General features: G+C 49.7%; 1 protein-coding gene across 1 annotated transcript; it reads right to left on the bottom strand.

Annotated features, from left to right (window-relative positions):
- Window positions 1-34,838: 34,838 nt before the first annotated feature.
- On the bottom strand, window positions 34,839-124,456 carry PTH1R (parathyroid hormone 1 receptor). Its single transcript, XM_077781366.1, has 13 exons — window positions 124,012-124,456; window positions 81,533-81,638; window positions 69,782-69,892; window positions 68,444-68,562; window positions 58,896-58,990; window positions 56,281-56,467; window positions 52,915-53,068; window positions 45,647-45,707; window positions 43,662-43,728; window positions 39,391-39,485; window positions 36,889-37,030; window positions 36,395-36,436; window positions 34,839-35,303 (listed from the first exon to the last, which is right to left on the bottom strand). Exons 1-13 carry the CDS (start codon window positions 124,084-124,086, stop codon window positions 34,941-34,943), a joined length of 1,617 nt encoding a protein of 538 aa, XP_077637492.1. The 5' UTR covers window positions 124,087-124,456; the 3' UTR covers window positions 34,839-34,940.
- Window positions 124,457-142,928: the final 18,472 nt, after the last annotated feature.

The raw sequence follows: 142,928 nt of genomic DNA, 5'->3' as shown, positions 1-142,928 counted from the left end.
GAGAATCACGAGGAGCAAAGGCTGGAAAAACACAGGGAGAACGGGAGAAACTCAGGGAGCAAAGGATGGAAAATCAGCCCCCAAAAAAATGAGATTTTGAGAGCTGAGATTTCAAGGGATCCCCCAACGCGAAATCCCAGCAGAGAAGGAGCTGCTTTGGGAATTCAGGAGGTCCGAGAAATTCTCATTTTCTCGGTGATGTCCATGTCCACCTTCCTAAGCCCAGCCTTTTCCCAAGTCCGGGAAAATGCTTTTCCCCGCTCCAGCATTCCCAGGGTTAATCCAGCGGAACGGAGATCGATTTTCCTGCCGGGAGTTCGTAACGTGAGCCGGGCTGGGGATGGACGGAGGAGCCCCGGCATCCATTCCCAGCCTGGAATATGATCCCGGGCTCAGCCTGGAATATGATCCTGGAATCGCACCAGTCCTTGGTGCTCCTTCTGCAGCAACACCTCCGGGATTTTCCCAGCCCTCTCCAGGATGCTCTGCAAATCCAGAATCCTCAGTGCGAGGATGCTCCCAGAAATCCTAAAAAGGCAGAGGTGGCTTCCCAAACACCTGGGTGCTGTTAGGGAAGCAGGGATTGGGAACAGCGGTGCTGGGAGAGGCTTTTTTTGCTGGAGCTCTGTCTCTGGGATGGATGAGATCTCACCAAAAATACCCCAAAAAACCAAAACCAAAAAACCAAAAAACAAAAACCCCTCTCAAAAACCAAAACAAAAAACCCCAACAAACAAATAAAAACAAACAAACAAAAACACAAAATCCCCCCAAAAACCCACCAAAACAAAATCCCAACCCAACAAAACCCACCAAAAAAGGAGTTTTCGGCTCCCGCTCTCCCAAGGGATTTGGGTTATTTTTTTGGGACAGGCTGCTCTTGAGATGGGACATTCCAAGGTGGCTTTGTCCTACAGGAGATTCCAGCTTTTTATATTTTTTTTACAGCATTTGGACTTTCCCCAAGGGAGCTGCAGCAGTCACAGCACCCTGGGAGGGTTTGGCTTCTCCAAGAACTTGTCCCAAGTCCTTCTCCAGCTGCCAGTTTTTAATGGAGATTTTTATGGAGAAACTCCAAATCCTCTCCTTCCAAACTTGGGCGGAGTCCCAGTTTTTCCCTCCGTTAATTAGGATATAAAGACTCCGTGAGTCCCATGAGCAGGAACGTCCCACAGCCTCCCTGATCCAAGCATCCCTGTGCATTTTCCTGGTTCAACACCTTCTTTTTCCATGTAAAATTCCTCCTTGGCCTGTCCCAAGGACATTTTCAGCCACTTCAGAGGCTGAGCAAGCTCTGATACTTCCATTCATTCCTTGGAAAGTTTCAGGAATTGTTAACAAAGTATTGACCTAAAATCGAAGGAACATCTTGTTCTGTTGCTGCTGGATTGAATTAATTTAATTAGATTAATTTAATTAAATTTTAATTAATTAAATTTAACTTTAATTCCGAGTGAGGAATTAAACCTGAATCCTGCAGAAGCAAAACTGGCAGGAAGATCATCTCTCCTCCCAAAACTTTCCCATCTTGATACAAATCCTGAGATTTTTCCACCTGTTTCTTTCCTCCCAGCCCATTTTCCACACATTTGGCTCTGACCCTTCCCTTCCCTTCCCTTCCCTTCCCTTCCCTTCCCTTCCCTTCCCTTCCCTTCCCTTCCCTTCCCTTCCCTTCCCTTCCCTTCCCTTCCCTTCCCTTCCCTTCCCTTCCCTTCCCTTCCCTTCCCTTCCCTTCCCTTCCCTTCCCTTCCCTTCCCTTCCCTTCCCTTCCCTTCCCTTCCCTTCCCTTCCCTTCCCTTCCCTTCCCTTCCCTTCCCTTCCCTTCCCTTCCCTTCCCTTCCCTTCCCTTCCCGTTTATAAAATATTCCATGGGAATAAGCACCGAGGGATATCAGCTCCAGAGAGGCAGCACAGCCTTTATTTATAATTTTAATTTTTTTTTTTTTGCACAGACAGAATCAAACTCACCATGCCTGAGGGAGAAAGAATTCCCAGCAAAGAGAAAAGAGCAGATAATCCAGATTGTTTGATCTTAGATTTATGATCCAGGCTGGGGAATATAAACTCCAGGTTATCCAGTGAGTCTGACTGTAAAATCATTGGCTTTAAGAACCTCATTTCTCTCCCAGCAGCTGCATTTTCTAAAGGACTTGGAGGAAATGAAAACGACGCCCACAGGCCCCATTTTTCAGGAAAACCTGCCCTGTTTCCAGAGGATTATTTCCCATTGCTGTGAAAAAGGTGCAGGAAGAGCTACTTGGAACGTGCTGGAAGTTCCTCTTCCGCTTCCACAGCCGCTGCAGCCGCCTCTGGTTTTTTTAATAAATTATTTTCCTGCTGCAAATTTCTTCAAACTCCACCTTCTCCCATGGTCAGGAGAAGACAAGACCCCAGAGGCCTCTTTTATTTCCAGCCCCGTGTGATGCCCTAAAACGTTTTTCATCATCCGTTGTCTCTTCTTCTGTCATTCCACGCGGGAATTCCGGCTTTCCGCAAGGCTTTGCTCCATTATTGGGTATCTCAGTTTGCCGTGGAGTATTCCCAAAATCCAGTGGGAGCTGGCAGAGGGGTATTTTGGGATCAGGCACAGTTGTGCTTCCTTGGCTGGTGGCCAGGGCTCCGTAAATATGAAATGGGACAATGGAATCGTCCCTTTTGTGTCCAGAGCAGCACAGGAATGGAAAAGGTCTAGACCTGGTGCTAGAAAATGCTGCAGGAATGATCCCAGTTGGTCTCCAGCAGTTGAGTTTGTTGGATTTCCCTGGAATTTTGCACAATTGAACCCTTGGCTGGATGGTACCAAAGGGAGAAGGAAGTGGATCCTATTCCCGGTGAGAGTGGGACATTCCTGACTCCCCATCCTCCTTCCAAAGGTCCAGCTCCTTCCAGAATCATGGAACAGTTTGGTTTGGAAGGGACCTTTAAAGTTGATTCAGGTTCATGATCCAACTTGGATCCAACCCTTCCCTTGGGCCAGCACCAGGAGCTTCCCTTTCCCTCCCATCCCCTCATTTTGTGGGATTCTGGATGCTCCCACAACATAAACTGAAATTCCAATAGGGCTGTTCCTGAAGGAGAAGACATTCCTGAAACCCCCAGAACTTCCAACTTCTGCCAAACCCTCTGGCTCCTGGGAACTTGGAACAGTTTGGCTTGGAAGGGACCTTAAGGATCATCCAGTGCCACCCCATTCCATGGCAGGGACACCTCCCACTATCCCAGGTTGCTCCAAGCCCTGTCCAACCTGGCCTTGGAAAATTTATTCCAGTCCCTCACCAGCCTCACAGGGAAGAATTCCTTCTCGATATCCCATCTAGATCAGCCCTGCTCATCCAGGCAATTCCCAGGCACGTTTTGGAGCTTTGTGCAGGTGAAGAACGACTTCCAGTGGGTGCTGAGCGTGCGACCACCACACCGAGAGCATCAGAATGGATCCATGGAATCCCGGAATCTGCCGAGCTGGAAGGGACCCGCCGGGATCACGGGCAGGGATTCCGGATGTGTCGCTCCAGCCGAAGACACCCAGGACCACAACCCCCCTAAGGAGACATCCCAACCTTCTGTCCAGGCTGAGTAGAGCCAGAGCTTCCCAAACTGTGTGTGAGGCACTTCCAAGGGCACGGAGGGAAATCCAGGGATGAGTGGAATTTGTGCTTCCCAAGGACACAGGTTCATTCCCACTGCAGTGCCTGGTGATCCTTCACTCCAGCACACTTAAATGACTTTTTTTGGCTCATTGGGTGCGTCCAACACTTCCGGAGCACCCAACAGTGAAATTGAGCCTGGAAATACTTTTCCACAGCTGTTTTTCCAGCCTCTTTCCATGGATTAGCCCTCACACTTTAATAAACTAAATCTTCACAGCTCGTTGGTGGCCACCTGGAGGTTTATAGGGAAAAGCTCCCAGAATGGAGGGGAGAAAAAGAAATCCAAGCAATAACAGGTGATTCCTCACCCAGATTCCACATGCAGGCCTGGATTTGGAGCCTCTGTCTCATCCAGGAAATGGGATGTTGGGAGTGACATCATGGGATATCCTGCTCATTTTGGGATTAGGTTTGGGATCCAGCTCAGGTTTCACTTGGCAAATCCCTCAGCTGGTTTTTTTAACCCTGACAAGGACCATGGGGTGACAGCAGCTTGTTTATCCCACTGCACCTGCATCCCAGGGAAATTCCCTGGAATTCCTGGTGTCACTGCCTCCCTCCTTATCAGCATCCATCAACTTCCATCAACTTCTGGAAGTTCAGAAGGTTTGTGGATGTGGCACCTGGACATGGTTTAGTGGGGAAATAAAATTGTCTCTGAATCCGAGCAGGCTCATCCTCCAGCCAAAGCTGGAAGAGAGCGGCACCTCCCTATTCCAGGGATTCCTTGGCTGGCATCCTCCATGGCCTGGCAAGACCAGAGGTCAGGGAGATGCTCTGGACCATCTCCAAGCCTCTCCCCCTCCCTGAGCTGCCTGGTGGCATTCCAGGATTATCCCTGCTTGGATCAGGTGCCAAACCCCACGGAGGGGACTCATCCCATGGGAACGCCTCCCCCGACCATGGAAGGGACTCACATTCCTGGGATTCCCGTGAGGAGCCCCTTCTCACCCATCCATACTCTCTGTGTTTAGACCTTAACTGTGCAAAGGGTTTTCTTTATCCACTCACCCACAAGAGAAATCAAACAAGTCCAGCCAGAAACCTCTAAATTATGAAAATTCACTTTTTTAGGTGCCTGTAATTAAAAAAAAATGGGCTCTAATTCTTGTCTGAAGTCCTGTGGACAAACTCAGGCAGAAAATGGGATGAACCCAAAAATCCAGGTGGGATCTTCGAACTGAATGCAAAGGAAACACATAAAAAAGACCCCAAGTGGAAAAGAAACTTGAAATATTCCCACTGGAGCTTTTCCAAGAGTTGTCAGCAGTGTTTGTAACTCACGGCTCCTTTGGTTGGTTTTTCCTGCTTGGATTTGGGTGAAGGCAAAGGAACAGGTGGAAAAGTAAATGGGACAAGACTGGAAGATCCATCCCAATCCCTGCATCCCTGGGATGTGGCTGTGGCTCCCACTCATCCCTATCCTTCTTTTCAAGGCCCAGAATTTGGGATGGGATTGCTCCTACACCATCTGTGGCAATAAGCTCGCCAACAGCCTCTGCCAAGCACGAGGAATTGTTGGAATGGGGAAAAACAGCTCTGGACCCTTCTGGATGCATTTGATCTTGGATCTGCTTCCATCCGAATCCGAAAATAAGGCGAGGAATTTGGATCTGCTCACGGACCCGGCTGTGAGGAAGGAGCAGAACCCTCCAACCACGGCGGATTCCGATTTCTGGAGGCACATCTGGGCTGGATGTGCTGTTCCCTGATTCCAGCAAAAAAATGTGGAGGCAAGATGTGCTCCCAGCTTGGAGCTGTCCGCCTGGCAGGGGTGGGAAGTGATGAGTGAGTGGGAGTGATAGCCCGGGCTGCTGACGGGTTCCTGCGTGAAATCCCGGGATGCTGGAGCGGGATTTGGGATTGCTTTCCCTGTCTCGACACCCCCTCCTGCTCCCAAATGCCAGAGGGGAGGAATGTCTACACCACAGAGCAGGCTGAGCACGGGATGGTTTTCCTGAGTCCTCCTGGCTTCTTCCTGCAATGCCGGGCCTGTGGATCACAGAAAACGGGAGGATCCATCCTTGTTAAAGGTGGATATGGACAAGACGGATGTTCCGGATGTTTCCAGCCTCCCTGAAAAGCTTTTATAGAAACTTAATCAATGATGATCTCATCCAAAACTGAAAAACACATGATAAATTGATAAATCCAAACGGATTCCATGATTTCCTGCTTGTTGCTGTGGGAATCATGCAATCACCATCTGACCTGGAGCTGGATCCACCCTGGGATCATCCTGATGTGCTCCAGTTCTGGGCTGGGATTTGTCCACCTCCACTAACCCAGGTTGCTCCAAGTCCTCTCCAACCTGGCCTTGGACACTCACAGGGATCCAGGGGCAGCCACAGCTGCTCTGGGAATTCCATCCCAGCCTCTCCCCACCCTCCCAGCCAGGAATTCCTTCCCAATATCCCACCAAAACCTCACCTCTTCCAGTTTAAATGACCTTGAGTGATTTGAAAGTGAAGGAAACACAAAATTCACATTCCAGTCGTTGCGTCTTCCAAAAATATGGCATTATCTAAAAAAGGAAAATCTGGGAAGACTAGAACACCACCCCTGGACAAATTATTCCCTAGGACGGCCCCAGTGAGCCAAGAACATCTCACGTGTTCTCCTCTCTGGATCTCCACAAATTCCAAGGAACTCTCCCAGATCCTCAGGGAATGGCCGTGTGGGACATCAGAGCTTCTCCTCCTTGTCCCGTGCCTCTGCCACTGGCGCTGCTCCACAGCTGGCACCACTTGGGGCCAGGAAAAGGCAGGATTGGTTTCCGGAAAGATGAGTCTGAGCAGCTCCTTGACGCAGCTGGGAGCAGATGTTGGGAGCTCTGGCACGGCTCTAATTCCATAGGGAGCACACGGAGGAGGGAGGAGCAGACCTGATTGGAACTCTTTCAGACAGGGATGAAACGTTCCTCTTTGGAAAGATGCTGGAATATTTCAGCTTGTCACTCAGACCCTCTCTTTTTTCCCTGCTTTTCCCCGATTTTTTTCTGGTTTCCAGCTGCGCCGATGAGATTTCACTCGTGAAGATTTTTGGAGAATCAAAGGCCAATTTTGATTGAAAAGATAAGGTTCAGTGGGATTCTTTTATTTCATGGGGTTTTTTTATTCCATGGATCTTCATGGAGCTGGAAACATTCTTATTCAGGAAGGTTTACCTGATTTTTGTGTAATAAAAGAAATTCTCTCGCTGATTAAAGCTTGCCCTGCACTGTATTTCTGGATCACGGAATGTGTTGCTGGATCATCATGGAATGACACAACCAATAAAAAAATCAACAGAAATTCGTGCCTGCTTTGAGTTTAAAATGTTGTTTATTTTTTTCATAGCAATCACGGTTGGTGGAGTTCTTCTCGGGCAAAGTCAACCATTCCCTGGAAGGCAAAGGAATGACAATTCCCAGTCCGTGTGGGCTTTTCCCAGCCCATGCCTCAGCTGAGGGGTCTCTCCCATGCCCCACATTTTCCTTTGGGCCGCTCCATGGATCCAACAAAACCTGGAATTCCTGGCTATGCTGGATGGGCGCCGTCCAACGTGACAACCACTCTCCCTAAAATCAATTTTAAATGCTGTAATATTTTTACTCAACACTTTCCTGAGTCATCCGGGTCAGGGAGCTGATTCCCTTTGTTCCCGGCTTTTTCTTGGCCACAGACTGGGTTTGCAAATAAGGGATCAGCCAGAAGGAATTTGGGGGACGTGACTCCATTCCTCGGCTCTCCTGCGGGGCTGGAGCATCTTGTGAGTTGGAGTGACACAAATTCTTCTCCTTCCTCACCTGGATCCTCCTGGAGCTGCTGCAGGATTTGTGGTGAGGGGCTGGAGCGAGTCCAGCGAAGGGAATGGAGCTGGAAGGGGCTGGAGAATTCCTGAGGGAGCTGGAAGGGCTCAGCCTGGAGAAAAGGGGGATTGGGGGGGACCTTGTGGCTCTGCACAGCTCCTGACAGGAGGGGACAGTGGGGGGATTTGGGATCTTATCCCAGGGAACAGGGACAGGAGGAGAGGGAACGGCCTCAGGCTGGGCCAGGGGAGCTCAGGGTGGATTTTGGGAAATGGTCCAAAGGGAACATCCAGGAGAGCTGGAGAGGGACTGGGGACCAGGGATGGAGGGACAGGACACAGGGAATGGCTCCCACTGCCACAGGGCAGGGATCAGTGGGATACTGGGAAGGAATTCCTGGCTGGGAGGGTGGGGAGGGCTGGGATGGAATTCCCAGAGCAGCTGTGGCTGTCCCTGAATCCCTGGAAGTGTCCGGGGCCAGGTTGGACACTTGGAGCACCCTGGGACAGTGAGAAGTGTCCCTGTCATGGCAGGGGGTGGCACTGGATGATCCTTAAGGTCCCTTCCAATTGAAATCATTCCATGAAAACATTCCTGGAAGGGGAATGTCCAGGTGCTGCTTGGATCCCCCCCGGGTTGAACATCTAAGGAGCTTCAGTCCCTGGAATGATGAATGTTTGGTTCCAATCCAAGCTAAAACTCACAACAGTAAAATTAAATCCCCGTGGGTGCCTGTGGGGCGTTACCTTCAGTCAGGTCCGGAGGTTTGCGTTCCACAAAAAGTGTTTTCCATACAATATTTCCCTCCTTTCCCTGAGCAGGATTCCCAGGGCAGAGGTGGGGCCCCATCCCTGGAGGGATTTAAAAGCTGTGTGGATTGGGGACACGGTCAGTGCTGGCCCCAGGGCTGGGGAATGGTTGGAGCCCATGAACTTGGAGGCCATTCCCAACCCCGCGATTCCCTGGTTTAGCGCATCCGGAGCAGCCGGTTGCCCTCGGAATGTTCTCCTGGCCGTGGTGTGAACCTCCTGCTCTCCTCAGGGCTCCCTGACCTCGCTCCGGCGGGTGTGGAAGGGTTGGGATGAATCCAGAGGCGGGAGGGGTGAGGATGTCACCGACACCCTGCACCCTTTGTGTCTCCCTGCCCGGAATTCTCCGCAAACACTGAGGGAAAGGAAGAGCGGCCAACAATTCCCAGCCTTTGTTCCTCTCCTCGCCTCCGCTCCTCTCCCTCATCCCACCCTCGGCAAATCCCAGGCTATGGGGCTTGACATGGATTTTCTCATGAGCTCATCTCTCATCCTTTTCCTGAATCCAGGGAGGTTCCAGTCTGGAATCCCAGCTGTGGGAAGGAGGGAGGCAGCTCCTGGAATCTGCTTCGTCCCACATCATTCCAACTGGAATGGGGGGACATCCAGGATCTCCCTGGCAAGGGAACACTGGACGTGGCACCAGCCGGGTGTGCCCGAGGTGTCCGAGGTGATTCTTTCCCTGCTGAGGGTCTGGAAAACGGGAACAGGCACCTGGTGGAGGGATTTGACTGCCTTGGGAAGCGTGGGGAATGTGGGAGGTGAGCAGGGCTGGTAAACACGGCATTCCTATCCCCACCCTTCCAGGGAAAACACAAAATCAAGGATTAATAGCAAACAGACAGTCCAGCTGTCCTCAGCTCTCCGGTTATGAGGTGATTCCCGCTCCAGACAATCCCCAGGAATTGTTCTTAAGCTGGCTAAAAATGAGGGAATAGCTGCAAGGATGGAACACCATCATTTTCCTGGAGTTTAGGTTTGACTTCCAAGATTCCTGGGGAAGGGAAAAGTCTTGTGCAGCAGGTGGGGAACCTGGAATTCCCAACGAGAGAGGCAGGAGGGCCAAGAATTCCTGGACCAAGGGCCGGATGCCGGTTGGTGCTGGAGCATCCCTTGCAGGTGGGCATGTTCCAAGGTGCCCTCACCAGGAAAAACAAGATAAAAACAAAGACTCTCCAAGGATTAATGGCTTGAACCCATGGAGATTGGGAAAAATCCAGTTCCCAGGAAGTGATGGGATGGTTTCACGCCCATCACTTCCATGGGATAGGGAACAACCTGTGTTGGAAATTCTCCTTCCCTCCCTGTGATGTCTCGGTGTGCTCTGCCCTGACTCTTCCACAGTTTTCTGGGATCTGTTTTTCCAGGCTCAGTTCTCCCATCCTTCTTTTGACCTTTTTTTCCCTAAGAAGTTGATTATCCATTTGTTTGGGTCTGCTCAGGAGGTCCCTGTGGGCTCTTCCCATTGGAGTTGCTCAATGTTTGGAGCTGTAAAAATATTTATGGCTCCTGCATTCCATACCTGGAAGGAACTCCCTCTGTCAGGAGGCCGGATTGCTTCCAGGTGGTGATCCAAGCGTTCTGGTGGCCTCCATCAAGTTCTGGAGTAGGGAAAGCCTCTCCTTAAGGGTCACCAGATCCAAAAAGGAGCAGAACTCCCTCCATTTTCCCACATTGGCTGATGGAGAAATGGTGCTGGGAAATCCATGGGAGAAAACCGCTGATCCCATGGACAAGGCCGTGATCCAAAGGGAAGCAGAACTGGAATTTGGAGGCAGAACCCCTCGGGAGAACATTTAGGCTGGAAATGAGCCAACTCCATGGGGAGGGAACAGAAAAAATCCACAACTTTTAAGGAACGTTTCTCATGGAAGCGAACTGGGACTCTGACCCCAAAAATAATCTTTTCAGGAAGCATCTGGAGACAAAGATCTGGGATTTGGGATTTCACTTCCTCCCTTTCCATCCCTCCCTGGGATGAGGGTGGGCAGGCCCTGGCACTGCCCAGAGCAGCTGTGGCTGCCCCTGGATCCCTGGCAGTGCCCAAGGCCAGGCTGGACAGGGCTTGGAGCTGCCTGGAATGTGTGGAAGGTGAGAAGGAGGCAGAATGGAATGATCCTTAAATCCCTTCCCATCCAAACCATTCCATGATTCCGGGATTAAAAGGTCCGGCTTGGACTTGGTGGCACCTGGTGTGAACAGGTGAGATACAAACCAGGACGTCACATTCCAGGTGTGGAGAATTCCCAGCATCACCCAGCAGTGGAAATCCTGGGAAATCCTGAATTCCAGGCTAAATTCATCACAATTTCCCACCAGGAATGCCTGTGCAGAGCAGGGAGCATCATGACAAAGAGGGAATTCCAGGCTCTGCAGAAGTTGGAATTTGCCATCCTTGCCTTAAACCGAGAGTTTATCCCATGGGATGGAGCTGCCCAGGGAAACCCCCATGTCATTCCAGGCCTTGGAGAGCTGTGGAGTCATGGAATATCCTGAGCTGACCCACAGGGATCACCCATCCCACCAATCCCAGCCTGAGGAGCTCCTGGAGCTTCGGAATTTGGGATATTCCTGAGATTTGTCTCTCCAAGCCCAGCTGTGAGGGAGAGGCTGCAGAGCTGCAATCCAGGCAGTGCCCAGCACCTGCACTTCAGCTTCCTTATCCCTGGGAGAGAGGTGCCTGGAATCCTGGAATTTTCCCTGGAATTCCACGTGGGGCGTGCTGGTCCTTCACTCCTCTTTGAAGCGTGAGCTGTGTGTTTTCCTGATCCCGATCATTCCCACTGCTGGAATAAATCCCATCCAGCTGCCGTGTGTGTGCTCGCCGCAGAGGCCTCGGCAGCTCCCTGCGGGCGCCAATTCCCCAAAGCTCGGCAGCTTTTCCACCCCTCGGATCCCGCGTCCCGCTGGAGGGACCACCCAGCAGTGGCAGCCTGGGAGAGGTGAATCCCACCCAGGAGAATTCCAGCCTGGAGGAGGGAGACCTCGGAGCCCCTGGCAGGGCCTGGAGGGGCTCCAGGAGAGCTGGAGAGGGACTGGGGACAAGGATGGAGGGACAGGACACAGGGAATGGCTCCCACTGCCAGAGGGCAGGGATGGGTGGGAGATTGGGAACTGGGAATTCCTGGCTGGGATGGAATTCCCAGAGCAGCTGTGGCTGCCCCTGGATCCCTGGGAATGTCCAAGGCCAGGCCGGAGCAGCCTGGGTCAGTGGGAGGTGTCCCTGCCATGGCAGGGGTGGCACTTGATGATCCTTAAGGTTTCTTCCAATCCAAACCCTTCTGGAATTCCGGGACCTGACAATTCAATATTTCCCAATTCAATATTTCCCAATTCAATATTTCCCAATTCAATATTTCCCAGTGGCTGCTGAGCAATCCCATGTATGGATTTCTTACGGATGCTGCACTAAGCGGAGGCTTTGGGAAAATATTCTGGCTTTGAATTGACATTGGCTTTGACATTTAAACATCCCTGTGTGCCTCAAACGAAGGGGCTCCAGGGCAGCAGCCACAAAACAAGGGCAGAAGGATCATGGAATCATGGAAGCTGGAAAGAGCTCCAGGAAGGAGCTCTGGAATCCAACCTCCTGCTCCGTGTGGGGCCACCTCAGGGATTTCCAGTGGGAAAACCTCCAGGAGTGGAGATTTCCCAACCCCTCTGGACACCCTTTTCCAGTGTCTCAGTGTCCTGATGATCCAAACAACATCACAGGAAGGAAAAACATCCCTGACAGAGAAAGGCAGCTGAGTTGGAATTCCCAATCCCTAATATTTTAACAGACAGGGGGAAAATACAAATCCTAAGGATGAGGAGATTCCCACAGGGAAAAGTGGACTCGTTCTTCTGGAGATGTGAGCCTGGCTGCAGCAAACACCCTGATCCTATAAATAAATTTTAATTACCCCTCAGAGAAGGAAACTCCCAAAATTACTGCATCGTGCCCTGTCTTCAGTAATAAAGGAGCAGCAGGGAATAATCCCGGGACACTCCGGAGTGGCAAACGCAGTTTGTCACAACCCCTGCCTCTCCCAGACTCCCAGCTCCAGCTGGAAGGGCTCTGATTTCCCATCTGCAGCAGCCACTTGAGTTTTCCAGCAGTTTTCCAAGCCAGGGTCTCCCAGGAGCATCAAAGAGGATCCAGGAGGGAGGAAAAACCATTCCCAGTTCCCTCTGCTGCTGCTGCTGCTGCCAGTGCTGGGAAGTTTGGGAGCAGAACATGAGGATCCCGTTTTAAATTCCCACCCCTGGATTTTGACAGTTTCATTGGAGCTGCCTGGAATTGTTTTCCTTTCCCAGGAAATCCCACTGGGCCCTCCCTGGTCCTGTGTCAAGGACCGGTTTGAGGAGGGATGGAAAATTTTGGGGCAGAACTGGAAGGATTAAACCAGATTTTGTGCTCAATCCCAGGGGTGTGGAATTAGAGAAACTTTAACTGAGCCAATGCCACCTGTTTTAAAGGAATTAATGCAGGGATTGGGAAGACTCTGGAGCAAAGGAGGCGGGAGGGACCAGGATTTATCCCATTTTATATCAAAACCAGACCCCTGCAATTCAATGTAACAGACAATAAGGGATCTCTTGAATTCCAGCAGAATTCCAGGGATCGTTCTGTTGTCCATACAAAGGTAGCAGGAGTTAAAACAAGATGTCCTGGGGACATTTAAACATCCATATGGGCCTGGAAGAGATGGAATTTCTGTGGCCTGTCAGGGGCTGAAGGACAAAGGGGACAAGGAAAGGAGCGGGGTTGGAGGGGGGTTAAATTAAAGCAGGGGGATTTAATTGGAGCTAAGGAAGGAGGGTTTCCAATGAGGGTGGTAAAACCCTGGGATAGATTTCCCAGAGGAATTGGGGCTGTCCCATCCCTGGAATGTCCAAGGCCAGGCTGGACAGGGCTGGGAGCAGCCTGGGACAGCGGGAGGTGTCCCTGCCATGGCAGGGGTGGCACTGGGTGGGCTTTGAGGTCTTTTCCAGCCCAAACCATTCCAGGATCTTTTTTTGCAGCCTTCCAGAACACTGAAGGGAGCTATGAGAAAGATGGAGAGAGACTTTTTCCAAGAACCTGGAATGCCAGGATAAGGGGGAATGGATTCAAACTGAAACCCAGCAGGGTTGGATGGGATATTGGGAAGGAATTCCTGGCCGGGAGGGTGAGGAGGCTCTGGCACAGGTTCCCAGAGAAGCTGTGGCTGCTCCTGGATCCTCGGAAGCGCCCAAGGCCAGGCTGGATGGAATTCTGACCAACCTGGGATAGTGGGAGCTGTCCCTGCCCGTGGATTTTCCCTCCCTCCCAAAACCTGGCAATGCCAACCCAACACACGCTTTTGGGGTGGAAACTGTGGGAAGTGTGAATTAAATTCCAGTCCCACTGGGATTCCCCATAGAAATTCCACCCTGTCCCAGCTTGGGGTCCCTCTGTCCTGCCCTGAGCTGGATGTGCCCCTCCAGCACTCCAGAAAAAGTCCAGGAAGGGTTTTTCCAGGCACTGCGCTGTCCCAGTTGTGTTTGTACCCACACCTCCATTCCAGGCTCTTCCCACTGTCGGAGAATAAACCAGGAGTGACAATTTCCAGCCTGGAGATCCTCTGGAATGGGTGAGACCTGCTCCAGAGGCTTTGTGCAGCTCGAGGAGCAGAGCCCTGGGAATTTCCAAGGCTGGGATGAAGCAATGGGACTTGAAAGGGATTGTAGGAGCTCCAGGGAACGTCCTCATGCTGCAGCTCCTAAATCTCATTAATTGTGGCACTAATTAAGGGCTGGGTAATTAAACTATCTCTCCACTCTGGGAAGAAAACAAACAAAGGCATTCCATGGAGCTTTTAAGTCTGGATTCCCAAAATGTGTGTCCCATCTGGCCGGGGCACTGGGAACAATTCCCTGCCTGTGTTCTGTGCGGGGATGAATCCCAGGACACCTCGAGGGTATTCCCGAAGGAATCCCACAAAACCAGCCCCTTTTGGAGGCACTTTTATGGCCCTGCCACCACCAGCTGGAGATCTGACAGGCAGCTGGATTTGGATCCATGAATGGATGATCCTGGGAAGGCCGAAGCGGCCTTTTTGTGCCGTGCATCCCAAAAATCTCCTCTGGGAGCAGGGAGCATTAAAACCAGGCTAAAGGAGGGAAATCCCAGTCTGGAGCAGGGAAGGAGCTGTTTCAACACTCCAATGCTCGAGAGGATTTCCAGCTGGCTGCCCTCGCCCCATCCTTAAATATTTTAGGAGCCAGGCAGTGGAATTGCAGATTTCCAAGGGCTGTTGCACATGGAAGACAGATGAGGGACCCGGGGAGAGGGAAAAGTGCAAGGCAGGGCTCGGAAAAGGGAAAGACAAAGGAAGGAGTTACTGGGGAGTAAATCATGGGAAACTGCTGAGGAAAAGGTTTGGAAGGAGTCATTCCGTTATTTGGGATCCCCAACCCCACAGCTCTGTTGCTAAGGGGAGATGGAAAAGGGATTTATGGAAAAGGATGAGGGGTCCTGGTGGAAATGGAGGAGATGATGGATCGGCACTGTCCAGTTTGGGGTTTCCCAGGAGAGGAAAACCATGGAAACGCTGGAGGGAGCCCAGTGGAGGACACCAGGGGGGCTGCAGGCAGGAGCAGTGGATGTAGGAGGGATCGGGAATTCTTCCGCCCGGAGGAGATCTGGGACAGAGGTTCCTCACATTTACCTGGTGATCCAGAGGTTTCCCATTCCTGGGATTGGGAATTTCTTCCAATACCAGGGCTGGGATTTCTTCTGCAGAGACCAGGGAAGGAGGCAATAATTGGATTTGGGTTTCATATTAAAAAAAACAAAAAAAAAAAACCCTAAAATGGCTAGAACAGCAGCAGAGCCAAGGAATTCTGTTCCACTTCCCACCAAATTTAGGATGAGGGAAGAGAAAAAGCCCTCAGTTCCCAAACCTCTGGCAATTCCTTCCTTTTCCACTCTTTCCTTACTTTGTGCTACCGGGAGGAGGCACAGGAAGCCTCCAGCTTCCCTGGATTCCTGATTTTTTTGTTGTGCAGTTGTAGGGTTTTTGGGAATTGCAATTCTGGATTTTTAGTTGTTTGTAGGGTTTTGGGGAATTGTAATTCTGGATTTTTAGTTGTGCGGTTGTAGGGTTTTTGGGAATTGCAATTCTGGATTTTTAGCTGTGTGTTGTAGGGTTATTTGGAATTGCAATTCTGGATTTTTAGGGCTTTGAGAATTGCAATTCTGAATTTTTAGTTCTTTATTTGTAGGGGTTTTAGGAATTGCAATTCTGCAATTTTTGTTGTGTAGTTGTATAGGTTTTGGGAATTGCAATTCTGGATTTTTAGTTCTTTATTTGTAGGGGTTTTAGGAATTGCAATTCTGGATTTTTTTTTTTTTTTGTGTAGTTGTAGGGTTTTTGGGCATTGCAATTATGTATTTTTAATTGTGTAGTTGTCAAGTTTTTGGGAATTGCAATTCGGGATTTGTAGGACTTCTGGGAATTGCAATTCTGGATTTTTTGTTGTACATTTGTAGGGTTTTTGGGAATTGAAATTCTTGATTTTTAGTTGTGTATTTGTAAGATTTTAGGGCATTGCAATTCCGTATTTTTAGTTGTGCAGTTGTAGGGTTTTTGGGAATTGCAATTCTGGATTTTTAGGGCTTTGGAAATCGCAATTCTGAATTTTTTGTTCTTTATTTGTAGGGGTTTCCGGGAATTGCAATTCTGGATTTCTTGTCATGCAGTTGTAGAGTTTTTGGGAATTGTGGGCCTTTATGCTTTGGAATTTTTAGGTTGGATATCAGGAAAAGGTTCTTCCCCCAGAGGCACTGAACAGGGTCTCCAAGGAATTCCCAAGGGGGAATTCCCAGGCTCCAGGAGGGTTTGGACAATGCTCCCAGGCACAGCCGGGGGCTGCTGGGGACGGGGCTGGGATGATCCTTGTGGGTCCTTCCAACTCAGGATATTCCTTGATTTTTCTGGTTGCAATCCTCTTTTCCCAAATCCCAGATGAAATTCCTCCAGCTCTTCCTTGTCCATTTCCCCCAGCCAAAATGCTCCCTAAAAAACGGAGCTGCTCCTTTCCCAATCTGGATATTCCATTCTCCTAACAAATCCCACAAAACCAACCTGGGAGCGGGGTTGTGACCTCATTCCTTTCATTCCAGAGCCATTTACTCCCAAAAGACAACCCCTGTTGGTTTGCTTGTTTGTTTGTTGGAATATTTGGAGGGAATTTTCAGTCTGTTTTCTTTTCCAGAGGAGTGGGAATTCCAAAAGCCACCACAGAGCCTCCTTTAAAGCCAGCCCAGGAATTCCCTCCCACCTTCCCACTCCCAGACAGGACAGAAATAGGGAAATAAATAAATCCCTGGATCCAAACAAACCCCGTTGTTTTTCTGGTGAAAAATCCCGGGATCTGTTTAATTTCGAGGCTCTGACATCTTCAGGGATTTTCCTCTGGATGAATGAAAAGGGGGAAAAGGGAGTGGGGCTTTGTTTTCCATCCCAAATGATTCAACGAGTCTGCCCCGGCCTTTGCCCATTCCCAGTCCTTTTATCTGGGAATGATCCAGGAGTGGACGCAGTACCTCGGAGTGTGCGGGAGGAGAAACCACAAAAAAACCTGGATGAGAAGAATCCAGCTTAACCCACATCTGTGACTCGTGGCCTCAAGCTCTGGCACCGCTTTTCCCAGGAGAACGGTTTCTTTGGGATCTGCTCCAAAGCACAGGAGGTGGGAATCTTTGATTCCTGAGCTTCAGCTTCTCCCTATCCAAGTCCATTCCTCTGCAAGGAGCCAGTGGCCCCTGGAATGTCACTGGGAGCCACCAGCACGGAGCAGGACTCGCTGGGAGTGATCCCAACTGGAGAGCAGTGGGAACTGGGAATAGTCTGGCCTCAGGGAGGGAATTCCTGCCTGGAAAAAGGGAATAACAGCAAGGTGAGGGAGGTCAGGGGGAGGACTTGGCAGGAGCATCCTGGGATCACCTGGATCCCTCCAGCTGCCTGGAGAGACTTGGGAAGGACCAGGAAAATCCCCTCGGAGTAATTCCCAACACTGGGATTATTCCCTCTGCTGGGACTCCTGGGAGCAGGAGCAGGTTCCAACACTGAGCTATTCCATGATTGTACGGTTAAATAAATCCAGGGATAATTCCCGGTGGATTCGAGGACAATGCTGCTCTCAAGGAGCAGGAGGGGGAATTCCAGGATCAGCACTGACCTCCTCTCCCGTGTTTCCAAGGACAGGGTTTGGACTTTTTGTCCTTTTTAGAAGAACCCGCTGGACTGGGGGTTTGTTTATTTTAATTTTTTTTCATGGAATGGTGTCAGTTTTGCCAGGGAAAAGCATGGAGTGGAGTCACATGGGTTGTAAACAGGGGAGCAGCTGATGTTCCAGCCTTTCTGTGGAGAGTGCAGGGAAAAGGAGGCAGAGGGAGCAAGGAGAGAGCCGGGAGGGATGACTGGGGTGTGCTGGGATCCAGGCTGGAAAGATCTTCCCTGCTTAAATTAGAGCCGGGCTTAAGTGGGCCTGGCTTTGGTGAGGGGTCCTGGAAAGGGATCTGACAATCCAGTCAGGCAGAAAAGGGAAAAAAAGGCAGGAAAAACACTTCTCCCATTTTCCCAGGAATGAAGATCCCTGGGCACTGGCGGACCTGACCTTCACAACACAAACTGGATCCTCGGCTGGCTCCCTAAAAATGGACATGGGATGAAATTCCATGAATGGCAGGGCTGAGGGAGCAGCTGGGGCCCTCCTGGGATGCCCTGCTTGGATCATGGAATCATCCCAGAAGGGTTTGTGGCCCTGGGGTGGAATTCCCAGAGCAGCTGGGGCTGCCCCTGGATCCCTGGCAGTGCCCAAGGCCAGGCTGGAGCAGCCTGGGACAGTGGGAAGTGTCCCTGCCCATGGAATGGGATGGGCTTTGGGGTCATTCCCAACAGAAAATTTCCAGGATTCTCTGATTCCCAGCCTGAATTACTCTCTGGGGAGTTGTGACAACTATTTCACAAGATCTCTTTACCTTTACATGTTATTTTAGCATTCCATGGGAAATGGCAATCCCCAGGGAAGGTTAGTCCAGAGGGGATTTAAGGGAGAGGAATTATTTTCCCTGGATTAGCAACACTCTACTTCCCAAATTGAAACCATCAGTCTAGGGGAATGCTTAGAGCATCATCCAAGGGGATGAAATTCATCCGTGAGGGTGAGATTCGCAAAGGAAAACAACGGAAAACTGAGGGAGGTGACGACTCTGGAGGTGAAATTCCAAAGGGATCCTCACAATTCCTTCTGTCTTTGTGCCCTTTTCCCCTGTCCTGGAGGTTGGAATTTTTTGGGATCTGCCTGAAGAAGTGGGAGAGATTTTCTTGGATGTGGTTTCTTTCCTGTGGGGAGCTCTGGGCTGGTCCCAAAGCCCACGTGGAGAGGGAGCAGTGAAGATCCACAAAAAGGCCCCAAATCCTCTCTCCTCGTTATTCCATGGAAGAGAATTCCCAACTCGGGGCAGGGTTTTGTCACTGTAATTACTCAGTGAGTGCATTAGAGCCCTGCTCTTCCCTGGGAGCCGTTCCCCTTTGTCTGGATGCTGCTTTTCCATGGAGAGGGAGGATCCAGAGCTGGCTGACGGTCTTACATCCCAAATTCCCGCTGGGCGCTCCGTGCCGGGGGTGGAACAAATGTTTTTAGGAAGTGCTGCTGCTTTTCCAGCCTCTGGCAGCTTCTCCAGAAGGAACTGTCAGGAGAGCAGCACACCAAGAGCTGAGGGGGATTAAATTTAAACTCAGGCCAAGGGCTGAGCCTAGTTAATCTCCTGATTAAATCAGGGAACGTGCCTGAGGGGGCTTCATGGAATTTGTCACTATGGAAGGGGCCCGGGAAAGCCAAATTGAGGAGGAGTGGAAATTCATGGATTTGCAGAGCCAGGAATTGTTGGAGTAAAAGCTTGTCACCAGTGGAAAAACTGGTGTTTATTAATGATCCTATTCCTAATTAAAATCCTTGGATTGCCACTGGTGCTGCAGGAGCTCAGCATTCCTGGGAGAAGAAGCGCCTTTTTTCCCTGGTTTCACAGCTCATGGGAAGAACTTGGAGGTTCCTGATTCTGCCTCGGGACAGGAAAAAAAGGACAATTATTCCAGTGAAAAATAATCTTTTCCTGCTGGGAAGAACAAACTGTGCGGGAAACAGATGGTCCGAGGAAGAAGGACTGTCCTGGAGCTGGGATATCAATCCATGGATGTTGGAACCCTGGCTGCTGAGAATTCCGGGATTTCTGTGCTGCCAGGCCCTGACCCCCAGGAGAACACTGCACTGACCTGAGGCCCCGGAGAATCTTCCAAAATGGAATGACAGAACTGGGATTGTGGGTGTGGAGTTTGGATAGAAGTGTGTGATATCACAGGCTGGGAAAATCAGAGTTTGAGGGTTTAGAATACAGGAATAGATATAAAGCAAGATGGAGGTTTTGGGGTGGAGGCTGCTCCTCCTTCTCCTTCTCCTTCTCCTTCTCCTTCTCCTTCTCCTTCTCCTTCTCCTTCTCCTTCTCCTTCTCCTTCTCCTTCTCCTTCTCCTTCTCCTTCTCCTTCTCCTTCTCCTTCTCCTTCTCCTTCTCCTTCTCCTTCTCCTTCTCCTTCTCCTTCTCCTTCTCCTTCTCCTTCTCCTTCTCCTTCTCCTTCTCCTTCTCCTTCTCCTTCTCCTTCTCCTTCTCCTTCTCCTTCTCCTTCTCCTTCTCCTTCTCCTTCTCCTTCTCCTTCTCCTTCTCCTTCTCCTTCTCCTTCTCCTTCTCCTTCTCCTTCTCCTTCTCCTTCTCCTTCTCTTCTCCTTCTCCTTCTCCTTCTCCTTCTCCTTCTCCTTCTCCTTCTCCTTCTCCTTCTCCTTCTCCTTCTCCTTCTCCTTCTCCTTCTCCATGGCTTTGGGAGGTTTTGTGTAATTGGATAAAAAAGTCCCCATTGCAGGCACGGGTGGTTGTTTATTGGGTTAAAATTAAAAATAATTCAGGTGTCATTTCCTAGTTGGACAGTTGATCCTCAAAAGGCCTTGCAGAGAGAGATGGGCTCCATGTTTAGTTTGTCAGAGTGAGGGGCTGAAGAACTCAGGGATGAGAACTGAGAAACATCTGAGTCCCAACATGAAATTCCATCTCGTGCATTTAATCCTGACCTTGGCAGAGAAAAGAAGCAAAAGTGCTGACACATGGATATCAATCCATAGATATGAATCCAGGGGCATCAATCCACAGATCAATCCATAGATATCAATCCTGGGATATCAATCCATACATATCAATCCAGAGATATAAATCCATGGATATAAATCCAGAGATATCAACCCATGGATATCAATCTAGGCATATCAATCCATAGATATCAATCCATGGATATAAACCCAGAGATATCAATCCAGGGATGTCAATCCAGGGATATCAATCCAGGGATATCAATCCATGGATATCAATCCATGGATATCAATATGTAGATATCTATCCCTAGACATCAATTCAGGAATATCAATCCATATATATTAATCCAGGGATATCAATCCATGGATATCAATCTATAGATATTAATCCAGGGATATTAATACATAATATCAATCCAGGGGTATCAATCCATGGATATCAATCCAGGGGTATCAATCCATGGATATCAATCCATGGATATCAATCCAGGGACACCCTCAGAGAGAGGATGGAGAGGGATGGAGATCCCAGATATACTTGGGACCCTCTGGCTCCAAGGAAGGCAGAACTTCCTCGTTTCTGTATCTCTCTGAGGGTAAAACTCAAGCCAGGATGAATCCCAGGATTCATCCCAGTGGGATACAGACCACCTTGGAGAAACATCTCCTTTTCCTTTGCTTCCCAATGAAGGAATTCTGTCAGGCAAGGCGAAGTCAGGGACACGTCCCTGGGATCTCTCCTCCTGCAGAGTAATGAAAAATTCAGGAGCTTCAGACAAAGGAAAGGGAATCTCTTCACATCCCCATTCCCTGGCTTCCCTTGGAATATTATCCCCAGAGCTCAGCAGGGTTTGCTTAATGATACAAGCAAATTACCATTAATTGGCTTTTAATTGTCTTGGAATATTTTTCTTTTTCATTTTCTGACAGCTCCCCAGCTGTGCAGAGTCCTGGAATTCCTTCTCTTTTTTTTGGCCAGGATATATTTTAGAATGGAATGGGAACTAGAATTTTCCCTGGTTTGGGACAAACCAGAGTGTTATTCCTGGCTGGGCTCAGCTGGGATATTGATGAGCTTCCTGCAGGAGCGCTGAACCTGCTCTGCTCTTCCAGAGCTTTTCCATGAGCTGGCTGTGGAGAGTTTTGCCATGAAAATCAGAAATTTTAGATTGAAAGAGTGGTCATGCTCTGAATATTGCAACATCCAGAATATGAAGGGAATATCTCAACATCCCAGAATAGTTTGTCTTGGAAGGGTTCATAAGGATCATTCCATGGGCAGGGACACCTCCCACTGCCCCAGGCTGCTCCAGCCTGGCCTTGGACACTCCCAGGGATCCAGGGGCAGCCACAGCTGCTCTGGGAATTCCATCCCAGCCAGGAATTCCCAATTCCCAATCTCCCATCCATCCATTCCCTGTGTCCTGTCCCTCCATCCTTGTCCCCAGTCCTTCTCCAGCTCTCCTGGAGCCCCTTCAGGCCCTGGAAGGGCTCTGAGCTCTGCCTGGAACCTTCCCTTTTCCAGGAGAACATTCCCAGCTCTCCCAGCCTGGCTCCAGAGCATCTCCTACCCTTGGAGCAACTCCGTGGCCTCCTCTGGACCTGCTCCAGCAGATCCATGTCTTTCCCATTCTGGAGATGTGGTGATTCCCACCCTTCTGCTGTGGCCAGGCTGGCTCCTGTTTTCCTTTGGTGGTGGCACCAGGAATCTCCCAGATTTTCAGGGAACAAAGGATCTTTAACCTCTGCCCCTTTGAGGGAATTTTCCAGGGTTCAATTCCTGCCTGGGAAGAGAGAACAAAATAAATGTGGTTTGGGTTTAATTCGCCTGTTGAAGGTATCCAGGTGGGAATAAGAGCAGTTGGTGCTCCCATAAATACCTTGGGAAGTCGGTGTGATGAGGAGAAACGGAATTTGGAAAATGCCATCGGTAACATTTTCCAGGGAAAATTCAGGAGTGCAAAGCATCAATTTGTATAGGATTTTATAAGGATTTAGGCCTTTAATGTCTTCCAGGTTCTTGGAAATCTCCCCTGTGGATTGGGCTGGATATAAGCATGGCAAAGACAGGGAAAAGCACAAAGGGAAATGATTGGAGATGGCTGGAATTTTTTGGGTGTCCAAAGCCCTGAGAATGAGGATAAAACCTCCTCACTCTGCTCCAGAGGGAGATTTCATGGAATCTCGTGATGCTGGGGGATGGAAAAGCTTCTTCTGCCCTGTACAGGGCCAACGAAGCTGGAGATGTATCAAATATACAGAATTTACCAGGGAAAAGCATTTTATTGAGGAAATGAATAATTTCAGACAGCATAAACTAATCAGAGATGTTTGGAGATGAGAGCTGCCCATGAATTGGATTTGATCCAGAAGTTAATCCAATCAAAGGATAAAAATAAGGTTGTTTATTACCTGTTGTAAAAGAGTTGTCTGGGCAGCGAATAAAAGCCAGTTTTGTCTCTGTAATAAAATTCCCCAAACATCCTCATGTGGGTTTGTGGGATTTAAAAGAGATGGGATAATTTAATCCCCAAATTTGACCTCAGTGATGTCACTGTCCCTCAGTATCCCCCCCCATGTCTCCATTGCGCTGTGTTTGGGGACAATTAGAGAATCCAGTCTGATTAAAATTTGAGAGTCAATTACACAGCTGACATTCCCAGAATTTCAGTGATTTGGAGGCATGGAGACCTTGATGTCAAACTTGAAGGACTAATAATAATAATAATAATAATAATAATAATAATAACAACAACATCCTGATTTTTATAGTGCTCCATGAAATGATTGGAAACAAACCTTTATTAGGAATCATCCTGAATTTTCAGCATGTTCTGGTTTGGACTAGAAAAATCCCAAGTCCTTTTTTCTGAACCAATCCATTTTTACAATTTTTCCATCTCGTAAAACCCCTCGTGTTTCGGGACCCTCCCCAGGACTCCCACCTCTCAAGATCTTGGATGCACACGGAGATTTATGGAAGTTCCTTTACCCCAGTCCCACACCAAGATCAGGGCAGGTGTTGGAGGGAGGATGAACGGACGAGGCAGGACAGAGCCAAATCCAAGAGAAGTCAAAACCTGCTGGGAATAACAGTGGGACTGGGGGAAGGAGGGATTTTCACCATTCCCGTGGCAGCATTCCAGCTGTTTAACGTTGGATTCTTTTTTTCTGCCTGAAACTCAAGACTCTGTTCCCCACATCCCTTAGCTGTTTTCGTCAAGGAAAGTGATTCGGAATGCACCAAAGTTGTTTTTCCTCCGGATCCGGCGGCGTCCTGCCGGCAGATAGGAGCTGACAAAGGGAATGTGCATGATAACAAACAAGGATTGGTTTGGATCCGATGGATCCCTCGGGATTGGTCTCGTGTCTTCTTTCCCTTCGGCTTTTCCCCGCCAGACACTCCCTCAAATAATTCTCGCTGCCCTTCAGGCCTTGCTGGTTCCTCTGAATTTACTGCAGCTTTTCCAAGAGAATTTTGGAAAATTCAGGATTCTTCTCCTGGAGCCCTGTGGTTGTTCTCAGAGAGGGCAGATTTCCCTCAAAATCCAAATGAAATTTCCAGTCCTCAAGGGGCAGCTGCAGCTTCTCTGGGAACCTGTGCCAGGGCCTCCCCACATTCCCAGGGAATGATTCCATCCCAAAATCCCATCTAAAGCTACTCCCTTTCAGTTTGAAGCCATTCCCTGTGCCCTGTCCCTCCATCCCTTGGGAATGTTCTCTCTCCATCTTTCTGGTTGCTCCTTCAGGATCTGGAAGGCCACAATGTGGTCAACCCAGAGCTTCTCCTCTCCAGGCTGAACATTCCCAACTCTCCCAGCCTTTCCTCATAGGAAAGGTTCTCCATCCCTCTCATATCCTTCCCAAACTCATAGGAACTGCATCCACCGGGAGCGAGCAGCCTTTCAAAAGAGAGTTCCAGGTTGAACAGAGCCTTTCGAAATAAAAATTCCAGGCTCCTCCTTTACCACGGTGATTTCACTGCTTTGCCATCTCCCAGACAGGATCAAATACATCCAAGGAATATTGCACGAGCTGTTTGGGTGCTGGAACTCAGGGATAGGCTCCGGATGGACTCGTGGAACGGCCGGGTTGGCTCCCACCCTGCTGCATCCACAGCCTCAATTTACCCCCTCCATTTGCCCCCTCACCGAAGCCCCTCATCCCTCCCAGGTGAACCGGCTCGGAACGTGCTTTGTGATCCACCTGCTGCTCCAGGGAAACCATTGCCCATCCCTGCATCCAGCAGGATTCCTGCAGAAAGCCTGCTCCGTATGGAATCCAGCTGTTCCTCAGCACTTTGGCACACCTCGACCCTTCCCCTCTCCAAGGGCTGTTGGTTCCAAACAGACAGCGCTTGGATGAAATTTCATTTTCTTGCTCCAAGTTTGGCTGCTTGGATGTTCCCTCTTTTCCAGGGGCTGCCTGGATGTTCCCTCCTTTCCAGGAGCAGATGAAGGCCCTTCAGCGGAGCTGATATTACTTGTTAATTCTTGTGGCATTCCCCGGAGCAAAGAGAAATGGAAAATGTTTTCCAAAGGTTTTGTTCTTTGAGAGAGAGCTGTTGAAAATCTGAAACCCCTGTTTCAGACTGAAATCCATGTTTCCCAGTGGGAAAATTATCCATGGTTCATGTCCAGCCTGGCCTGGATACTACCTGGGGTCCAGGGGCAGTCACAAATTCTCTGGGAAATCCACCCCAGCCCCTCCCCACTTTCACCTCAAAATTATCTTCATTTTATCCAGTCTGAATCTTCCCTTATTTAGTTTAAAACCCTTATCCCAGTCCTGGCCATCACAGATCACAGAGGGATCACTCCAGGCCCACTTCCATGAAGCAATCCTGTGGAAAACAATTTATTGGAAGACTCAGTTCAGTAAATCTGAGCCTTCCCTTCCCCTCACGTTAAGACTGAGCCTTTCCCACATTGTTTTCCTGAAGTTTCCCTGGATAAAAGGCTGCACAGCATCTCCCTGAGCGTGGCCCTAAATCCCAGCTGGAGAATTCAGGAGAAATTGAGGAATAAACAGAAAACAGTAGGAAAAGCTGAACTGGCCAAACGTCCTTTTTGTCCTTCCCACAGCACGGAGCCGTCTGTTTTGAAGGAAGCTCCTCTGGGATTTGGGGCACCTCATGGATCCCCTGGAGCTCTGACCCATACACGGAGGAGGCTGGAACAGGGCACGAGCAGATGCTGCTCCTCCTGTAAATGTGAAACACAATCCCAGGGAAACTGAGGCAGTCCTTAGCAGAATGTCATTCCCACTGCTTTGGCTGCTCAATACCATCAAACCCTCCCTGGAATTCACTCCTCCTGCAGCCCTTCCCTTCTGGATTAGTCATCCCAAAACAAAATGGCTCCAGAATCCGCAACTTCACGAGGCCTGGTTCAGTGATGGATTTTATTTCAGTGAGACTGGGGCCCTTCTTATATCCAGGTTGGACAGGGCTGGGAGCGGCCTGGGATAGTGGGAAGTGTCCCTGTCCATGGCAGGGGGTGGCACTGGATCATCCCTTCCAACCCAAACCATTCTGGGATTCTCTGAGTGAAGGAGCCAAACCAGGCGTAAGGATGTCAGCAGTGGGATAACATCTCCAGAACTCCTGGAAACACGGATGGGAGCTGACCTGGGTTGTTCCCAGTGCTCCTGAAAATCACAAGCCTAAGGAGGATTTGAAGCCGCCCACTGTGAGATTTTCCTGAAGGAATCCCAGAGAAACTCGCTCCCATCTTTCGGTGTCCTTAATGAACTGCAGGATCCCATGGAGCTCCTTCCTCAAGAACCCAGAGGAATAATTAACCCACATCCATCCAAGCGCTCCCAACAGGACTTTTGAGGGTCTGAGTCCAAGAGACAGGAGAAGACACGGGAGAAAGATTCCATGAGAATCAATAAAGGCTTCTTTTTTATTGGAATTCCCTTTTACATACACCTGTGGTTTGCCTTTTCCCGCTCGTTACTTTGGTCCATGCAGAAAGCAGAAGTGGAGGAATGTAAACCAGATTCCTGCCTGGAGACACACACAGGGCAATGCCCCTGGAATCACACCTTTATCCTGTAGTTTTTTGGGTTTGTCCCTCCTCTGGAGGGGAACAAGGTCTTGAAACTTCAGTGTTGCAGAGGGACAAACACACCCCTGCTCCTCTCCCTCCTGCCCCGAGTGGAAGAAGGAGCCAATATCCTGGAAAAACGCCTTTTCCCAAAGCCCAGACCCCGTGACTTGTGGTGACCACCAGGGCTGGATCACCATGAAGCTGCTGGGATGAAGCAAAGGTGTTCAGCAGCAGGTTTGTCTCCTCATGGATCCCGACGGGAAGAGCTCGGCAAAGGATTGGGAATGCGGGATGGGTTTGGTGCTCGGCTGTGCCTGTCCCTCCTCTTCCTCCCAACACCCCTGTCCCACCAGCTCCACCTCATCCAGCCTGGCCTTCCAAAGATCCCACCTTTAACAACAGAAGGCTTCTTGTCCAAGGCCACGCTGGACAGGGCTTGGAGAACCTGGGATAGTCCCACGGGACTGGAACTGGGTGGTTTCTAAGCTCCTTTCCGACCTAAACCCATCCTGGGCTTCTCTGGTTCCTCCTTTCCTGCAGCTCTCAAGGGAGAAGGATTTCTTTGGACAGAGGATGAGGAAAAAGACTGGCCTGGCAAGAAGAGCTCAGGTCTATATTTAGGCTGGCTCATGTCTCATAAAGCTCTGCTTTAAATCAGTGCTGCTTCTCATGGTTTTGTCTCCTCCTCAGGCACCTGAGCCTGCCTGCTTGGACCACCCTTCAGTCCAGCTGGGCTTAAGGTGCCTTTCCGGTGGATTATGTATCCCTGTTTCAGAGGATGCAACCCTGGGCATTTTGGAAACCAGGCACACACTGATCCCTCCATCCCAAAGATTTTAATTCCACCCAAGTATCTCCCACATCCTAAATCTCTCCATGGGGAAGCTGATACCAAGAGAAAGTGAAGAATTTTAGGAGATGAAGCTGCCCCTTCTTCTGTGTCTGGATGTCAGGGATCCTGCTGGATTCTGGACCTAAAGGATAAACACACCCTGAAATCCCAGTGCCAATTAAGGTTATGGGAACAGGGAATTTATTTGAATAATTCCCCTTTTCCTCTTCAGAATTTATGGGGGAAGGCCACTCCATGGAAATCAATAGACACCTCGGTTTTGATTTTCCCGGGATCAGGATTTCATCCAAAATTGTGCCAGCACCTCTGGTTTTGCACACCCCATCATTAACCCCCAGTCCAGGGAAATAATTAAATTCAATTGAATTCTCTAGTTAATGTGCCAGGAAGATCATTACTCCAGTCAAATGGAGAAGTTACTCTGTGGGACCCAGGAAAAATGGGTTGGAATTCTGTGTTCTCAAGTACAGTTTTCTCTAATTTACGTATTTTTTTCCAGTGAAAAAATAGAAGAAGTGGCAGTGAGGATGAAGAGAAAGAGGAATTTGTACTGACTTTGTCACACCCCACCTTCCCCCTTTTGCTGTCTTAATATTCCTCCAATTAGGAGAAATCCTAATTAAGCACTAATTTACCCCTGTCAGATCTGTCTGCATGGAAAGAAGTCAGATTTATTGGAGCTACTTCTGATTAACTGGGTGAGTTTTCCAGAATTTTTCCATTCATTCCTGGCCCCTGCCAATCCCTCAGCTGATTTCCAGCCCTGGAAATCCTGGAAATGCCTCTCTGGGGGCAGATTTTGGGATGTGCCACAAGTGCAAAGGCAGCCCGAGGGACAAGTGTTCCCCAAGGAGGTTTATCGGAGAATCAGGGAATTGCTGAGATTGGAAAAGCCCCTTTGGATCATCGACTCCAACCAGAATCGCCGACCCACGGCTGGGTGCAGAAACTGCAGGAGCAGATGAGAAGGTGAAGCTCAAATTAAACAAGAATATTTAACATTGCATCAGCTCTAATCCCAAACCCCTGGATGTGCTGGAAAGATTCCTGGGAACTCTGGAACACAGAGTCTGGATCCTTGAGGAAAACAGGAGTTCACTTGGAGGGTGAAATGCTGGGCTGGAGACTCTTCCCTGCTCCGTGGGAAAGATTTCAGAGGAACCTGAGTTAATGTTTCTTTTAATGCTCCCTTGGGATCATCTTTCCTCCGCTTGACTCCCAAATCCTGGCAAAATGTTGATATTATTGGGAACTTTGTGTGCTCTGGGGCTACTGGAAACTTGGAAAACAGTGGGAAAAGCTGGAGGATCCGACTTTACATGCAAGGGAGGGAAGGGAAGGGAAGGGAAGGGAAGGGAAGGGAAGGGAAGGGAAGGGAAGGGAAGGGAAGGGAAGGGAAGGGAAGGGAAGGGAAGGGAAGGGAAGGGAAGGGAAGGGAAGGGAAGGGAAGGGAAGGGAAGGGAAGGGAAGGGAAGGGAAGGGAAGGGAAGGGAAGGGAAGGGAAGGGAAGGGAAGGGAAGGGAAGGGAAGGGAAGGGAAGGGAAGGGAAGGGAAGGGAAGGGAAGGGAAGGGAAGGGAAGGGAAGGGAAGGGAAGGAAAGGAAAGGAAAGGAAAGGAAAGGAAAGGAAAGGAAAGGAAAGGAAAGGAAAGGAAAGGAAAGGAAAGGAAAGGAAAGGAAAGGAAAGGAAAGGAAAGGAAAGGAAAGGAAAGGAAAGGAAAGGAAAGGAACAGATAAATGGTATTGTTTTATGTCCAGCTGATCATTGGGTGTCCTTGGATTTAATCCCAACACTGAGCCTGGTCTGTAATTCTCAGCACAGCATTTCTGGAGCTGCAGTTGGAAGCTGGATTTGAAATCCATTCTGCACATTGCACATGAGTTCTGAGCTGTGCTTTATCTCCAGAGCTGTTCTGCCTTTTCACTGCTCTGAGTTACCCCAGTTCCCCTCAGCCGTGCAGCTCCTGCCTCATCCCAAGGAATATCAAATCCACATCGGAGCTTCTTCCAGCTGTCCTGCCCCAGAACCCAGCTCAGAACATCTCTGCCCACTCCCTGGAGAGGTTTTATCCAGGACAGAGAATTGGGAAAAATCAGAATTCCAGACACTGTCCAGAGCCCAGCAGAGCACTCAGCAGGGCCCCAGAAAATAAACAAAAATAGGCTAAGATTTCTATTTTGTTGTTTGAAATCCTCCTGGAGTGGGGCACAAACACGAGCGTTTTCCCTGCTCTCTGTGCCCTTTTCCCATAAATCCACCAAGATTTAGGACTACTGGGGAGTCATCTCCCACCTTGGGATACCTGAACTCTGCCCCAGGTGTGACAAGTACAGCGAGACCCAGATGATCCAAGGAAATCACATTCCCATCCCAAAGCTCTGGATTGCTTTGGGAACTGCCAGTTGAGATTGGCTTTGAACCACGAACACTTTCCTCCAGCCAAATTTGCACCCACTTAAAAGGGGAAATTAAATCCTGAATTAAGTTATTTAAATAAGTTTTTGAGGTTGTTTTGGAGGGACAGTTGGGAAAAAAGAATTGAAGTGTGGGAAGAGAGTCCCAGAAGAAAAGCCTGTCTCCAAACAGTCCCAAACCTCTTAGAGAGCAAAGAGCAGCCAGTGAGGATTCCTGTCAGCACCGAGGGAAGGAAAACCAGGATTAGGAGATTTACCAAGGGCCATTAGAAGCCTTGACAGCAAATTAGTTTGGAGTTAATTGCTAACTGAAGCACATCTGGAGCTTTAAATGCCTCTGAGCTTTAAATGGCGAAGGAGGATCTGGGGGCACCAAGGAGGACCTGGGAAACACTGAGGAGAACCTGGGAAACACTGAGGAGAACCTGGGAACACCGAGGAGGACCTGGGAAACACTGAGGAGAACCTGGGAAACACTGAGGAGGACCTGGGAAACACTGAGGAGAACCTGGGAACACCGAGGAGGATTTGGGAACACCGAGGAGGATTTGGGAACATCGAGGAGGATTTGGGAACACTGAGGAGGACTTGGGAACACTGAGGAGGACTTGGGAACACCAAGATGGACCTGGAAACACCGAGAAGGATTTCAAAACACGGAGGAGGACCTGGGAGCACTGAGGAGGACCTGGGAATACCAAGGAGGATTTGGGAACACCAAGGAGGACTTGGAAACACAGAGGAGGACCTGGGAACAGTGAGGAGGACCTAGAAATACCGAGGAGGACCTGGGAACATGGAGGGGGACCTGGGAAACACTGAGGAGGACTTGGGAACACTGACGAGGACCTGGAAAACACTGAGGAGGACCTGGGAAACACTGAGGAGAACCTGGGAACACCGAGGAGGACCTGGGAACACTGAGGAGGATTTGGGAACACCGAGGAGGATTTGGGAACATCGAGGAGGATTTGGGAACACTGAGGAGGACCTGGGAACACCAAGATGGACCTGGAAACATCAAGGAGGACTTAGAAACATGAAGGAGGACTTGGGAACACCAAGGAGGATTTGGAAACATCAAGGAGGACTTGGAAACACAGAGAAGGACCTGGGAACAGTGAGGAGGACCTAGAAATACCGAGGAGGACCTGGGAACACTGAGGAGGACATGGGAACACAGAAGAGGACTTGGGAACACCAAGAAGGACCTGGGAACACCAAGGAGGACCTGGAATCATCAAGGAGGACCTGGAAACACTGAGGAGGACCTGGAAACACCGAGGAGGACCTGAGAACATCAAGGAGGACTTGGGAAAAGCGAGGAGGACATGTAAACCCAACCTATAAATGAGGTTTCTTAACTTTTTGAAACATCAGAATCTTAAATTAAAAGCCCTTTCAGTCACCAAGTTTATCAAGACAACCAAGAGGAATAAAAACTTTGGAGATCTTCCCTCTCTGTGGATTTTCCTGGTTTAAAAAGTGGGAAATTCTTCCCAGCACTGTGGATGTTCCCTGACCTCCAGCTGATTGCCCATAAACAGAAAAACAAAGCCAATCCCTGGCTAAAAAATTTGACTTTTGGAGATCTTTGTGAACATTTTTGGCTCCAGAACAAGACAAGCAGCAGAGTTGAGGAATGATGAGGGGTAGGACAAGACATGATCTCATCCGAACTCGGACCAAGGGGAATGGAGAATGCAGGAAAACTTATCCAGGAGGAGCAGGACTGGTGAAACTGCTGCCAAAACTCATCCCAAAGAAATAAAAGGAAGATTAAACAGCTGTCAAATCCCAGAAAAGAGCGGGATCATGGAGCAAGGAATCCCAAGGAGAACTCTGCTGCTGTGGATGGGAATAGAAGAGGAACAATAGAGGAACCTGCCAGGGGTGAGATTCCCTGTCCGAGCCCAACACGTGGCTCTGGAGAAGAGGATGATGATCCAAGAGATTCCAGGGAGATTCCGTGTGAGCCAGTCAGCCGGAAGACTGCAATGCACAGCTCGGCTTGGGGAAGTGAGAGGTTCCATGGAAATACTCCATGGAGTATTTCCAGGTGTTTTCTAGGATGAGAATTAGACAGGCACAGGTCTGGCACAAAGGAGGAGGGAAAACTAGGGAAAAACAGGGAACAGCTCTTTGGGATCTTTTCCTCCTCCTGGAAGTGAACTTGGGAAAGTTTCTTCCCCTACTTTCCAAGGTGGACAGGGCTTGGGGCAACCTGGGATAGTGGAAGGTGTCCCTGCCCATGGAATGAGATGGGCTTTAAGGTCCTTCCCAACCCAACTCGTTCTGGGATGATTCCGTGACAACGATTCCGTGACAACGATTCCATGGCAACGATTCCGTGGCAACGATTCCATGGCAACGATTCCGTGACAACGATTCCATGGCAATGATTCCATGACAACAATTCCATGGCAATGACTCCATGCTGTTTGCTACACCCCAGCTCCAATCTGCTCTCTCCACTCCACGATCCCATGTTGGATCTGAACCAGGGTGGGCACAGCCCCTGTGATTCCTGCAGGATTTGTGGAGGGTAGCGGGTGAATCCTGAACAAATGAATCCTCCCCTCCACGGTTTCTGTTTCCCGTGGCCTTTGGGGCTGTGTTTCCACAGGAAAATCCCACAGGGGAGGGAATGTTATCCCAGGGGGACTCAGACCTTCGGATGGGGACAAACTCCCTGGGAAATGTCCTCAGCCCCTGGTGATGGAGGAAGGGAAGAGGAGCCTGCTCTGGATCCAGAGGCTCTGGCTAAGCCCCAACAGGATCATTCCATTTGTCCTTCCAGGGCAAATCCCACCCTCAAACTGGGGCTTCTTCTTTCTTTCCAGACATCCCAGCTCTGATTCTTCCTCACTAAAATCCAGGAGGGGTGACCCTGGATCTCGAGATAATCCTGATCCATACACTCAATCAAGAGTTTGGGACCAGGAATGATGGGAGCACACTGTGACAAGCAGATCCTGCTGGGCCTTGGTGGCAGTTTTCCCCCTGTTTTGGGGTCAGCATTATCCCAATTTTTACACGGATGTTGCCCATGCACAAAAACATCCAGGAAATAAAAATCTATTTATGATTCGCAATTCAAAGTATTTAAAAAAATATTTCTTCCCCCTGCACAACCCTAGTGCCTGTAATTTTTATTTTAATCCTAAATAATCCAGTATTGATTTCATTTCAGTGAGAGCTGTGTTTTAGGAGGGGGGATATGTTTGCTTATAAATAAATTTATGGCTTTTGCTGATTCCTTAAATTTCTGAGGGTTTGTCAAATGTTCTCAATCTTGAGTAATAAACACAAGCAAAGAGTGAGTCACTGGTTGGGGTTTTTTGGTATTTTTGCTTTGTTCCAGCAGTGAAATGATAACTTAGAAATGTCTTTGAGCCAGAAAATCAGGAGGGGTATAAGAAGAGAGCGGCAAAAAGGATTAAGTTTTGAAAAGTTGATATTTTGATAACTCTTATTTGGTGGGAAATTGTTATGATGAGGTTTGACTTCTTTTGATGAGGCTAAACAAGAAAAGAACATCACAAATAAATATTGGCTGCCAAAGATTTCTGTTCAGGACAAGAGGGACCGGCCTCAGGCTGTGCCAGGGAGGTTCAGGTTGGACACCAGGAGGAATTTCTCCAAGGAAAGGGTGGTCAGGCCTTGGAAGGAGCTGCCAGGGAGGTTTGGAGTGCCCATCCCTGGAGGTGTCCAAGGAATTCCTGGATCTGGCACTCAGAGCTCTGGTGGGCATCGGGCACAGATCAGACTTGATGACCTTGGAGGGCTTTTCCAACCTCAGGGATTCTGGGATTCTGTAACCTCCAATAGATGGGGAGGAGCTCCAGCTCCTGTCAGAACCTCACAGTCACCACATCCCCCACCAGGTGTGAATCCAAACCTTGGACTCGTCAAAGGGAGGAGATTTTTCCCTGGATTCCGCCGGGCTTTGGTCAGGCCCTAATCTGAGAGGTTGATAAAGATGTGGGACACAAAGTCAGGATCCCACCTGCTCTTCCTGACTTCCTTCAGAGTTTGGGGAAATTAATCCTTAATTAGCCCTCAGAAGAGCAGCTGGCTGCTGCTGGTGGAATCTTTCTCCTCATTAGGGTTTGGATTAATTGTCCAGAGAAACTGTGGATACTCCATCCCTGGCAGTGCCCAAGGCCAGGCTGGACAGGGCTTGGAGCAGCCTGGGACAGTGGGAGGTGTCCCTGCCATGGCAGGGGGTGGAATGAGGTGACCTTTAAGGTCTCTTCCAACCCAAACCATCCCAGAATTCCATGACCCCGTGGACCAGGACATTCAGAGGGCAGAGCAAGGAACAATCCCGAGATTTAAGACAGGATGGAAGCCGCTTTCCAGGGGCACCCACAAAAAGGGAGGGCTGAGTTCTCCGCCCTGGGAGCTGATTTTAGCCACAACCACCGCTCTGGGATGTGCAAATTCCGTGCCCTTGGTGGTTCCCTCTTCACCTGCCCCTCTGGAAGAGCAGGAATGCCGCACATTCCGATAACCACATCCAACCCTAAAATTGTCCCGACTCCTGCCTTGCTCCCAGGACTCAGGGAAAGGAGAGGACAAACCCTTCCTGCATCCACGAGCTGTTAACCCTCCCCACCCCAGAGGAGTGAGAATTCCCAAGGGAAGAGGACCACGGGGCTGGTCGTACCCAACGCGTGACCGACGGATCACGGGGCCTTCCCCAACTCTGTGTGTGTCACCAGGCAGATCCACAGGCAGAGAACAAACCAAACCCAAGCCACGGACCCCCAGGGTGGCTTGTCCCCTCCCAGGGTGGCTTGTCCCCTCCCAGGACGATGGCACTGCACCCTCCCTGCACGCCTCCTGCCTTCCCGGGGGACGCTCCTGTCTTCCTTGGCCACCCCAACTCTCCGAGGGATCCAAGGACCGCGCAGGGCTTTGCAGCCCTCCCCGGCGAGCTCCCGGCATCTCCGGTGTCCAGCAGGTCTGGAGAGCTCTGTTGTCACCAGGAGAACCTGGATCACGGAATTCATGGATGGCATCACCCGCTGGCCACGTCGGTGGCTCACTTATTTGTTTCCCCCCCCCAAATAACTTAATCTGTCATTCCACGGAACAGAGGAGCTGCATGGAAACCCTTGGAATCCGCTGCATGGCCTGATGGTCTTTTCCCACTAAATGCTCTCCAGGAACCTTCTGTGCATCCTTTGGCTGATTTTTTTGTTCCCCTCCTCCTGTCTTTACATCACTGTCTCTCTCTCCTCTTCCACAAGGACCGTGGGTCTGTCTCCATCGTAAAGCCCGGAGCCGTTCAGGTACTCCTCATCTTTGTTGTACTGCTCCGGGCCGGAGGAAGGCATGGAATTCTCTGAAATGGAGCCATTTTTCACATAACCTGGCAAATTCCGGTGGCCGTTGAGGGTCCCTGGAATAAGTCTCGTGTTGAGGTGCAGGGCAAGCGCCCCTCTGGTGGCTACATTTGTGATGCTGGTGTGGGAAACCATTGGTCCATAACTGTAGGTTGTGCTCCCACTCCGGGCTTTCCTTTTAAAGTCAAGTGCTAAAGTCCACCTGCTCCATGACTTCTTTATTTCTGCTTGGACCTGAGGGGATTAAAAAAAAAAAAAAAAAAAAAGGAGGGGGAAAAAACCCTGTGAGTGGGAGAAGGAAAATGCTGGGAAAATGTGGATGGAATGGGTGGGAAACTCTGTGGGGGACTTGGAATTTCATGGTCTTTATGGGTCCCTTCCAAATCAGGAGATTCTGTGATTCCGTGGAATTGGAAAGAACGATGAATTCACATTAAATCTGCAATATCGATTAAATATTGGACACTGGGAAGTTTGAACGGCTGAAAATCTCTGGTCGGAAAGGTGAGGGATGCCCAGGGGTTAAGGGATGGAGAGCAGCACATCCGGGAGGGAATTGTCTCAATGTCCCATAAAAATCAAGTGTCAGTGGGAAAACTACCTTGAGAGGCACCTGAATCCTGAGAAATTTCCCTAGGATGGGAATTTTAGACTGGGTCTAACATAGATTGCTAAATTTAGGATGAGATCAATCCCCCTTAGTTTTTATCCTTGTTTCATCTGCAGAACACAAACAGTGATTTTGTAGTTTAATTTCCCCTTAAAATCCATAAGTTTAGGTCATAAATTCCCCTTAAAATACATAAATTTAGGTCATAAATTCCCTTTAAAATCCATAAATTTCATTTGATGCCAGTCTCTGGAAGTTCTTCCGTGGGGTGCAGCCACTGACTATCCACTTTCTTAATTAGCAGCAATAGAGGGAATGAATGGAAATGAGAAAATTAAAGTATATTATTCTGGAAATAGATTAAAAAAAAGTCAAAAGAGCCTGAAAAAAATCCAGATTTTTTGTCAATCAGTGACTCTATCTATCTTTCTTCCTAATTTGAACTGAAGCAGCACTAAGCTTGAGGTAGGAAATTAAAAATGTTACTTTTTTTCCTCCATTAGCTGCTTCCAGTAGCTCATTTTTCGGTGCCACATTGACCTGGGGGTTTTCTGCCGGAAAAAAATGAGGATTTGAATTTTTTTATTGGGACTGAGAGACCTTGGACTGCAAAATAAAGTTGTTTGTTGCAGAAAAATGAGGATGTGCTGATGTGCATCCACCTGGGAGTGGAATTAACCCAGGAAAGGAGGGAATGAAGATATTCACGACTCACCTCTCCATTGCAAAAACAGTATATGATGGCAACAAAAAATCCCTGGGAGGAGGAAGAAACAGCAAATTAATGGGAATTTAGGGAAATTTGGGTCTCTTTCCTGCCCAGCACGCCCAGGTTTCTCTGAAACTGGGGACATTCAGAACCTGCTGTGGAAGTGTGGGATTGTTCAGTGGGGCGGGAGAGGGAACAGGGAAAATTCCCTGTGGATGGAGCTCCTGGTGGACAAGGAGCCAGCAGAGGCCAAGAGGGGACAAGAGGCCAGTGGGATCCTGGGGTGCTTTGGGAAGAACATTTTTTTGCTGGACAGATTTCCCATTTTCTTGTTGCATTTTGCAAGTAGAAAACAGATTTGAGGGTAAAATGTTTTCAAATCCCCTCAAGAATTAATTCTAGTGGACTGTAAACCCAGCCCCGCTCCCAAAGGCAGCCGTGCACCCACATTTCCCTCCTCTCCCCATTGGAATTCCCAGGTTTTCCCGGCGTTCCAGTACCTGGAAAGAGTTGAACAGCATTTCATAGTGCATTTGAACTTGCCAAAGAATCCCTGACACGTCTGTGTATGGCATAGCCATGAAAACAATATAGTGAACGCCAAACAGAGGCATAAGGACGAGGGTAGATTTCAGCAGCTTCCTGCAGGGAAAAAAGCGGGGGAAAAAGGGGAGAAAAAGGAAAAAAGAGGGGGAAAAGGAGGAAAAAGAGGATAAAAAAAAAGAGGGGGAAAAATAAAGAGGGGGAAAATAAAAGAGGGGGGAAATAAAGAGGGGAAAATAAAGAGGGGGAAATAAAAGGGGGGGAAAATAAAAAAGGGGGGAAATAAAGAGGGGAAAATAAAGAGGGGGAAAAATAAAGAGGGGGGAAAAAAGAGGGGGGAAATAAAAGAGGGGAGAAAATAAAGAGGGGGGAAATAAAAGAGGGGGAAATAAAAGAGGGGAAAAATAAAGAGAAGGGGAAAATGAAAGAGGGGGAAATAAAAGGGGGGGGAAATAAAAGAGGGGGAAAATAAAAGAGGGGGAAAATAAAAGAGGGAAAAAAGAGGGGGGAAAAAAGAGGGGGGGAAAGAGGGGGAAAAATTAAAGAGAAGGGGAAAATGAAAGAGGGGGAAATAAAAGGGGGGGGAAATAAAAGAGGGGAAAATAAAAGAGGGGGAAAATAAAAGAGGGAAAAAAGAGGGGGAAAAAAGAGGGGGGGAAAGAGGGGAAAAAAGGAGGGGAAAAAAAGAGGGGGAAAAAATTTGAAAAAAAAGAGGGTGAAAAAAAAGAGGGAAAAAAAAAAGAGGGGGAAAAAGAGGAGGGAAAAGAGGGGGAAAAAGGAATTAGTGCATGGATAAACCTCTCCAGCATCCCCAGCCCAGCCAGGTTTGTCACTGGGCACAAGTTGCTTGTGATTTTCTCCCTGACCCCTTGGATATGGGATGTTTACACAGGTGCTGTGGAATTCCACCTGGAATTCCAATGGTTGGTTCATGCTCCAGCATGTGCCAGTCCAACCCTCAGCTTGTCCCTGTGTGACGCTGGGGGTGACATCACTGAGGTGGCTTTTCCACCCTCTGACCAGCCCCAGGTTTGGGTCAGGATCATGAGGGGAAGGTGGAAAGAAGGAAAGGAATTCGTGCTGCGATTCCAGCCCTCAGGCTCCGACTGAAATCCATCAAATCCCCTTATCCCTAAAGGATGGCTCTCCATCTTCCCGTGGTCCTACACGACCTGCAGTGGCTGCCACTGCTTGGGCAGGAGGGTGGAGAACTGACTTCCAGAGGTCTTCTCCAACCTCAGCCACTCCCTTGAGGCAAGACTGGAAAATCCACCCTGGGTCAGTGTCTCCTGTGCAACGAGCAGATCTGGAGGAGAGGGAGGTGAGTTGGGAGTGGAATTGCTCCAGATATCCAGGGGAAGAGGACAGAGCAGAGGTGGACGCTCCTAGGAGGTGCTTTGAGCATCCCTTGGAAAAGCTCCTTTTGTCGGGAAGCAGCTCCACCTCAGCACGGATCAGCGCTGGGGATCCACGGAGGCACTAAAACCCGGAGTATTTGGCTGGGCTGGCCCTGGAGGGAGTCAGCTTTGCCTGGAAGTGACATTAATTGAGGGATTCGACCTCATGCCAAGGGTTCCAGCAAGTCCCTGGGTGCAGCAGGGATCGGGAAGGGCAGGAATGGCTCCCAGAAATCCCCGGCACCGCCTCCGTCCAGCGCCTCCAAACCACCCAGGGAATTTAACACTTTAAAAGGAGCAGGCCGCATCCAAACCGTAATTAATGGCAAAGCTTCAGCCAGGGAGAAGTAAATAAATGGATAAATCAGAGCCGTGACAGGGCAGCGAGGAGAACCGGGAGGTGTTTTCCTGCCAAGTCTCCCTCCTGCCTCAAATGTGTGTTCGGAGAGGGGGGTGGGAGCAATGAGCTCGTGGCTTACATCCCAAACCATTCCGCTCTCCCCCCTTCCCAAGTGTCCTGTTGGGCAGTCCAGGAGATCCCGAAAAGCCTTGGGAGCTCTGAAGCAGCTGTGGTGTCCCAGCAATCTGATTTTTCCATCCAATTTTTGACCATGCTACAAATAACCTGAATTATCAAGGGAGACGAGCTGGCAGAACAAAGGAAAACCGAATGAAAAATGAAACGAAATCGGAATCTTTTTTTCATTTCAGCCAAGGCACTGAAACACCCGCTCAAGGGCAGGTTTAACCAATAGGCCAAGCTTAACAAAGCACAGGAGGAAAATAAAAATAAGCAAATAAACTGATACAAGTTTTACAGCCTTCAACAGCACAATGTTTTATTTCTGCACTTTGGGTTCAAAAACTGGCTGAAGAGCTGGAATTCCTCCCTAACTTCCAGCAGGCTGTATTTGAAAGGTTTAGGAAAATTTTAAATTGTTCTGGCTCATTCTGCATTACCACACTTGGGAGACAACAAACTTTTCAAGTTATTTTAGGCAGCACCAGTGTCACCCTGGGCTTTGCCCACAGCCAGGGGGGGACAGGACAGGTGACACTCACCTGTACTGTTGTCTCGAGTCGCACCTCCCTGCATTCGTCTCTCGGAGCTTGGTTGCGAGGACTCTGATAATATTGATAAAGAGAATAAAATTTACCTGCAGGGAAAAGAAAACAAACAACAAAGAAGTGAGAACCGTTAAAAAAAAAATAAAAACGGATGAAAATGGTGGAGTTGTTCAGTTGGTGTTTCCCCCAGATGAGGCAGGGGCTGGGGCTGGGGAGGAAGCTCCTCCTGTGGAAGGGATGAGCATTCCAGGGATGATCCAGGGGTTTTTAACCTTCACGGAGAATATGGAATTGCTCACAAGGTGCGGACATCTCACATGAAAACATCTGAGCCAGCCAGCCCAGCAGGCACCTGGAGAAGGCCAAAATGGGGTTTTATTTGTCTTTACAGCCCAGCTGGGATGAAGATCCACTCGGGATACCAGGAGCACTCGTAGGATGTCTTCCCACATTTCCATGTGCAAAAGGAAAGAGGAACAAGCCCAAGGCACCATGGTGAAGATACAGAGTGGACCTAACTGGAGATGACAGCTCAAGAATGCAGAAGGGTAATGGAAGCTGTTGGATTTCTCCCATATTCCCACTTCCTCTGGGAAGTGTTTAGGATGGAGCAGACAAGGACAGTCAGGGAATATCGTCTACTGCCTTTCAAGGAGACACATTTGTGAACCCAACTCGTGGCCAGCTGCTCAAGATAATTCCAGTGGTGCTTGAGCACCTTGGAACAGGCTGCCCCAGGAAGAGTGGAATCCCCATCCGAGAAAGTGGTGGAATCCCCATCCTGGGAAGTGGTGGAATCCCCATCCTGGGAAGTGGTGGAATCCCCATCCCGGGAAGTGGTGGAATCTCCATCCCGGGAAGTGGTGGAATCCCTATCCCGGGAAGTGGTGGAATCCCCATCCCGGGAAGTGGTGGAATCCCTATCCCGGGAAGTGGTGGAATCCCCATCCCGGGAAGTGGTGGAATCCCTATCCCGGGAAGTGGTGGAATCTCCATCCTGGGAAGTGGTGGAATCTCCATCCCAGGAAGTGGTGGAATCCCCATCCAAGAAAGTGGTGGAATCCCCATCCCGGGAAGTGGTGGAATCCCCATCCGAGAAAGTGGTGGAATCCCTATCCCGGGAAGTGGTGGAATCTCCATCCCGGGAAGTGGTGGAATCCCCATCCCGGGAAGTGGTGGAATCCCCATCCGGGGAAGTGGTGGAATCCCCATCCCGGGAAGTGGTGGAATCTCCATCCCGGGAAGTGGTGGAATCTCCATCCCGGGAAGTGGTGGAATCCCCATCCCGGGAAGTGGTGGAATCCCCATCCCGGGAAGTGGTGGAATCCCCATCCCGGGAAGTGGTGGAATCCCCATCCCGGGAAGTGGTGGAATCCCTATCCCGGGAAGTGGTGGAATCTCCATCCCAGGAAGTGGTGGAATCCCTATCCCGGGAAGTGGTGGAATCTCCATCCCAGGAAGTGGTGGAATCCCTATCCCGGGAAGTGGTGGAATCCCCATCCCGGGAAGTGGTGGAATCTCCATCCCAGGAAGTGGTGGAATCTCCATCCCAGGAAGTGGTGGAATCCCTATCCCGGGAAGTGGTGGAATCCCCATCCCGGGAAGTGGTGGAATCCCTATCCCGGGAAGTGGTGGAATCCCTATCCCGGGAAGTGGTGGAATCCCCATCCCGGGAAGTGGTGGAATCCCCATCCGAGAAAGTGGTGGAATCTCCATCCCGGGAAGTGGTGGAATCCCATGTGGATGTGGCATTTGGGGACCAGGGTTAGTGGTGGCCATGGTGGAGCTGAGGGAATGGTTGGACTTGATCTGGGAGAACATTCCCAACCTTCATGGCTCCTACAGGAACACACTGAGGAAAATTTAACGGCAACGCCTCATGGAGAGGAAAGGTGGGTTGGCACCGGGGAGATTCCCGTCTTTGGAGAGCTCTTCAGAGCTTGGCTTCCCTGGATTCCACCAGCTTCTGGCCCAGCCAAAGCCGTCCGTGGGATTGTGGAGAGGGTACAGGCAGGACCGTCCTGTAACTGCACGGAGCAGATCCGCGTTGTTGGATAACGCCTACGGATTCCTCTGGAGCCCTCAGCATTTCAAGACGTGGAATTACCACACCACACAGCGGCTCGGAGTTTTAGGGAGGGAGCACTGTGAACCTCAAGCTGGATGGTGCAGGAGACCTCCTTGGATTCATTTTGGTTGGAGCCAGAGCAGATCCATGTTCTAGCATTTCCATGGGACAGATTTCTCCACTGCAACCATTGAAGAGACGTTCCCATGGACATTTATCCTCCCTGGGAAAACCAGGAATTCCCTGAGCTGCTGAGCCAGCAGGGGCTGGTTTGCCATGTCTTTGTCTGCTGTGGTTGGATTCCTCCTCCTTTGAGGATGTGCAAGCTTGTTTGGAACTCTTTTCCATAAAAAAAAAAAAAAGCAGGGAAGGTTGTGCCACATCCTTTCTGTCACTGGGATATGCATGAAAATTCCCTCCCATATCCATTTCCTTGTTCTCACAAGGTTGGTGAGAATTTTGCACCCCTGCAATCCCATTCCCTCAGTTCCATTTGACTGAAATTTTCTGACTGATACAGGAATTATGAGAGAGGAATGGATAGAGCGACAGGCTGGGAAGGACAGAGCTTGGGGGCATTTAATTCCTTGGAAACCATCTGAAAGGGAAAAACCAAGCAGGATTTATGTCTCTATAAGAGCTTTTCCAGCTTTAAAGGCTCCGAAGCGGGATCTTGTTTTGCATTTGTCGGCAAAATTAAAGACGCCCTGCCTTATCACATCCAGGAGGGAAACTCCTCTGAGCTCCCTAAATGTGCTAAATTTGAAAAGAAAACCAGACAAACGAATCACATCCAAATTAGCAGAAAGTGGAGAGATTTTAAACCCCTCAGCCTCCAAAATCCCATCCAGAAAATGCAGGACTTAGTCCAGCATCGTGGGAATGGCAGAAGCAGCCAAATGAACAATACGAAACCACAGAAATTAAACAGATACAACCAACGGAATATTTTTGCATAATAAACAGCTGCATTTGCAAATTGCCAGGGCACAGCTTCCTGGAGAAACCTTGTTTTTCCAAGGATGAGCCTCAATTGGGCTCTTTGTCTTCTGCTAATTGGCCTGTAAATTAAATGCGCTGGGTCGCTGGAATTAATTTAATTGAACCATCTGAACTTTCTTCTCCAGCCTCTGCTGTTCCATTTCCAAAGATGTGGTCTCGGTGATGCTTTTCTTCCAAGGAATTGCTGGAGCCAGGTGGAGAAATTTCCACCAAAAGCATGAAACCCAGCCCCGTCCCCAAACCCCAAAAATCTCACCTAATGGCACAGATGAGCACATCCACCTCAGAAAATTTCCTGCTCTCTGCGTGTCTGGTGCTCTTCTCACCCACACTGAGCATCTTCCAAGGCCTCCTGATTTGGGAGGCAGGAGGAAGAGCCTGATTCCAAAGCTTCTTGACTGCGGAGATTCCTACCGGTTCCACTCGTGGATGAGTGGAAAGGGAGATGGGATTGAGGGGAGTGCATGAGCTCTTTTACATGGATTCCATCAGGAGACTGAGCAATGGAGAACCCCAAATGAAGAGAGGCGGGGGGAAGAGGGTAATTAATTAATTCATTAATAAGGACGTAGTTGAATTCACCATGTGCAGATAATGAACTCTTATAACGCCCTCTCCAGCTTTGGAGAGCTCCTCCTGTGTCGGGATAATATCACTTGGATCCTCTGTTTCCCCTCTGGCTCTTGGGTGGGGGGTTGGAATAATCCACCCTCAGTGATTAAAGACCCAATCAAAGCTGGGATGGTTTAATTTCCCTTCCCACCTCAGGCTTCCCAAGCTTTTACCAGTTCAGGAATAACGGGATGACCCTGAAACACACCTGGGAAAAGCCTTGGTCCAGCTACAGACACCAAATTCCATCTCTTCCATCTGGAGATGCCTGGTAAAAGTGTGTCATGGCCCCAAGAGTTTCCAAGATCATCTGGATTGGAAATATTGCCTTGGATGTTGTTTTCATTGGTGATTTTAGGGTCTCGACCCTGAAAATGTGGGATTTTTCTCTCCTTGAGGTCACTCACAAACCCTTCTGCCATATTCAGCTGCCAAAATTCCAGGCAGAACCCCTCAAAGTGGAGATGTAGGGACTATGACAAGGCAGGAGTTTTGATAGCAGGGTGATTAGAGCAGGAAATCCTGGATCAGCTCTTCCCAAGGACCCAAAGTTCTCCCAGCCCCTCACTCATCCCATACTCACCACGATAGCTGCCAGGATGGGCACCTGAATAATCCACTTTAAATTGCCAGCACTCAAGTCCCAACACCTGAGGAGAGATGGACATCCTGTCAGGAAATCTTTGGAAAAGCAATCAAGTTCCATTGGAAAAATCCCCCTGGAAGGATGAATTCCTCCAAAGCCTGGTGGAAGGACCTTGCTCTAACCCTGCCTGCACCCAGTGAGACTTTGGAATATCCCTTTTCCTGGTGTAAAGCTACTAAGAAATGAGAATATTCCTGTGGATGGGATGGTTTTTCTCTCCAGAGGGTGAAGCTCTTTCCAGCTCTTTCCACACCCATCCAGACTTGTCCCTTCTGGCCAGGAACGGATCCTTTTCCACTTCCTCGCTTCCTCACCAAATAAATCCCTACATGAAAAAGAATCCAGGTTTTATGAACACAGGAGAGGCTGAACGGATGTGGGATCACAGAACCCTGGAATGGGTTGGGTTGGAAGGGACCTTAAAGATGATTTAATTCCAAATCCCTGTCATGGGAGAGAGGTTGCTCCAAGCCTCCTCCAACCTGGCCTTGGACATTTCCAAGGATGAGGCAGCCACAGCGTCTCTGGGTGACCTGTGCCAGGGCTTCCCCACTCTCACAGGGAAGAATTTTTCCCATTATCCCATCCATCCCTGCCCTCTGGCAGTGGGAAGCCATTCCCTGTGTCCTGTCCCTCCAGTTCCTGATGGATAATCCCTTCAGTTTCCCTGTAGGACTTTTCAATCCTGGATATGTCCCAGCTCATCGCAGGGGGTTGGATTAGATGACGTTTAAAGGTCTTTTCCAACCCAACCATTCCATGATTCCCCCTCGGAATAAACCTGCACAGCTTCCCATGGGGACAGGTGGTGATGGGGACAATGCTGGGGTTCCACACTTGCTTCCCGGGTTTCCTTCAGCCCTGCCCTTGTGGCCAAAATCCTCCCAAATCCTTTATCTCCATCCACCCCCAGTCCTCATCCCAGTGAGGATGAGGAGCTGGGAGGGCCAGCTGGTGAGGTGGATGTTGGAATGTTGGGATGTTGGGATCCAATCCTCCACCTGCCAAGAAGGGACAGGCTCTATTTGCTCCCAGGAGTCTCCAGCAGCCATTGGAAAAGCTGACTCAATGTTAATTATCCTGCTGGAATTCCCTCCAGCTCTGGAGAAAGGAAGGCCACAGGTTTTTCCTTATCTGATCCTGGTCACCCCCACGTGGCAGCTGCAGTTCTCCCAGGCCATCTCCTCAGGCAAAGAGAGGCTGGAAAGCCACCGGTGCTCCCTGGAACCTCTGCGAGGATGGGCCGGTGTCAGGGATGTGTCACCCTTCAGCAGCTCTGCTGACCCACCCGCCCAAGCCTGGAGCTGGAATCCCCTTTGGAAAGCAGCGGCTTCCCATGCGAAGCCGTTTGGGAATGCCTGGGAACCCTCAGATGGAGCACCCTGGGAACATGGAAGCGCTTGTGTGGTCAAGCCTACGAGTTTTGGGGGAACAGCCAGGTTGGACAGGGCTTGGAGCAACCTGGGACAGTGGAAGGAGTCCCTGGCCATGGCAGAGGGTGGAATGGGATGAGCTTTAAAGTCTCTTTCAACCCAAACCATCCTGGGATCGTGAAATCCATGGAGGAGTTGCAGTTCTACCTCTCCACCATGACCAAACCCTCTCTGACTGTGCTGCAGCTGCTGTGTCCCAAATTCATTCCTGCTCATTCAGGATTTTAAGGATCCCTGTCTCGTCCCTGCCCAGCTGTGACACAGTCCCTTTATCCCCAGGGATAACAATGCCAGGTATTCCCATTCATTGGATCCTGCAAAATGAAAGGAAAAACTATCCTTCCCTTCCATCCACCACCCTCCTCCAAAAGTTAATGATGCCAGAGTAGAATTCCAGCCTTGCCTGGTTCTTTTTCCTTTTAGATTCGCCCCTAAATCCCACAAGACTTTGCATGTAAGAGGGAGAGAAGGAAACCCGGTGGGACTTACTCTGTGTCTGCCAGAGTGGCTCTGACGCTGGCCCACACTGTGACAAACACAGCAGGGAGTCCTGGAAAAGAACACAGGTGACACAAGGTCAGTGGGGACCGAAGGCTCCGGCACCGAAATTCCAGGTGGACTGGGATAGGGGAAGGTGGAAGGAGTGGCTTTCCATTTTTCAGGCATAATTGAGAATTGGAAAAGCTGAGCTTTCACATCCGAGAGCTGAACTGGTTCAGTTTGGGGCGCCCACAATGAAGACATTGAGGGGATGGAATGTGTCCAGGGAAGGAAAAGGAGTTGGGAAGGGGCTGGAAAATTCCAGGGAGTTGGGAAAGGGCTCAGCCTGGAGAAAAGGGGGATCAGGGGGGACCCTGTGGCTCTGCACAGCTCCTGACAGGAGGTGACAGCCAGGGGAACAGGGACAGGAGGAGAGGGAACGGCCTCAGGCTGGGCCAGGGGAGGTCAGGGTGGATTTTGGGAAAATGCTTTCCCAAAAGGAGCTGTTACACACTCGGACTGCCCAGGGCAGCAGGGGGTCCCCATCCCTTGAGGGATTTAAATCCCTGTGGATGTGGCACTTGGGGACATGGTCAGGGGTGGCCTTGGCAGTGCTGGGAATGGTTGGACTCGATGATCTCCGAGGCCTGAGAGTGCTGGAACCTGAGAGACTGAAACCAGCTTTGGCCAGCTCATCCCATGGGAAACAGAGAACTCTGCTCTGGAGCCGGGCTGGGAGAGCTGGGAATGTTCTCCTGGAGAAGCTCCAGGGAGAGCTCAGAGCCCTTCCAGGGCCTGGAGGGGCTCCAGGAGAGCTGGAGAGGGACTGGGGACAAGGGATGGAGGGACAGGACACAGGGAATGGCTCCCACTGCCAGAGGGCAGGGATGGGTGGGAGATTGGGAAGGAATTCCTGGCTGGGATGGAATTGCCAGAGCAGCTGTGGCTGCCCCTGGATCCCTGGCAGTGCCCAAGGCCAGGTTGGACATTGGGGCTTGGAGCCCCTTGGGACAGCGGGGGTGTCCCTGCCTATGGTAGAAGGTGGAATGGGATGATCCTCAAGACCCCTTTCAACTGAAATATTCCATGATTCCGATGTTTTTTTTGCAGCAATCCTTCTCTAAGATATTTCCTTCCTTCCTTCCCATCAAGGAAAGGCAGAGCAGGAGTCAGGCTCCGGCAGTTTCTCCCAGAAAATCCCTGGATGGATTGGAAGCTCTGTTAAATTTGAGAGAGCTGCTGCACAAAGCAGAGAAATGCTAAAATTCAGGATTATGTTCCAAAATATCCAGCCAAATGTTCATTCCCAAAGGAACCATCCTGATTTCAGCACAGTTACCCCAGGCCATCATCTTTTCCCTATGAAACGTGGAAAAAAAATTCCCCAATATCCAAAAGCAACCTTGTATTTATTTTTTTTCGGGTCCAGTTATTTGTAAAACCGAGTCCCCTACTGGCTTCCCTGAAAAAGCAGGATCCAATCCACAGTAGCTTCCACAAATTTGGGAAGAATGACCCCTTTCAGGTGGAAAAAAAATTATTAAAAAATAAATAAAGGCAACATTTATCAGCGGGGACTGTGAAGAGGCTGTTCCCAGTCTAAGCTCACTGGGGCTCGGGGATAAGCCCAGGCTTAACTTTCAGCATGCACTTAAGTCTCATTAGGGTGCTTAAAGGTTTTCCTGACCACGGGGTGTGGAGCAGGGACGGCTGTGTCCCAAACCCGGGGACAACGGGGCCCTTATCCAGGCTGGGAGCTGGGAATGCCGAGGTAATATAAGAAAGCATAAATAATTAAACACAGAGCCTCACTCAGGCCCAGCGCTCCTACAAAGCCACATTTGTAAGGAATTCATCCCGCTCCACAATTCCCTGTGCTGCCAGCACTGGGAAGAAAATCCTTGACCTGTCACACCGGGAACTTGGAGCGAGGGAAGTGAGGGCTCGGGGAAGGTGACAGGCACCAGCTCTTTGCTCCTCCCTGCCATCCACCTATCCATGGAAAGTAGGGCAGGCTCTGGAAAATCATCCAAGGTTTAAATGGATTGGATTTTTTGGCGCTCTTTCGGTTTATGTCGACTGAGGAACTGCCATGTCCATGAGATACGGGATATTCCCACTGCAGCAAAGCTCTGCGTCTGAAGGATGGATTTTTTTGGAGATTTGGATATATTTGACAGGAATTTGTTCCTCTCTTGCCTGTCCTGAGCTTCAGAAGATACAATTCCCATTCTTAGAAATCCTGTAACATGGGACTTTGAGCTCCCAAACAATAAAAAAATACCCAGGGGAAAACAGTTATCCCTAAAAATCCCAGCATGTGCATGGATGGATGGATGGATGGATGGATGATGGATGGATGGATGGATGGATGGATGGATGGATGGATGGATAGATGGATGGATGGATAATGGATGGATGGATGGATGGATGGATGGATGGATGATGGATGGATGGATGATGGATGGATGGATGGATGGATGGATGGATGGATGATGGATGGATGAATGGATGGATGGATGGATGGATGGATAATGGATGGATGGATGATGGATGGATGGATGGATGGATGGATGATGGATGGATGGATGGATGATGGATGGATGGATGATGGATGGATGATGGATGATGGATGGATGGATGGATGGATGGATGGATGGATGGATGGATGGATACATGCATGCACGGATACATGGATGCATGGATGGATGATGGATGGATGAATGGATGGATGAATGGATGGATGGATGGATGATGGATGGATGAATGGATGGATGGATGGATGGATGGATGGATGGATGATGGATGGATGAATGGATGGATGGATGGATGGATGGATGGATAATGGATGGATGGATGATGGATGGATGATGGATGATAGATGGATGATGGATGGATGGATGGATGGATGGATGGATGGATGGATGGATACATGCATGCACGGATACATGGATGCATGGATGGATGGATGGATGGATACATGGATGGATGGATACATGGATACATGGATGCACGGATACATGGATGCATGGATGGATGGATGGATGCACGGATTCATGGATTCATGGATGCATGGATGGATGGATACATGGATACATGGATACATGGATGCATGGATGGATGTCCTTCCCCTCCAGCCCAGCCCCGCCGTGCCGTGAGCGACTTGTACAGAATCCACATTGTATGCGCTGTGCATTTCCAGCCACACACACAGTGTGTACAATGCAGGTGCTATAAAGTCAGGAATCTCCCCAGCAGCCGGAAAATGGGAAAGATCTGCTGGCCACCCCACCCCTTCGAGAGCTTTTCCTGTGTCCATGTCTCCCAGCAGCTGGAAAATGGGTTTCATGCGTGTGGAATTTGGGAGTGACTGCTGGTAGGTCTGAGAATTCTGGTCTCAATTCCCTGGGATTTAAAAGCTTCTCTGAGGAACAATGCCTGTGTTTTATGAGTCCCTCTGTGTCCCTTTTTCCTGATGTTTAATGGGAATAACAATAATACTTTTAAGGCCTCTAGTCCTGCTTGGTACAAATTTTTCAGGGAAGGATTATTCCTGCTTGGATAAACACGCAGGGATCATCATCATGGATTTTTGAGGCACCACCCACCATCCTTTTAACTTTTCCAGGTGTCCCTGCAATCCCCAGTTTGCTGAAATCCAGGGCAGCCCAGCCGTGCGTGTGGGAATTAACGTGGTGTGAAGGAAAAAGGCCAATGGAATCAGCTTGGATTTCCTGGCTATTGGTCATGGTACCTAAACTTCCTTCAAAAAACAGCTGCAGGGAGCTGGGAGTCTCCCAGGGGATTTATTGTTGCCCGTACTGTAAATATTTATTTATTTTGGGTGGGTGCTGGCATGGAGCGAGTTCCTTTCCGTCAGCAGGGTCTCCCTTGGAAGAAGGGAGTTGAGGACTTTGATGGAGTTTGTGCCAGTGAGGATGTGGATTGAAAATACTGGACAGAAGTCCATGGAGATGACATCAAAGAATTGCTCTTTGTCCTGCTTTTCCCAGAAATAAGATGTTGTAGGGTGATTTTTGCTCCCTGTTTCCACCTTGGAGTTTTCCAGGCAGGACAAATTCAATGCTGATTATTGCCAGAATATTCCAGGTTTTTTTGAGGGGGTAATCTGTCTTTTTGGTGGAATAATTATTTATCCCTGATTCCCTGTCACTCATAGCTGCGGTGTGGGCAGGATCCAGTGCCCGCTGCAGGGAACTGGAATTTTTCCACTGTCTCCAGTGGCTCCTGGATTGGTTTGCCCTTTCCAGTGCCCAAAAATTATCCAAACAATCCGCCTGAGCGGGTGTCTGTGTGGACATTATCATCCCAATCCAAACAAAGCAATCCCAGCCACCTCCGGGAGGGATCGAGTGTTCTCATTCCAGAGGAATTTCCACGGGCAGCCTCAGGCTCCTGGAAGCGCAGGGATGCTGGCTGTTGTGACAGGTGTGCCTCCAGCCCTGTGGTCGCTCCGATAAAATGATTATTCCCTGGCAGAACTTGGGAGGGCTAACCAGAGCAATCCCCGCCTGTCCCAACTTTTTCCTTTGGTTTTGCTTGTTAAACACATGGCATTATTTTCCTGCTGCTTCCCTCTCCTCCCAAATTCCCTCTGGGAAATGGCTCCTTTTAAGTCTGCTCTTTGCAGTTTAATGTTATTTTTTGAGAGGGAACTTTTACACAGCCTGAAGGTTTGGAGGAAGATGAGTTTATTTCTCTTTTCTAATTTAATTTAGTTGGGGTTTTGTTCATTTGCTTTAGAAAAGAGGTGCCATCCAAAGCCCTCTCCGTCCCTCAGCAGCTGAGATAAGAAATGCCAAATCCCCAAAATAGAATCCCAGAACCATCTGGGTGATGAGGGACCTTAAATCCCATCTCATTCCACCCCCTGCCAAGGGCAGGGACAACTTCCACTGCCCCAGGTTGCTCCAAGCCCCATCAAATATCTCTTAGTTTGTTGATTTTCCCAAAATTTTTCCAGCTGTCCAGGACTAGGCTTTTCCTGAGAGATGGATTCCCACTTTGGAATATTTCTGTATTTACACTTCCCATCATTATCATCTGTCAGCACCAGCAGTTTCTGAGCTATGGAGCAGCTGGACAGGAGGTCTGGAAGCAGCTCCTTCCCCATATCCCATTTGGGAAGGAAAAAGGCTGGAGAGAGCCCTGCCCCGGAGCATTGAATCCCAAAAATCTGCAATCCTTCATAAACTCAGTTCTGTGTGCCCTGCCTGTTCTGAGCCCCACCCTTTGAGACAGCCACCAACTTTTTTCCATAAAAAATCTCAGTCTGGAATCGGGTGGGGGTGGTGCACACCTGAACCTCGTCCTAAAATGCAGTCAGGAGGTGGCCAGGTGGATCTGGGATATGGAATTTGGGAAGTGGTGCTGTGCCAGGTAACCACAGCCCCCCAGGTTTTCCTGATGTAACTCCCATATAATCCTGCACCCCATTATCCTTCCTTGCATCCTCAAGGATCATCGGAAACATTCCCTGTTCTCCTCCCAACCTCCAGACTCTGAGACAACTGTGGGCAGTTGTTTTATTGTCCCAGCACCTCGTAACTCCTGGGAAGCCAAAATTAAAGCCAGGAGTGAACAGAAATCCCATTCTCCTCTGAAATGTGCGCGCCCAAAACGTCTTCTCCTAATGAGCCCCTTCCCTGCACCCACATCCCGCCCCTTTCTCGTTACTCAGGGAAAAGATGCCCAAGTTGAAAGAAAAGGAAAATAAAAACCTCTTCCCCACAAATTGCAGGTTTCCAGTGGTGCTCCAAGGCTCAGGAGACCTCAAGGATTTGAACCAGCTGAGGTTTGCGTGAGGAAATCAGAGCCTGGGGCTCTCATTGGGAGCAGATGCTCAAAACCTCCCACAGATTTCTGCCCCTCCAGCTCAGCACTGGCTCCCCAGCAGGAGATCCTGGGAAGAGGTGGGGATAAATCCCTGAAATTGGCTGTCCCATCCCAAATTTAGCCCTCGCATTTCCTGCCCTGGAAGGGTGGCAAAATGTGAAGGTGGTGAGGCACCACCAGGGCAGCTGTGGGTGCCCCTGGATCCCTGGAATGTCCAAGGCCAGGTTGGACAGGGCTTGGAGCACCTGGGACAGTGGAAGGTGTCCCTGCCATGGCAGGGGTGGCACTGGGTGGGATTTGGGGTCCCTCCCAACCCAAACCCATCCTGGGATTCCCTGGCTCTTTGTGCTGCCTCTCCAAGCCTGGGCTGATCCTTCTGGAGATCCTGGAAGAGCCACAGTGAAAACACCACCATCCCAGAATGATAACACCAAAATTCCCAAATGATAACACCACCATCCCAGAATGATAACACCAAAATTCCCAAATGATAACACCACAATTCCAGAATGATAACACCAAAATTCCTGAATGATAACACCACCATCCCAGAATGATAACACCAAAATTCCCAAATGATAGCACCACCATCCCAGAATGATAACACCAAAATTCCCAAATGATAACACCACCATCCCAGAATGATGACACCAAAATTCCTGAATGATAACACCACCATCCCAGAATGATAACACCAAAATTCCCAAATGATAACACCACAATTCCAGAATGATAACACCAAAATTCCCGAATGATAACACCACAATTCCAGAACGATAACACCAAAATTCCTGAACAATAGAGGCTTCCCAGTGTTGGAATTCGAAATATAAGGAATTCATAGAATTTTGAATTTGTAAATCAAAGTTTAGAAAACAAAGGATTGGATTTAAGACTTTAGAAAAAAGCTTTTAAACTTGGGTCTTGGAAATAAAAATGTAGATTTATAGTTTAAAGTAAAGACATGTTAAACTAAGTACAAGAACGTTTAGAGTTTTAGAGATACAGAAAAAAAAAAGTAGTTATGGAAGTGAACAAAAAATCAGATTATAGTATTATAAGTTTGTGTATTATAGTATAATTAAGAAAGTTTATATTGTAATATAAGTTTATAAGACAAAATATTTAAAGATTATGTTATTTTAAAAAAAAATTATTATTAGTGTTTTATCAATCAATAAGTCCTTAAAAATTCTTATAATTAAAGGTCTTCTGATTTTTTTAAAAACCAACTCAAAAGTCCCATGTCTAACTTATTCAAAACTCCCCACAAAAAAAAATTATCACTTCCCAGGATGGAAATCCTGTCCTTGGAGGAGTCCCCTGACGCTCATCCTGCCTCCATCCCCTCTCCCACATTTCTGTACATCCACAGTTTCTTTCAGGAACCACCTCCAAGAGCAGGAGCAGCCATGACTTACCCCAGCCAAATAATGTGAATCCCCAGAGATATTTCTTCTCCGAGAAAAATGCCATGAAGATGAGGCTGTGGAGATAGAGCCCTTCCACCAGGATCCAGTAGTAATTGGTAGCCAGGAAGTAGAGGAAGAAGGTGACAGCTACTTTACAGCCCACCTGCAGCGACCACAGAAGGACAGAGAAGGAACAAGGGGTGAAACTCCTGTGCTGCGCAAATACGTTGAGGTGGGGTGGGGAAACAAGGTGGAGAGAGGAAATAAATCAGAAAAATCTGTTTCAGGGTTTTTTTATGAGGAGGAAAATCTGTTGAAGAGCAGGAAAGATGGACTGTTGGGAAAAGAACTCCTGAGCCAAAGGTGATTTTTCCTACAGCAGATGAGTTGGGAAATAGAGAAAAAGAGATGGTGGCCTGATCCTGTGCTCTTCCAACCCGGTGATGAGGGGCTCACGCACTTCCTAGAGCAGTTGGGGTTCATCTTTTCCCTGTGTTCCATCTTTTCCCTGTGTTCCATCTCTTCCCTGAGTTTCATCTTTTCCCTGTGTTCCATCTTTTCCCTGTGTTCCATCTCTTCCCTGAGTTTCATCTTTTCCCTGTGTTCCATCTTTTCCCTGTGTTCCATCTCTTCCCTGAGTTTCATCTTTTCCCTGTGTTCCATCTTTGTGTTCCATCTTTTCCCTGTGTTCCATCTCTTCCCTGAGTTTCATCTTTTCCCTGTGTTCCTTGTCCATGCTGGAGGCCAAAGGGCCTTGGCCAAGTTGTCCCGGTCTGGGTGTCCTGCACTTGGAATTACAACTCCTTCCTCAACTCATGGAGTGACCGAGGTGGGATGGAGTCACCCCATCCTGTCAGGGATGTCCACCGGATCCCCCAGGGTTGTTTGTCTGTCCTCAACAACCGGGAATGGCTGCAGACGGCTCCTGCTGCCTTCGGAGCCAGGCGCTCCAAGAGCAAACGGGACCTGGAGGTTTTTCCCTGGAAATCCCAAGGTGTCCCACCTGAGCTGCACGGTGAACATCTGGGAGAGACTTCCAGGACGTCCTGATGTTAAAGCTGAGCTCTCGCTCCGTGCTGAGCTGAAATCCTTTAATTTTTTGGGAGCAAAACCCTGACTGTGGCCCAACACTCCCTTTGGGCAAAGCCATCCTTCTTCCCAACTTCTCAGCTCCAGGAGAAACAGGCTGCAAAATGTTGGTGCCACTTTGCTCTCGTCAATGTGGATATCCTTGGAGTCTGGGAAGTTGGATTTCCCAGGAATTCTGTGGCTGCCACATCCCTTGGCACATTTTTGTGCTGTCCCTTCCTTTAAGAGGAATACAAAGGACTGACAGAAAATGCCAATATAATACCTTGGAAATAAAAAGAGAATTTTTTTTTTTATCCTGGCACAGCTCTTTTGCTAATTTTTTATCCATCAATATACATACCTATACATATATTTGCATATTGATAAGATATACATACATGACACTCATTTTCTTTCATAGACAGAGGGAGTTAAAATAGATTAATTAAAAATCCCCCTAAATTAATTGGTATTTTTTATATTTATAAAAACCCATATAGATTTGATAATATTTTCTGTATTTATTTTTCATATTTATTGCCTCAGGCAGGGAATGTGAGTCACTTATTGCAAAGTTCACACTCCATTTGGAAACAAAAGAAATCCATTGTCGCCTTCATTGCTTGTTTGCCTTGCAATTCCGAAGAGTAGAAAATGCCATTAAGTGCTAATATCCAAAGAATGCCACAGATTATCCTAATTATTTCTTATAATGAGCCCGCCAAGAGGAGAAACTCCAAACAATGCAGTGAAACATTTTGTGTTCTTCCCTAAAAAATGAGAGTTTTGGAGCGTGCTGAGTGAGACTCTGTAAATTGATGACACGGATCTCCGGGATGGGACAGGAGCACAATGACAAAGCTCCAGTTGGGACACTTGGATGCACAGTGGGACATTCCCAAACCCTCTGATTTTTCACAGGGTGTTGCTGGTCCATGGTTGTAACACGAGCTGGGAAAGACTTGAGAAGTCAAGCAAATCCATAGACAGGAAGTTTATCCCAGAATTCTTCAGGCTGGAAAAGACCTCCAAGACCATTGAGTCCCAGAATCCTTGAGGTTGGAAAAGACCTCCAAGACCATTGAGTCCGTGATCTGCCTGATCCCCACCAGAGCACCAAGTACCACATCCAGGAATTCCTTGGACACCTCCAGGGGTGGGGACTCCAAACCTCCCTGGGCATTTCTAAGGCCCAACCACCCTTTCCATGGGGAAATTCCTCCTGGTGCCCACCCTGAGCTCCCCTGGCCCAGCCTGAGGCCGTTCCCTCTCCTCCTGTCCCTGTTTCCTGGGAGCAGAGCCCAACTCTCCATGGCTGTCCCCTCCTGGCAGGAGCTGTGGGAAGTGAACAGGTGCCATATCCAGGATTCCATGGGAAATCCGTGGTGGGATCACTGACAAGGAGAGCTGAGAGCTTCAGGATGTGGGAAATGTGAGGATGGGCTTCATCCCCCCCCCCAAGCACATGGACAATGCAGACATTGCCATCACAGATTTCTACAGAGTGACATCCCCATGGGATTTTGGAACTGACCTCACTTCCATTTTTATTTTGGGATGATGACTTCTCTCCATGGGTTGACTGCATTGACTCAACACAACCATAGATGAAGCCTAAGGTTTAGGCTGGACACCAGCAGGAATTTCCTCATGGAAAGGGTGGTCAGGCATGGGAAGGGGCTGCCCAGGGAGGGTTGGAGTCGCCATCACTTGGAAGTGTCCAAGGAATTCCTGGATGTGGCACTCAGCGCTCTGGGCTGGGACAAAGCTGGGATGGGGGACCTGCCAACCATTCCAAGGTGGGATGACTTCGGAATTCTTTTCCCATGCAATGATTCTGTCTGAGGTCCCTCTCACAGACAGCACCTCCTCTTTGCAGATGAGCCTCACTCTTTCCCGTGACACCACATCCTCCCTCCATTTTCCATTCCAAAATGTTTTGTTTTGTTTTTTTCCATATGGGAAAGAGAAAAGTCGTGCATTCCCCATCCATGGAAGTGTTGTGAGCCCAGCTGGATGTACCTTGTGCTGGGATGGTCAGGAATGTTTCCACAGCCATAAACTCCAGAGGATATCAGGGGAATGTAGATGGGAATCAAACCATCAACCTTGACTGCTGCAGGAGCAGCTTTTCCTTGGCTCAGGAACTGGGAATCCCTCTGAACCAATGGACTGAGACTGGGAAAGGATGGGATGAAGCTGTGAAAGATGAGTAGGGTGGAAAACTCCCCAAAAGAGGGCGAGTGTTGAAAAGAGAGGACAAAGACACGAATCCTGGAAAAACGCTGCTCTGGGAAGACTCACAAACTGCGATTTGTCCGCTGGAGGTGCTTCCGTGATGGATTTCAAGTCCTCCTCGGAGATCCGCTCCATCTCCTCCAGGGCTGACCCGGAATACAGGACTGCGTCCTTCACGAAGATGCTGACGGCCCTCAGCATGAAGGACACAAACAGGTGCATGTGGATGTAGTTCCTAGTGCAGTGCAAACGTCTGGAAGAGGAGAAGAAGGATTGGGAAGTTCAGTCCGGTTGTTGGATGAAGCCAGGGCCACGTCTGGCTCTGGAGAGCCTCAGCTCCTCCCACCAGCACCGTGTCCCCATGGGGAGCAGAGAGAGGGTCGTGGATCCCTGCTCTCCCATGGGGTTGGGAAGTGGATTAATACCTTCTCCAGGGGCTTCAGGGAATCATGAAATAGTTTGGAATGGATGGGACTTCAAGCCCATCCAATCCCACCCACTGCCATGGGCAGGGACGCCTCCCACTATCCCAGGCTGCTCCAAGCCCCCTCCAACCTGGCCTTGGATGCTTCCAGGGATCCAGGGCCAGCCACTGCTGCTCTGGCTCTGGGCACCCTATGCCAGGGCCTTCCAACCCTGCCAGCCAGGAATTCCTTCCTAAAATCTGCTCTAACCCTGCCCTCTGGCAGTGGGAATTCCCGCTCTCCTATCCACTCCTGCCCTTGGATTCCAGAGGCTCCGGAACCTGGGGCCACTGGAAACCTCACAGAACTTCCTGTAAACCATTAATTTTTTTTGCCCAGCTCAGTTTAGGATTAACTCCAGCAATAACTCAGGTGTGCTGGGCTGTTCTCCCTCTTTTCCTGCTGTAAGTGTCATCCTTTGGAGCAGCTCGTGGGCTCCACCCCAGCAGTGGCAGCAGTGATCCCACAAATCCCAGCTGTAAAGCGCTTTAAGGTCCTTTTTGGAGGAAAAGCTTTTTTGGGGATGGTGAGAGGTGAATGGGTCAGAACCAGGAAGAAGAGGTGTATTTTGGAATCAGGATTTTGGGAAGAAGGAACTGACCTCTTGGGGTCCCCTCTGTCCTCTGGAGCTCTGGTGCCGTGCCTGGATTTATGAATGGATTTATATTCCTCTTAAATCCCAATAATCTGCACTAATTAAAGGCTGTGTTTTTATCCCTTTTGCAGGATGTTATGATAACAACACCAGTTGTTCGCTGTGCTTTTATAATCCAAATTACACCAAGTGGAACTGATGAGGTTTATTAAATGAGGATTGGCTTTTTTCCCTCTGTTTGAAAGGGAGTCAATAGATTTCTGCATTATCGAGGATAAAATCTGCCTTGATCCCTGCTGCTACCCTGATCCTTGGGATAAAGATGCTCCAGCACAGCTGCCCAGGTCGTTTGGGCTGGAAATGAAGTGGGATAAAGACATGGATAAAGAAAAACCAGGAATTCTCTTGCACACGTGGACATGGAATATTTTAACAACCATGCGAGTGTCCAGTGGGAAATGAAGCGGAAGGAAAAGGTCAGGAGAGCAGGAGTGTGGTGTTGGGATGGGGTCTGCAGTCCCCTTTGGATTGGGTCTTTCATGGATTTGGGATTTTCTGTCCATGCAAACCCCCCTGACACCTCTTGCTGTCAGCTGAGAGCTCTGAGCACTTTGAGAGCCCAAAGCCACACATTTCATTCCCAGTGTTCCATGTCCAGGGCTTGGCCCAAGCTTCCCAAATCCCTCTGCAGACACCACGTGGCTGTTTCGCCACCACCAGCTCTTCTCCAGGTCCTGCTGGCTTTTTTTTTAGGAGAAGACATGAGCAGACATCGAAGGGAAGCAAATCTGGGGCTCAGGGTTTGGGGTCATCCTGTTCTATGGGGTCACCAGTAGAACATTCCCAAAGGAAAAATCCCTGGATGTGGGTGACACCTTTCATCCCTCTCATCCCATGCTGTCTGTGATAGCAAGAATCCCAGAATCCCAGAACGGTTTGGGCTGGAAGGGACCTTAAATATCATCTCATTCCAACCCCCACACCTTCCACTATCCCAGGCTGCTCCAAGCCCTGTCCAGCCTGGCCTTGGACACTTCCAGGGATGGAAGCTGCAACACTGGATTGAGGAATGCATAATGAGGGTTCAAAGTGGCATTTTGGGGTCTGAATCCCTTGGCAGGGATGGTGGGAAGGGAAGGGACACAGGAGGATCAGTTTTGGACCCCTGGGAAGAGCAGCAGTGTGGGGAGATTGGAGGAATCAGCCTGGGAGTTTTCCATCCTTTTCAACTGGGTTTTCTTCACGAACATTTGGATTTAGAGTGGGATTTCCCTCAGGAAATCTTATTTCTCTGCAAATCAGCCATCTTAAGCTAAGCCAGTCGCCTGCAGGGACAACAAGGACAGAAAATCCTGGACAGTTTTCCAAGGGATTCCTGGAGACACCCCTCTTCCCATTTCCTACAAAGAGGGCCTGGAAAACTCCACCTGAGGGAAGTGGAAGGAGTTCCAAGATCCCACCCACCGTCCCCCAGGAAGTTTGCCCTAAGATAGCCTAACACAGCCCAAATCACAGATGCCACCACCACTGGAGGCTTCCTGAACTGTGCCACCCCAGTTTTATCCTTCCGGAAAAACCCGCGGCTTTTCCGCTGTCGCTTAGGTAAAAACAGAGCCGCCTACCTGAAGTATCCCAGGATAAGGACAGCAACTGTGAGGGATCCCAGGGAGATGGAGTATCCAACAGTATAAATCAAATAGAGGCGATCAAAGACCTCCTGCAGCAGAAACGATGGAGAAAAGAGCGTCACATTGGGAACGCGGCCCTACTGCACCACACAACCCTGGCAGAGCCCCCATCCTTCGGGAATCCCATCTTTTTGGCAGCTTTGGGAAGCGGGGTTTTTGTTCCCTGAGGTGGCGAGGTGGGATTTTCCCAAGGGGTTTATGGTGGATTTGGGTTAATCCCATACCTGGGAGTTACGCGGTGTTTTCATCCCAAAGGACCCCAAAGTGCTTTACAAACTCCTGATCCAATTCAAGGATCACTTGGGAATTTTCACCTGGACAAAAATGCCTGCTGGCCTGGGAATTTTGCAAGGGATTAATGATGGAGTGGGGTTAATCCCATGCCTTGGAATTTCACAGCATTTCATCCCAAAGGAACCCAAAGCGCTTTACAAACTCCTGACCCAATTCAAGGATCACTTGGGAATTTTCACCTGGACAAAAATGCCTGCTGGACTGGGAGTTTTGCTGGAATTGCACAATTCAGCCGTTGCTGGATGACTGATGTCCAGCCTGGGGGAGCGTAACCCACACCAGAAAACACGGGAAGGAAATACTTTGGCTATGGGATATGAGGAAAAAAAATCACCTGCATTTATTTTCCCATTTTTTAAATCCCAAGCAGCCTCTGCCTGTGGTTATCCAATCCAGACACAACCTGAGCTTGCCAAAATGCCACTGGAAAAGGTCCCGTCACAGGAGAGTTCCTAATAATTAATCCTTTAGGAAGTTTTAGGTTGCTGTTTTCTAAAGCTGGCCTTGAAACCCTGAGGTTTCCGTTAAATATCGGGATATTTTCCTTGATCCAACTCTGGGATTCCTGGAAAGGGTTAAAATGCCTGCTGCCTCCATCCCAGACTGTCCTGCCTTTCCCAGACTGATTTCAGCGAAAAAATCCCAAAAAAACCCAACCAGTTCAGCATCTTTCTCCTCATTCCCTCCTTTCCCTCGCCCTGCCCACAGGGCTGAAATAACGTCAGGAATGCTGGGCTCTGAATGACAGCTCTGATTGGGATTTGAGGCTTGGAACGCTCTCCTGGAATGCCAAACCTCAGCCCTATTACATCAGAATCCACAGATTTGGGAATGTTTCTCTGCGGTTTGCACTGGAGGAGTGAAGCCCTTGCCAATATTAATTTACTGAGTGTGTCTGTGCGTATTTATGGGATATTTTTATAGATTTTTATAGATCTGTCTGTGCAGGCAGCAGGCCCTGAAAAGCCAAGAAGAAGAGATTTCAAAGCTTTCAGGGAAAAATATCCTGGTGTGATTTCCCTGCTGCCAAGCTGGAATCCTCTTGGAGCTGGAAAACGGTTGCCTCCATAGTAAAAAATGAAATAATAATAATAATAATAATAATAATAATAATAATAATAATAATAATCTCACATCAAGGTTTGAGTTTTCAGTAAAACAAAAGTTGTGAGGCCTTAACACAACATCCCTGAGCCCCATTCACAAATTTCACTGGGAAGATCCACGTTCCTGTGGGCGGGAGTGTCCTTGGGAAGAGCCTCTGGATTGGCAGGAGGTTTTGGAAAGTTGAGCGCTCTGATTGACCACAGGGCCTCTCTTTGAAAGGAGGTTGAGCACCAAGAGCCAAAAAAGCCTCTCCTGGAGCCTTCCTTGGAGGAGGGGGCGTCTCAAATCCTACCTGGAGTCACTCTGGAGAGCCCGTGGGAAATGTGATTTCCTGGAGGGGGTACTCAGATCTTTGGGAAACCCTTTGGAGCAAAAAACTGAGGTTCTCCTCTTCCACTTCTCCCTCACTTGGAGCTCAGGACTGGTAGTTCCCAGGGGCTTTTCCTCCCTGGATTTACCCATGAGGGGACAAAATCTCCAGAGGAGTTCCGTGTATCCCGAGGGAGGTGCTGACTCCATGAAAACCTCAACGAACAACCAAGAAAGATTGTCCAGGTAGGAAAATATTGAATGATCTGCCAGCTGCAACGACGATCTCCATGGTCTGAGGAGCATCCTTAGGGAGCTGAGATGGATGGGAAGTTAAATAATTCCCAGAAAACCACAAAGGCCATGATGGCCAAGCCATGGACACGACCTGGAGATCCATCACTCCAGGAAGTTCCCACCTGAAGTCTCCTGGAAGTCCACCCTGAGGAGAGCCTGACCATCCCTGGTCATCCCTTGTTGGAAGAGGCCAAACTTGGCTTTGCCATGAGATCCTGGTCTATAAAGTAACTAAACCGATGGGATTCAATTTAATTAACATTTAATCAGAATATTCAGGGCTTTGAGCAACCTGGGCTGGTGGAGGTGTCCCTGCCCAGGACACAGAGCTGGAACTGGCTGGACTTCAAGGTCTCTTCCAACCCCAATCAATTCAGGATTCCAGGATTCCATGAATTAGATTCCTGCAGGAACCCTCCACTCTTTCAACTGTTGCCATGTGTGCAAAAAGAAAAGGAAAACCAGACAGAGCAGGAATTTTCTGGTGGCAGATCCTGTCCTGAGTTTCATGGAGCTCTGCCCTGTATCCAAATTTTTCCTTTCATCCTTTTTATTCCCCTTCAGCAAGACACCAGGAGCAGCGGGGCTGTGAAGCTGGCAGGGATACAGTGCTTTTTGAGGAATGGGAAGGCTGTGAAGGGTGGGATAAGCAGCACAGAAAAGCATAAATCAGGATTTTCCAGATGAAATTTCTGCAGAGTTTCTCCGAGCTGCTGATTCCGATGTCGTTGAGGACGCATTTGGAATTGGGGATTTGCTGCTTCAAGTGATAAATAAAGCCAGAAAATCTCTGTCCTTGATTTTCTTGTCAGTTTGTTTTTTTTTACAGCAAAATGGGACTAAATAAAAAGCTAAATGGGATATTCAGAAAAAGGGATATTCACAAAAGGCACAGAACAGCCTCAGGGAAAACTCTGAGTGTTGATGACCCTGTTCCTGCAGGACTCTGTTCCCCTCATCCATTGAGATTCCAGGCTCTTAAATCCTCCCCGTCTGGAGCGTGAGAGCGTGACTGGGATCAGCTCTCACAAAAGATCCCCAATTTAGCCTCAGACACTCCAATTTTCTCTCAGACACCTCAATTTAGACACGCATGTCCATAAAAATCATCTTTAAGCTCCTTTTCAACCTAAGCCATTCCAAGATTCTTGGATTCTATTTCCAGGAACGCACCAGACCAAATCCATAGGCATGGAATGAGACTGGCACCTCGGGGTTAATTGAAATTATGAACAAAACATCTCTCAGATAATTTTTTCTATTCCTCCACAGACTTTAAAACCTCTGCCCGTGTCCTGCTGCAGACGCCTGACACTTTGCTGACATTCCTTTGTGGAAATTGGGGACAAAACAATCCGAACCCGTTCCTGTGCCGTCACTTTGAGGCTCCACAAAGTTGTTTGCTTTTCCCAGGACCCCAGAGAGCTCCAGGACTGCTGCTTGGAACAATGGGGTTTAGATAAAGCAGCCCTGCAACACGCTGGGCCCTTCCCATTGTGTTTGGAAGGGGATGGATTCTCCAGGCCCCTCCGAATTCCCGGGAAGCCGTAAAAGCCTCACGCTACAAACAAGCAGGAGCAGATGAAGGCAGGATTGGGGTTGGATCTGAGGATGGCCCATCCTGCTGGTGATGGCTCCCAAGCTGAGCCAACCTCCCAAGTTGCTGGCTCCGACTCTCCTTCCGCAGGGTTTTGGGAGATGGAGATCCCATTCACCCTTCAGCTCACCCTTGGAAAGAGGATGGGTTTGGGCTGCTTTAAAAAGCAGCTGTGTTTGGCATCCCTGTTCTTTTGGGGGAGATGGGAATGAGGGGAATTCCTGGGAATGCCATTGCTGCTGCCACTGTTAGAAAAAGTGACCGGAAAAATGATCCTGCTGCTGTTGGCTGGATGTGTGGAAGGTAAGGGATCCACAGCCTGTCAATTGTATGGAATTTGGGGAGAAACAGGCTAAAAAGCTGCCTGAGGTTCATCACTGTCATCTGTTCTACGTTTTTTTCCAAAGATTCAGGAGCTCCAGGAACACAGGTCACCCTCCCTCCTGATTTTAAGGGAATTCAGGGAACAAAGGAGAAGGGCCAGGACAAAAGTCCTTTTAACTCTGCTCCCTGTCTCCTTCATGGCCTGGAAGGGGTGCTTAGGGAAGAGTGTGGGAACAGAACAAATCCACAATAAATACGAGCTGCTGAAACAAATCCAGAGGAGGTCACAGAGCTGCTCCAGGACTGGAGCCAGGCTGGGAGAGATGGGAATGTTCACCTGGAGAGGAGAAGCTCCAGGGAGAGCTCAGAGCCCTGCCAGGGCCTGGAGGGGCTCCAGGAGAGCTGGAGAGGGACCGGGGACAAGGGATGGAGGGACAGGACACAGGGAATGGCTCCCAGTGCCAGAGGGCAGGGCTGGATGGGAGATTGGGAAGGAATTCCTGGCTGGGAGGGTGGGGAGGCATGGGAATGGAATTCCCAGAGCAGCTGTGGCTACCCCTGGATGCCTGGAAGTGCCCAAGGCCAGGCTGGACTGTCCCAGGAGCAGCCTGGGACAATGCAGGTGTCCCTGCCATGAGGGACAAGCCCACCCAGTGCCACCCCTGCCATGGACAGGGACATCTTCCACTGTCCCAGGCTGCTCCCAGCCCTGTCCAGCCTGGCCTGGGACACTTCCAGCTGATTGTTCTCTCCCTCTTTAACGTTATCTGGCAGGAATTTGAGGAAACACTTCCCTGGATTGCTTCATCCTACCTGACTAAAGGAGGAATCAACCTCCAGGGCTGTCAATTCCCATCCTCCGGTGGGAATTTTCCCTGAGGAAGCAGCCCAGGAGCAGTCCCTCTCCGGGCAGTTACGAGCTGTTAATTCTGCAGGCTCTGATGGCTTTAACACACTTTGCTCTTTGCAGAGAGCGGTTTCCGAGCTGCTCTGTGTGAAATAATCCCCATTTATTCAGGGCAGGACACCAGCTTGCTCTGGGGCCCTCTTGTTTGCTGCTTGGGCCAATCTTAAAATTATCCCAGCATGGCTAAAATGGGAAAACTCCCCACCTAAACAAACATCCCTGGCTGGAGATGTGCGCACGCACGTGGTGTTTATTTAGGTGTGGATATCTCCAGCTATCTATAGGTTCAGGCCTGTTTCCAGAGATAGCCAGCAAATCCATATATTTATAGCCACAGACAGTTGGTTGTTTTTTTTTTTTTTTTTTTTTTTTTTTTTTTTTTTTTTCTAATAGCCCAGTTTCTTAAAATTCCCTCTGGTTGCATCTGCTTGGAGTCAGCCACAATCTCCTGGCAAAACGTTGGGTAAATGCAGCTGTTGGTGGTGACGCAAAGATGCCGCTCCCCAGGGAGGGAAATAATAATAGAAAACCATCTCTCGCTCAAGACAACGGCTCAATGTGGCCAAATTCCCCTGTTCTGACATCTCTGGACATATTTACCCCATGAAAAAGAGATATCAAAGGAAGGTTTATTAATCCCAGGGCTGCAGTGCCACATTTGTGTGTGACAAGAGGCCTTGTGTGCTCTCTGTGAGTAAAGGCATCGGCACACTGAGGGGAAAAATTGCATTTTTATCCCCTTATTTTATTTCCAGAGTGGTTTTTATACCCCAAGGCCCAAGAGACCTGCAGTGGATGCACAGATAGTGCTTCATTTGTCACCAGAATTCAGCCACTTCTGTGATAAAACCAGGGAATTCCATGACAAGGCACAGAATCGCCCAGGGCAGGGCTGAGGAAAAGACCTCTTACAAACACAAGGCTAATAATAATAATAATATTAAAATTAATAAAGAGGTGTTGTTGAAAATATAATCCATGAAAAAAAGAAATCAAAGGAAGGTTTATTAATCCCAGGGCTGCAGTGCCACGTTTGTGTGTGACAAGAGGCCTTGTGTGCTCTCTGTGAGTAAAGGCATTGGCACACTGAGGGAAAAAATTGCATTTTTTCCCCCCTCTTTTATTTCCAGAGTGGTTTTTATACCCCAAGGCCCAAGAAACCTGAGTGGATGCACTTTATTTGCCACAATAATTCATCCACCTCTGTGATAAAATCAGGGAACTCTGTGACAAGGCACAGAATTGCTGAGGTGAGGCCAGGCCTGAGGAAGAGACCTCTTGCAGATATAAAGTTAATGATAAGAATAAAAATTGATAAATAGATGTCATTAAAAAACATTTGTTGATCAAGATATGATTTAAAAGCTGGCAGAAACATCAACTTTTTCTGTGTTCTTTGCCCTGGGTAAGCACCATTAAGTAAGATCAGCCTGGTCATTTAATCTGAACGGTGATGATGGTTTAATTTGTCTTAATATTAAATATTATTCCATTCACCTTTGTAGCTATGACAGAAAATTCCTGGCAAAAGATGCCTCAGCTTTGGCTACAGGATAATGAGGGTGAGGATTTTGGGGTGGGTTATTAGAACAGCCCCTTAAGGGAGAGTTTATGAGGAGCAGTAATTTTCCAAGAGGTTGAGAATAAAAAGGAGGTGACGCCTCCTGTAAATGTCTCTGCTGGAAAGCACTGCCCGAGTCCCCCGTGCTGTGATCCCCCTGTTGTTGGAACCCTGGCTGCTGAGAATTTTGGACTTTCTGTGCTGCCAGGCCCTGACCCCCAGGAGAACACTGCACTGACCTGAGGCTGTGGAGAAGATTCCAAAATGGAATGACAGAACTGGGATTGTGGGGGTGGAGCTTGAATAGAAGTGTGTGATATCACAGGGTGGGAAAATCAGAGTTTGAGGGTTTAGAATACAGGAATGGATGTAAAGCAAGATGGAGGTTTTGGGGTGGAGGCTGCTCCTCCTTCTCCTTCTCCTTCTCCTTCTCCTTCTCCTTCTCCTTCTCCTTCTCCTTCTCCTTCTCCTTCTCCTTCTCCTTCTCCTCTTTCTCCTTCTCCTTCTCCTTCTCCTTCTCCTTCTCCTTCTCCTTCTCCTTCTCCTTCTCCTTCTCCTTCTCCTTCTCCTTCTCCTTCTCCTTCTCCTTCTCCTTCTCCTTCTCCTTCTCCTTCTCCTTCTCCTTCTCCTTCTCCTCTTCTCCTTCTCCTTCTCCTCCTTCTCCAGGGTTTGGGTGGTTTTGTGTAATTGGATAAAAAAGTCCCCATTGCAGGCACGGGTGGTTGGTTATTGTGTTAAAAGTAAAAATAATTCAGGTGTCATTTCTTAATTGGACAGTTGATCCTCAAAAGGCCTTGCAGAGAGAGATGGGCTCCATGTTTAGTTTGTCAGAGTGAGGGGCTGCAGAACTCAGGGATGAGAACTGATAAACATCTGAGTCCCAACATGAAATTCCATCTCACATATTTAATCCCAACCCTGGCAAGAAGAAGCAAAGACTCCTCACCCTGTGACCACTCAGTGGACACAGACGAAGTCAGGCACATCAAACCCACCACAGGAGATTTTGCTTTCAACCTTTTAAATCACCCTGGAGGTGGAAAGTCTCCATTTATTCCTTGTGGTGCAAAAAATAAAAAAAATGGGGGGGCAACTCTGTTGCTCTTTGTGCCCTTCCTTTAGGAAGTCACCCTGACAAGTCCTGCCAGTGGGAGGTTAAAAGGGAAGGATGTTCTTTCCCTAGGAGAAGTTCTGGAATTCAGCTGGACAATTCCCAACCCAGGGTGTGGCTCAGGGCGGTGGGACAGGGGAGATGATTTCCGAGAGGTCAAAAGTTTGCACATTGATCAAGGTGTTCCATGACCCCAACACCTGCTCCAGGACCTTCCTGGAAAACTCCGGGGCTAAAAGAGTTCTTTCCATTATGAACTGGGAAAAACCCCACCAAACTGGTTCCGGAAGGGAACATCACCCAGGTCTTTGCTGGAGTGGCTGGAGCAGCACCCAGGGCACACATCCTCTGCTCCTTGTCCATTTGAGAGAAAACACTCAGCAGCTCTAAGAAATCATTTCCTCCTTTCCCTCATTTCCTTATTTTCCTTAATCGCTTCATTTGTGAATTGCTTCACTCTTAAGGAGAAAAAAGCAACAACAACAACAAAAAAAAAACAACAACAAAAAAAAAGGCAACAAAAAATGAAAACCAAGCAAACAAACAAAGAAACCAAACAAAAAATAAATTAAAAAAACATCAAAAAAACAAAACAAAAAAAAGAATCAAAACGCCCTACTCTGTGGTTAGATTTAAAATTAAGAACATTGTCCCGAAGGGCCCCTGGATCATCCTCAAGGAAGCTGTGGTTAGATCCTTATCTCCAGCTGTCTGGGATAATCCTCCCTCCTCCCTGCAGCTGATCAGTCCCTGGTGCCGTGCCTGTATCCAGGGAGACTCTTCCAAGAGCCACTGGAAAACCAGAGGGTTTGGGTGGATTCTTTGGAATTACAGGTGCGTGTGGGTGGGAACGTCATTCTCTGTGGGACAAGGAGGTCACATCCTCCCGAGTGACACCAGGGACAGCTTTGCTGTCACCTTAGCATGGAATTCCTTCCAGACTTCTGGCATTACAGAGCCCCAGGCTGGGTCATGGGGAGGAAGGAAGTTTCTGCCAGCTGCTATTTTATCATTATCGGAATTTTTGTAAATTTATGGCTCATGGAATTTTTTTCCCCACCCCAGGAGTAGGCCAGACCCTCTCCATGTGCTTTGAAACCCTTTTCCAACTTTGGACTGCTGTCACTGTTTCCACATTGTGACGACACCAGAATTAATTCAAGATCATGGAATACCAGTTGGGTTTGGGTGGGAAGGGATCTTAAGGATCATCCCATTCCACTCTCTGCCATAGGCAGGGACACCTCCCACTGTCCCAGATTGCTCCAAGCCCCATCCAGCCTGGCCTTAGACAATTCCAGGGATTCAGGGGCACCCACAGCTGATCTGGGCACCTTGTGCCAGGGCCTCACCTCCCTCAGCCAGGAATTCCTTCCCAATATCCCATCTGATTCTACTTCTTTCAGCTCAAAGCCATTCCCTGTGTCCTGTCCCTCCATCCCTTGTCCCCTGTCCCTCTCCAGCTCTCCTGGAGCCTCTTTAGGACCTGGAAGGGCTCTGAGCTCTCCCTGGAGCTTCTCCAGGGGAACATTCCCAGCTCTCCCAACCAGTCGCTCTGGATTTGATTCCACATATGTTTGGACATCCCCTCCCAGAGACAACCACATAAACACTGGAATTTTTGATAACAACCTGGCAGCAAAAGGATTTCCTGCTGTGGCAGAGGGAGTCTCAATGCCATGGAACAACCTCCAACCACTTCTGAGCATCCCTGAGACTGCTCCAATTTTCCCCAAGATCTCTTCAGGAATGGGACCGTGGCAGCTGCAGGAAACTTTTCTGCCTTTGAGGACAATTTTCCAATCAAATCACCGCCCATCAAAGCACGGTGTGGCTTTGGCAAGCTCAAGAAGGGTTTCCAAGAGGAGGAAGATGAGCTGGGGCTCATCTGGGGTTTTAAATGAGACAGAGGTCCACGGGTTAGCCTGGCGTGAGGCCAGAAATTCCTGCTGCCTGCAGGAGTGGGAATGCCTACCCTTTCCCTCGTCTCGTTGGTGAGGAACTTGGCGCACTCGCTGTAGTTGGCCCAGGTGCGGTTGTTGCCCGGGACCAGCTCCCAGCTCCCGTTCAGGTCACACCGGCGATAAGCGTGGCCTGCCGAGAGAGGGGAGACACGGATCAGTGGGAAAATGGTGGGAAATTCATCCCAAATTCATCCCTGCTGAGAGAGAGGAGACACGGATCAGCGGGAAAATGGTGGGAAATGAATCCCAAATTCATCCCTGCCAAGAGAGGGGAGACACGGAATCAGTGGGAAAACAGTGGGAAATGAATCCCCAATTCATCCCTGATAAGAGAGGGGAGACACGGAATCAGCGGGAAAATGGTGGGAAATGAATCCCAAATTCATCCCTGCCAAGAGAGGGGAGACACGGAATCAGAAGGAAAATGGCAGGAAATTCATCCCAAATTCATCCCTGATGAGAGAGAGGAGACACGGATCAGTGGGAAAATGGCAGGAAATTCATCCCCAATTCATCCCTGATAAGAGAGGGGAGACACGGAATCAGCGGGAACTTCGTTGGAAAAGCTGGAAGAATATTTTGGGGTTCTATTGCTACACACAGGTCATGGAGTTAAAAAAATCCAGGTTTGGAAATCGCCAGGATTTACAACTGGGAGCTGTGCACAGGTAATTGGTGTTTAGAACGTCACAGTCTGTGAGGGGCAAGTGGCAATTTTGTGATTATTTCAGTTCCAACTGGGCTTTTTTCCCCAATAATTTATGTTTGTCAATAAAGAACAGCCGCTCCTTTCCTTCCTTCCTTTTCCCTCCTGCTCGGAAGGGAGGCACCACGTGAGGAAAAAGGGATGAGGAGGGGAATTCTGAATTTCCTGGCTGTCGTGAATTCCTTTGTGCATCCCCCAAGCTCTGCTGGTACTGACAGGGAGGAATTCCCACTTTCTGCTCCCAGACACCCGCCAGGGCTCTGGACACAGGATTAACAAAGCCCGAGGCAGGGGATAAAAGTTGGAAGAATATTTTGGGGTTCTACTGCTACACACAGTTCATGGAGCCCAACAAATCCAGGTTTGGGAATCACCAGGATTTACAACTGGGAGCTGTGCACAGGTAATTGGTGTTTAGAACGTCACAGTCCGTGAGGGGCAAGTGGCAATTTTGTGATTATTTCAGTTCTAACTGGGCTTTTTTCCCAATAATTTATGTTTGTCAATAAAGAACGGCCGCTCCTTTCCTTCCTTCCTTTTCCCTTGTGCTCGGAAGGGAGGCACCTCGTGAGGAGAAAGGGATGAGGAGGGGAATTCTGAATTTCCTGGCTGTCGGAAGGGTCTGTGCTGGCTCCACACCCACCTTTGTGGTTGAAGTCGTAGATGTACTCGGGGCAGGGCATGGCCACCACCTTGCCGGGCACGCCCTCGGGCCAGCACACGATGCCGTCCCACTCCGGAAGGCAGAACCCATCTGTGGGAGAGAACGGGGACAAAGAGGAGTCACTGCCCCTGCGGAGGGGACACCCTGCTTGGAGAGGGCTCTCCGTGAAGAACCAGCACTGGCATTCCACTGGGAAACCCGCCCTGGGAATATTGCCAATTCCTTCTTAGTGTGTGGCTCTAGAAGGTGCGAATTGTCCCAAGTTTTATTCCACAAGGACAAACTGTCCAGCTCTGGGATTGCCAGCATTGGGAAGACGTGGCTCTGCTGGAGAGAGTCCAGAGGAGACAACTCCAGAGAAGTTTCTCCCAGGGCTGGAGTCTCTGCTCTGGAGTCAGGCTGGGAGAGCTGGGAATGTTCCCCTGGAGAGGAGAAGCTCCAGGGAGAGCTCAGAGCCCCTCCAGGGCCTGAAGGGGCTCCAGGAGAGCTGGAGAGGGACTGGGGACAAGGATGGAGGGACAGGATACAGGGAATGGCTCCCACTGCCAGAGGGCAGGGATGGATGGAATATTGGGAATTAGGAATTCCTGGCTGGGAGGGTGGGGAGGGGCTGGGATGGAATTCCCAGAGCAGCTGTGGAAGAATCCAAGGCCATGCTGGATGGGGCTTGGAGCAACCTGGGACAGTGGGAGGTGTCCCTGCCCATGGTAGAAGGTGGAATGGGATGATCTTCCCAGGTCCTTGGGACCTTGCTGAATTCCAGAAGTTTCCTCCCTGCCCATCTCCCCAACCTGTCCAGGTCCCTCCACAATCCCCCCAATGCGTCGCTCGTCCCAGCTCTGTGTCCTCAGGGAACTCCTCTGCTTTGGGCTGGGGAGCTGCACCCACCCATGAAATTCCAGCTGCAGTGCAATACTGAGAAAGAAACACTCAAAGTGGTGGATTTGTCCCAAATCTGCTCCCAGAGCTGTGTCTGCCCTCGGCCACAAGGTTATTGAACATTGGACACAGCTACCTGGGAATCAAAAGGAACAGGAACCACCTGCTGTCATCCTCAAAAAAACCTCCTCGCAGAACTAAATCCAAACAGGGCCAAGATCTCAGCATGATCCATGGATATCGAAGTTTCCCACCACTCAGGAATTCATCCTTCTTCACCAACGTGATTCCCCAAGATTAAAGGAAAACCAGGATTGCTGCGAAGCCCTTTGGCTGGTCTAGGGCCAGAGCCGACACGGATTAATTCAGTTTGGTGGTTTTTAGGATGTGGAAAACACTGAAAACCTCCTCATTTAGCAGCTGAGTTCTTATCTCTTATTTAGTGCGGATGAAAAGGACCAGACAAATCGGAGCCTTTCTTCTAAAGCATCAACTGGGAGTGAGGGTCAGGAGCAAAAATTCCTCCACATCCGCGTGATAAAAAAGAGGGAAATAATTTATTGCATTTTGTCTGCTTAAAGTCCCACCAGGAGAAGAAAAATACATTTCCTATTCATGAAAACTGAGAAAATCCTTCCCTCTGGCTCATTATTTGCAGGATAATTTACACTGGGAAAAAAGAGTTTATTTATTTCTCAGTTCTCTGGAAGGTACAAAAGACAAAGGAAAAAACCAAAAAACAACACAGGGCCCCACAAAATTTGGCTCAGGACAAAATGTTGATGTCCTTGACATTTTTTCTGCAGACAAGAAAGTAAATAAAGATTTAATGGAGCCCTCAAAGTGCTCTTGCCTAAAATAAAATGAGTTCTTATGACAAAATAAATCAATTTGGGTAAACATTAAAAGAAACACAGTGGAGAAAGAACTCTGAGAGAAAAACAGTCCTCCAAAAGTGCTCTGAAATGAGAGGGAAAATCTCCCACTTTTCCAAAACCTTTGCAAATTGCAAAGGGCAATTTCACTTTCAAGAGGTTTCATTTTGCATCCCACCAAAATATGTGGCCACAAAAGAAGAAAGTGCTAAATTTTGTGGTAGGTGCATCCTCCTTGTGCTGGAAACATGGAAAACTGAAAACAAACCACACAATTATCGATTCTTGGGTGCTTTGAGCCTCCAAAATCCTCCCCAAAAACTGAAGGGAACGGTGGTGGGTCACCTCTGGAATGTTGCTTTAGGGGGGGACAAATTGGGGAGACAAGAGGTGCCCCAGAAAATATTTCAAAAGATGATTTTTGCATTTAAAATTTTGACCTCTGCATGGAAATGATTCCTTAAATGCTTAATCCTGAGTCATCCTGAGTATTGAATCCTGATAAGAATCCAGTGAGACTCAAAATTCGGGAAGTGTCTGAGCCTCCCAACAAAAGGATCCATCGTTGTTACCAAGACCTGATCCACTCCCACAGAAATCTCTTCCCGCTCCTCTCCATCATTTCTGGCCTCTCTCTCCCCATTCCTTCCTTGGAAAAGTCATTCCAGGACAATTTTGGAGGAGGGATAAAACATCTCAGTGATAATTTCCTTCCTAAAATTCCTCAGTGACGGATGACGAGTTAAGGGAAGGGTGGATATTTTGGATCTGCCACCTGGACAGCCCCCTAAAATTCAGGATAACACAGCTGTTCCCTGAAAATCCCAGGAACCATGGGGGAAGGAGAGAGGATCTGGGTTGGGAAAAGGGATTGCGGGTAGGGGAACCTGGTGAGGAACATCCACAGGTCAATCCGGGTGCATCTGGAACTCCTGGAGTGATTTGAGGAGCTCCTACATTGACTGAAACTCTTGGAAAACCTCTTTCAAATGGAAATATGGACTGATACCAGGAGCAGTTGCACTTTGGGATTGTTGGATCCACATTCCTGGGGTTTAACACAGCCAAAAGCTGTTTGTGCTGCAGAGGAGCCTCACCATCCTTCTCTCCTATCCCAAATCCCTCCAACCCTCCCATCTAAGGAGACCTCCCAGGACCACAAGGAGGGATGGGTTTAAGCCACAGGACGGTTCATTCCCACTAATTCCAAGGAATATTTTTTTTATCATGAGGGTAGTGGGACACTGGAACAGCCTTTCCAGAGAATTTGTGGATGCTCCATCCCTGGAAGTGTCCAAGGTCTGGTTGGAAAGGGCTTGGATCACCCTGGGACAGTGGGAGCTGTCCCTGGCCGTGGCAGGGGTGGAACTGAATAGGCTTTAAGGCCCCTCCCAAATCCAAATCATTCCATGAACCTCTGACAAAACAGGAAGGGAAAATCCCTTATTTCCCATTGTGCCGGAATCCAAACAAGACATTCCTTTCTGCTTGTTTGCCCAAAGAGCTCCTCCAAACATTTTTTTTTTCCCCTGAATTTATAGAAACATTCACAGTATCAACAACTTGGCTTCTCCCTTTGTTTTCCTTTTCTTCTGGTCATTTCTCCAAGGAGATCCAGGCTGAATTCCAAGAAGAAAGTAGAAAATTGGGAAAGTTTGGCCTGTTAATAGGTCCCTCCTGAGACACTGGTAATAATATTCCAAAGCACGGAGAATTCCAAAGGATCCAGTTGAAAAAGCTTATCGAAAACCTCTTGGAATTCTGGTGAAAATGAGTTTGAGGGTTCCACTGTGCTGTTTGGATCGATCCAGGTAGTTCAGGACGTGGAACCGGAAAAGTCGAACGTTTCTTTCCTTGGAAGAAATAGTAGGATTCACGGATGATGGAAGTCCAAAGGAATTCATAAACTATTAAGAAAACAGGGAAGTCTCACACATGTCCCACATCCCAGAGTGTTTTGGGTGTGTATCCATCATCCAGACAATGCTGAAGGGATGATCGTGTTTATGCCTCGGGGATTTGCCTCCTCCTCCAAATATCTCATGGATGGGGACAGGAAGGTGGGAATGGCACCAGAATTCCTCGTGATTTGAGGACATCACTGACCACTTCAGTGCTGGAGAAACGAGTCCTGAAGGGAAATATGGGATCCCTCCAGGATCCCATTGGCTCGTGTCCACCAGGACATCTCTTGGATCTCACCTTCCCCCTTGAAGCACATGGAAGTTGCAGTAATTCCAAGGTGGGAACAAGCAAAAACTCTCTTGGATGACATTCCTGAAGAAATGAGACCTGAAGGGAAGCATGGGATCCCTCCAGGATCCCCCTGGCTCCTGTCCACCAAGATATCTCTTGGATCAATCTTTTCCTGTTGGAGGTTGGAATCTCAGGACGTGGAGGCTGAAGTCATGCCAAGATGGGAACAAGCTAAAACACTCCTGGATGTCATTGCTGCAGGATGTCCCTCTGGAAGGCAGGAAGGCCAATCCCAGAACACTTTGGGAAGGGGCTATCCCGAATACATTCCTCATTTTGCTCCTTGATTTTGCTCCCCAGCCTGAGCCAAGTCAGAATTCCAGAATCCCAGAGGTGGCTTTGGTAGAAGACAGAAAAGTAGGAGCAAATTTGGGCCATCCCTGCTCAGGGTGCACGGAGAGTCATTCCCTCCTTCCTGCTCCTATCCCATCCCCTTTTCCCTTTCCCTTCCTGCTCCATTCCTCTCCCCCAGCCTCAATTCCCGTTCCAGCCGGAATGGGACACTTTGCATTCCGACCATCTGCGAGGCTCCTTGGCAGCTGCACAAACGCAAACACGGGCTCGAGGTGTTTATCCAGGGGCACGGAATATAAATCAGCCCGGCTCATTCCGGCACCCGGGAGACCACAGTTGGAATACGCTGTGTGATTGTGGTCACTCCATTACGGGAAGGACATTTGGGGCATTGGAAGCAGGCGGGGAGGAGTGACCCAAAAAAAAAATAAAAAAAAACTGAGGCAGCATTTTGGGATAGGAATGGGGAGAAATCATTTGGGGATAGGAAAGGGGAAAATAGTTTTGGGATAGGAAGTGAGGAGGAATTGATTTGGGATAGGAAGAGGGGAAAATCATTTGGGAATAGGAAAGGGGAAAATAGTTTTGGGATAGGAAGTGAGGAGGAATTGATTTGGGATAGGAAGAGGGGAAAATCATTTGGGAATAGGAAAGGGGAAAATAGTTTTGGGATAGGAAGTGAGGAGGAATTGATTTGGGATAGGAAGAGGGGAAAATCATTTGGGGATAGGAAAGGGGAGAATAGTTTTGTGATAGGAAGTGAGGAGGAATTGTTTGAGGATAGGAAGAGGGGAGGAATAATTTTGGGATAGGAAGCAGGAAGAATTGTTTTGGGATAGGAAGGGGGAAAAATCATCTGGGCATAGGAAGGGGAAGGAATTATTTTGGGATAGGAAGTGAGGAGGAATTGTTCTGGTATAGGAAGAGAGGAGGAATTGTTTTGGGATAGGAATGGGGGAGAAAGAATTTTGGGACAGGAAAAGGGAGGAAAGGGGGCTTGCAGGGGCAGGAATTAAGTTTGTGGCTTTGCAGGTGGATTTCGAACGTGGCTGTGAGGCAGGGGGGATGAGGGGCAGTTTTGGGGCCGTCTTGGTCTATAAGGGGGTGGGCTGGAGTGTGTGACCCGGCTGTGTGACCCGGCTGTGTGTGGATATGGATGTCGTGGATATTGCTTGGACAGTCTGGAAGGACGTGAGGAGTGGGAACCTCACTGATCCAACCGAATCAGGCTGTAAGGAACCACAGTGGATCAGCTGCTCCAGCAGGGCCATCCCAGGGCACAGGGCTCAGGATTACATCCTGGCAGCTCTGGAATATCCCCGGTGAGGGAGACCCCACAGCCTGTCTGGTCTCTGCTCAGGGCTGGGCACTGCCCAGGGCAGAAGTTCTGCCTCCTGTGCCGGGGGAATTCCTGGGATCAGTCCCTGCCCATTCCTCTGGTGCCATTGCTGGGCCCTGGAGCACAGCCTGGCCCTGCTCTGACCCTCCCTGCACACAGGGACAGCCAGGGACAGCCAGTGAACATCCAGGGACAGCCAGGGACACCCAGTGAACATCCAGGGACACACAGGGACAGCCAGCGAACATCCAGGGACACACAGGGACACCCAGGGACAGCCAGTGAATATCCAGAGACAGCCAGTGAACATCCAGGGACACCCAGTGAACATCCAGGGACAGCCAGTGAACATCCAGGGACACACAGGGACACCCAGGGACAGCCAGTGAATATCCAGAGACAGCCAGTGAACATCCAGGGACACCCAGTGAACATCCAGGGACACCCAGGGACAGCCAGTGAACATCCAGGGACACACAGGGACACACAGGGACAGCCAGTGAACACCCAGGGACAACCAGGGACAACCAGGGACAGCCAGTGAACATCCAGGGACAACCAGTGAACATCCAGGACAACCAGGGACACCCAGGGACAGACAGGGACACCCAGTGAACATCCAGGGACACTCAGAGATACCCAGGTACACCCAGGGACACCCAGGGACACCCAGGGCTCAGGCCCCTCTCACTGGGGCTCTCTCCAGGCTGAGCAGCCCCAGCTCCCTCAGCCTTTCCTGGGCACTGAGATGTTCCAGGCCCTTCCTCAGCCCCATTGGACCTGCTCCAGGGGTTGCATGGCCATAGGTGGATGCAGCTTCTGTCTGTCACTGCTCAAAGACCTTTCCTGCTCTTCACCCAGTGTCTCATGGACAGAACACCCCTTCCATGCTCATCCCTGGAGGAAACAGATATTGGAGGGATGGACACAGGGGCCAGGAGCTGTTCCACGTCACAACATGTCTTGGCTCACCCCAGTCCCAAGGCCACCAGACAATTCCATGACCCAGCTCTGGAAACACCTTCCTGACCTCACCAGCCAGTTCCAGCTGGACACTGCCCACCCAGCCCCAACTTCCCAACCCAGGAGCTGAAACTCAACCTCCAACATCCCATCGGGAACTCCCTACCTGCCACTGCTGGCACATCCCGTTCTTTCCTCATTCCAGCAGATCCAGTCCTTCCAAACCCCTCCAGCCTGCCTCTGAGCGGGAAAACTGTCGCTCCCATCAATCATTAAAACAAGGTTGATAATTAGCATTAGAGTTCAGCCACCCTTTGGAATGTTTTCCAACCTTTCTCTGTGTTCCTTTACAAATCTAAACTGCAGACCACTTGTGCCTCTCGTAATCCCTGAGATCCATTCCTCCCATGAGTTCCAAGCCCTGTGGACATTCCTCAATAGGACTGGGAGCCCCTGGCTCATAAAGCTTTGTAGGTAGAAGCCGCATCCCAGTTTCAGCTCCTTCAAGTCCATCACAGTTCATATCGGTGACTCCGAACTCTCTCACACTCCAGAAGAGCAGTTTGGTCTGTGATTCCATCCTCAGAGGTCTCCCGATCCATAATTCCATCCTAGATACTATCCTGGTCCATAATTCCATCCCAGAAACTCTCCTGGTCCATAATTCCATCCTAGAAGCTCTCCCAATCCATAACTCCATCCTAGAAGCACTCCTGGTCCACAATTCCATCCTAGACACTCTTCCAGTCCATAATTGCATCTTAAACACTCTCCTAGTCCATAATTCCATTTTAGAAGCTCTCCCAATCCATAACTCCATCCTAGAAGCACTCCTGGTCCACAATTCCATCCTGGAAGCTCTCCCGGTCCATAATTCCATCCTAGCCACTCTCCTGGTCCACAGTTCCATCCTAGAAGCTCTCCTGGTCCATAATTCCATCCTAGCCACTCTCCTGGTCCACAATTCCATCCTAGAAGCTCTCCCGGTCCATAATTCCATCCTAGAAACTCTTTCTGTCCATAATTCCATCCTGGAAGCTATCCCGCTCCGTAATTCCATCCTAGAAGCACTCCTGGTTCATAATTCCATCCTAGAAGCTCTCCCTGTCCACAGTTCCATCCTGGAAGATCTCCCAGTCCATAATTCCATGCTAAAAAGTCTCTTGGTCCATGCTGACCCCCCCCAGCTGGTGTCCACTGGGGCAGTGACAGCTCTTCCAAGCCAAAACTGTGCTGGGAATATGTTCACAAGGAATGGTTTGGGGTTTTTTTTTGTGGAATTTGGGCCACATCTGCAAGGACTGAGAAGAGAAACTGGGAGAAGATGGAAATAGCTGGAGAAATTATGGATTTGTAGAGGACTGGGGTGTTTAGACCTTAGGATGCCTCTGTCTCCCTTAATTTCTGAGGTGCCTGAGGCTTCTCCCAACCTCTGGGAGCTCCTGGCATCAGGGAATGGTGCTGGACCCTCTGGAGAGGAAACCAGGAGCAGATTTTGGGGGTTCTCGAGGCAAGCAAGAGCCTGGAATCAGCTCTAGGTCTTTTAGGGACAGTGAAACCAAACTGGGATGCACAACCCAGGTAAATAGACCCAGATTCCCAACTAAAAATAACACCTTTCCTGGGAAAACAGGTTTATTTAGTAAAAAAACAACACAGTTTGGAGCTGCAACACCTCGGGCTCAGCGCAAGGGTTGGCCATGGCCTTTGCTAATGACAGGGTTGTGCAAAACTCCCTCTTCTTTCCCCACAAAATGTCCCATCTCCTTTTCCAAACCAGGCAAAGACAAGCTTTTAATTCATGGATTAAAAAAAAAAAAAAAAAAAAAAAGAAAAAGTCAGGTCTGATGGCTCAGGGCTGGTGGGAATTTCACTTCATCCCCTTCCAGGTTTAACTTTGGGGTGGCATCAGCTGCCCACCAGGGCTGGGATGGAATATTTGTGTCGGGAGAAGAGAAATTTTTGGGTTTCCTGTTCTTTCCCAAAGGCTTTCATCTGGAGACTAAATTTAAGGAAAAAAAGGGGAGGGGGGGTGAAAAAAAGAGAAAAGGAGGAAACCAAATGCTTGTGGGGGAAGGGTTTTGGGGTTTTTTTGGTTTTGTATTTTGGGTCTCCAGCCCTCAGTGCCTCAGCCAAAGGTGGAGATGACGCACGAATCCTCTTTGGAAGCTCCTGGAGCAGCTCAGCCTCGGCTCCCCGTGGCACATATCCATGTGGGAGCCACATGGATCAGGAGCAGGGCTCAGAGACACCTGGGAGGTGACCAGGGGCCAGAGGATCCCTGTGAGCCCTCCAGGAGGAGAGGAGGGACCTCATCCTCCCATAAAACAGAATTTTAACCTGTTTAGGGGGTGAAAAAAAATGGAATTTGGAGTTTTTACACATAAACACTGGCTGAAGAAAGTCTGAAACTTTAGAGGGTTTTAACCTTTTTGTTCCCTAAGAATTTTCTTTGGAATATCGATCCTGCCAGCTGGGACATGTTCCCACTTTCTGGAATGGGGTCAAAGACTCTTTTCCTACGACCCCTGTGGCGAGGAGTTTCCCAGGAGAGATCCCCCTCAAGTCCTCAAGCTGGGTCAGGAATTTTAAGTGGAAACTTTCTCCTTTCTCAAACATCCGACACTGCTGGGCTGTCGGCAGGGTCGGCCCTCGATTGGAGTTGCTCCAGGATGATCCCAGAGGGATTCTGGCTCTCTAGGAAGATCCCTTCCAGCAGAGCTGAACGAGGATCTTATCCCTCACCACAAACAACTCCCTAAGAAAGGCTGGAGAAATCCCATCCTCGGATAAATGCGGGATGTGTTTTCCTGAGGATCTCCCCAAAACTGCTGCCTCTTTGTGGGCCTGTCCTTTTCCCTTTGGAATGACAAACCCATCATGGATTTGACCATGGGTCAACTGGAAGCCACATCCAGGATTTATTTTGCTCCAAACAAAACCTACTTTTCATCAGAAATTTTTCCTTTTAAATCCTATCTGTGAACAGGAGCTGGAGCATCATAATGGTGAAGACTTCCCAGATTTTTCTTTGGGATCTGCAGTCACTGAAGAGGTAACGGGATGAGATCCTCCCTCTGGATGAGGAGGGCACGGGTCTGGATGTCTCTGATCACCAAAACAGACGCCACATCCCAAATTCTGGATCATCCAAGGAAGAAAGCACCAGACCCACCGCCCTCCCTGTGTCCAAGGGCATCTGAAATCCCAAAATCTGTGGATTGCAGCTCCTCTGAAAAGTGGAAAGAACTTTTTCAAATTGGAAAACTCTTTGTTGAGACCACAAACTCCTTAAACCATCTCAGGGGCAGTCTGGCAAATCCCTGCCTTGTTTGGGAAGTCTTAAAGGGAATTTGTGGGGTGCTAAATGCTCAAAAGCTATTCCAAAGGTTGAGTGGGAATTTGTTCTGCTTTTGGATTGGTGCAGATTAATTGGATCTAATTCTCCTCTGCTAATGGGTGAAGTCTCCAAAGCCTTGAAATCCAGCTGATTCCTCCTCTTGGACTATTTGGGATTGGATTTGCTGTAGAGGATGGAGCAGGGGGTCTGAGGAGCTCAGGACAGCTTTTTCCAGGGGCAGGATGTGGTCCATAGGATCAAACCATTGGATATTGGAAGTTTCTCGTTCCAGTCCCAGACCCAGGTCTCCAACCAAAACCAGGGATCTCCAAATCCCTGGGATCTGCTTCCTTTGCTCTGCCCTTGGGAAAGAGCCCAAAATCCAGCTGTCAATCACATCCCCATCCCTGCCCTCTGTGAAGGGGGAATCAATCCCAAGCGCTGCCTCAGAAAAGCTGGAAAAGGGGCAGGACCAGGTGGGCAGCAGCAGGAAATGCCTTCACACATGTGCTCATTAACGAGGTGTTAATTGGGCACGGGGTGAGGGGACAAAGGAGCAGCAGAGGATGTGGCTTGAGGTTTGCTGATGGAAAACAGGAGGCTCGGGATCAAAGGAAAGCTGGGATTTTATGGGCCTTGCTGGCATTTCCAAAGGCACCGGGAGGGCAGGTGGTGGAGCTGGGTTTGGGGACAATTCCCACCGCGAGGGAAGGGAAAGCCGAGGTGCAGGAACATCGTGGCTTGTCCCGTTTTCCCAGGAAATAGAGGAAGTGGGACAGGACACCCACCCCGGGGACTGAAGGGTCCCTCGGGAATTAACACTTGGGAATGCGAGGGAAGGAGCCAGCGGGGGGTGAGGGCTCTGCTCCCCACATCAGAGAGTTCTCTCCTTCCTCCTCCCCACCGGTCCCACAGCCGGGAGTGATTTTCCAGCCCAAAATAGAAAGGAAACGGAAGGAAGAGGCTCAGCTGAGCTTGGGCCCTTCCGAGGAGAAAGAGTGGGGAAGGAGAAAGGTCTTGGGGTGCTGTTTTGTTTTCTCTGTCACTGACTGCAAAGGATTTTTGGGATTTGGAATAGTGGCTTTCCTCTGGAGCAAGTCCAGAGGAGGCCCCAGAGCTGATCCCAGGGCTGGAGCCGGGCTGGGAGAGCTGGGGATGTTCTCCTGGAGAGGAGAAGCTCCAGGGAGAGCTCAGAGCCCCTGGCAGGGCCTGAGGGGGCTCCAGGAGAGCTGGAGAGGGACTGGGGACAAGGATGGAGGGACAGGACCCAGGGAATGGCTCCCACTGCCAGAGGGCAGGGATGGGTGGGAGATTGGGAATTAGGAATTGGGGATGGAATTCTCAGAGAAGTTGTGGATCCCTGGAAGTGTCCAAGGCCAGGTTGGAGTGCCCTGGGACAGTGGGAGGTGTCCCTGCCCATTCCAGAGGGATGGAACAGGGTGTTTAAGGTTCCTCCCAACCCAACCCATTCTGGAATTCTGTGATCCGGGCAGAGCTGGTGGTTGGTGCTCTCCCTTAGAACAACCAGGGCTATAATTCCACAACTTCTTCATCCTCCTGGACCCTCGGTGTTTGGAATTCTAGAGCAGAACAAGTCTGGGACAGCTTTGCTTTCCAACTCTTCGCACCGAAACCTCCTCCCCATGGACTATCTTGGAAAACCGATTCGCTGGGATGCTCCAAGCGCCTCCTTCCCTCCCTGCTCCCAGCACGTGGGGCTGGGGGAAGGGCTGGGAGGAGCAGGGGGGGGTCCAGCTCCAGCCCCGGAATTTGGGAGCACTCACCGTGCACCTTGGGCACCTTGGCTTTCAGGTGGCGCTCGCACTTGGCCTTGGCCTTCAGCAGGAGGAAGATCTGCTCCTCCTTGGTGATGACATCGTCGGCATCCACCTGCAGGGAGGGGACAGAGAGGTCAAACTCCAGTTCCAAACCCTGCCCTGCATCCATGATTTCCTCAGCCTCGCCCTGGGAATCCTGGTTTGCTGTGCAGTTGTGTCCCAAGGAGCGGCTCCTCCATGGAATGACCATCCACGGAGGTGGGAGGAAGTTCAGGCTGGGGCTGATCCCATCGTGCACATTCACACGTGGAAGCAGCAGTTTTGGGATGGAGCATCCCAGATTGCAGGGATGAGGCTGCTACCCAGGAGGAAAACATTCCTAGGAAATAATTTAATGCCAAGGACCCCTCTCCTCTTAGGAATTACAACCTCCCGTGCTGCTTCCTCCTCTGCATGGAGATTTGATCCATAGACGTCAGGCTCCACAAAACCCTGCCTGAATCCCAGGAATGTGTGGAGGGATCTGTCCCAGGCAGAACTGGGAGCTGACAGCATCTCCCCACCCTCTGTCCCAGGAGAGCTCAGAGCCCCTGGCAGGGCCTGAGGAGCTCCAGGAGAGCTGGAGAGGGACTGGGGACAAGGATGGAGGGACAGGACACAGGGAATGGCTCCCACTGCCAGAGGGCAGGGATGGATGGGAGATTGGGAATTGGGAATTCCTGACTGGGCTGGAATTCCCAGAGCAGCTGTGGTTGCCCTCAGATCCATGGAATGTCCAAGGCCAGGCTGGAGCACCCTGGAATAGTGGAAGGTTTCCCTACCCATGGAATGGGATGGGATTGGGATAATCCTTAAGATCCCTCCCAACCAACCCATTCCATGCTTTCCCTGCACTCCCCAAGCCACCCCTATCCCAAATCCAGGTTTCTTCCCCCGTTTCCAGCTCATCCCCTTTGCCAAGGCAGTAACAGGAACCAGCTGAGGGCCAATTAACTCCCGACACAAACTCCCTCCAAATGCCATAACGAGGGTTAATGAATCCCAGCTCCCACATCAGCCGGGATTCGAGTTCCCAGTGGGCTCCCAGGGAGAGCAACGGGGGCAACGAACGCGCAGCCGTGCGGTTCAATCTGATAAGGGCCGGGAGTAAAACAGGAGTTGGCTTTTCGTGTCCTTGGAACAAATCCAGGCTGAAAACCCTTCACAAGCGGGAGTCGCTTCCAAACCGCGTCCACGTTAATGGGAACGGTTCCAGCCCTTCCCAGATGTTTGGCCTGTCCACATTGAAGGCACCATCCCTCGCTGCAGCTTGGATTGGGAACAGAAAAGCTCGGGGTCAGCTCGGATCTGTACAAAGCCAGAGCGATTCCGACAAAGCTGGAGGAGTTAGGCTGGATTTAGAGGGATGGGACCTCAGGAATTCCAAGGGATTCATCCCAAGCACGCTCAGTCCTCGGCTGCTCTGGCTGTGCTTGCAGGGATGCGCAGAAAACACATTTTCATTCCCAGAAATAAAAGGGAAAAATCACTGAGGGCTGGGCCTGGAGTTGGGCAGAGACAGAGCTCCGAGCCCAGCTCAGGTTTAATTTCCTAAATCTGATCTATCCTTAAAAAAAATCCACCAAAACTGACCCCACATTCCCTCCTCTCCTCCCAAAAAATGGTTCAAATGATAAAAAAAAAATCTATTTAGGACCTGACTTTGTGGGTTTCCCCCTGGTCAAAGGGGTGGAAATGTGAATGTAAATAAATTTATGGATTAAACCAGAGATTTTTCGCAAAATCCTTGTGTTTGAAGACATCAGTTCTTAAAAGCTTATGGGAAGACTGTGGAATGGTGCTGGATAAATCCCATGAAACATCCAGGGAAAACCAGGCTGGGAATTTGGAACTTGGCATTCCCTCTCTCCCAAACCCTTGTGGGGACATTTCTGTGCCTCTGTGGGGCTGAAAGAGCCCCAGGGATTGGGGATGACCCAACCCTGGAATTCTCAGATTTGGGATCAAGGGACAGCAGGTGGAAAAGCACAAACACCCAGAGCTCAAAAACCTGGAGCACGTTTGGATCTTCCAGCTGCGGGAGGAATTTCAATTCCCTAACTGCACATTTTCCTGATTTTCCTTGGATTTTCCTGCTCTGGATCTCCTGATTTTAAGGCAAAATTAAATCCCCTGCTCCTCTTCCCAGCCTAGCTGTCCAAGGTGAAAGGAATCCATGGAATATTTTCCTTGTGATAACTTCCTGATCCAAGGCATGTCTGGCTCTGGCCAGGCAAAGCTTTCCCTTGGAAAAACAATCTCAACACCTGATCCAAAAAAAAATGCCGGGGGACGGGCTTGCTTAAACCATTTGTGCCAATTTTTGGGAATCTGGAGATTCCCAGGCAGCAAAAGAAGCGGCTTCACTTCCTGGAGTGCCCAGGTGGGGCTTCAGGATTTGGGAATGAGTGGGAAGTGCTGGGAACGGAGCAGGCGCTGCTTTGGAGGGGATTCAAATCCCTTTGGGTGGGACAAAACCAGGGATGGAGGTCCCAGGATGAGATGTCCATAGGGTATGGAGAGAGGAGGGAAATTAATCCCTAATTTGCAGGATTTGAGACTCAGATGAAAAGAACCAGATGAAAAATCCCAGCAAATCCCAGCCAGGATCAGACAAATGAGCGAAGCCCAAATCCAGCAGGAGCTGGGAAAATCCGGAGCCTGGATGCAAATTCTGGGGGCAGGAACATCCTAAACTGCCCCAAGGCTGGGAGGTGCCAGCCTCAAGTGTCGCCTCTTTTCCTAAACTGGTGCCTCCTGGAATTAGGCTAAGATGGAAAATTGGCTAAAAAAGGGATATTTTCATCAATATCCACGGATTTCTTCTCTTTTTAAGGCCACCTGTGCCATACTGAGAATGCCAAAATCCACATTAATTCCAGAATTTTCTCTGTTTATTCCATGAACTCCCTGCACATTCTGCTCAGGACAATGAAAAAGGAGATAAAAGGCACTGGGAATTTTTCATCCCAGTGAATTCCAGTGCCAAAACCTCCTCAAGATTCCCATATTCAACAATTCCCTCCTCTTTTATCAAATTCCCACATGCCTTCACCTTTTTATCCCCCCCCTAAAATCCCTCATCCTGGTAAAACCCTTTCTCCAACAGAAAGGAATAAATACAGGATATATTTTTCCCAATAATCCCTGCCTTGATGGAAAACTGGGAATATCCAGGATGGGATTTACCAACCTGAGCTATTCCCTAAGGGCTTCTCCTATGGTCTTTTCCTGCCCAGAGCAGCTGGGACTTACTCCTTCCTCAAACCAGCACCTGAAATAAATTGGATCAGCCTTTTTTGGGATTTCTTTCCCCCCACCCTCTTTTTTCCCGTTAATTGTCCACTCCGGAGCACTGAGAAGATTTTTGAGGAGGAATTTTTGCTGATGGGAATCCTGGGAGCAAGAGGAGGATCCAAGGGAAGGCAGAAATTGTCCCATATGCGCCCAGCTCCCAAATCCAGCTGTTTTGGAGGAAGAGGTCGAGGTTATCCTGTCCCAGCTGACTTAATCCCTCGAAAAACTGCCAGCAAATCCCTTTAAATCAGCTTTCCCTAAATTTCCTCAGCAGAAATTCCTGCACTGAGTTCCTTGGCATGCAGTTTGTCCAAGGAATAGTTTTATCCTGAGGGATGTTTTCCCCCTCTGTTCCCAAAATCCCAGGAGCACCTGGAAGGGATGGAGGCTCCTCCCCAGGCTTCCCGGTTTTCCAATCAAATCCCACCTGCTCCTCTTGCTCAGTCATCCCCTTCTCTCTTCCCACTGCTGGGTTTTGCTGGAAAATAAAAGTTCCTCGTGGGGAAAAGATCTGGGAATGTCGCTATTCTCTCCTTGCCCGGAGAAAGCAGAAATGCCAAAGGGAAGGAGGACACAAAAGCTTTATCCTGAGGCTGTTAAATCCATTTGGATCAGTTTTCCTCCCTTTCCTTGCCCCTCCGGAGCCTGTGGGGTAGGACGAGGATGTCCTCTGGAATTCCCATTCCCTGGCTGATGTCCCAGCCACGAAAGCAAATCCCAAGTGTCCCCTGGGAGGTCCCGGTCATCTCCATTTATGGGCTTCATTTTGGGGAATAACGGGGTCCTTGCTGTGCCACTTCCCTGGCAGCAGCTCAAAAAGCAGCTCCAAGCAAAGGGATTTGTTGGGATGGAGGGCTGGGATCTGCTGGGAGAGCGCCAGGGAATCGCTGGGAAGGGGAAAAGGAGCGCAGGAGAAAGAAGGGAAAAGGGAAAGCTTTGCAATTCTGGAACGGTTTGGGTTGGAAGGGACCTTAAGGCTCATCCCATTCCCTGGGCAAGGAGGTTTTCCACTATCCCAGGCTGCTCCAAGCCCCATCCAGCCTGGCCTTGGGCACTTCCAGGGATTGGGAACCCACAATTTGCAGTCAGCACGTGCCATTTATCCAGGAGAACTGAGATTTGTGGCGCCTTTTCAGGAACAGCAATTTGGGGACAACATTTGTCAGTCCCAAAGGGTTTCCTGCTTTTCCACCCCTGGAGCAAATGAGGTGGGACCTGAGAGGCTGAGCTATGGAAAAATCAACTTCCAAGCAAGGAGAAGATTCCCATAATTTCCTCTCGGGCTGCCTGAGCAGAGATGTTCTTCCCAGAGATCAGAGCATGGAGCAGGGGTTGGAATTCTATTCCTGGATCACCAACAACACCCATGGCATTCCGCACTTCAGGGATGATTAATCCCAACCGAAATGTCTCCGATATTCCAGGATTCCCATCCTGGTCATCCTGGAGAAGTCCTAGTCCTCCTCAAGCCCAACTTTTCAAGCCGAAAGGGACCTGTGGAGGTGACTCCAAGTCTCCTGAAGAAGCAGAGCCAGGATTTGGGATCACCTGTGGCCCCTCCATGGTCCTGCACCTCCCTGCTCCAGGTGAAAAGCTGGAATATCCCTCAAGAGGCAAAACATCCTCAGGGTTCACCCGGACGTTCTGGGTGATCTTGTCTTACTGAACTCCAGACATGCAGATCCTGCACACCTCGGTGACTCCAAGCTCCCTAAAAAATTCCACCTGGGAATGTGAAAAGCAGATCCTGCCTCAGTTTCCCACAGGCCCAGCAAAGTTTCTCCCATTTCCCTGCCTTATCCCTTTGGACTATCCCAAAGTTTTTGGTCCTCTGCCTCCGGAGGAGGGGAGGAAAAGAAGGATTTGGGAGCAATGAGCCTGAGACGCAGGAATTTCTCTTCCCCTGGGATCAGAGGGAGCTCTGCCTGCACCAGGAATGGGAAAAGAGCTCCTGCTCCCGAATTCCAGCCTTCCCATGGGTGAATTTTCCAAAGGTTTGACTGAAATCCCAATGCAGCTGCTCCAGGAGCCCATGCTAGGATTGATTCATTTTTCCCCTTTTCCCCCCCAATTTTCCTGGTCTTTCCTCCTTCCAAAACACCAACCCCTCACCTTCCAGCAGCCCTGGCTGGGAATCAACACAGGATCACTGCGTGGCCTCTGGCAGCCCAGGAATTTTGGGAGAGAGGCAAAATCTTGGCATGACTTCCCTGCTGCAGCTTGGAGACCTGGGATAGCACAAATCCTTCGGGTCAGGATAACCTGCTCCTTTCCCTGGAGCATTTGTTCAGACATCCAGCTGCATCCTAATCCCAGCAATTCCCTTTTCCAGAGGCACAGGCCTAGAGCAGCCCTCCCTTCTTCCCTCCCATCCGGAGAAATGGAGCTGGAAGCAAAACTCTCCCTTTGCCATCCTTGATGTCCCTAAGGGGGCTTGGGGGATGATCCCAAGATATTTCTGCTGGAATGGTCAGTCCCACATCCCTCCCTGCTGCCCCAGCGGGGATTTGGGATTGACTCCTGCCAGGTCACGTCCGCCGGTGGGATTGGAGCGCGGGGAGAGGCGGAATCCGTGCCCTGGGAATGCCGTGCCAAGGCCGTGGGGCAGCTCTGGGCCACGTTCCCGCTGCTCCGCGTGTGCCAGGAGCCACAGCCGGAGCAGGGAAACCTCGGAGAGCTGCCGGTGCCAACAGCCGCTCCCTCGGGATCATCCGCGGATCATCCGCCTGGGCAGCACCACCAGGACTGAGGGCACGTCCCAGGGGACAGCGGGGACAGCAGGGACACGTTCCAGCACGGATTGGGCAGGGAATTGTCCCTCAGGATGGGAGCTGCCGTGGTGGGGGTGAGGCTGTGCCCGTCCATTTCCACCAGTGAGCTCCACATCATGGAAATTGGGGCAGGAGAAGAAGGATTTCCAGATGGGGAGGGGGCCCCCCTGGCCTGGATGTCACCCCAACAAGGCTGATGTCACAAAGGCTGCTCCCTGGATGAGGTCAGAGCATCGTTGCAGCCACGGGAAGGATCCCGGGTCTGGATCTTATCCAGGGCAGGAATCCCGGGAATCACACCTGGGAGAGGGGCTGTGGGTTTGCATTGGAAAATCCAAACATCCGGCATCAGTGTGGGATGGTTTGGGTTGGAAGGGATTTCAAGGATCATCCAGTGGCACCCCCTGCCATGGCAGGGACAATTCCCAGTGTCCCAGGCTGCTCCAAGCCCCAGTGTCCAACCTGATCTCGGGCACTTCCTGTCTCTTCAGATTCCCCCTCTGGCTCCAGCTCCTGGTTTCCATCCCTCTCTTGGAATAACAGATTCCTCAGTCTGGTCAGCCCCTGAAGGTTTCTTATTTTTGCCTCCCTGTTGGATTTGCCTGGAAAATCCCCCGGATGTGTCCCTGGGAGACGCGGGGCTGCAGGTGGTGATGCCTCTGCTCCGTGAGTCAGCATTCCCCTGATCCATCAGCGACCCAAATTCCAGGGGACACTGCTGGCCCAGACTATCCATAAACACAGGGAAAACCAGGCTTAGACAGACCTCCATGAAAAGCATGGAATAAACAAGTGGGGTGAGGGAGATTATCAGAGGAAATAACACATCCTAATGCTTAGTCACGGAATCAGGGAATGGTTTGGGTTGGAAAGGACATTCAGGATGATCCCTGTCCACCTCTGCCATGGGCAGGGACATCTTCCACCGTCCCAGGCTGCTCCAAGCCCCAGTGTCCAACCTGCCCTTGGACATTTCCAGGGATCCAGGGGCAGCCACAGCTTCTCTGGGAGTTCCATCCCAGCTCCTCCCTGCCCTCCCAGCTGGGAATTCCTCCCCAGTATCCCACCTAACCCTTCCTCTGTTCCCTCCACACTTCCCTTCCCAGCTGCAACTGTGTTTGGAACCATGTAAAACAGACCAGGCAAGTCCAAGTGACCCAAAATAAAATCCCATTCAGGGACTATGCAGCTGATCCGTGCAGATCCCACTGGAACTGGGCACCTGGGGCTGTGTCCGTGCCAGCCCCGATCTGCCCAAAATATCTGGGATTTATATTCCTGAGGGGATGAGTTACGGCTGGGGAACCCCTCTGGCCAGACCCGTGGGCTGCCCCATTCCTTCATCCCAGATTATTCCTGGGCACGGCAAAAACCCCATCCCTGCCCTGCTGCTGGGCCGGGGCCACGCGCCGCCGGTGGCCGGAGGAGTTTGATCCCGAGTGGAATCCCGAGCGGATCCAGGCGGTGTTTGGTTTGTTGGAGCCGGCTGTGCCTGCAGTGCCAGCAGTGATTTATCTCCTCCTAACCCAGACACGTAAACAGGGCCATGAATCATTCCTTAAATCATTCCCTAAAAGTGCCTCTTTTCCCTGGGAGGCCGTAAAGGGAGCCTGGGATGAGCTCAGAGGGAGCGGCTCCGCCACCCAAAGGGGCTCGAGCCTTCCTCCCGCTCCTCTGCACCCTCCTCGCCACGGGCCTTTCCCAGAACTGCTGTTCCCGATGCCAATCCCTGTTTTTCCCCTGTTAACTCGGGCTTTACGAAGTTAACAGCCCGGTTTAGGCAGGGACAGATGTTCCCGATAAGCCACGGCCTCCTTAAAAGTGTTGCAACCCAGTTTTCCTTCCAAGCGCTCCCTGCCCGAGCCAGAGCTTTGTGGTGGGGAATCATGGATCACCTGGCTGGGGCTGGGATTTATTTCCTGCTGCTGCTGCTGCTTTCCCTAAAAAAGCCACTTATTAATCACCAGCTTCTCCTGCAAATGGTGGGGACCCCCCACTTGAGATTCCATCACCTTTTCCAGGATGAAGGATGTCCTGGTCCCTCCAGCACAGCCAAAATTCCCGGCTACCCGTGACCTTTTCAGCACGGACAGAGGCAGATCCTCATGATTTATGGGAAGGGAAAAAGCCCCAACAACCCCACACTAAAAATATCTCCCTGTATTTCACCGTCCCAGCTGGAAGCTTTTCCAAAAATTCCCTTTGGATTCCAAAACAAGGCCAGTGCCCATCCACAAACCCGTAAAACAAGTAATGAGTTTTTGTCTGGATGAAAACAGACTTTTTTTGGGATGAGGCTGGTGCAGGGATTCCAACAAACAGTGCTCACATCCTGCTTTGGAGGCTCCACCTGGCTGTCAACAAGAAACAGAGGGGAAAAAATTCCATTGGAATCACGGGGATGTCGGGGAGCTGTGGGAAGGTGGGACTGGAGCAGGACTCAAGGGATGCCCCATCCCTGGAAGTGTCCAAGGAAAAGTCTCGGATCAAACTGGGACAATGGAGGGTTCCCTGCCCATGGGGTTGGAGATGGTGTTCAAACTCCCTTCCAGCTCAAACCAGTCTGGAATTCTGTGACTCTGGTACCAGGATGACACGGAAATACTGGGAAAGGAAACCTGAGCCGGGCAGGTGCCTCCTGCACTTTTTCCCTGTAGGTGAACCAGGATTTTCCATCAGAAAAAAAAAGAGAAGGAAAACTCTGGAAATCAAAGGTGAAAGGAATGAGTTTTTATGGCTCTGGAAATCTCCCAGTTCTGCCAGCAGGGAATATTCTTAATTGTGACTATTCCTGATTCGGATTTTTGGACACAGCTGTAAAGATGCTGCCAGGAGCTCTGGGTGTGTGCTGGAAAAGGCCATTCCCTAAATTTGTTTTTTTGGGAAACAAGATGCATTTAAGTTGTCCTTGTCCTTGTTCTCCCTGGGTCTGGCTTAAGTGCCAATTCCCTGATCTGAGCTTTCCCAGCCAGCCCCGGGTGACCACCCCACAATTTTGGGGTCACCTTGTTCCCCTCCCTGCACTGCCCATCCACAACATCCTGTGATCCCAGCTTTCCGCCTCTCTCCGTGTTGTTTGGAATTTAGGCTGCACTATCCCAAAGCTCTGGCACCAAAGCTGAGGCCGCCTGGTCCTGCTGGCCTTCCCTGGTCACTGCTGAGCTTGGTTCATCCCGCTTTTCACAGACTTCAGGGATACCCTGACAATGGGATTTCTCCCCAGGGTTGCTCCATCTTTGAGAGGAGAATCCTTCCTGACACTTCCCACTGCAATCCATTGGTCATTCCCAGGGTGTCCTGCAATCCACTGGTCATTCCCAGGGTGTCCTGCAATCCATTGGTCAATCCCAGACCAAGCTGAGCCTGATTTATTCACCTCAGGCTTGGCTGAACTTGGACTGGCTGTCCCACATCAGGGAATGGTTTGGGATGGAAGGGAACTTAAGGATCACCCATTCCCACCCCTGCCATGGGCAGGGACACCTCCTGCTATCCCAGGGTGATCTAAATCCCAATGTCCAGCCTGGCCCTGGACACTTCCAGGGATCCAGGGGCAGCCACAGCTTCTCTGGGAATTCCGTCCCAGCCCCTCTCCACCCTCCCAGCCAGGAATTCCTTCCCCAAATCCAATCTCAGTGCACTCTCCTTCACCTTAAAACCAAGGAAAAAAGGATATTTAAGCCTCACATTCCCAGGTCTGGTTTGGAATTCTCCAAACCCAGGCAAGTCTGATGCTCATAAAAACCCAACACCTATTGACATCTTCCCTTTGTGCTCCTTATCCCGGAGCTGGGAAATGCAGGGCTGCGTTTTTTTGGTGTCGTTTTCCAATCCCTATCACGGCGGGAATGGCGCGAATTCTCCCAGCATCCCCAGCCCCTCCGAGACACGGCAGAAAGACCTGGAATTTGGGGCGGTGGAAATCGAGCTGCCCGCTGACGTCAGCTGGGAAGGATCCCTTACTGAGACCGCGCCCGAGAATCCCACAGCCCCAATCCAGGGTTTGTGTCCAGGAATATCCCGGCGGATCCGGCTCTCGGCACGTGCGGATATCGCCTTACTGGTGCCGCGGTTAGAAACGCTCGGAGCAGCACTGGGAATTTCGGGGCACACCCAGGCCCGTGACTTTGGGATGATGAATTCACTCCTGTCTGGGCCTTAAATTTAGCACAGACTCCTCTCCATCCCCAAAAAAAAAAAAAAAAAAAAAGATTGGATGCCTCCTGAAAAAGACATGGGGATCTCATCCATGAGAAATGGGCTTTGTTCTGGAATAATGGCGGGAATTCCGTCTGGAGTTTTGTATCTAGGAATAGTTCACGCCAGCAAATCCATGAGTAAACAATGGATGCAGGGAATTCCAGTTTATCCCAACCTGGACTCTGGATGCCTCGCTGGGTAATAAAACCCAGGGCAGGTTTGAACTTTGAGCTCTCAAGGTCACCAAAGGTTCCATTTCTCTCCCCTCACTCCTGGGGGATTTTCCAGACATTATCAGCTTTAATACCTCAGCTAAAAATCAGATTGATTCCAAGTTTTCCAATATATTCCAAGCTTTTGGAAAGTTAGAGTTGCAAGGGAAGATCATGGCAGGGTCAGGGTTGGAAGGGACCCTGCGGGTGATCCATCTCCAACCCCAGATGTGCACACACAAAAAAATCAAATAAATCAAATTTCTTTGGGGAATTCCATTCAAAAAATTCCAATTTTGGACTGATTAAAGACTCCTCAGGATTCCAGTTTTTATTCAGGAGTCGGAGGTTGGAAAATAAACACGGATGGAGGAGAGGGATGTACACCACATATTTTTACAATGGCGTTTTTCCCATACCTCCTAACATGTGGGGTTTGGCCCCTCTGGAGCCAGGAATGGGGTTGGAAAAGCCCAGCTGGGTTTAGCTGAGCCTGAGCCTGTTTTCCTTGGGAAAATTCCCGCTGCTGTCCCCTGTCCCCACCATGGGACCCTGGTCCCTGCAGCGGTGGCCTCCCGACTCCCCCAGCAGCTGTTCCCAACGGGTGACGAATCCCGACTGGAAGCAACGAGCACGGAAAGAGGGCCTGGAAAAGAGAAGGGGAAACGTGGCCTCTGGCTCCCGGAGTTGGTGACCCCGAAACAAAGAGCTGCAACGGGAAACCACTTGTGTTAACACAGTCCCCGACAGCCCCCAGGGGCTTTAGTCCTGAGCCTTCCCTAAACCAGGCTTAGGGAAGCAGATGGGGGAGGGATGACAGGAAGAGGCGCGAGGAGAGGGAGCTCAGGTTTCCCGGGACACAGGAGCTGGCTCAGGGTCTCGGTGGGTTCACAGCAGACCTGAGGGAAGCCCCTCCACCCCTTCGCCTCTCCGGTGGTTGAGATGACCCCGAGATCATAAAAAGTCTTTTTTTTCTCCCAGCCCGCGCAGCCAAAGAAGTCGGAATGCGCAGGGTCGGCTTCTCAAGGTCGTTTATTTTCTCTTATCTATAAGATGCTTTCTCAAGGAGCTGGGTCTGTCTGGTCAGTCTGCACAGACTCCCACCCCCTTGGGCTGGTGTTGCCATTTTACACAAAAAACTACATGTAGTATGTTTAAAATAACGTGCCAATATCTATCATTTATGTTGGACGGCGTGTCTCTACCTTCAACCAATAGAAAAGTGTCACCAGCACAGCAAGACACGGAGGGCAAGAAGGAGAAGAAGCTCAGGACACGCCCAAATCCCTCCATCTTGTCCCCTTGACCCCTTATTTTAAAAACCTAAAATTCTACTTTTCACCCTGTGTTCATTCAAATATCACACTGCTCAAACCCTTTTGGTTTGTAATTCCTCATGCAGAGTTGGAAGTTTTTTCCATGGGCTAAAATCTAAGCCACGGGTGTTTTTGTCTTTGTGCCAGGGTCTGGAGACAGCCAGGCCAGCCAGAGGAGTGTCCCGGGTTCCCACATTCGCCCACCCTGGGCACAAACTGATCCCTTCCAATGGGAATTCAGATGGAAAAGTGACCGCAGCATTCCCTCTAGGCACGGATCCAAGAGCACTTTGCTTCCCCACACCAAGTGTGATGGGATTCAGCCCATGCTGGTGGATTTGGGCTTCTCTTGGAGGTTCTCAGCCAGGAGATTGCAGCTCCTCATGGCTCCAGCCCATCTGGGGGGAATTCCCGTGGCTAAGGAGCAGTTCCCTGTGCTGGGAGTAATCCTGGGGCACTTGGGAAGAGCTTCTGGACATTTGGAAATGGCAGAAAAGCGATTCTGGATTCCTGGGGATGTGGGGGGAATTTTGGATCATGGTGTGCAGCACATCCACAGGAGGTGGAGTCGTGTGCTCCAATGCCCTGAGGAACCAGGCAGGAGTTCCTGTTTGGGAACGCAATATTCCAGAGTAAATTGGGATTTGGGCTTTAATCCCAAGCCATGGAGATCCAGGGGTTTTGTTTCCTTCCCAAAACACCGCGGCCACAGCTCCGACTGCTCTGATCTCAGCTCACCTCCCACAGCACCGAAATCGGGAGCAGAGTTTGTGGCAGCCCCTGCTCACCACAAAGGGTTGGGAGCTGTGGGATGAATCAGCCTGGCCCAAGCCACGGCTCCTCTTGGAAAAGGCCACACTGGCTGCTGGGAAAAGCTGGATTTGAGCTGGACTCGAGAATTGTGGCTGTCTCATCCCTGGGATTGATCAAAGCCAGGCTGGACGGGGTTTGGAGCAGCCTGGGATAGTGGAAGGTGTCCCTGCCCTTGGAATGGGGTGGAATTTTTCCTGAATGAAAAGCAGAATCCTGAGGAGTCTTTAATCAGTCCAAAATTGGCATTCTAAAATTTAATTCCCGAAAGAAATTGGATTTGTTTCATTTGGGTCCCTTCCAACCCAAATCATTCTGGGACTCTACAAATCCTGATGGATTTCTCCCTAAGGGCAGGTGTGAACTTTCCTCTTCATCTTTCTGCTGGATTTTGGGGTAAAAATCCAGAATTTCTAGAGAAACAATGACAAAATCATCCCTGGCCAATTCAGCCTGGAGTCTCTGCCTGTATTGGGAAGGAATCCTCAAGGACACTCCGGAGGCATTCACACATTTTGGGTTTGGCTTTTCTTGTGACAGGAATAAACCAAAACAACTTCCCAGCCTCCTTTGTGTCCCAAATAAACCCGACTGCTCCCTCTGCTCCTTGACCAGGCCCAGGTCCTGCTTTTCCACACTTTTTCCAGAGGTTTCTGAAGGAGAGGATCCCATCGTGCTGTGTGGAATGCCAGCCCTTCCCTGTCCCCCCATGGTGTCTCCTGTGGAGCACCGAAGGTTCAGAGAACTTGGAATGTTGGACCCGGCAGGGATTTGGAGATTGGAACAAGAGGATTGAGCTGCTCTGGTGGGATTTTATTTCAGAGGCTGCCTTTGGTTCCCCCGTGCTGGGACAGAGCAGCGGGATTCTGGGAATATTTCCTGTGGAGCCAAGGGAATTCCAGCCCAAAGCTGATCCCTGAGCTTTGAAGGACAACATCTCCCGGGGCTGCAGAACCTCAGAGCTTTGCCCAAGGCTTGGGCAGCACAGGGGGCTCAGAGCTACCCTGGAGCAAAAAAATCCAAGGCTGAGACAATCTCTGAGTGGTTTTCTTGGGAAAGAGGGAGAACCAACATTTGGGAGCCACAATCCCATCCCCAGACAGTGATCCCAGAGGCGACCATGCCAGAATTTCACAGAATTCCCAGAATGAGCAGGTTGGAAGAGACCTTCAAGCTCATCGAGTCCAACCCAGCCCCAACACCTCAACCCATCCCTGGCACCCAGTGCCACATCCAGGCTCTGTTAAACACACCCAGGGATGGGGACTCCACCTCCTCCCCGGGCAGCCATTCCAGAACTTTATCACCTTTCTGTGAAAAACTTTTTCCTGATATCCAACCTGAGTTTCCCTTGGTGCAGCTCGAGGCTGTGTGCTCTGGTTCTGTCAGCTCCTGGAGAAAGAGCCCAGCCCCAGCTGAGCACAGCCACCTTTCAGGAGCTGTGGGGAGCGCTGAGGTCAGCCCTGAGTCTCCTTTTCTCCAGGCTGAGCACCCCCAGCTCCCTCAGGGGCTCCTCACAGGGTTTGTGTTCCCAGCCCCTCTCCAGCCTCGTTGTCCCCTCTGGATGCATCCCAAGGTCCTTCCCAAGCTGAGGGGCCGGAGCTGGGCACAGCCCTCGAGGTGGGACCTCAGCAGTGACTGGCACAGGGGCAGAATGAGCTCCCTGATCCCATCCCATCCCATCCCATCCCATCCCATCCCATCCCATCCCATCCCATCCCATCCCATCCCATCCCGAGCCGAGCAGCCCCAGGCAGTGGAAGGGATTGTCCAGTCCCTGAGACACAGAAATGTCTCCATGGCTGGAGATGGGAACAACAATTTTGGTGGGAGAGGAGAGCAGGGATGAAGAAAACTGGGAGATGGGAGCAGAGCCATAAAGCTGGGAAAAGCACAAAGTCAAGGCTCAGTGGATCCTTTGCAGCTCAGGAGAAAATTTAGGAACATTTAGGAACCGGAATCTCTCCTCTGACATGAATTCTTGGGATGAACGTGAGCATTTTCCAGCTGCAAACTCCCTGGAATAAAACCAGCCCTGTGGCTGGAATGGAGGAGGTTTGGGAATCCAAATCAGGATGAGATGTGGAACAGGGAAAAAGGTAAATAAAAAAAGGGAGCAGCCCTTATAATAAATAAATAAAATAATCAAGGAAAATTCGGGACTGGGTTTGACCCCACACTCTGACTCTGGAGTATCCCAATGTCCCGGGAAGACAAAGGATCCCAACCCTGCATTTTTCCTGATTGGAAACAAATGGATGCTGTCCCTTTTCCATTCCCTGGTTTTACAACAGTTTGGAATTAGGCTGATGAGGAGTTTCCTTGCCAGCCCTGTCTATCTTGGGCTAATTACAGAGAGAAAATTATGGGGAAATTAAGCTAATTGTGGGATAAAACCTATGAAACTACAGCATTCCTGCTCTGGGCTAATTACAGAGACCCTGCTAATTGTGGGATAAAACCTATGGAACCACATCATTCCTGCTCTGGAATTTTAGAGGGAATTGTATGGGGGAATCCAGACTCCTGCTCATCCCATCTCTGCCCTCCCTGGGTGGTTCTGCTCCTGAAAGGAAAATGAAAGGAGAAGGCAGCAAGCAGGAATCAGCATTCCAGGCTCTGGAGAAGAGCCAGGGGCTGAGCCTGGCTTAGGGAATGCACAGCAAAGAGCTGGAGGGGCAGAATCCAGGGATTCGGGAAAGTCGAGGCAAAGTGAGGAGCGGCAGGGCTGGCTCTCCTCGGTGGAGAAGGATCGGGAAGGTTTTGGATTCCCTGCTTGGACGGCGCTTGGAGCAGCCTGGGGTAGTGGGAGCTGTCCCTGCCCATGCTACGGGGCTGGAATGGGATGGGTTTTTAAGTCCTTCAATCCCAAACCATTCCAGGATTCCACGGAACTTGGAACATGGCTCCACTCTGGAAACAGGATCCAGGGAGCTCCTGTTAAATGATCCCTGGGAAACACTGAGAGCCTTCCCGAAATCCCTGGAGATGGGGCCCTGAAATGACAGCAGGGGCAGGAGAAGGGGAAGGATCACTCCCAACAATTCCATCATTTCTGTTCCCAAGCACTTGGGAATGTCCTCTGTGGAATCAGGGCCTGAGGCTGGGCAGACTTTTCATGGAATTGCAGAATCTGAGACTGGCTTGGGTTGGAAGAGACCTTAAAGCTCATCTTGTTCCAGGGACACTTCCCACTGTCCCAGGATGCTCCAGCCTGGCCTGGGACACTCCCAGGGATCCAGGGGCAGCCACAGCTGCTCTGGGAATTCCATCCCAGCCCCTCCCCACATTCCCAGCCAGGAATTCCTTCCCAATATCCCACATAAATCTCCCCTTTTCCAGTCTGAAGCTGCTGCTCCTTGCGCTGTCCCTGCAGGGCAATCCCTCCTGGATCAGCTCCAGGACCATTCCCAAGGATCTCCCCAGCCTTGGCTCTCTCCACATCCCCCAGTTCATCCCAGTATCCAGGAGCCTGGAGGTGCTGCCCGTGGTGCCAGAGCCGCTCTGGAGATCCCGGGATGGGAGCAGCCGTGATCCCACCGGTGCTCCCTCTCCCTTTGGAGAAGAGACCATTCCCGCACAGCAAAGGGATGCAGGAATTTTCCGGGATGCAGGAATTTTCCCGGCTGCAGCCAACTCAGCGGGAAGCTCCGAGACATTTGCTGCCATCTACGGCCAATCCCAAATAGTGCAAAAGCCGGGAGAGTCCTGCCTCTGGCTCCAGGCTGGATTTTCCTGGGCACTGGGATGCTTGGAGGAGGCTGGGAACGGGGAATGGGGGAGCAGGGACGAGCTGTCTACAAAGGAATTCCTAGGAATCCTTTTCCATGGAAAACTTCCATCCCAGGATGCACAGAGCCCGCCAGGAACGGCTATAAAGTGCAGGGATGGGAGAGGAATTTCCCGGGATAATCTGGGACTGGGAATGACGGTGCAAAACTGCTCCAGAGGGGACACACCTGAAAGGCTTTGGAAAATATTCCTGCCCTTTTCCTTCCTTCTCGTTCCCTTTTCCCCTGTTTCTCCTGAGCAGATGCCTGGAAAACTTCCAGTCCTGATGGTGTTTTCACCAGCATTTTCCCGGGAATGTGCATCCCCCTATCCTGACCCAAATTCTGGGAGCGTGTGCGGCGTGAGCAGCGGGATTTGGGATGTGAGCACCGGGGATTTTAGATACGGACACTGGGATGTGGGATATGAACACCGGGGATTTGGGATGTGAACACCGGGGATTTGGGATGTGAGCATGGGGATTTGGGATGTGAACACCGGGGATGTGGGATGTGAGCACTGGGGATTTGGGATGTGAACATGGGGATTTGGGATGTGAGCACTGGGGATTTGGGATGTGAGCATGGGGATTTGGGATGTGAACACCGGGGATGTGGGATGTGAGCATGGGGATTTGGGATGTGAACACCGGGGATGTGGGATGTGAACATGGGGATTTGGGATGTGAGCACTGGGGATTTGGGATGTGAACACCAGGGATTTGGGATATGAACACGGGGATTTGGGATATGAACACTGGGGATTTGGGATGGGAGCACAGGGATTTGGGATGAGAATACCAGGATTTGGGATGTGAGCACCAGGGATTTGAGATGTGAACACTGGGGATTTGGGATGTGAACATTGGGAATTTGGGATGTGAACATTGGGAATTTGGGATATGAACACTGGGGATTCGGGATGGGAGCACAGGGATTTGGGATCGGCGCAGGGGGCGGGCGGTGCTTCCCTCCCTGCCCCACTCCCTCCCTCCCTCCCGGCGAGGCAGGAGCGCATTCCCGGTGTGGAATTCCCGGGAATCCCGAGCGCCGCCGCTTGTCCCGGCAGGGTCCCGAGGCCGCGGAGCCGCTTCCCTGCCAGGCTCCGCTTCCCGAGCTCGGGATCGGGGATCCCTTTGGATGCTCCCGGAGCTGCCTCCACCGCCTTTCCAGGGAGGTGGGAGCTCTTTTCCAGGAGAAGACCAGGAAAAGGGGTTCGGGATCCTGGGAAAGCCCAGCAGGGCTGGAACACCGCTCTGGGGACAGCAAAGGGACCGGGCTGGTCCCTTTCCCTCCTTTTCCCTCTCCAAATCCAGGTCCTCTGATACCTGGGAGAATCCTGTGGGAAGCCCAGAGCGGAGCTCCAGCTCCGGCTGGGACACTGCTGTGGGATTGCTCCGGTGAATCCCAGAAATCCGGGAAACGGGAATGGGATTGGGTGGCAGGGTGAGATCAGAGCCGCAGGGAAATGTCCCATCCCTCCAGCTTCCATGGAAAAGGCTGGATCAAGGATCAGCTCCAGGGAGGGAGCGGCTCCTCCACAGCTCATCCCTGAGCCCTCTTCCCATGGAAAATCCCCGCGGAAAATTCCCGCATATTCCTGCTGTGGTGATCTTGGAATTTCCAGCCCCAAACCATCCCTGGGATGTTTCCCTTTGTACAAATCCTAAAGCAACCAAAGGAAAGTTTGTGGATTCCCTGCTCCCGAGTTATCCCGAGGTATCCGGGTTTTTAACTCAACTCAGTTCTTTATTCCAAGGGGAAAAAATTTGGGATGTTGAGTCCGGGACTGAAACAGAGCTCAGGTACAGCAAGGAAAACTCGAACTCCAAAGGGTCATCCCTGATCCACCGGGATGTGTCTGGATCCCACATGGAATTCTGAACACAATTTTCCTTTTGGGAAAAGGAAGTGGGATGCCCAAGATTCCCAGGGGAAATCCAGGAATCAGCTTCCTTCAGCTCATCCCACCAGCCTGCCTTGGTAATTCCAGCTCTGCAGGAATTCTGGGAAAGCTGGAAAAATTCTGGATGTAAAACCCTGTGGATGCTGAAATTTTGTGGGAACAGATTCGGGAACAAACAACCAAAAATCCCACTCAGGTCCTGAATTCTGTGGGAAAATAAAGCCTTGGTCAGGAAATCCCCGAAATTTGCTTTGGATTTGGAAAGGAAGTTTTCCATTATCCTTGACCTGGGATTTGTTTCCAAAGCTCTTGGCCACCTACAGAGAGGAGCAGAAATATTTGGAATATTTGAAGGAGCAGGGCTGGGAATTGTGGCCTTTTCTGGGTGTTCTGGGAGCTGCTGCTCTGCGGGATTTCCTTCTTCCCTGAGAGAGCAAAGCGTTGGAAAAGCTTTCCAGGGAAATGATGGGATGACTGTCCCTGGAAGTGTTCAATAAAGCTGGATATTCATGGAATCATGGAATGGTTGGGGTGGGAAGGGAGATTAACAATCTTTTAATTCTAGCAGTAATGAAATGATTAAATAACCATTTAACTCCTTCCCCTATCCCAGGGTGCTCCAAGCTTTCCTAGGACACTTCCAGGGATTTGTCCTCTCTGTCCTTCCTGCCCTTGGAATACCCACGGGGCTGACCAACGTTCCTTATAAATATCTCACAAACTCCCTAAAAATTAATATCTCCTAAATTCCCAAAAATAAATACCTCATAATTCCCTAAAGAAAAAACCTCAAAAATTCCCTAAAAATAAATACCTCATAATTCCCTAAAAAGAAATAGCCCATAAATCCCTAAAAAGAAATATCTTCTAGATTCCCTAAAAAGAAATACCCCATAATTCCCTAAGAACAAGTGTCTACCAAATTCCCTTAAAAGAAATATTTCCTAATTTCCCTAAAAAGAAATCTTTCACAAATTCCCAAAAAATAAATATCTCATCATTCTCTAAAAAGAAGTATCTCCCAAATTCCCTAAAGAGAAATATCTCATAATTCCATAAAAATAAACACCTCCTAAGTTCCCTAAAAATAAATAACCTCATCATTCCCTAAAAAGAAATATCTCCTAAATTACCAAAAAATAAATATCTCCTAAATTCCCTAAAAATAAATATCTCACAAATTCCCTAAATTCCCTGAAAATAAATCTCCCACCATCTCCCTAAAAATGCACCAGAGACACTCCAAGGCACAGAATCCTGCTGCCGCTGGGATCAGAAAATGCTGCTGGGATATCCCAGATTCCCAAGCAAAGCCCACCACCAGGACTCAGCATTCCCATGGGAATGATTCAGTGTTTCTGGAGAGGGGATTGCTGGAAAAGGGATGAATTGGAGGAGGTCATTTCCTCCTTTCCCTCGGGATATTATTCCCAGATTTTTACTGTGGATAGGGGATAGCAGGCGGAGCCCATGGAGAGGGAATTCCAGCTGTGCCTGCTGCGTGTCCCCCAGCCCTCCTCCCGCTCTCCATCCCTTTTCCAGCTGCTGCCTTTGGGAAATCCTGGATGTGCCCGGCACGGCGGGAGCAGCGGGAGAAGGGAGGTGCCGATTCTTTATCTGCTTTTCCTGCCTGGTCCGGGTCGGGATTGAAACGCTCGAGATGGAATTTCATGTTGGGACTGAGATGTTTCTCAGTTCTCATCCCTGAGTTCTGCAGCCCCTCACTCTGACAAACTAAACATGGAGCCCATCTCTCTCTGCAAGGCCTTTTGAGGATCAACTGTCCAATTAGGAAATGACACCTGAATTATTTTTACTTTTAACACAATAACCAACCACCCGTGCCTGCAATGGGGACTTTTTTATCCAATTACACAAAACCTCCCAAAGCCATGGAGAAGGAGGAGAAGGAGAAGGAGAAGGAGAAGGAGAAGGAGAAGGAGAAGGAGAAGGAGAAGGAGAAGGAGAAGGAGAAGGAGAAGGAGAAGGAGAAGGAGAAGGAGAAGGAGAAGGAGAAGGAGAAGGAGAAGGAGAAGGAGAAGGAGAAGGAGCAGCCTCCACTCCAAAACCTCCATCTTGCTTTACATCTATTCCTGTATTCGAAACCCTCAAACTCTGAGTTTCCCAGCCTGTGATATCACACACTTCTATCCAAACTCCACCCCCACAATCCCAGTTCTCTCATTCCATTTTAGAATCTTCTCCACTGCCTCAGGTCAATGCAGTGTTCTCCTGGGGGTCAGGGCCTGGCAGCACAGAAATCCTGGAATTCTCAGCAGCCAGGGTTCCGAGAGGAAGGAGCAGATTTTGGGATGGGAAGGATCCTGTTTATCCAGGGATATCCCGTTAAAGGTTCTGCATCCACGACCTGAATATTCCCTGTCCTTTCTCCATTCCCATCCCGTGTGGGACAGGGAGGGATCCTTCCCACCCGGAATCCCATCACCACCCATGGAATTCCTTCCGTTCCTGATCCGTGGGAGCCAGAGCGGATCCCTCAGCAGGATAAACGCTGGATTTTCCACCAGTTCTGGACCTCAGTTCCAAGAGCCTCTCTCAGCCTCCTTTCCAGCCATTCCAAAGGCTCAGGAGAGTTATTCCCTGCCTCTGGAGTGAGCCTTGGGATGAGGAGCACGAATCTCGTCTGACCGAGCCCAGCACGGATCGTTTGGATCCTGGGGCTGCTGAAGCTCTGCGGGAACTTCAGACTGGAATATTCTGTGTTTGTGAGGGATTGAATTCCCTGCTCCCTCCAGAATTCCAGCTGCACCCTGAGGAGATGGCGTGGATCTGGGTTTTAAGAAGTGCAGCACAAAATATTCCCTTTTCCGAGACCCATCCCATTTCCCGACCTTTTACGGGAAAAGAATCCTCCTTTTCCCACCACAATTTGACAGGAATCTACAGTTCGGCCTTCCTTTATTCCCACAATTCTGGGAATCTGGGAATTAGAATTCCCACCTGCCTCTTTCCAGCCTTTTGCCTCTTTTAGGTGCTTTGCACTATGAGAGAAATCTGCCAGGGAAGGGAAGGAAATGGGATCAAAAATGGATCGGCTCTGGCTCCTGGGAATTCCAGGAAAAGCAGCATCCCAACATTTCCTGGATAGAACAGCAGGAAGGAGAAATAATATCCATTAAAAAGAGGGAAAGAGAAGTGGGAGCCTGAATTGGGTTGGAAAAATCCCTTGGTTGCACTTTCCATGAGTTTATTTTGGAGAGATGGAGCACAGGATTATCCTGATCCGTAACTGGGGGTATTCCCAAAAAATGCTGGTGGCCGAGGGAACAGAACTGGCACCAGTTTAGGCAGGCTTGGTTCTCCTTCTGGAGATTCCCATTCAGGAGATTCCAGATTTGTTCCAGTGGAAATGGCCCAGAGTTGTCAGGAAATCCTGGATTTTGGGGCTCTGGAATTGCATCACCTTCAGAGGGCCTGCACATCCATGGAAGTATCTGGAAAATACGGATCAACCACCTGGAAATCAGGTCCAGAGCCAGAGGACACAGAATTCCTCTTGGAATTTCTAGAATTCCTGATGGAATTTCCAGATTTCCAGAATTCCTCATGGAAAATGAGCACAACCAGAGGCTGAGCCAGCTCCCAGCTCTGTCCGTGCTCCCAATTCCCACATTCCTGTGCTTTGCTGGGACATTGTGGAATCGAGTCTGCACATCCATGTGGATGTCTGGAAAATACGGATCAACCACCTGGAAATCAGCTCTAGACTCAGAGAACGCAGACTTCCTCATGGAATTCCCGGATTTCCTCATGGAATTCCCGGATTTCCTCATGGAAAATGATCACCAACAGAGGCGGAGCCAGGTCCCTGCTCCCACATTCCCACATTCCCATGTTCCCACTTCCCACATTCCCACGTTCCCGTACTCTCCGTGACATTATGGACTCCCAGGATCATTTTTGTTGGACCATGGATCATGGAATTGGATCATGGAGTCAGCACTGCCAAGGCCAACACCCTATGTCCCCAAATCCCACATCCACACTTTTAAATCCTGCTGGGACCAGGATTCCACCACTTCCATGGACAGCCTGTGCCAGGCCTGGACATTCCTTTTGGGAAAACTTTTCCCTGTTGTCCAATCTCCCCCTGTCCTGGCACGATTTGAGGATGTTCCCTATTATCCTGCCCCCATTCCTTGGGAGCAGGGCTGACTCTTCCTACCTGGAAAACCTGAAGGTGAAGCAGATCTAAACGTCCTAAAAATCACAGAAATATGGAAAACCCTGGGAATATTCCAGGGAAGGCTTTGCCTGGCCTTCATTAAGTGCTTTGCAGGGCTCTGGTGATGCAAAGCAGCTGGAGCTCGGTCATTCCCATGAAAAACCATTTGGGATGAGCCAAGCCTCACACGTGGGGCTGGGAATATCGGGAATGTGCTCCAGGGATTGCACCCTCCTCGGGTCACTGAGGGGTGTCCTCTGCATCCTTGGAATGCTGGAAGTGCTGGCAGCTCCGGGATGGGAATTGGAGCTGAGGCAGCTCTGGAGAGTGCAATTCCATGGTTAAAACTCTGGGAGTTACAAAACAAAGGGAAAGCAGCCGGGCTGCAGGGGAAGCGCTTTTGTTCCACTTGGGAAAGGGAGGATTTGTTGACAGTCCCGGGATCTCCCTCCAGCCAGGGACACTCAGAGAATCCCACAAAATGTCTCATTCCAGGAGATCCTTTATCCAGTGATTCCCTGCCCTTGAGGACTGTCCTTCTGGGATGGAGACATCAGCTCATCCCACTCTCCAGCCTCTGGAAAACATCCCGTGGTTTATCCAGGATTGTGCCCTGCTCTCCTTCCTTGGAGCGGAGGGAATTGTTTGGGAAGTCCTGATCGCTTTTCCTTCCAATCTCAGAATTACTGAGGTGGGAGAAGCACCTTGATCCAGCCCAGCTCTGCCAAGGCCACCCCTGTCCCCAGGTGCCACATCCATGGCTTTTAAATCCCTGCGGGAATGGGGACTGCCTCGGGCAGCTGGGCCAGGGCTGGACAACCAACTCCAGGAAAGAATTTTCCCAATGTCCCACCGGGACCTTCCCCTGGTGCTGTTCCCTCTCGTCCTGTCCCTGTTCCCTGGGAGCAGGTCCCAGTTCCCCCCTGTTGGAATTTGTGGTATTGATGATTTTGAGATTGTAGAAAGTTTTTGGTTTTTTGCCCCGCTGCCAAAGCAGGAGCCATAATTGGTCTGTGCTGGTTTCCAGGTTGTTTATTCTGTTTATCTCTCACATGTTCTGCTGCCCTGCCCAGCTCTGTCCTGCAGGGCAGCGTGTGGGGCTCTGCCCTCAGTGGGATGTGACAAACATTCAATACCAGAAACTCCCTGGGCTGCATTTACAAGAACGTGCCAATATCTGTCACCTACGTTGGACAGTGTGTCCCCAGCCTGAACCAACAGAAAAATGCCAACACCACAGTGACACATGGAGGGCATGAAGAAGGAGAAAAAGGACAAGACACACCCAATTTCCTCCATCTTGTCCCCTTTGGACCCCTCATTTAGAATCCTAAAATCTGACTTTTGCACCCGTGCCACACTTAATTATTACTGATATCAAACACTCAGAGCTTGTAATTGATCCTGTAAGATTGAAAACTCTTTTCCATGGCCAGAGATCACAGCCAGTGTCTCTGGGGGCTCTGTCCAGGGGGTTCCTGACCCCTGCCAGGGTCCCAGAGGGAAGCCCTGGATTCCCACACCCCCCAGCTGTCCCCTCCTGTCAGGAGCTGGGGAGATCCAGAAGGTTCTTCCCGAGCTCCTTTTCTCTGTTAACCCTTTCATCCTCCTTTTTCTGGGAACTTCCCTTCGGGCAGGAGGTAAAACTGGGCTGGAGGGGCTTTGGGATAATCCTGGCACTGCTGAGCTGTTGGAAACACGGATCTATGGGAAGCACTGAGCCCGTTTTCCTAATTAAACCCAGGATCAGCTCTGCTGTAATTACTCTGATGACATTCTGGAGCTGAGACTCCCCCCTGAGAACCAATCTCTCCCTTCCCAATAATCCAGCCCCACCATCCTCCCAGGAATCTTCTGACTTTTAACCCAATTTCCTTCCCAGAGATCTGAGGTCATCCCAGCCAGTCCCGGAGGGATTGAGGAAGAGTTTTTCCCTCCTCTCCTTTCATGTGTTGGGAGCTGGGATCATGTGTCTCCTTGATCTCCTCCAGCCCAGACGTCTCCTTGTCTCCCCTCTCCCGGATCATGGATCACGAGATCCTGGTGCTCCGGGGCCACCTCAGAACACAACCAGGTAACCTTGGCCACAAGGATTTGATGGCAGCCAAAAATCCAGGGATTCTCCAAGTCTGTACCACCAGGAAAGATTTCCCTGATGCTCCGGGTGGAAGGGAAGGAGCAAGGTCTCACCTTGGAATTCAGGTGGAAAACCCAAAGGATCTGGGATTTTCCAGCCTTGGATGCCTCCGTGTTCTCAGGGAGGTTTAAAGATAACTTCTGGAGGGGTTTCTCCAACAATTCTTCCCCTACCTCTGCTCACAAAGGGATTTATGGGAAAGAAATCCAGGGATGGCATGTGCATCTGAATGTTCAACCACAGCGTGAGGGATGGATGTTGGATCCAAAGGGAACCGGGAGCTGCCTTTCCTAAATACTCCCCAAGTTTACAGGTTTTTCCATGGGAAATAAGGAGAACCAGGAGAGAATTTGGGATAAAACAAAGTCCAAACCCAGCTTTCCCTGCTGAGCTGAGCAGGAGTGTGAAACAGTGCCCAGGAGCGCTCTGGTGCAGGAGGAGAGGGAAAAAAGGGGATTTTTTGGGAGGGATATTCGATCCAAAGGCTGCTGGAGGGAGAGACGTTGGATCCAAAAGGAACTGGGACCTGGCCCTCCTGAATATTCCCCAGGCTTTCCATGGGAAACAAAGAGAAGCAGGAGAGAATTTGGGATGAAACAAACCCAAACCCAGCTTTTCCTGCTCACCTGAAACCATATCCAGGAGCACTCTGGTGCAGGGGAAAAGGGAAAAGGGGAATTTTCAAGCGGCTGCGGAAGCCACGGCGCTGCCGGGCCCAGTTCCTGTCCTAATGATCCCTCAAATCCATTAGCTGGGATCCTTCCTCCCCCTCCTTCCCATCCTGGCTCATTTACAGCCGAGACAAGGAGGGAGCAGAAAGCTCCATCCAGCCAGGGACACGGCGTTCTCCCCAGGGAATTCCAGCCCTATCCTTGTTTTTCCCTGGAATTCCCGCTGGGTCTCTGCTGCCTTCAAAGCCCTTGGACCAGGACTGGCGTTCCCAGGTCCACATCCATGTGAATGTCACATCCCCCAGGAAGAGGGGCTCCACCACTGCTGGACAAGCCTTTCCATGAGGAATATTCCCAATATCCAGCCCGGCACAGCTGGAGGCCTTTCCTCTTCTTCCGTCACTGATTTCTTGGAGGAAGGGACCAAGCCCCACTTGATTACAGCTGATTTTAGGGAATTTTAGGAAGTGAGGAGGATTTGGCAGCTGGATCTCAGCATGTCCCTGAATTCCACACCTCTGGATCCACAGAGGATCCTTCCTGACTGGAAATCATTCCTGCTCTGCCCTGAGCCGCTGAATTCCCACAAATCCACACAAAACACCTCTGTGCTGGGAGGAACTCCTGGCCCAGAAATTGGCTGGGAAGTTTTGGAGAGAATTCCCTCAGAATTCAGGGAGAGCCTGGATGCTTCTGAAGCCAAGCTGAAAGAAGGAAAAGGAAAGAAAAGGGAAGGAAAAGGGAAGGAAAAGGAAGGAAGGAAGGAAGGAAGGAAGGAAGGAAGGAAGGAAGGAAGGAAGGAAGGAAGGAAGGGTTGAACATCCAGCCCAGGGTGTTTCCATGGATCTCAGAGAAAAGCAGGAACACACAAAATTCCATGGGATGAGAACTCTGGACCTCCATAGGAAAAACCTCCATGATTTATAAAGGTTGGATCAAGTGAGATGAAATATTCTCATCCCTGTTCTCCTGCTGTTCCCGTGCCACGATCCACAGCTGATCCCAAATTTCCCTCCAGAATCGGAATAATCACTGGGACTTGGAATATTGGGGATTAACTGCGGACTGAGTGGAGGCTTTCGGCCTTTATCCATCGTTTTTTTGGGAGATGTGGACCTTGTCTCATAACCTGTGTCTATCAATGATGGATTTGGGAAGTTTTATCTGTCTTTTTCCAATCTCTTGAGCCGAGCTCAAACCCAGGGAGGCAGCAGATTTTATTTGTGCTTCCAGATGTTTCTGAGAATATCCCTGAAGTTCACGCTGGGATTGGGCCAACCACTCTCCAGCATTCCATGAAAATGCATGGAGATGACAGGGATGTGCCGTGATTTTCCTGCTCAGCTGGGTGTTTTCCTTGCGCTCTTTGAATTTCATTTACAACCAGATAAATCCCTGGATCCCGGATGGTTTTTTCTCCACCAAAAGTGTTTTGGGCATTTGAACTCATGGAATCATCAAGGTTGGAAAAGACCCTGTTAAATCTGGAGTCCAATATTCGGGAGAGAAAGGAAGGATAAGATTCCCACCCTTGCTGCTGTCTCAGAGGGATTTTTATTGGGATAAAAATGGAATTACTGCGCATTTGGAGCGGGAATTGGAACTATCTGGGAAATCTTGGAGCAAAATTCCACCAAATCCGGAGCTGTCCCGGGGCAGGCCCAGCTCAGTCAACAGAGAGAGACAGACCCTGCTTGTGAGGGTGCTGCTCCCCTTCCAGGGGCTGCCTTGCTCCCTGACCACAGGCGGGAAAATCCCGGCTCCTGCTTTTCCAGGGGCTGCTGGGAGCGAGGTGTCGAGTGCTACTTGATGCTCCACGGCTTCCTGCTGGTCCCCAGCCAGCTCTGCCTTCCCTGGGAAGGTTTCTTGGACAGCCTGGGTGTGGGAATGCAGAGCTTCCCTCTGGGACCCTGGCAGGGGTCAGGAACCCCCCTGGACAGAGCCCCCAGAGACACTGGCTGTGATCTCTGTCCATGGAAAAGAGTTTTCAATCTTACAGGATCAATTACCAGCTCTGAGTGTTTGATATCAGTAATAATTAAGTGTGGCACGGGTGCAAAAGTAAAATTTTAGGATTCTAGATGAGTGGTCCAAAGGGGACAAGATGGAGGAAATTGGGTGTGCCTTGTCCTTTTTCTCCTTCTTCATGCCCTCCATGTCTCACTGTGGTGTTGGCATTTTTCTGTTGGTTCAGGCTGGGGACACACTGTCCAACGTAGGTGACAGATATTGGCACGTTATTGTCAATCCAGCCCAGGGAGTTTCTGGTATTGAATGTTTGTCACATCCCACTGAGGGCAGAGCCCCACACGCTGCCCTGCAGGACAGAGCTGGGCAGGGCAGCAGAACATGTGAGAGATAAACAGAATAAACAACCTGGAAACCAGCACAGACCAATTATGGCTTCTGCTTTGGCAGCGGGGCAAAAAACCAAAAACTTTCTACAATCTCAAAATCATCAATATTTCAGATTCCAACACCTGGGTGCCTCTGGATGACTCTGGGAAGGCCAAGGAATGAATGGAGCCTTCAGTGTCTCCATGGAAAGAACTGGATTCCTCCCCAGGAGCTCCGTGGACAAATTCCCACCACAGAGCCCGGGAGACACCTGGACATTCCAGGGAATCTTCCTCCCAGAGGACGAACTGGGAGCAGGGCATGAGGGAGACTCTGCCTGGGAAGAATTCCAGCCAAGAGGAATCAGGAGCACCTGGAGGAGAAAGCAGCTTCCTAATTATCCTAATTACCCTAATTATCTTAATTGTCCTGCTGGGAGATGCTCACAGAGGTCCTTGGAATATCTGGGCTCACTTGGGCCAGGATGGTCTCTGCAGTGCCTAAAAAGCTCGGAGACACAGCAAGGAGAGATGGGATTTGGGAAGGAATTCCTGGCTGGGAATGTGGGGAGGGGCTGGGATGGAATTCCCAGAGCAGCTGTGGCTGCCCCTGGATCCCTGGAAGTGCCAAGGCCAGGCTGGAGCAGCCTGGGACAGTGGGAATTGTCCCTGCCATGGCAGGGGTGGCACTGGATGGGTTTAGGATCTTTTCCAGCCCAAACCATTCCACGATTTTTTGGCAGTTCTATCCTTTAAAGTGTCTCGCTGGACCACATTCCCAAGCCAGGAAGGAGAAGCTCTGAAATTCCAGAGTCGCATGGAAATAATCTGTAAGACAAAAGGTGAACCAAAGCCTGGGGAGCTGCTGGGGCTTTTCTGGGAAGATTCTCCCCATTTGTCATATCCAGACAAGGAATTCCTGGCTGGGAATGTGGGGAGGGGCTGGGATGGAATTCCCAGAGCAGCTGTGGCTGCCCCTGGATCCCTGGAATGTCCAAGGCCAGGTTGGGCATTGGGACTTGGAGCAGCCTGGGATGGTGGGAGGTGTCCCCGCCCTTGGGAATGGGATGAGCTTCAAGGTCTCTTCCAACCCAAACCATTCCAGTATTTTCTGATTCTTTTCTACCCTGGAATTCTGACTGGGATTGTCCCCTTTATTCCCTTCAGGACCCATTTTTGGAATCTTTTGGAATTTAATTCACATCCAAGCTGCAGCGCTTGCTCTTTCCCAAGGTGTTTCGTCCAAATCCGACCACAAAAACTCCGACATCCAAATCTTCCCACTGTGAATGCCACAAATGCAACAAAACCCCAAACCGTGCCCAAAACACCGAACAAATCCGAGTCATTCCAGGAGAATCCCTGTTCCTGTGCACACAAACCCCCACAGGAATTAAAATGTGGATTTTTGGGATCCTTCTAATTTGCCCTGGCACTTCCCTCTACCCCACAGTGACCAGCTGGATAAGGTGAGAAAAAAATAAATATAACAGCAAAGGAGCTTTTAATTCCAGGAGTTCCCCCCCAAATCTTTGGATATCTCCTTTGTGGACTCCTTCCAAAGGGGGAATTGCTGAAGGACACACAGGAGGGAGATAATAGGAATTTTTTTTTTAACTCCTTTTCCCCTTTAAGGACATGGGAATGTCAGGATTGTGGGTTCTCATTCCTTCCTCTGCCGTGTTTTAGGAGTGGTTTTCCTCCAGCCTCAACTTCCAGAGTTATTTATGGAGAGATACAAAATTCCCAATTAAAATTTACCTGTCCTGGCAACAGGGAGAAGCTGGAGATGAAGTCCAGAGTGTCAGGATAAGGGTACAAAAAGGAAAAGAAATCAGGGCAAAGGCTCAACAGGCAGGTTAAAAACCAGTGAGTCCTCCTGGAATCTTGGAACAGAGCTGGGAAATCCCTGGAAAACTTTCCTTTTTGTCCTTTTCCTCTTAATCTCCCTCTCCCTTTTCCCTTTTCCCTTTTCCCTTTCCCCTTTCCCCCTTTTTCCCCCTTTTTCCCCCTTTTTCCCCTTTTTTCCCCTTTTTTCCCCTTTTTTCCCCTTTTTTTCCCTTTTCCCTTTTCCCTTTTTTCCTTTTTTTTCTCTTTTCCCTTTTTTTCCCTTTTCCCTTTTTTCCCTTTTCCCTTTTCCCTTTTTTCCTTTTTTTCTCTTTTCCCTTTTTTCCCCCTTTTTCCTTTTTTTCCCTTTTCTCTTTTTTTCCCCCTTTCCCCTTTTTTCCCCTTTTCCCCCCTTTTTTCCCCTTTCCCCCCTTTTTTTTTCCCTTTTCCCTTTTCCCTTTTCCCTTTTCCCTTTTCCCTTTTTTCATTTTTTTCCCTTTTCCCTTTTTCCCTTTTTTTCCCTTTTCCCTTTTTTCCCCTTTTTTCCCCTTTTTTCCCCTTTTTTCCCCCTTTTTCCCCTTTTTTCCCCTTTTTTCCCCTTTTCCCTTTTCCCTTTTCCTTTCCTTTCCCTTTTCCCCTGGGGTAACACCCACAGTGAGGATCCCTAGGATTGGCCACCACCCCCTGGATCCCAGGAATGTTGATATTCCCACAGGAACATGCCCGGATATCCCATTGCAACGTGCTCCAGGGTTGGATTGATTTGGATACTGGATTTGGCTTCCTCCAATGTGTCACAGGCAGGTTTTCTCTCCCCAGGGATTTTCCTTCTCCATCCCATAATCTCCTGTGGAAAAGCCAATCCAGCTTTCCCCCTCTCCTGCCTTATCCCGGGGTTTCCCTCAGCTCCAGCAGCAGCATCTCCACTTCTTTCCCAGAAAAAGGAGGAGAGGAGGGAATTCTGGAGCTGTCTGGATGGAGGAGGAGATGAGGGAATGCAGGAACTGGTCAGCTGGATTTGGGAAATATGGGAATCACAGAGCTGGTCAGATTCCAAGGATTTGGGAAAGGAGGGATGTCCTGGATGTGCCACTGGATTTGGGATGTGAGGGAGGTCCTGGAAGTGCCACTGGAGCTGGGATGTGAGGGATGTCCTGGATTTGGGATGTGAGGGATGTCCTGGAGCCGGGATATGAGGGATGTCCTGGATTTGGGATGTGAGGGATGTCCTGGATTTGGGATGTGAGGGATGTCCTGGATTTGGGATGTGAGGGATGTCCTGGATTTGGGATATGAGGGATGTCCTGGATTTGGGATGTGAGGGATGTCCTGGATTTGGGATGTGAGGGATGTCCTGGATTTGGGATGTGAGGGATGTCCTGGAGCTGGGATGTGAGGGATGTCCTGGATTTGGGATGTGAGGGATGTCCTGGATTTGGGATATGAGGGATGTCCTGGATTTGGGATGTGAGGGATGTCCTGGATTTGGGATGTGAGGGATGTCCTGGAGCTGGGATATGAGGGATGTCCTGGAGCCGGGATGTGAGGGATGTCCTGGATTTGGGATGTGAGGGATGTCCTGGAGCCGGGATGTGAGGGATGTCCTGGAACTGGGATGTGAGGGATGTCCTGGATTTGGGATGTGAGGGATGTCCTGGATTTGGGATGTGAGGGATGTCCTGGATTTGGGATGTGAGGGATGTCCTGGATTTGGGATGTGAGGGATGTCCTGGAAGTGCCTCTGGAGCAGGAGCACGTGGAGCATTCCCTGCGGGCTCCTGTGCCCCACACAGAGCCGCCCTTGTTGTCCCGAACATCCCATCCCATTCCATGCTCCGCTCCCGGGCACCGCTGGCAGCTCCCGCCTGGGATTTTTTGGGAACAGCACGGCCCTTCCCAAGAAAAGGGGGAGAGAGGGATCTGCAGGGAGCAGAGGGAGAGGGGAGGGGGATGTCCCGGCTCTGCCGTGGGGTTGTGAATCGGGACATTAAGCAGCATTCCAGGGATCGGGATGGGGTTGGATACCTGTGGTTTGAGGCACTGCTGGAGCCAGAACGCCACACTCTGCTCCTGGAGTGGGAGCTGCGGCATTCCAGCAGGAATCCGGCCGGGAAAGGAAAGGAAAAGGGTTAAAGGGGGTTAAAAGGGTTAAAATAAAGTGAGAGGAGAAGAGGGAAAGGAAAGGGAAGGAAAGGGAAGGAAAGGGAAGGAAAGGGAAGGAAAGGAAAGGAAAGGAAAGGAAAGGAAAGGAAAGGAAAGGAAAGGAAAGGAAAGGAAAGGAAAGGAAAGGAAAGGAAAGGAAAGGAAAGGAAAGGAAAGGAAAGGAAAGGAAAGGAAAGGAAAGGAAAGGAAAGGAAAGGAAAGGAAAGGAAAGGAAAGGAGAGGAAAGGAGAGGAGAAAGGAAAAAGGAAAGGAAAGGACAAATCCAGGCTCAAAGGGAGTTCCCAGATCCAGCAATCCCGACCTTTCCATGCAGAGCTGAGGAATATCCTGCTCCAGGTCTGCTCCCAGCCCCATTCCCAGGTTTCCTGCAGAGGGCCCAGGGATCTCCTGGAATGCTGCAGTCCTCACAGCCAGGTGGGTAAATCCAGGCAATGAAGTGATTAAATCATGGAATTGTGAAATAATATGGGTTGGAAGGGACATTTAAAATCCACTTTATCCATCGCCTCTGGAATGAGCAGGAAAATCTGCTAAAAGTGGCAGAGATTCCCCAAATCCCACAAATGGCAGTTCATTGATCATTTGCCCTCTTCTGGGTGGGAATTCCCAATATCTGCTGGAGCGACAGGAGGGATGGGAGAATGAGGGGTTCACCTCCGTGGGAGCAGGGATAGGAAAGCCGGGAAGCAGAAGGACATGGGAATGTCCCTGCTGTGGCCTCTCCTCAGCCGCCCAGGGGGTGACAGGCGGGTCACCCTGGGCTGTGCTGTCCTTATCAGAGCCCTTATCACCTGGGGGTGCTGAGTCAGGGGAGCTGGCCGAGCCTGCATTATCCCACATGGAGATTCTCCCTGCGATCCCATTCCCTGGCACAGCCCCAGCTCCTCCCCTGGATCCCAAACACGGGAACTCGGCTGCTTTTCCAGCGCCTGAGCTCTGCTTTTCCAGCAGCCCGAGGCACCTCTGGCTGGCGGCACAGAAAATTGGGAATACACAACACAGGGTGCTGATTTCCTGCATCCGAACCTCCAAAATCCGTGGGAAAGTGATTAAAATTCAATTTGTTGATCATAGGGACTTTGCTGATGACACTGAGGCAAAATCAGGAAAAAAAAATTGGGGAGCAGAGAAGAAAAAAATAATTTCCTGACCAATCTGCTTTAAATACTGAAACTCAATTTGCCCAAATTTCCAAGGTGATTTGGCAGCCCTTACAAACAGCTCCAAATCCGCAACGGGATCCAGCCCTGTCCTGTGGTTTGGAAAATCCATGATTCCAGTGTGTCCACCCCCCTTCCCAGGGTCAGGAGGGACATTCCTGCCTTGCTGAGCCCCCACATGGCTCTGCTTGGAATCATTTCAGGGAAGTTTCACAGCTCAGGGTAGAGAGGAACCACAGGAGCTGCTGGAGATCTCCAGGACTTAAAGATGCGGCTGGAAAACTGGGATCTGTCCATTGGGAAAATCCCTTCCCATTCAACTGGGATCTCTCCATCTGGAGAATCCTCTCAGTTCCCAACTGGGATCTCTGTACTGGGAGAATCCTCTTCCTTCCCATCCAACTGGGATCTCTCCATATGGAAAATCCTCTCAATTCCCATCCAGTTTGGACCTCTCCATTTGGAGAATCTCTCCTCATCACCCTCTCTCCTTTGGGAGAATCCTCTCCTTTCCCACCACCCTCTTTCCATTGGGAGAATCCTCTCAATTCCTTTCCAGCTGGGACCTCTCCATCTGGAGAATCCTCTCCCCACGACCCTCTCTTCTTTGGGAGAATCCTCTCCCTTCCCATCCAACTGGGATCTCTCCACTGGGATAATCCTCTCCCTTCCCACCACCTTCTGTCCATTGGGAAAATTCTCTCCCTTCCCATCCAAGTGGGATTTCTCCATCTGAAGAATTCTCTCAATTCCCATTCAGCTGGGACTTCTCCATTTGGAGAATCCTCTCCCCATCGCCCTCTCTACTTTGGGAAAATCCTCTCCCTTCTGATCCAACTGGGATCTCTCCATTGGGAGAATCCTCTCCTTTCCCACCACCCTCTCTCCATTGGGAGAATCCTCTCCCTTCCCACCCAGCTGGGATCTCTCCATTTGCAGAATTCCTTTCCTTCCCATCCCACCCAGACCTCTCCAGCTGGAGATTCCCTTTCCGTCCCATCCCCAGCCCTGCAGGGACACCCTTGCACTCTCTGGGATGCACAAACACATCCCAGTTTTGTACCGAATTCCGTGGATTTGTACCAAATTCCATGGATTTGTACCGAATTCCATGGATTTGTACCAAATTCCATGGGTTTGTACCGAATTCCATGGATTTGTACCAAATTCCGTGGATTTGTACCGAATTCCATGGATTTGTACCAAATTCCATGGGTTTGTACCGAATTCCATGGGTTTGTACCGCCAAGGGAAAAACGCCCCGAGGCAAGCCCAGTCCTGGCCCTATCCGGCCTTATCCCTGTCCAGGGGCTATCCTGGACAAACAGTCCTGGAAAATCAGCACATGGGAAAATCAGCCATGCCTCTGTTACCCTGGAATGGTTCGGGCTGGAAGGGACCCTAAAATTGGAATAATTTTATGGGATCATCCCATTCCAGCCCTGCCATGGCAGGGACAGCTCCCATTGTCCCAGCCACATCCATCCCAGCCTCAGGCACTTCCCGGGATCCAGGGGCAGCCACAGCTTCTCTGGGAATTCCATCCCAGCCCCTCCCCACCCTCCCAGCCAGGAATTCCTTCCCAATATCCCACCTATCCCTCACCTTTCCCATTTAAAGCCATTATAGATCCACGTATAATCACCCTGGAAGTCCCACCTCCATCAGCTCCCTCCCACTTTTATTTTAGGGATCATTTTCCGGTATTTTTATTGAGCGGGGTTGAGTTGCAACCCACAAAATAAAAGCTGCTTGTAATGGATATTGATCCGAGTCTCGGAATAAACCTGGGACAAGGAGCTCGTGTCCTTGCTCAAAGTCCCAAAGCCACTCGGATTCCTCCCTGTCCAAGAGGAAACATGGATTGGGATGCAGGGAAGCAGCAGGAAGTCAAGGTGATGTTGAGGCAACCCAGGGGTTCAGGCAGTTAAAGACCATGGAAATAATTCCAGAGTTTTCAGGGAATTTTGGAATTTGATTGGTGTCTTTGAAAAATAAAAGGCACCTGAATAGTGGGATGAATTTTAAGTGACTCCATCCTGGAATTCTGGGAATCCATGAAAGCCAATTAGTCCTTGAACTCTTTTAAGGTGCTTAGTTCAGAAGATTAATTAATTAATGAATGACTCCATGATTTCCTACAGCTGAGCATTCCCTGGAGTCCCAGGTCCTGCTGTATCCCTAAACTAACTGTGTTCCAGACCATTCCCAGGTTTTGGGGTTATGGAAGAACAACAGGGCTGGGTGGGGATGAAGCTGAGGATGAGTCAGGACCAGATTCTCCTTGGGAAAATTCCATGTGTCCACAGGGATCAGCTCTGTGGCCCTTCCAAAACAAAAATGTTGATTTTTTTGTCCCAAGAATTGTGATAAAAGGGCCAAATCCAGGGATGGAAATGCTGGAGCAGGGTCTGATCCCGATGGGAGATGGAGCACGGGAATGGTGAAGGGAATGGGACCAATCCAGGCTCAAAGGGAGTTCCCAGATCCAGCAATCCCAACCTTTCCATGCAGAGCTGAGGAATAGCCCGCTCCACGTCTGCTCCCAGCCCCATTCCCAGGTTTCCTGCAGGGGATGGGCCCAGGGATCTCCTGGAATGCTGCAGTCCTCACAGCCAGGTGGATAAATCCAGGCAATGAAGTGATTAAATCATGGAATTGTGGAAAAATATGGGTTGGAAGGGATGTGTAAAGGCCACTTTATCCATCGCCTCTGGAATGAGCAGGAAAATCCGCTAAAAGTGGCAGAGACTCTCCAAATCCCACAAATGGCAGTTCATTGATCATTTGTCCTCTTCTGGGTGGGAATTCCCCATAAAGCACTCATCCCTAAATCCCTGAAAATCTCAAGCTGAATTTTGGGTCTTTGTTAAAACACAGAAAAAAAAAAAAACCCCTAAAAAAAAACCCCAAACCCCAAATCCCATTTCAGTCCCCAAGCCAAAATTCCAGGAAGGGAAGAGCAGGTTTCCTAAGGACACTCCAACATCCAATCCTGCCTTTCCAGATCCAGCTGGAGCTGGAGAAACCCCTGGAATTCTTGGAGAGGGGGGGAGGGAAGCTGGAGCTGAGATAACATCGGGAGCCCGGATCAGCACCGGGGCAACCGTGTGGAAAACCAGATAAGGAGCCGGAGCTGCTGAGTCAGCAGTTCCTGACCCCTTCCCTGCCCCAGACACGGATCCTGGGATCGTTTTCCGAAGGCCAAGATTCCTTTGGATGAGATTTTCTGGGAGAAGTTCGAACCCTCGGGATCATTTGGTGGAAAGGCTCCAAACCTTGGGATTTGGGGGATGGTTTGCACTTGGAGAGAGTCAGGGAGGGGATGGGATGGGATCCATGGGATCCATGGGATCCATGGGAAGGGATGGGATCCATGGATGGGATGGGATGGGTTGGGATGAGATGGGATGGGATGGGATGGGATGGGATGGGATGGGATCCATGGGATCCATGGGATGGGATCGATGGGATGGGATCCATGGGATGGGATGGGATCCATGGGATGGGATGGGATCGATGGGAAGGGATGGGATCCATGGGATGGGATGGGATTGGATGGGATCCATGGGATGGGATGGAATGGGATGGGATGGGATGGGATGGGATGGGATGAGATCCATGGGATGGGATCCATGGGATGAGATGGGATGGGATGGGATGGGATCCATGGGATGGGATGGGATGGGATGGGATCCATGGGATGGGATGGGATCCATGGGATGGGATCCATGGGATCCATGGGATGGGATGGGATGCAATGGGATGGGATCCATGGGATGGGATCCTTGGGATGGGATCCATGGGATCCATGGGATGGGATCCATGGGATGGGATGGGATGAGGTGTCAGTGCCAGGACAGTTTTCCCCCTCACCCCACAGCCATAAAATCCAGGATTTCAGGGTGACCAAAGTGACCTTTGTGTCCCAAATCCCTCTGCAAATGGGGCCTGATTCCAGCTGGATTGGATGGAGGGAATTCTCCGAAGGATGGGAATCCTCCGGCGGGACAATCCCTTATCCCAGGAAGAGCTCTGGGATGTCCCTCCCAGCATCACCTTCCAGAGGGACAGGGGGTGGCCCCGGTGGCTCCAGCTGTCCCTGCCCGGGGGATCCCTGCAGACACAGCCACGCTCCAGCCAGGATAATCCCGCTGATCCCAAAAATCCTCTCTGGGCTATTTCTGGGACAACCCAAACCAAACAACAACTGCCGGGAGCCAGGACCACTCCCGGCTTCCATTCCCGCAGTGCCGTGGGCTCAGCTCTGCTCCTGCTTTCCCTCTTCCCAGGGCCAGCAGCTCCCACAAATCCAGCGCGGATTGCCCGGAATTTTCTTGGCCGGTGAGAACTTTGCCCCCCACAAGGGTTTGTTGGTTTTGCCTTTGCTGCTGGAGAGGTTCAGCTCCAGGGATATCAGAGGTTCAGGGATGTCGGGATTTTGGCTGATCCCAAGTAACAGCGGGAGAATCTCTTGGAAATCTGGGAGCAGGGATGTGTCTAGGAAAGGACATTTCCCATTGGTTGGGGCCTGTCTTTGTTTGGTGAATTGTTGGATTTTTATCTTACAGGACTATTTATAATTTTAATTTTTATTATTGTTATTATTTTATTATAATTATTATTTTTTATTTTTATTGTTTTTATTTTCTTATTTTCCTGTTTTCTTATTTTTCTTATTTTTCTTGTATTTCTTATTTTTCTTATTTTTCTTGTATTTCTTATTTTTCTTATTTTTCATGTATTTCTTATTTTTCTTCTTCTTTTTATTGCTATTTTTATGCTGAAACTTTTATTGCTATTTTTATGATTTTTAAAGCTTAAATTTTTTTAATTAAAAAAATTAAGTTAAAAAAAATATTATGGGTTGTATTCCGACAATGAGCATTCTCATTCGTTCCTTCCTGATTTCCCCATTCCCTTTTCCCGATTTCTGGAGATCTGTGGGATTGATCTGTGCAAGAAGGAACGAGCCCAAGAGGAAAACCCCATCCAGCACCTCCTTAATCCAAACCTTCCTCCACAGCACGGAATTCCGGAGTGCTTTGCCTTGGGAAGGACCCCAAGGATGATCCCATTCCAACCCCGATGCCTTCTCCCATCCCAGGCTGCTCCCAGCCCCACCCAACCTTTCCCAGGACACTTCCAGGGATCCAGGGCTGGATGTGGAATGGGGAATTCTCTCCAGGTGTGCCAGAAAAGATTCCCAATCCCCCAAAGATTGGGATTGGAATTTTTGGGAGTGTCCCAAAAGCAGAGGGAAGTTCAGCATCACCCAAACACCCTGAGCAGGCCGGGGCAGCCAAGGAAAAGTGGGAATGGTCCCTTTTCCCACCCTGTTCCCACACGGATCTGCTTCCCGGAGCTCAGCCCACTGCAGCCTGGTGGCTGCCTCCAAAAACTGGGATATTCTGGTCCCAAGCCCTGCAGGAAGCTGCTGTCTTATTCTTATTAATAATTAATCCACGGATTGATTAATCAGAATATCTCCTCCAGTGCCGGCAGGGCTGGGATCTGCCAGGCTGAGCAAAAGGAGGGAAAAAAACGGGAAAATAAAAAGGGTTGGAAGAGCAAAAACCTTGGAGGTTTTGTCTCCGTGAATCCCAGGATTAGGTCGGAAAGATCTTTCAGATCCTAAAATCCAACCTTTTAGGACATGGGGAGATTTTCCCTCTGCCAGCGCCTCCCGAATAAAAATCATTCCCACATTTTCCCTTCTCCCGAGCTCTGCTGGTGTCAGACTTTCAAAGCTCCTTTGGCCACAAATTCTCCTCAAACCCATCTTTGCAGAGCTCTCCACTTTAGACCGGTCTTAATTCCTTAATCCTGCGACTAACGAGCAGAATTATCCCGGATTCCCACCCTCACCGCGCCGGATTTCAGGCACTCCATCCAGGTGGAATTCCACCCATTGCCCAGGCAGGTGTTACTGGGCTATTCCAGGGAAATCTTGGGAAGGTTTCTCTGGATTGTCAGAGCTGGAGCAAAGCTGAGCCTCGCCCAAGTCTGTCCCTAAACCCCGGGATTGGGATGCTGATCCCTGATCCCACAGCGATTTGAGGCTCAGGGAAGAGGGCCCTGATTTCCCAGACTTTTCTCTCCTTCCCAGAGATTTTTCCCAGTGCTGGATTTCCCTCCCCGCTTGGAATGCAGGGACAGCCAAGGCTGCTGCAGAGGAGGGATCCAGCTTCAGCTTCCAATCTGGGATATCCCAGGGATCCAGATCCAGTTCCCAGTCCTGGGATATCCCAAGGATCCGGATCCAATCCTGAGATATCCCAGGGATCAGGATCCAGATCCAGCTCCCAGTCCGGGGATATCCCAAGGACCAGCTCCAGCTCCCAATCCTGGGATATTCCAGGGGTCAGATTCAGCTCCCAATCCTGAGATAACCCAGGGATCCAACTCCCAGTCCTGGAATATCCCAGGGATCCAGCTCCTAATCCTGGAATATTCCAGGGACCAGATCTAGCTCCCAATCCTGCGATATCCCAGGGATCAGGATCCAGCTCCAGCTCCCAATCCTGGGATATTCCAGGGATCCAGCTCCCAGACCTGGGATATCCCAAGGACCAGCTCCAGCTCCCAATTCTGGGATATTCCAGGGGTCAGATTCAGCTCCCAATCCTGCGATAACCCAGGGATCCAGCTCCCAATCCCGGGATATCCCAGAAATGATTTCCCAGCCCTGCTCCAGCGCTATTCCCTCTAAAAGTGCCTTAGGCGCGATCCTTGCTCCAAGGGGAATTCCGGGAATGTCAGCGCCGGCTCTGGGACACTCCGGGCTCTGCCCCATCCCAGATCCCGGGAATGTGGGCCCGCATTCCCAAGATTCAGCCGGGAATTGTGCCCTGGAGCCGCCTCTGGCTGCGGGAATCTCCCGATCCGAGCCCGCAGCTGAGCCGGGCTCTGCCGTGCCCGGGGCAAAGCTCGGCAGCGCTTCAAGCTCAGCCCGAGCCTGAATTAAATCCCGGCATCCCCATCCATCCACGGGTTTTTCCTTGTTGCTCCAAGGAAAGGGAAAATTTACGGCAGCAACTCCCCCTCAGAGCCAAATATCAAATATATTTGTGACCCTTGTGTAAATAACAACAACGAATCTTATAATAAATAACGACAACATTTATAATAAATATTACTAACACATTTCGTAATAAATAATAATAATAATAACAAACGTTAGGATAAATCCATAAAATCTCTCCCTGCTGACCACCCTCGATCCCATTCCTTCTTTCCAGAGTCCCTTTAAAAATCCAATTAGCTGGAAAAAGAAGCAACAACTCTGGGAAAATCCAGGCTGGAGGCGATTCTTGGATGGGGGTGACAGGGGGTGACATTATCCTGCCTAAGGGGGACACTCGGGATCTCAGCGGCTCCCGGACTGTCAGGATGGATTTGGAACCATCTGGGAATTCCTTTTGCTGTCAAGATCGGTTGGAAAAGCAAGGGAAGTGTCTAAACCGGGAATTTAAACCTGGCCTAGCTAAACTGAGCAGGAATTGGAGCAGCAGGACCTGAAACCAGTAAAAATCCGAGTTGGGAAGGATCCATGGGATCGGCAAATCCAGGTCCAGGAGGGGTTTTAGGGAAACTCCTGTGCTTTCCCAGCAAATCCCATGGATTTCGCAGCCCTCTGGGATTCTGGCAGAGCTCATTCCCAATTTTTGCCAGGTCCAGCTCACCCTGAGCCGGCGCTGGGGACGTGGGGGCACCTCCCAGCTCATCCCTTGGGATGGGGGATCCCAAAGAAATCCCACTGTGGATTACAGGCAGCAGATACTGGGAGAGAGGAGTGAGCTGGGACTGGGAATAATGGGAATGGGAATGGGAATAATGGGAATGGGAACAGGAACGGGAATGGGAATAATGGGAATGGGAATAATGAGAATAATGAGAATAATGGGAATGGGAAGAATGGGAATAATGGGAATAATGAGAATAATGGGGATAATGGTAATGATGGGAATGGGAATAATGGGAATGGGAATGGGAATAAAGAGAATAATGGGGATAATGGGAATAATGGGAATGGGAGATGCAGCCTTGCCCAGGTTTTTTGCACCCTGAAACTCCCCCAGCTCCAGCCTGGCTGGTTCCCAATCCTGATTTTCCCAGCCCCAAAGCAGCAGGAATTGCAGGAGTTCTGGAGCAGGAGGCAGCAGGTGCTGCAGGACCTGGACACAGCCCCAAGGTCAGGAGATGCTGATCCAGCCCTGGAATTTGGGAAAAGCCTCATCCATCCCTGAAATCCCAACAAATCTCCAAGTGGTTCTCCTGATCTCCCCAGTTTTCTTTGGGTTTTGGGAGGTTTCTCCACACACCAAACAGGGATGGGCTCAGGCAGGGATCGTTTTCCAAGGGGCTGTTCCTTCTCATTTAGCGAGGAGAAATTTCCCACTGGAAAAGCTGGAAAATCCCCCCACAGCTCTGTGCAAGATTCCAAACTGTCAAATCCAGGGAGAAGGCCCAGGCTGGTGGATCCTAAAGGGACAGGAGGGACCTGACTGGAGCCAGGATGGTCCTGATCCTGATCCTGATCCTGATCCCAATCCCGATCCCGATCCCGATCCCAATCCTATTTCCATCCCTCCTGGAGAGCAGATCCCACTTCCCATGGGTGTCCTGCTCCTTCCTGGAAAACGCTGGGAAATGGGAACAGGAGTGAGAATCCCAGGGATGGGGAGAGCCAGCAGAGCTCCTGTCACAGGGAATTCCAGCACTGGCTCCACATCCAGCAGCTGATTCCCAAGGAAATGTCCCTTCCCTGCTTCCTGGAGGTTTCGGAGCTGCAGGTCTCACACCATTGCCCAGTTTGGATGGATTTATCCCGGTTTTCCAGCCTTGGGAAGCCTGGTGTGTGCAGGAAGGGGTGGAAAGTGCCAAGGTGCAAGGGGTTCCTACAACTTCCCTGTTTTTCCCAAATTGAATTCCAAAGGAGAGGCTCAGTTTCATTGGGATTAAGGAGATTTGCAGGGAAAGGAGAATTGGGAACGAAATTGTCTTGGAGGGGGTGGAGAGGAAGGGATGGGAAAGGGAGGAAGAAGAAGGAGAAGGGGAAGGGAAAAGAAAAGGAAGAAGGAAAAGAGGAAGGTAAGAAAAAGGAAAAGGTGGAGGAAAGGGGAAAAGGGAAGGGAAGGGAAGGGAAGGGAAGGGAAGGGAAGGGAAGGGAAGGGAAGGGAAGGGAAGGGAAGGGAAGAGAAAAAGTGAAGGGAAAAGGAATAAATAGAAAGGAAAAAAATGAAAGAAAAAGGAATGAGAAAAAAAAGGAAGAAAAAGAGAAAAAATGAAAGATAAATGAAAAAAATAAAAGCAGAATAAGAAATCAAAAAAGGGGAAAAATATGAAAAAGGAAGCAAAGTTGTCGTTTCTCCATAGGCAGATCCCGAAATTGTGCCCCAAACGCTGTCCCGGATCCCTGTCAAGCCTCCCTCGTCCTGCCCTGAGCTTTCCAAGCGATCCCAACTCTGGGAAGCACAGACATTTTCACTGCAGCGCTCACAGCCCCGCCAGCGGCTCCCAACACCCCCAAACCAGCTTTTTAATCCTTCATCCCTTCATTTCTCCCTCCTGGCGGCAGGATCCGCACGGATCCTGCGGGAAAAACCACGGGGGGAGGAAAAAAAAAAACAAAAAAAAGGAAAAAAAGGCAAAAAAAAAAAAAAAAGAAAAAGCGGGACTCACCAGCGCGTAGACGGAGCTGAGCACGGAGCAGCAGAGGATCAAACCCAGGCTGGGATACAGCAGAGATGATCCCATATCCAAGGGGCTGTTCCAGCATCCAGCCTCGCGCAGGGAAGCGCCAGGAGGCGAGCTCGGAATTCCAGCGGCGCGGCTTTTTCCTCGTCCTCCCCGGCGTGCGCCCGGATCCGCGGGATTTTGGCTCCTTCGGCTCCCCAGCTTTCAGCCAGAGAGGCACACGACGAGAGATCCCGGGGCTTTTCCTCGTTTTCTCATGGCTGGAGTGGCGGGCAGCTCCCAAAATTCCGCCGCGGAGCCCATGGGGAGAGGCAGCCGCGGCTCCCGGTGCCGCTGGATCATCTGGGAGAGAGCTGGGAAATCACATCCATATGGGCCCGGCTGCGCCTCGGGATCCCGAGTTTCTGCGGCTCCGGGAAGTTCAAATCATTTCTTTGTCAAACGCAAACACGGAGAGGGAGGGAAGGAGGGAAGGAGGGAGGGAGCAGGGAGAGGGCTGGAAGGGGTGGGAGATGCCAGAGGGAGGGGGAACCTTCAACCACCGCTTTATTTTTAGCCGCAGTAATTTTATCTTTTCGCTCGCCGAGGGGACAAAAAAACCCCAAACTTCCCCCCCCCCCCCCCCCCCCGCCCTCCGTCCCTTTTATTTTTGGGGTTTTTATTTTTTTTTCTTTTTTTTTGTTGCCTCTCCTCCTCTCTGCCGCACGCAAACAAATCCCAAATTTCCAAAACGCCTCAAAAGTTGGGAATGTTTTCCCTCCGCTGTCGCCTTTGGGGCAGCGGCGGCGCTGGGGAGGTTTTGCTCGGCTGTCCCAAAAAGTTGGTTCTGCCAGGCAGGGAATTCTCTATTTTTAGGGGAAAATCGGAGATTTTTGGCTTCTCTCTTCCTCTCTGCCTCCAAGGAGCTGCAGTTTGGAAAAGACGATTGCAAACGTGGGGCTGAAAATTCCCATTCCCTCTTTCCACCCCTTTCCCGTCCTTTATTTTAGGATTTTTTTTTTTAAATTTACCCCCCTCCCCGGAGCAAAAGCGCTTTGCCCTCACTCCGAAATTCACTGAAATCCTCGGCATTTGGGGCTATTTTGATTTTGGGATTTATTTATTTTTTTTTTCACCCACATGGGCGCAGAGTTTTCCGGGAGATCCCAGGATCCCTGAAAACCGGGAAAAGGGTTGGGATATCACTCCCGGCTCAGCCGGGAGCTTTCATTCATAAAACTCCGCTGCGAAAAAAAAAAAAAATATTAAAAAAATCCAACCCACCCTCTCTTCCCCCAGAGCGAGCTGTGTGTGTGTGTGGGGGATTATTTGGGAATTGCGGCGGGATCCAGCATTCCCTGCTGGTTTTTCCATGCTGGGAAGAGAAGCGAGGCTGGGAAAGGGTTACAAGCCCTGCCAGGGATGCACCACGCGGGCAAACACGGAGAGGCGCCGGGCTCGGGGCTGACTCACTCAACTTTAAAAATCAATCTCGGAGCGATTTTTTTGGGTCGTTTTCCCCCTTTCTTCCCCTTTATTTCCCGCTTTTCTCGCGGATATTTAGGAGCTGAGGAGCGAAAAATTCCAGTCTCTCCTCTCTCGGGGAGCAGACGGTAAAAACATCAAATTTTCGCTGCGAGCATTTCTGGGTTATTTTTTAGGAGCGCCGAAAAAAAAAAAAAAAAAAAAAAAAGAGCGAGAGGGAGAGCGAAAAAAAAAAAAAAAAGAAATAAACCCCAAACTCTCCGCTTGCTCGGTGCTCGGGTTGGGTTTTTTTTAAATCCTTATTTTTTTTTTTTTTCCCAGCTCCATGGCCGTGAATGGGAGCCTTGAGCTGGGTTTATGAAAGGCTCTTTCCAAGCGAAGGTAGAGTTGGGCTTCCTGTGAGAGGCAGAGAGGGGAAGGGATGAAAAAGGGCCGCTCTTGGTGCGATCTCTGCCTCCTCCTCTTCCTCCGCCTCCTCCTCCGCCTTCCCCTCGCCCTGGAATCCCGAAGGATCTCCCGGGCGGGGGGGATCACGCAGGGGTGAACCCCCCGATCCCGGTGGGGATTGCAGCGGATCCGGGGCAAATGGATTGGGAGTGAAGGGGGGGTCTGAATTCATCCCATTGCGTCCCATCCCATGGGTCCCGTCCCACTGCATCCCACTGCATCCCATCCCATGGATTCCATCCCATGGATCCCGTCCCACTGCATCCCACTGCATCCCATCCCGTGGATCCCATCCCATGGATCCCGTCCCACTGCATCCCACTGCATCCCATCCCATGGATCCCATCCCATGGATCCCGTCCCACTGCATCCCACTGCATCCCATCCCATGGATTCCATCCCATGGATCCCGTCCCACTGCATCCCACTGCATCCCATCCTGTGGATCCCATCCCATGGATCCCGTCCCACTGCATCCCACTGCATCCCATCCTGTGGATCCCATCCCATGGATCCCGTCCCACTGCATCCCACTGCATCCCATCCCATGGATCCCATCCCATGGATCCCATCCCACTGCATCCCACTGCATCCCATCCCATGGATCCCGTCCCACTGTATCCCATTGCATTCCATCCCATGGATGCTGTCCCATGGATCTCATTGCATTCCATCCCATGGATCTCATTGCATGCCACCCCATGGATCCCGTCCCACGGATGCCATCCCATGGATCTCATTAAATCCCATCCTATGGATCACATCCCATGGATCCCATCCCGTCCCATCCCATAGATCTCATTGCAAACCACCCCATGGATCTCGTCCCACTGTATCCCATTGCATTCCATCCCATGGGTCCCATCCCATGGATCCCATTGCATCCCACCCCATGGATCCCACCCCATGGATCCCATCCCATGGATGCCATCCCATGGATCCCATTGCATCCCATTGCATCCCATTGCATCCCATTGCATCCCACCCCATCTCCATCCCCATCCCATCACATCCCATCCCATCCCATCGCATCCCATCCCATCCCATCCCATCCCACCCCATCTCCATCCCCATCCCATCACATCCCATCCCATCCCATTGCATCCCATCCCATCCCATCCCATCCCATCCCATCCCATCCCATCCCATCCCATCCCATCCCATCCCATCCCATCCCATCCCATCCCATCCCATCCCATCCCATCCCATCCCAGGGGAGCGGGATTGGCCTGGAGGGTGCTGAGGGATTTCCGAGCAGTTCTCCCCCACACTCCTCCCACCCCATTCCCATTCCAGCTGGATCCCAAATCTGCTTTTCCAGCAGCGATTCCAAAGTTATTCATTAGGGAGAGCGGGGAAGGCTGAGGGGAATTTGGGAATTTTGGGGCAGCTATTCCCACCGCTGCTGGGGATTTTGTGGGATCTGGCTGCTTTTCCCACTGAGGGAGGCCTGGGACTGGGGAAATCCTTCCCAGGGATTCCCAGGATCTGTGTGGGTTTAGGGACACAGGGATCCACAGGCCTTGGGAAAAGGGGGAAAAACTCCCCTGCAGCATTCCAGGGGCTCCGTGGTGGATGTTTCCCTGGAGAGAGGGGGAAGAAGGGAAAATCGAATTTCTAAAGTTCTCATTAAAAATGAGGATTTTATTGGGGCCTTGTCCAGAGATTCCAGTGCCAGGAGGGGATGGGAATAAACTGGGATCCGAGATGGTTTGGGAATGGCTGCATCCAGGTTTTTGGTGTCCCCTCTGTGTCCAGGGATTGATCCGGGGATGCCTCTGATCCTGTTTGGTTTTCTACATATTTTGTAATTTAGAGAGATTTCGTTATTTAGAGATATTTCATTATTTATTTATTTATTTATTTATTTATTTATAATGAATTAATTTAGTTATTTCAAATGTGTTTATTTAGAAGTTATTTCAAATTTAATCATTATTCATTTAATTTATAAATTTATTTTAGTGCTATTTATTTTATTCATTTATTTAATTTATTTCTTTAAACGTCCTCTATTATTTCCATATCTACATTTTTTTTTATTCCTCCCCCAAACTGAAGGGATCAAAGGGAGATAACGCTGAACTGCTGGAGCTGCACAAGAAACAATTCCCAGTTTAACCCTTGCACAAGACTGGGAATTTTCCCAGTTTAACCCTGGCATAAAACTGGGAATTTTCCCAGCTTAACCCTGGTATAAAACTGGGAATTTTCCCTATTTAACCCTTGCACAAGAAAGGAATTTTTTTATGCCAGGGAATTTAACCCTGGCATAAAACTGGGAAATTTTCCCAGTTTAACCCTTGCACAAGACTGGGAATTTTACCAGTTTAACCCTGGCATGAAACTTGGAATTTCCCCAGTTTAACCCTGGTATAAAACTGGCAATTTTCCTAGTTTAACCCTGGTATAAAACTGGCAATTTTCCCGGTTTAACCCCGGCATTAAACTGGGAATTTTCCCAGTTTAACCCTGGCATAATACTGGGAATTTTTCCAGTTTAACCCTGGCATAAAACTGGATTTTTTTTTCAGTTTAACCCTTGCACAAGACTGGGAATTTTCCCACTTTAACCCTGGCATGAAACTGGAATTTTTTTCAGTTTAACCCTTGCACAAGACTGGGAATTTTCCCACTTTAACCCTGGCAACAAAGGGAATTTTTCCCAGTTTAACCCTGGCACAAGAAGCTCTTCTGGGATATCTGCCCCTGACTCCAAGACTGAGAAATTTTGGATCCCTTTTATCCACAAAAATCCAAACTAACTCCTCAGGTTCCTTAGATCCAAAGTCCTCCCTGGCCAGATCCAACAGCCAGGGAATTAATAATTCCCCCATTTCCTCCTGGAAAAATGGGAATTACAGGGCCTGGAGTGATTCTTTGGTGGCATGAGCTTCAAATCCAGTCCAGCCAGGTGGATTTTTTCCAGGAAATCCTTTTCCCAAACACTCAGAGAGAGGGAAGGCTGGACAATTCCCACCCTTCTTCTTGGATCCGTGGGAATTAGGGTTTGATTCCCAGATCTGCATCGTTCCCGTGGATTTCTGGGGAATCCCACTCAGGGGATGAGCTCAGATCCCGAGGAAGGATCCACCCTGCTCATCCCGTTCCCTGTGCTTTGGGAATAGCGGGAATGCAGGCACGGGCATAGGGAGGGGGGGAGAGCTGCCCTATAATCCCAGGGAATCCCATCCCAGCTCCAGAGGGGCCATGTGAGCGTCTCCACATCCACATGATCCCGAGGAGCCTCTCCAGCTTTTCCCCACATCAAAGGATCACGAGGTGCAGGAGCTCCGACCCTGCGCTCGGAAGCTTTTCCTTGGAAGCTCAGATTTATTCCAGCAGCAGCCCCAGCCCCACTGCTGGAATTTGGGATGCTCCAAGGATTCTGGCCTCTCCCATCATCCTGAAGCTGCTTCCAAAAGGAATTTTTCCCTCTCTGCAGCCTTTGGAGGGCAAGGGGAATTCTTCAGCTCATCCTGGGGTTTTTTTTTTTGGGATCATGCAGCCAAGTGTGGGAGGGCTTCGCTTGGAATTCTTCCCTCTGGAGAACTCCATTCCCTGTCCCAGCCTTGCATCCCTCTCAGAGGGAATTCGGACATTTTGTTTTGCTTCCCTTTCTGATTGTATCCATGAACAGGGATTTAAGGAAGCGGGAAGGAATGTGGGATAAAAGGAGTGTTTGTAACGTTGTTGTTTTATGGGGCCCCTTGGGAATGGCAGGGCTTGGAATGTTTCTCCAACAGCTTCAAATGAACCTTTCCAAATGTTTGGATGCTTCCACTGTTGGAAATCAGCATCCTGGGAAATAAAAAAATAAAAAATAAATAAAAATAAGGGATCATCCATTTAAAGTGTTGCAGTTTGGGCACTTTTAGGAATTAGTTCCATATTGGAGGGAATTTTTATGCAGTTTAAGCATAAAAATCTCCCTCCCCTGGATTTTAAAATTGATTTTCAGCTGGGGAGAACATTTCCCTCCTGTGGGAGTTGAAATTCCGGTTCTGGATGAAAATATCTTCTGTCCTCTCTCTCCTGGTCACTAAAGTGACAAAGGGCAGGGATGGATGGGATATTGGGAATTAGGAATTCCTGGCTGGGATGGTGGAGAATGACCGGGATGGAATTCCCAGAGAAGCTGTGGCTGCTCCAGCATCCAAGGAAAGGTTGGATGGGGCTTGGAGCACCCTGGGATAGTGGAAGATGCACATGGGAGGGGTGGATTGGGATCATCCTTAAGATCCCTTCCATCCCAAACTTTCTGGAATTCCATGGCAAACTAGAACCGCCTCATCTTGGTGTCAGACTTCCAAGGATGAAAAATTCCATCCCTGCTCTCCTTCCCTTGGCTCGCAGCTCCAACCATGGGGAGATCACCTGAAATACGGGAAAAACTTCCCTTTTTTTGTTTTCTCTCTGACTTTCTCCATCAGTATTCCACACTCTGGGAACAGGAATTCCCTGCAAAAGTGGGACAAGATGAAGGAAATTCCTGAGTGTTTCTCATCCAGCCTGGGAGAACTTCCAGAATCCTCCTGGAGAGCCGGAGTGAGAATCTGAGCTCCTAAAACTCTTCCCAGAGTTATATTTGCTTTCCAGTATGTTTGTTGTCTGGGCTGGGAGAAGAGGGACATGAGGAATGTGGAGTTGAGGGGGTTTGAAGTCATGGATCACCTTCTGGAATCATGGAATGCTTTGGCTGGGAAGGGACTTTAAGGATGATCCCATTCCATGGGCAGGGACATCTCCCACTATCCCAGGTTGTTCCCAGCCCTGTCCAACCTGGCCTTGGACACTTCCAGTTTTTCTTCCAGTGGATCATTCCTTCCTTCCTGCTTCCTTCCTTCTTTGATTTTCCACCTCCGCTTTATGAAACAGTTGGAATTTATCCATTCATTGGAATAATTTATCCAATTTCTTGGGAATTTGCTGCCCCAAAGCAGCACCGTGACCTGAGAGGTTTCACCGTTCCCCGTTGTTGCTGTCCCTCCTGCTCATCCCAGTTTTTCCATTCCAGGGATTTCTCCACGTCCTAATAAAAAAGGAGCCTCTGGAGCCTCCACATTTTTCTCCCCATTGAAAAAGTCTTTTATTATTTTCCCTTTCCCCTCCTCTGCCTCGATGTCCCCACTCTCACTCCAATTATTCTTCTTTCCCTTTTCCCAAACTCTGACCAGAATCCACAGAAAAACTCTAGAGGCGAGCAGGAAAATTCCTTGGAAACTGTTGGGAACCGAAACAATTTGGGAAAACTCCTCAGGAGCCAAGTGCCAGCCCGGGATGAAGGAATGGGAGCGTTTTTCCAGTGGGAGAAGTTCTGATTAGGGAATTTTCCCTGGAGCGAGGTTGATCCCAGCCAAGGAGCCTTTTCCCACCTGCCAGGGAATCAGGCATGGAAAAAAGTGGGACAGAGCCTTTGCAGCTTTGCTGGGTCATCCTGGAGCTCAAACAGCTGGAGAAACCCTGGGAGAGCCGGGAATCTGACTCCAGACTTCTCTGGAAATCTGGGAATTCTGTGGGATGGGCCAGTTTTTCCCATTCCAACAGCACCAAATGCAGCCTTGGGAACTGCTGGGATCTTGCAAACTTTGGTTGTGTCCAGTTGCTCTTTTGTGAAAAATCCCAATTTTTTGATGAGCAATCCCAATTTTTTGATGAGCAATCCCAGTTTTCTGATGAGGAATCTCAGTCTTTTGACGAGCAATCCCAATTTTTTGATGAGGAATCTCAATCTTTTGATGAGTAATCCCAATTTTTTGATGAGGAATCTCAATCTTTTGATGAGGAATCTCAATCTTTTGATGATGAATCCCTTTTTGATAAGCAATCCCGATTCCTTGGGATTATTGGGATAGACAAAGGATGAGCTCCCAGGGATTGGGAATGCCCTGATCCAGGAGGAAAAACAGGATGAAAGCAGCTGGAATCACTCCCACCCCAACTGGTGACTCCGATAAGGGGATGATGAGGGATGGGTTTATTTTTTACCCTTTGTGGGGCCACCGCTGGGCCTGGAGCATGGAATGTCACCTCCATCCCATTCCCAAACATTCCACGAGGATCCGCAACCTTCATCCCGGCAAATCTTCTTCTCCATCCTGGAAAAATCAGCCCTGGAGAAGGGATGTCCAGCCCTGGGTGATTTTAGGTTGTTGGGCTCCATCCCGGGTTGGCACTTTGGGGAAAGCTTTTAAAGCTGGAAAAGGACCTGTGAAAATCATGGAAAATGCCACAGGGAAATGGGGATTTGGGACTTTTCCTAAAAAAGGGTTGGAGCACAGCGCTGAAAATTCCAGGAGGGCGAAGCAAAAGAAGGAGGTGGCTCCTTCCAGGTGGAGCTGAGGAACCCCTTCTGCAGGATTTTGTTTGTGTGGATTCCAGCTGGGATTAGATAAGGAAAAAAAAAAAAATTCCAGGCTTTTAAAACCTGGAGTGAAATGTCTGTGCCCTGGGAGGTCCCTGAGTTTGGAGTTGTTGGAGGCTGGGGAATTTCATGGAAAACGTTTGGATGTTCCCACTGTTTTCCTGATCATGAGGAATTCTCCTCCCGGGAGTTACCAGCCTGTTGTTCCCTCGTTGTCCATCACCAGTGCTGCTGGAGACACGAGATTCCAGAGGATGGAATTTCCATCTGAGATGGATCAGCAATTCTGGGGTAAAACAAAAAAACAAACAAACAAAAAAAAAAATCAGGGGAAAAGGGATTTTCCAGGTAGAAAACTCCTCCCTGGCCAAGCTCACTCCTCTCTGAAATTCCAGAACTGGAAGCAGGGAATGCTCCTGATTTTCCAAGCCCATGGAGCATCCACAGTCCCTCTGGGTCCCACTGGATGCTTTCCTGGGAATCTGGGACTCCCAGAGGTGGAATACCCTGGAAATACTAAAATATCAGGGCTCATCCCTCTGTTTTCTCTCCCAGTGTTTTGGTGGGATCAGTCTGAACCTGGCTCTGGGAACGTCAGCTTTAAATTCTCCCACGAATCCTTGGGATGGTTTTTCCAGGTATTCTGGGATTCATGGAGCTGGTTTTGCTGGAGGATCTCCTGATTATCCCGAATTTCCCTCTTGGGGTGGGGCAGAACAATCTGGAGGTCATCCCATCCAACCCCTCTGGAATGGGCAGGGACACCTCCCACTATCCCAGATTTTTCCAAGTCTGCCCAGCCTGGCCTTGGGCACTTCCAGGGATCCAGGGGCAACCACAGCTGCTCTGGGAATTCCATCCCAGCCCCTCCCCACCCTCCCAGCCAGGAATTCCTAATTCCCAATCTCCCACCCATCCCTGCCCTGTGGCATTGGGAGCCATTCCCTGGGTCCTTCATGCCATTCTGCTCTCCTTTTCCCAGATCCATGGAAATTGGGAATATCCGGATGTGTGTCCATGGGGGTGAATCTCCTTTTCCATGTACAGAGCCAAGGATGAGCTGGGAAAAATCAAGGAAAACTCCATTCCAGCAGTTGGGGTGGGAGTGATTCCAGCTGCATTCATCCTCCTTTTCCTCCTGGATCGGAGCATTCCCAGTCCCTGGGAGCTCATCCTTTGTCTATCAAGAAATTGGGATTGCTTATCATAAAATTGGGATTCCTCATCAAAAAACTGGGATTGCTCATCAAAAGATTTGGATTCCTCATCAAAAAATTGGGATTGCTCATCAAAAGATTTGGATTCCTCATCAAAAAATTGGGATTTCTCAGCAAAAAATTGGGATTTCTCAGCAAAAAATTGGGATTGCTCATCAAAAAACTGGGATTGCTCATCAAATAATAAATTCCAGCCCAGGGAGGGCTACGGCTTCAATCCATGATTTTTCCTTCAACAGAGGTATGAATCTGAGCATCCCACAATTCATTTTATCAGGGATAAAATCCATGATTCCAGTTTTAAAAGTCCTCTCCATCCAACTTCCAGCTCCTCCAAACTGATTTATTTGAACAGAATTCTCCCATTTATCCCTTAAAACTTGATTTTTAATTAAGAAGCTTCACAAATTTTTTAGGAAAGCTCCAAAGCAGCTCCTGTCATGGATTTGTAGACATTTAGGAGCCTCAAGAAGTTCCAAGGATCTGCTGCTTTCCAAATTTTCCAAGTCAAGAGTTGGGGGAGAAAAGATGTCTTTTATTATATCCTATTAAAATGGAATTAAATTATTCAGCATTCCCTGTTGCTCTTACATTCCCGTTTTTACATTTCCCACTCTTTTAAGGATTTGTATGAAAAAGAAGCTGCAATTCCTAAATTTTTTTTTTGGGGTGAAAACAAGCTTTAATAGAAAATCATGGATTTTTCCTTCTTTTTACAGGAATGGAAATATTTGAAAAGAATTTTAAATTGTTCAGATATTTCCTTTTTATATATTTTTATATTCCCATTTTTTTTCACACCTGACAGCTGGGAATTAGGATTTTCCTGTAACTCGAGATGGAATTTAGAGGGATCTCTGTGCTTCCACACTTCCATGAACTGTGGAAAGGCCATCTGTAAAATACTCCGGGATCGGGGATGGTTTCACTCCATAAAATTTTTTGCTGCCTAAGGAAAAGCTGGAAGTTGGCTCCTGCATGTTCCAACAACACAGCCAAGCGTAAGGATAAAGGAGTGGAATGGGAATTAAAAAAAAGGAAAAAGGAAGAAAAAAAAAATCCACCCCAGCCTTTGGAACATTTCCTTTTTGCCAGGATTTCACGAATTTTCACTGCAGGAATATTTTCCAACTTGTCCACTAAAATCCTTAGTTTTAAAAGGTGCTGCTTTGGCAGGAATGGGTGATAAAGGAAATTTGGGATGATAATAAAATTCCCAACTCAGGACTTTTTATTTCAGCATCCAGGTGGTCAGAAACAAGGTCTCATCTAGGGAAAAATCGGGATCTTTGCATCCAAAATGTCCTTGCTGGGATGGTTTAGGATGACCCTGGGATTCTTCTCCATGTGTGTGACTGGGAAAAGAATAAATCCATGGATTAAATCGGATGGATCAAGCTTCATGTTGAGGATTAGGAGAGATGCATGTGGAGCTGGAATTACGGAATTCCAGGATCACTGAAGTTGGGAAAGATCTTTGGGATCACCACCAGAGCCCCAAGCTCCACATCCAGGAATTCCTTGGACATCTCCATGGATGGGGACTCCAACCCTCCCTGGGCAGCCCCTTTCCATGCCTGACCACCCTTCCCATGGGGAAATTCCTCCTGGTGTCCAACCTGAACGTCCCTCAGATGTGCTGGGACTGGGAGTGAATTGCTTCCCAAAAATCCTGAGGAGTTCAGGATTAAACCCCAGGAAAATCCTCTCCTGGAGTTTCTAAACTCACCTGGAGAGTTTTGGCAGGGCCGAGGGCAAGGCTGGAGGGCGTGGAGGAGGAACGGAGATGGGAAAAGTGGCTTTTGCATCCGGAGAATCCTAAAATCACTGAGGCTGGGAAAGATCTCTGGGATCACCGAGTCCAAGCTGTGCCTGATCCCACCAGAGCCACGAGTGCCACATCCAGGAATTCCTTGGACACCTCCAGGGGTGGGCACTCCAAGCTCTCCTGGGCAGTTTCAATCCCTCACCACGCTTTCCATGGAGAAATGATCCCAAATATCCAATTTAACTCTTCCCTGGAACAACTTCAGGCCATTCCCTCTCCTCCTGTCCCTGTTCCCTGGGAGCAGATCCCAATTCCCTCCGGCTGCCCCCGCCTGTCCCGGAAGGTGCCCCTGGAGCTCCTTTTCTCCAGGATGAACATTCCCAGCTCCCTCACCAGCACCATCAAGCTCATCCCAGTTATTTTTAATATTGAATTGAATTATTTGATTCCATGTGTTTTATCTCTGGGATTCCCAGGCCTCCCAGTCCCTGCCTCAGGAACTTTCAACCCCGTTGCTCAATTTTAAATAAATTTCCCAGAAGGATGAAAGTCCCGTAAATATTTTGTGTAAATTCCATCACAATCGATTGTGAGAGTGGAGGGAAAATTCCAGGAGAAAAATCAACTCCTAACAGGAGGCTGCAATGGAAAATCAGTCACCAAAATTATGAGATGGAGATGCAGGGATAAAGAGGTTTGTAAGGTCTGGGAAAAGGAAGGGAAGAGGAAAAGGAAGAGGGAAAAGGAAAAAGAAAAGGAAGAAAAGGAGATGGAGAAGGAGAAGAGAAGGAGAAAAGGAGAAGGAGAAGGAGAAGGAGAAGGAGAAGGAGAAGGAGAAGGAGAAGGAGAAGGAGAAGGAGAAGGAGAAGGAGAAGGAGAAGGAGAAGGAGAAGGAGAAGGAGAAGGAGAAGGAGAAGGAGAAGGAGGAGGAGAAGGAGAAGGAGGAGGAAGAGGAGAAAGAGGAGGAGGAGGAGGATGAGGAGGAGGAGGAGAAGGAGGAAGAGGAGGAGAAGGACAATTCCCAAAGAGTAGGGAAAATCCCGGGAAAGCTGAGCAGGAATCCCAGCACTCCTCAGCCAGGACACTGTGTTTGGCTCAGTGCTGCAGTCAGGGGAAGATTTACGGCTCCTACTCAAAGAATTTCATGGATGAGTCAAGGAAAAACGTCTCGTTCCCAGATGGCGAACAGAGTCACCCAAGGATGGAGTGATGGCATGGGATCATAAAAACCGGAATTACAGAGCTGGGAGCTAATCCCAAATCCCATAAATCCTTTCCTGGTGACTTCAAATACGCTGCCCATGATGTTTCTCCTGCTGGAAGGGGAGTGTCCAGGTGAAATCCATGACCTGGATTCCTTTTTCCCAAATCAAGGAGCAGTTGGAGCTCCAGAGGTTTTGTTTTGCATCTATCCTCAGGTGGGAATACCCAGCTTGGAGTCATCCCTCTCCAGTGACTGGAAATGAGGATTTGGACAATGGGAAAAGGAAGATCAACACGGAAATTTGCCCTGAAGGGATTTCCTGCCCCAGCACGAGTCCTTTTTATAAATAATTCCATGATGGACATTTTATGGAAAGCCAAATTTCCAATTTAAACCCATCTGAATTATTAATTTCCTAGTAGATATTCCAGAATGAGATTCCTTGTGATTAACGTAACTATATATTAATTAAATAAATTAAATAAATATAAATTATTTAAATAAATGTATTTTAAATTAAGAAATAGATATTAAATAAATATATATGGGAAATATATAGCAATTAGATATTAAATATATAAATACATATTTAATAAATTAATTATATAAACTTGATAAATATATGTTGAATATTCCCTATTAATTCTGATTTCCCGCTCCCTCCAATCCACGTTTGGGCAACCACAATCCTATTGGACCAGCAGGAAAACTCATCCAGAATAAAACAAATTCCATTGATTCGGGGCTGGTTTAACTCCTGAAATTCCTTGCCCCAGCCAGTGTGGGGGAGATTTCTATGAGAATTCAGGAATGAGCAGGAAATTCCTGCTTCCATAGGCTGGGGAGCAATGCCAATAAAATATCCGTGCCTATGATCCAACTGGGAGAGGAGCTTCAGCCTTGGGTTGGACCTAAGTGCAAATATTTGGATTGTGTGGAAATGTTTAACCCCAGAACAAACACAAAAAACCTGGAAAAAGGAATTTTCTTCCTTCATCCCACCCTCCTCCCTGTGAATGTCCAGGATTCAGGAAGGGAAGAGCTTCCATTCTTTTCCTGGACCTGCGGGGCTGGGTCTGTCCCACTTTTTCACTGCCATCATTGTTCCCTCAATCCAATTATTCCTGAGATCGTTATTCCAAAGTCAACATTCCTCAACCGGAAGGAAATATTTGGATTATTTTCCTCCTGTAGGATTTTTCTAGGCTTAGGCCAATCATGGAATCATGAAGGTTGGAGAAGTCCTCCAGGAGCATCAATTCCAGCCTTCAACCAAACTCCCACTAAGCCATATCCCAAAGTGCTGTATCCGCTGTTTTTTAAAAATTCCAGGCATTGTGATTTTGCCACTTTGTCCCAAATATCTTCCCAGGGGAAAGATTTCCCTTTGGAATTTCTGACTTTTCTTTACGAGACTTTAATTTTATTAACGTAAGGAATTTATGCTGACTTAGAGGCCGTGGGGATGAATTTCATGGTGACTTTCCATGTGGAAAAATCCCAAGAAACCCGGGAAAACACCAAAACTTCATCCATGATTGCTGGGAAGAGAGGAAAGCAGATCCCGGGGGGAAAAAAGGTGGAATATTCCTGGGATATCTCAACACAGGCCTGGTTACACCTCACAGCGTGATATTTCTTGGGATTTGTTTTGTTCTTTTTCTGGAATGCGGGAGCAGAATTCCCACGTGACTTTATGGCAGCAACCCTTGGCCCTTCTCACCCCATTCCTGCCTCCCCTGCAATTCCGATGGAATTCCAGGAGTTAAGGAGGACAAACATGAGAAGGTGATAAGAAGAACCTGCTCCTCCACCACCGGAGTTCCCTGAGTTCATGGGTGGAAAAGGTCCCAGACAAGCCTGTCTGGAGCTGGATTTCCAGGAATCTTCACTGGGAAGGTCATTTGAAAACACATCCCAGAGTGCTGTGGGTTGGAAAGGGACAGCAGCACTAGCAGGAGAATTCCCAGGATTTGTCAGCCTGGGATAATTTGGGAAATGCTGAGTCCTCAGGGCCATTGAGGCCCAAAACATCTCAGGGGCTTGGGAGCCGTGGTCAGAGCCCACAAGTCCCGGATCTCAGATGGAATCCAGGATTTCTTTGGCATGAGATGGAGAGAGAGTTTATTTATATATAATATTTTGGGATGTTGAAAGGCTGGGGAGTTGGGAATGCTCATCTTGGAGAAGAGAAACCTTGGGGTGACCTCGCTGTGGATCACCCCTTCCCACCCCATTCCATGGCAGGGACACCTCCCACTGCCCCAGGCTGCTCCAGGTGTCCAGCCTGGCCTTGGGCACTGCCAGGGATCCAGGGGCAGCCACAGCTGCTCTGGGAATTCCAGTCCAGCCAGGAATTCCCAATTCCCAATCTCCCATCCATCCCTTCCCTCTGGCAGTGGGAGCCCTTCCCTGGGTCCTGTCCCTCCATCCCTTGGAAATTTTCTCTCTCCACGTTTCCAGCAGCTTTTCCAGGTCCTGGAAGGTCACACGGAGCTCACCCCAAAGCTTCTCCTCTCCAGGGGAACATTCCCAGCTCTCCCAGCAGAGCTGCTCCATCCCTGGGATCATCCTGGAGCCTCCTCTGGGCTCTCTCCAGCAGCTCCAGCTCCTTCCCGTGCTGGATCCAGGCCTGGGGCAGCTCTGCAGGTGGGGCCTCACCTGAGCGGGGCACAGGGGCAGAATTCCCTCCTTGGACCTTCTCCCCACATTCCTTTGGATGAGACCAGGACACGATTGGATCTCTGGGCTGCCTCCACACGCAGCGGGCTCACATCCAGCCTCTCATCCATCGGGATGGGCCAGGCTGGGATGTGTTTTCCCAGCCACAGCCACCACCATTCCTCGTTTTTGAGGGTTTTGGTTTATTTAATGCAAAATTCCAGGTGGACTAAAAATAATCTCGGTGTTTGGGACCCACAGAGGGCAAGAAAACCTCTGATCACCTTTGGGGTTGTCCACCTTTATCCTTCTGACTGGCATCCCAAAAAACCATGGGAATTGGGGTAGCACGATTTTGGGGAATTTCCTGTCAGTTTTGGAGATGCCAAATCCGGGGAGGTGAAGAAGGGAAGGTTCAGCTCCTCGTTCTCACAGCACCGAAGGAAAACTTCTCGTGTTGTCCTCCAAACCTGCAGGGGTTGCTTCCTGCAAACCTGAGCAGCTCCTCCTGCTCTGCACTAATTAATTGCATCAATCAATCACGTTAATTACAGCCGAATTATAAAATCGGCTGCAGAATGGAGCAAAGCAGAGGAAGAGGCTGTGGAAAAACAAGGATTGCGCCTCCGTTTGGATTTTGAGGATGTCTGGGCTCAGCCGCTCTCTGGTCATCAGCCCACACTGTGCAAAGGCTGAGTTTAATTAATCCAGGCTTTATTAGGAGCCATCCCGCTGCTCCTGGTGTTCTGTTGCACTTTGCCGTGGGCAAAGGTTGGGAATTGGCTGCCTAAACAAGAGTGGCTTAAAAAAATGAAGTTATTGTTGATCCCTTCCGAGTTTTTCCAGCTTTATCAAGCCACAAACAGGGATTTTGTGCTGTTTCAATGATCCTGGCACAGCCAAAATTCTGATTGCTCTTAATTCCCATTTATAGAGCAAATAAAATCCCATTATTATATAAAAAGCTCCTACTGTTTATTCCTATTTCCAGAATTAATTGTGTGGGTTCCTTCCCTCCAAGTCACGGCTCTGCTAAGGGCTCCTTTTCTATATATATTTTTAATTTAAAAAATTATCTATTTATGCCTATCAATTCTTTTATATAGCATTAATTTTCATGTTTGTTATTTTATATATTAATTATTTTTACATTAATTAATTTGTATATTCAGCACTGTATATATTATAATTTTGTATATTTATTATTTTTATATTAGTAATTTATATATTTGTTACTTTATACATTTGTTACTTTATACATTTGTTACTTTATATATTGACTATTTTATATATTTATTATTTAATATAACATTATTTTATGTATTAATATCTTTAGATGTTATTTTATATTAATATTTTTATGTTTTAATTTCCAGAAATTTATTAGTAACATTTTTTGGGGGGATTACCCTAAAAAACATTTCCAGATTGGTCACTGTCACCGAATTCCCAGAGCAGCTGTGGCTGGGATCCCTGGAAGTGTCCAAGGCCAGGTTGGACACTGGGGCTTGGAGCAGCCTGGGATGGGATTTAAGATCCCGCCCATCCCAAACCATTCCATAATTCCATTATTTTCTTCTTCCCTGCCTGTGGAATGGTTTCTTTAAGAGCCAACCCCCGCGGACACAAATCCCAGGAAACTTGAGGTTAAAATCCAGCTGGAAATGGATGATTTACCCAGCGCTCAGCCGGGGTGGGTAATGAACACCCAGGAGGGAGAATTTTCCCATTCCCTCGGGGTCAGCCAGAGCCGGAGCCGGAGCGAGCTCAGCGAAACAGCGGGAATGGTTTTGGGAGCAGGGAGAGAGGGAGAATTCCTGCTGGGCCCCAGGATGGCCAGAGCACACCTGAGCAGCCAGAGCACACCTGAGCAGCCAGAGCACACCTGAGCAGCCAGAGCACACCTGAGCAGCCAGAGCACACCTGAGCAGCCAGAGCACACCTGAGCAGCCAGAGCACACCTGAGCAGCCAGAGCACACCTGAGCAGCCCAAACCAGGCTTGAGTGGCCCAGACCAGGCCTGAGTAGCCCAAACCAGGCTTGAGGGGCCCAGACCAGGCTTCAGTAGCCCAAACCAGGCCTGAGTAGCCCAAACCAGGCTTGAGTGGCCCAGACCAGGCTTGAGTGGCCCAGACCAGGCTTGAGTAGCCCAAACCAGGCTTGAGTAGCCCAGACCAGGCTTGAGTAGCCCAGACCAGGCTTGAGTAGCCCAGACCAAGCCTGAGTAGCCCAGACCAAGTCTGAGTAGCCCAGACCAGGCTTGAGAAGCCCGAAACGGGCTTGAGAAGCCCAAACTATACCGGAGAAACCCAGACCAGACCTGAGCAGCCAGACCAAGCCTGAGTAGTCCAAAACAGGCCTGAGTAGCCCAGACCAAGTCTGAGTAGCCCAAACCAGGCTTGAGTAGCCCAGACCAAGACTGAGTAGCCTAAACCAGGCTTGAGAAGCCCAGACCAAGCCTGAGTAGCCCAAACCAGGCTTGAGAAGCCCAAACTATACCGGAGAAACCCAGACCAGACCTGAGCAGCCAGACCAAGCCTGAGTAGCCCAAAACAGGCCTGAGTAGCCCAAACCAAGACTGAACGGGCCAGACCAGACCTGACAAGCCCAGCCAGATCTGAGTAGCCCAGACCAGACCTGGGTAGCCCAAAACAGGCCTGAGAAGCCCGGACCAGACCTGAGTAGCCCAAACCAAGACTGAACAGGCCAGACCAGACCTGAGCAGCTCAGACCGAGCCTGAGTGGCCCAGCCCAGACCTGAGTAGCCCAAAATTGGCCTGAGTAGCCCAGCCCAGACCTGAGAAGCCCAGATCAGACCTGAGAAGTCCAGACCAAGCCTGAGTAGTCCAGGCTAAAGCGCTCCGCTGGTGTTGCCTACAACTGAACATTTCCTGTTCCTTGGGGATGAATTTCCCCAGGTTTTTTGGAAGCAGAACCAGTTGCTCCGAAGTTTTTTCTGAAGGCTTTAGGCTGGGTCTGTTCTCGGCCGCACACAAAGCCAGAGTCAGCAGAACGATCCCGGGATCAGGAATCAAAGCAGGAAAACACAAACAGGGCCTGGGCTGGGATGCAGGGAATGCTGAGGGATGTCAGCACTGGTGATACCTCAGGTTGTAGCTTTTATGTTTTAGCTTTTATATTTTAACTTTTATATTTTTCAGATTCTGTTCTTTTCTATTTTTAAAATATTTTATTCAATTATTTTATATTTTCACATTCTGTGCTGCTTTAGTGTGTGGGTCTGAGCTCCATACCAGGGGATGCTGAGCTCTGTGCACAGAGCAGGGAGACAAAACAATTCCTGCTCCAGCTGGGCACCAAGGACAAATGATCCAAACCTCAGCCCAGGAGCACAAACAGCGTGGGCTGGAGAGAGAAAAACAAGCAGGATGGGACTGATGGGCTGGAGCTGGAATGGGACAATGAACTCCAAGGTGCCAATGGAGCAGAACTGATCCCAGGGAGAGCCCCGGGAGCGCTCGTGCATTTTGGGACATTTTGGGTCATTTGGGTGCAGCCCTGGCTGGGCTCTGGTGCTGCCCAAGGTGGATCCATGGAGGAGATCCTTTGGATAAATCCCTAATTTATTTTTTTTATTTTTTTTTTTTTAGCTCTGTCCAGCCTCTGTTCCAGGTCAGCCTGCACAAGGCATCAGTGGAAGCTCCATCTCCTTTCCCATTTTCCCATGGAATGCTAATCCAGCTCCGGATCAGATCTTGTGTATCCCAGCTTTTACTTTTTCCAGGCAGGATGTGCTCTTTAGATTTATTTCAGCAT

This window comes from Lonchura striata, chromosome 1 (assembly GCF_046129695.1).
Source record: "Lonchura striata isolate bLonStr1 chromosome 1, bLonStr1.mat, whole genome shotgun sequence".
NCBI classification, from domain to species: Eukaryota; Metazoa; Chordata; class Aves; order Passeriformes; family Estrildidae; genus Lonchura; species Lonchura striata.
This window is presented reverse-complemented; position numbering and strand designations above follow the sequence as displayed.

What these genes read in the sequence shown, in the direction of transcription:
- PTH1R (XM_077781366.1), bottom strand. Translation starts at nt 124,086, where the DNA reads ATGGGATCATCTCTGCTGTATCCCAGCCTGGGTTTGATCCTCTGCTGC. An exon ending in CAGCGGACAAATCGCAGTTT is followed by an intron (nt 53,069 to 56,280) that starts GTGAGTCTTCCC and finishes TGGTCGCTGCAG; the next exon opens with GTGGGCTGTAAAGTAGCTGT. An exon ending in CCATCCTGGCAGCTATCGTG is followed by an intron (nt 39,486 to 43,661) that starts GTGAGTATGGGA and finishes TTTTCCCTGCAG; the next exon opens with GTAAATTTTATTCTCTTTAT.